This window comes from Lepidochelys olivacea (assembly GCF_965140295.1).
Source record: "Lepidochelys olivacea isolate rLepOli2 genome assembly, chromosome: 4".
Lineage (NCBI taxonomy): Eukaryota > Metazoa > Chordata > Testudines > Cheloniidae > Lepidochelys > Lepidochelys olivacea.
Window position 1 is genome coordinate 14,631,424 of NC_140414.1, and position 144,179 is coordinate 14,775,602.

General features: G+C 44.8%; 1 long non-coding RNA gene across 1 annotated transcript; it reads right to left on the bottom strand.

Moving 5' to 3' along the window:
- Positions 1 to 2,309: 2,309 nt before the first annotated feature.
- On the bottom strand, positions 2,310 to 114,944 carry LOC311519745. Its single transcript, XR_014711363.1, has 4 exons — positions 114,401 to 114,944; positions 97,007 to 97,133; positions 93,861 to 93,955; positions 2,310 to 2,426 (listed from the first exon to the last, which is right to left on the bottom strand). It is a non-coding gene; the product is annotated as an uncharacterized lncRNA (long non-coding RNA).
- Between the last annotated feature and the right edge of the window lie 29,235 nt (positions 114,945 to 144,179).

Below are 144,179 nucleotides of genomic sequence, written 5' to 3' on the forward strand. Positions count from 1 at the left end.
TTAAGCCAAGCTACTTTCATTGAGACCCCTCCTTTCCTCTCAGAAGGAAATTTTGCAACATGCTCCTTAAAATTATACCTCTTTATAACATTTTGCAGGAGAGCGATAACTTTCTCAAATAAGGGCTGTTTTCAATGACTTAAAGCTAAAATGTTCTTTTAATTCTAGTTTCAATCCTTCCACCTGCATTTCAATGTTTGATACAAAGACCAGTTTACAAGGTACACATACCTGTAACCCTTATTTGCATGAGTAATGATTATATTAACACACATGATTAGTTCCATGGAGGTCAGTTGGCCTACTCATATATGTAAGAATTAGTTATGTGATTAAGAATAAACGAATCAGGCCCATACTACAAACACGATATTGACCTGTATTTTACTTTGGGACCTTCGAGGCTGAGACTCAAAATGTATTCAATTTCCAATCTTCCATATAAACTTTTCCATCTCATTTTAATCGGGGCACATCTCCTTACATATATTTTTGTGGGGTTGTTTTTATATTATTTAAGTGAACATTAGTAAATAAACTTTTAAAATAAAGTTGATCTAGCTTTAATATGAAATTTAATTCACAAATGAAATATGTAACCATTTTAGAGCAGGATCTTGCATCAAGCTTAATTAACTTCACTCCTTGCACCCTGTCAAGGTTCCTTCCCTACTCTGAACTCTAGGGTACAGATGTGGGGACCTGCATGAAAGACCCCCTAAGCTTATTCTTACCAGCTTAGGTTGAACGCTGCCACTACCAAAGTGTTACACAAAGAACAGGGGAAGTGCCCACTTGGAAATATCCCCCCAAGCACTAGACCCCCTTTCCTGGGGAAGGCTTGATAAAAATCCTCACCAATTTGCATAGGTGAACACAGACCCAAACCCTTGGATCTTAAGAACAATGAAAAACAATCAGGTTCTTAAAAGAAGAATTTTAATTAAAGAAAAAGTAAAAGAATCACCTCTGTGATGGTAAATACCTTACAGGGTAATCAGATTCAAAACATAGAGAATCCCTCTAGGCAAAACCTTAAGTTACAAAAAGACACAAAAACAGGAATATACATTCCATTCAGCTCAACTTATTTTATCAGCCATTTAAACAAAACAGAATCTAACGCATCTCTAACTAGATTGCTTACTGACTTTTTACAGGAGTTCTGACCTGCATTCCTGCTCTGGTTCCGGCAAAAGCATCACACAGACAGACAAGACCTTTGTTCCTCCCCCCACCCCTGTTTTGAAAGTATCATGTCTCCTCATTGGTCATTTTGGTCACGTGCCAGAGAGGTTATCTTAGCAGCTTAACTCTTTACAGGTGAAAGGGTTTTTCCTCTGGCCAGGAGGGATTTAAAGGTGTTTACCTTTATATTTATGACACCCTTTATATTTATGACACACCCATATAAAGTCTTATTGATTTCAGTGGGACTTCACTAGACTGCAAGGTCCAGGATACCACCACTTGGATTTGGGATTTTACTGTATATTGTAACTCCCAGAGAAGTGCTGAGACCGTATTTTCAGGATTTAAATTTGAACGCAAATATATCTCAGATTTTTAAAATAAGAACAGCAATTAATTCTAGAAGGAGAAACCCTCCTGATCTAAAACCCAAAACATTTACTTTTGCAAAATCAGTAAAATTAATGCTTCCTAAAAAATCAGCAAATATTAGTGATGAATTCAATCCATTATCAGACTGATTATTGTTTGGAAATATATTTTCAAATTTATCTGTTCCACAGATAAACCAATTTGTTATAAAAAGACATCTATGCTTATAACCTTTCAGAGTAACAGCCGTGTTAGTCTGTATTCGCAAAAAGAAAAGGAGTACTTGTGGCACCTTAGAGACTAACCAATTTATTAGAGCATAAGCTTTCGTGAGCTACAGCTCACTTCATCAGATGCATATCGTGGAAACTGCAGCAGACTTTAAATATACACAGAGAATATGAAACAATACCTCCTCCCACCCCACTGTCCTGCTGGTAATAGCTTATCTAAAGTGATCATCAGGTGGGCCATTTCCAGCACAAATCCAGGTTTTCTCACCCTCCACCCCCCCACACAAATTCACTCTCCTGCTGGTGATAGCCCATCCAAAGTGACAACTCTTTACACAATGTGCATGACAATCCTTGTAACTCAGGTTTTCAAGAAAGTTCACGAAGGAGTAGCTTGGTTTCAGTAATCGGCTGTTCAAATAAGCAGGCATAAACTAATTATTTACTTGTCTTTCATCTGATGATCAGGTTTTCTGCTTGCAAGGGCAAAACGTAGGTCATTCTGATCCTCCTTCCTGCTCTCACAATCTAGTTCAGAAGCTCTGTTTTTCTGCAACCTTCTGCTGTGTATACATTTAGATTTTCCTACAGTCCCCAGAACTTCAGTTGCTGACAGAATGTTAACACCACCTATCAAATGGGAAGCAGAATCTATTTTCAGAGCTTCAAAATTAATTAAAAAGCATCCACTTTGACATGTTAAATAATCATGCTTAATATTGCCTAGATAACATTTGAAGTAATTTACAAAGCAGGGAAGAGTATAAAGTGATTGTCTTCAAAGATACAGTTGGTATTTGTGTATGATCTGATCTTACAACTACCAGGAAACACCGATATTGATCACAGTGTTTGAAAACTCAGGACCATAAACACTGAGGCTTTTGTACCGATTTTAAGAATAGTCTTTCAAATATTATTTTTTAAAACAGTCACTGAGAAGGCTCAAAAAGAAAAGGAGTACTTGTGGCACCTTAGAGACTAACCAATTTATTAGAGCATAAGCTTTCGTGAGCTACAGCTCACTTCCTCTCAGGGCACTGAGGATATTGCTCATGCAAATTTTAAACTATAGGTGTGTACAAAGCATCATTCAATTGCATCCTTTCCTTCCTTCCTTCCTTTCTTGGCTTTACTGAATCTAAAAACCAGCAATGTAGATTTCCTTTTTATTTACTCTGGCAATTGAAAGAGGAAGATGCAATTTGATGTGGTGAAACCCGTTCCTTCTCTGTTCCTCCTACAAATCAAAACAAATTTACAAAGACAAAAGAATGGATTCTTTGGCTTGATATTCACCCTTAGCCACCCATGTATCACACATAATTAGCAAGTGAAACCTACAAATTAGATGTCGTAATTTGGTAATTATACCACAGTCTGGTACTTTTTAACCTTTTCTTACCCAAACTAGAACACTCAAATGTTATTTTTGTTTTTCACAAAACAAATGGCAAAAATGAATGCCCTATCTGCCCACATACTGTCAATCTTTCATTCTGAAAATGGAATATTTGTGGTAAATCAAGTTTATATATATCATGGAAACATGCATTATTGTTCTAAATGCAGGATGTCTATCTAGGACTTTAATAGAAAGCTAATTACAAAAAAACTTCACATGCGAAGGCTAGGGACATATGCCCGACCTTATTCACACACCCACAAAATGCAGTATTTACTGTATTTCTTCACCAAAGATATGTACAAGGGGATTGCATATTAAAGAAAGTTGTGGGTATGAATGTTGGCGTGAAAACAACTTGCACTGTTCTAACATTGTAACATCCAGGCATTTTATGTTCAATGCCTGCTCTATTTATTAGAATTGTTCTCATGAAAACTCGAAAAAGATTTGCTTGTGTTAAATGAGTAGTCAAGTGATCCTTGCCCTCTGCGCACACTCGCAGAGAAACTGCAAAGAGAAGAGAAGCAGGATACATATTTTATAACTATTTGCCTATATGGTATAATGGGCCTGATCCAAAACAGATGAAAGACTCTCATAGATTTCAAGGGATCAGGCCCTCTATTTGTTCGGACACTCATTTGTCATAACTGAGTAAGCAGCCCTTTTCAGTGTCTCCTGAATCTGGTAGTTCTTACTCAGTCTTAATTTATAGCTGCGAATCTGATTAGAATCAACATTTTTGTTAATTGAAAAATTGCTCCCACACAACAATACCATAACTGAAATCGGGGGAAGGAAGAATAATTCTTCCAAAGGGCTTTAAAGTGTGGGGGGAAAATTCTAAAAATGATTTGCAAATTGCTGGAAACACAAATAACCCCTGCTGTTGATCTCAGGCCCTTTGGTTTCTTCTGCAGTGTAATTATTGCTACCCAACTATGGCCCTGATTCTGAAAGCCTAATTTTAAACACATGACCAGTCCAATAGGAATTACCACTATACAGGAATATGCAACAGCAATGTTAATGCTATTAGCTATCAAAGATTGATTCTTTGGTCTATTCTGCACACCTTGCTATTATGATATTTATTTAAAAGAAGGCTTGAAAACAAAATAAGTTATGCTTTTCAGTTCTCTCATTGCAGTGTCTTTTTTCACCCCGCTAGCCTTTGACTGTCTTCCATTCCCATTGGCTGGGCAGCACTCTTTGGGAAATGTCTCTCTTCTCAGAGGCTGGCAGTAAAGAGCACACATTAACTAACAGGCTGATAGCTCTTGGAAATGCTCTGGATATATCAATATAATTAGAAATCCAATTAATATTTTTCTGTGCCGGCTTTTTCAAACAGAAAAAGCCAGTTGATAGTGCTCTAAGGCTTTGCTATTTTTACTTAATGGCACTAGGGAAAGTGCTGACGAACGGCTCTTTCATTCCTTTGATGAAGTCCCTAATACCAAAAGTAAATTAAGGCCAATCTTCCCAAATTGTGACATAAAACTTAATAAATAACTGACTGTCCTTTTCTTTTATAAACACTCGAAATGAGCTTTTTTCTAAAATACCAGGCTGACCGGATGCCAGCTCATGCCAAGGGGCCCATGCCTCAGTAGAACACTGACAAATAGAGCTGGGATCAGTCTGGCTCACCTGTGTGTTAGAATTGTTAAAAATAGGTATTAGAATTATGCAAATGTGCTAGACTTTATTGCATGCTTGTATGTTGCTGTCTGCATTAATCTGACTTATAACATCTGCATCCCATATTGTAAGGTAATATTTAAGCATTTGTCTTAAGCCTCTGGGACTGTGTAAAATCACCAGACGGGAGGGAGACATTAACTAGCATAAAGTGCTGATCTCCAACAGAAGGTGTTACATCCTGGCCAACAAGGAAGGCCCGTCAACACCAGACAAACTATTGTGCAACATGAAAGGGGACAAAAAACTTTGTTCATTGGTCTCCCTCCAGCCCCATGAAGATGAGTCATGCAAGTGAATTTCTCCCATCAGCTAACTTTGCAGCTCAAAGCACAAGTGGGGAAGGGAATAAAAACTCCTAATCAAAAGGAACTGTATCTCTATGCTACTTAGACTCTGGAGGGCAGAGTTTTCTAGGCATAAGCAAGAGATCCCTAGCTGTTTAGCCTAGGTTAGCCCTAAAGGACGTGTAGAGCTAGCTTATTCTAGAAGCTTCTATTATCTTCTGAAACTTAAGATTGTAACTCATTTGTGTACATATGTTTACCTGCTTTAAGCTTGTAAGTAACGCTCTTGTTTCCATTTTCCATTAATAAATCTGTATATAGTTTATTACAGGACTGGCTGCAAGTGTCGTCTTTGGTGTGAGATCTAAGGAGCAACTGACCTGGGATAAGTGACCGGACCTTTGGGATTGGGAATAACCTGAGTATTGCTGGTCTGTGTTGGAAGGGACCATCTATCACAAAGGCAGGCTCGTCTGGGTGGTGAGACAGATCAGAATATCCAGGGCGACTGTCTATGCCTCCATGTTCAGGCTGTTACAGTGACTGAGGAATTAACACTTGATATTTGGCTGGTGAAACCTAAGTGCAACACTCACAACCAATTTAGTGTTTGTGCCCTGCTCCTTATTTGTCTGCTCTGATGTTGGTACTTGTGCTCTCGAGCCACTGCAAGACAGCTTGACAATGGTAAAAATTAAAAAAAGCCAAATGATAAACTAATCTTTTGCCTGATTACATTAATGCAGAAAATGTTATGGAAAGATTAATACAAAAACACTTGAGCAAATGTTTTACTGTTTTTAGAGGGCACTTGCTTCAGTTCTAGGCTAATGAAGATGGGTTGCAGGGCTTTATCGTTTTATGATACGCTACTCCTTGCAGTCTGATAACATAAGAAGGCATTTGATGCCATGGGTTAACTTTATAGAGACGATCTTTGAAACTGGAGAGCAAACATACAAAATAACAATACAGTGTTTAGCACTTTATGGCATTTTCATCTTCAAAGCATTTACCTGTTTAATCTACACAACTATCTGAAGTGGCACTGATCTAGGTTATTAAGGTATATGCTTATATGTAAACATAACATACATTTCTTGTCTTTCATTTCAAAGGATTGTCACCAGCCCTCTGACAATGCAAAACCAAACAAACACTCTGAAGAGATGAAAGACAAAATAAAACCCAATCATGTAAATTAGCCTTTGTCACTTTTCCCAGACTTCAACTAACAATTGGGAAAGTATGTACCACATGAGGGAATTCTAGATAACTTAGGTCTGGATGTAATCAGAGCCCTTTCTTCAGCTGTTGGGTTTGGTTTGGTTTGAGTGGAGGTCCGCTACCAGCAATGTGACCTGGGGGGATACACAGGGTCATTATGGCAGTAGCCAAAAATCACGGGTTTCCCTCAGGTCCCAACCTGCAGTTGAACCCAGCAGTGCACACCCCAGAACCTGTGTGGAGCCTCATTCACCTGAGACGTACATAGATGTCCTGCATCTCGTGTAGTCATTTATTCTGTGCAAAATAAGTGGAAGACACTGAGCACAATTTTCTAAGCACCTGAGTGATTTAGGAGCCTAAATCATATTGAAAATCAGTAGGACTTAAGCCCAGGATGGGGCGAGGGGCAGCTGGGAACACATGATAGGTTGTAAGCTGTCATAGGCAAGCAGAAGTAATTAGTGGCTTGTTTTTTCATGCCAGAATGGAGGTGATGGAGATTAATTTCCCCAGCGTGACCACCATTTGGGGAAGGGATTGATTAGCAGCCACACATAACCCTGCTCTGCTGTCACATACAGTGACCCTGAATCACCTGGACTAGCCCCATATCATGCAGTCCTGGCAGAGCACAAGGAGGCCTGTGAAAGAATTACATCTCCTGGGGCTGAAGGCCATTCAGTGCACCACCGAGGAGCATCAGCCCATGCAATCTCCTCCCAGGGGCCTGTTTGCACAGCCTCAGGGAAGCAGTCAGCACAGTGACCTCGCTCTACTTCTGCGGCACTGGCCTGTTCTCCTAATGCTCCCTTCCCCTGTCCTCACCTTTGAATCCTCAGTCACTACCAGCAATACGTTACCCTGAAGCACCCGACACCCTGCCCATCTCACTTTGCAACGCAGCTATTGCCCGTTTTCAGCCACCTGCCCTCCTAATCACTTCACTATTTCACCTCATCCATCTGTTCTCCATTCCCCTTATTACTTTCCATCCTCTTCTCACCCCATGAGTTCCTCTGCCTCGTCTCCTACCACCTCACCTCCTCCCTCTGATCCCCTCGATGCCACTGCCTCCTCTCCCCCATCACCTCCGCATCGTCTCCTCCCCTCACTCAAGTGTCATTCACACCTCCACATCCTTCTTATTTTTCAACTTGCTTCGCCCAGTCCAGGCCCGCCCTTCATACCAGATGCCTGCCTGTCCTGCAGAACAACTCTGGAGAGGTCACAGGACTATGCCAAATTATGGCCACCTTTTGTTATCCATGGATAACCCTGCAACCTGTCCCAACTATCACATTCCCCCTCAGCTCTTTTTCCTCCTCATAATCGTTAACTCTTTCTGTCCTCCGCCATCTTTCCAGCTCATTTCTGCAGGCCAAAGACTATGTGCTTGGGTCCCCTATCCGAGAAATGTTTCCAACTGCTACTGCGGCTTACTCCTCCACTTGTCTCCTCCTAGACTTTCCTTCCACCATCTTTCTCCTGCCTTCTGTCCTCTCCATTCCATGGCCCTAAGGTCACTGATAGCCTCCTCCTTACTATAGCCACCCCTTCCTGTTCTTCTCCATCTCCCCAGTGCCTCTGAAACTCTTCCCTCAAGGCTAGCTTTCTCCTCCCTTGGTTCCACCCTACTCCAGGCTTCCATAACGCTATGGTATCCCTGTCTTTTTCCTACCTTGCTGGCCATTCCAAACTCTTCTTCTTTGATGGCTCCTCATCCTCCCCTTACTCCATACCTCTTTAGGTGCCACGGTTTCAATAAGACCCTCACTGTGGCTTATTCCCAATGTTACCTCTCTATGCCTAGCCTCTTCTTCACTGACTAGTCCTGAATCTCCAGGACTGGACAGACATTAAGCATGGCATAGCAGAACAACAGAATCGTACAAGTTAGAGGTGGAAAAGTTCTATGAGCTTATCCACTCCAGCCTCAAGAGGTCATTACATGATTATTTCCTACCTACCTCCATTTACTGGAGATGTATTTATTCTAGTTATAAACATCCCAAGGAACAGTCATGGAAGGTGATGGGGTACAGAGGAAGTATAGAGGGGGACAGGGCAGAAATAATTCTTTATCCACTTGTAAAACTTTCAACATTTTGTATTTTCTGGATATAAGTCTCTGAGGCACTTAGGGGCCAATCCTCCTCTACTGAAGTAAAGGGGAATTTTGTCATTGACTTGAATGTCCTTCAAGTTTTCAAGATAGGCAAAGGGGCCCTCTCCCCATCCCCATATTGTTAGCTACTTCCACATTGCACCCTGACGTAACTCTCTCACATAGCTATATCTTCCATGGACCTGCTAATGTCTGCTGGAGGGGGGCCTCACAAGACCTAGTGGGGAAAGGGTTCCCTTCCTCCTGCTGCTGACCTCATACATCAGCTTGGTTGAATAAAAACACAGGGAAATTCCCCCAAACAAAAAACTTTATTGAAACAAGCATGACGGTGGAAAGTGTGTTCCAATGGAGTCCACAACACTAGTCAAAAATTCACACATTAAAAAAAACCTCCAACAGCAACAACCCCAAATGACCCAATTGTTAAGAAGTCTGGAAATGAATCGTCCAGGGATTCAGCCAGTTCCTCACTGCCCTATAACCATTGGCTCCAATTTGGGGTTCCACTGTGGCCCCTTTTGATTAGCTCCATCAAAGGAAGAGAGCAGAAAAACCAGCAAGCCAGCCTCTTGGGAATTCTTTCTGCACAGGAGGATTCCCCAGGTGACACAAAACCTGCAGAATGGCTCTGTGCTACCTTTTTCTGCAGTCCCCAGAACAGGACTTGTCTGGTTTACATCCGAGTCAAACCACTTCCTGGCCAGCCACAGAATCTAGGGCGGGGTGAGCACCCTTCCACTTTGCCTGCCCTTCTCCCCCAGCCAAGTTGCACCAAAGCTTATCTCAGCCACAGAGCGATGATCACTCCACCAGACTTACCCACCCAACAGTAACATTCCCCGCTTTGCAATCTGCAAAAATGTGTGTAAAGGTCAAATGGACAAATTCCTGGGAGATAATGATGCTGAGAATTTGACATTTCTACTGCAGTAGCACTGATAGAGTCAGGGCCCTCTTATGCTAGAGGCAGTACAAACTTAGGGTACAGCTCTCTTGCCCAGAGCGCTTACAGAGTCCTGCTACTGTGCTTGGAGAAGTATTATTATTTCCAGAGGAGCTTTTCAACATGTCAATCAATCTTCCTTCCTTCCAGCAAGGGCTTTCCTAGTCCATGCTAAAGGGCCTGAGATGGAAGAACTGGCCCAGTTTAAAGAAGAATCCCAGGAGACTTCAATATGACCATAAAAATAAACTGACTTAATTTGATTAATTTCTTTCCATTCCAGCATTGACTACTTGAGCTTTTAGTTATTTCAGCTTTCGGAAGCAGGGGGTGGGGGTAAGAAACTGGAGTAGAGGACAGCCAGCCTTCCAGCCCACCCCACCTCCCTCTCCTTGCTGCAAGGGGAAAGGAATTCACTCTGCAGATCTGCTCTCCGCCAGTTCCATTGCACAGCGAGCCTGTAGTTTTCCTTTATTTTATCACTGAAGGAAATTAAGGTCAGCACTCACACGGTTAATGGGGGGTGGGGGTGGGGAGAGGAACTCTGCAATGGTTTCCTAGCTCCAAAGTGGAGGCTTGCATGTCTCAAAATCGGTGACAAATGTTCCAGCCGTTAAGCAAAACTTTGTTTATATTGCGTGCCTCTCAACAGAAATGAAGAACTGGGGAAACAATCCACACAAGTGCCTGGCAATCTACTCTGGTTCTCTCTTAGCGAATATGACAAGCTCACCTGCTGCGGGAGGCTGGAAATAAAAAGGACAATCTCACACTATCAATAAAACATGAGCCCCAGCCCAATTGCAGGCCGAGTTACCCACCAGAGACCGAGTGTAATGCTTCATTTGGTCGATGATGGAAGTGCTTTAGCCTGAGGTAACTTTCGGGGAGGCCATGTTTGCGTGCAAGCCTTCACTTAAAGCGAGACAGGGCAGCCAAGCTAATGTTCACACGAGTGTAAACGTACAGAGAAATGCACGAACCGCATGAGATGTTACATCACTCAAGCCAGTCAGCTTTGGTAGTGGCCTCATGTTTTATTGAAGCTTCCTCCTCAGAGGACAGCTAAAAATTCACTCAGCGCCTGCAGAGAAGTGTCTGTTTTGGCTGTAGAGAATGGTTCCCAATCACAGAAAGATAAAAACATCAAAATAAGCTAATAGGGATATGCCTTGAAATGCAGTCCCTAGTGGGCATGGGGCCAGGTTTCTGGGGGGGCCACATTAAGCACAGATCAAGGGTTTGCAGTGCGCAGCTGCACTTGGAGCCTGCGAGCTGCGATATGGCAGGCAAGCAGATGTAAGCGGATGCTGCTCCAGTGAAGGCAAACAGGCAAGGGAATTCTCTAGAAAGATGGAGAAACCCATCCTCAGAGCTTGTTATAAATCAGTGCAGGGCGGAGAGGCCCCCCCCCACATCAAGCCAAAAGGATGTGCATATGTCCAGGGGTGGGCAAGGAGAACTGATTGATTACGTTTCCAGACTTCATTAGCAAAGTCTGGATAAAAATGGGTGAGATTCTCTTCACTGCTGTAGGCCTCTGTGGGGTTGCAGAGAGGCTGTCAATCGCATGCAAACGGCTGGGAGAATTCCCTCCGCACAGGCTTGGCCTCGGACACCTGTAGACTGTCCTACGTGGGCCTCATCACAACCCTGCCTGCAGGGGGTGTGCCAGGAGTAATGAACCCCACCCACCAACTCTCCACCCTGCCCCACACCTCCTGAAGGCGCAGCCCCTAACTATTTGTTCCAGGAAATCTTTAAATCGCTGCAGGCATTAATTCTGTTTTCTTACTCTTCCTTTAGATAAATTCCTGAGCAAAAATTAGCATCGGTCCGTTTCGATTTTGAGTTGCCTCCTAAACCATAAACTTGCTGGAGCAGGGAGTGTGTGTGTGTGGTGGGGGTGGGTCCTGATGCTTGTTTGTGTCCTTATGTGTGTTTGTGTCCTTATGTGCAACCGCTCTAGGAAGAATAAATACAGAATTATGACAACTGCTCAGTTCTGTATGTCTTTGCCACAATCCTGGTTTGTTAGGTCTTTGAATGACACTACCATTAATATTCATTCATGGGGCAAATGATTCAGTTGGGGGTGAGTTTAAAAAGAGTATTTCCACTGGGAGTCTTTTCAGCATTATTACAGACTCCTGGTGAGCAGGGATAGAATTACAGCTTTAAATCGCACGCTGAGTTTTGAGTCTGTATGTAGCAGTGTGTGGTGGAAGGTAGACGGGTGTTTGTTGCTTAGAGTAACATGTGAGAAACCTCTCTCCTGACCCAGTTTGCCAATTATGGGTCAGAGCTGGGGATAGAAAATGCAGATTTTCCCTTCATCTGCTAAATTGCAGGGGGTTGGCTGTAATTATTAGCTACAGCACTTGCCTTTGGGCAGTGGGACTGGCTGGCTCACTGATATATTATGTAGGCCACTGATAAGAAACAGCATTGTCAGATCAGTACCACAATGGAGGATCAAAGGGGCTAGGTGAAATGTTTGCGTAGCTATTTAGTCATCTAAATACATACATTATTGGCCAAATAATTCACTGTTTACTGACAAGTAATAACCACAACTAAAATTCCTTTAAAAAAAAGTTTTTTTGGCATGTAGTTAGCATTTTATCCTTTTTTAAATTTTAGTGTACAGAGGGGAATTGTATATGAAATTCTATCACTTACAGCAAAAGTTTAAAGAACTGCTGCTATCTCCTGGAAAACTTTGAAAAACCTTCTGTTTAGCCTGAGAACATTCCATTTCTCTATCATATTTTTCTGTTTTTCTTCCTGTTTTGTTTAATTATGGATAAGTGACATCAACATAGCTTCCAGAACTTTGGCCAAGATATTAAAAAATAAGGATCTAAAATTAGGCTTATAAATAGACTTGTTCAGGAAATTAATTCCTCCCCGTCCCTAATAAAACTTCAAAGAAAAAAATCATTAATTTTTTTCTTTGAAATTCTTCATGTTTCGGGTAACTGAAAACTGATTCCCCCCCCCCTGAAAAATGAAAAAAAAAAAAGTTTTTGGCTGAAAATCCATTCCCCCCCCCCATAAAAAACAGATCTCTTTTCCCTGCAAAAGGTTCAATCAATCAAAAAAACATTTTGTTGAAAAAAATGTTTGGTGGGAAGTGTTTGACCAGTTTCTCTCATAAGTTTATATTCAAGATTCTACATAAATTGTCTGACTTTCACAAGTATTGACACCCAGCAGCTCCCATTTCCTTCAGCGGGAGCTGCTAGGTTCTTAGACGATTTGAAAATCAGGCCATTTATTTAAATACTTAAGGTTAGACTCTTTGATCCTTCCTTAGGTACTGATTTTTTAAAATCATGGCCTCGGTTTCTGAAGAATTTGTCTACTGAGGTTGATGCTTGTTCCCAACCTGGAGTCACTACGCTGTGAGAGCGCAACTGGTGACAACTAGGGAAAGGCCCAGACTGCAAACTCTGAATCCATATCTGGACTAATGCCTCCTCCTCCCATTGCTAAGTAGATAAGCTGACTACTTAAAAATCTGGACTACAAGAATTGGCATTATACGCATTTTGGGGAGGGTTGCTCTCTTACAGGTTGATTTTCATAGATTCATAGAGTTTAAGGGCAGAAGGGACCACTATATCAGCTAGTCTGATCTCCTGCACAACACAGGCCATTAAATGTCATTCAGTTATAAAGGGCAAATAGCAGTTAGATGAGTAACTCCCTTTGAAAGTCAGTGGAAATTGGCCACCTAACTGCCCTTTGTGCCTTTGAAAGTCTCCCCTGTTGTCCCCATCTCTTAGAATTCTGGCTCACAAATATACAAATGAATCCTAGAGGGTCCTACAATATACAAATGAATCCTAGATCCTCACCGAGCCTATAGTGACCTCAAGAGAGCTACTTTGATTTACACCAGCTGAGGATTTGGTGGTTTGGCTTTAGGCTTCAATGCCACAGAATGCAAGAATGTAAAAATCTTCTTTATTTGAAACCGTGACCTTCACTCAGCAACAGTTTGGCCCGGGTCATTGATTTTATTTGGTCACAGGTTAGAATGAATTAGTTGGGGATTGGTCCTGCTTTGAGCAGGGGGTTGGACTAGATGACCTCCTGAGGTCGCTTCCAACCCTGATATTCTATGATTCTATGAATGGGTTTGGTAATTTAGCAATGAGCAGAGCTGGCCTGAGCTTTTCAGCCAGAGCTGTAAAATAAATTTTACCCCCTCAGCAAGTATCAGTGATTCCTGTCCGCCATTATCACACAAGATCCACCTCAGGACTTTGGACTGGGTTAGAAAAATGGGTCTTTAGGGCATGGATAAGGGGTGAAGCTCAAGAAGGAGAAGGGAGAACAGTGGGCGGGGGGGGAAGAGGATGGGAAAAGGGAACTGGAGAAAAGCAAGAGAATTGTAGGTGAATGCAACTGTAACAGCCAGCACTGCAGGGAAATGAACTAAAACTCAGTCTGAATCTCCAGAGCTTGAGTTAAAAGAACCAGGCTCGGGGGTGGCGTGGGGACTTGTAACAGCCTCGCATCCTCTGCAGATCAGGCCCAGAGGGAGCTGGCAACATGCTGACCAGTGGGCTCCACAAGCAGAAGGAGTGCAGAGGAGAGAGAATGCAGAGATTCAAAGCAGATGCAAGACAGAAGAAGAAGAAGAAGAAGAAGGGAGATGAGATACAGAAAGTGAGACAATAAAATGTAAATAGCCATCAAAGAATGACATCAAATAGAACACGAGTGAAAAATCGGCCTTATGAGACGACGGGTGGAGATTTTCAAAAGGGCACACAGCACCAGGCTAGCTGCTGCTGAAGAGGATTCTGGGTACGCAGCATTTTTGAAAATCAGGTTACCTACTTTGGCCAAATTTAGGCCCCCTACCCTGGGCCCTTTGGTTATGCAGGAGCAGGTGGTCTGCAATGACAATAGTAAGGACCCTGACTTGCCATCCCGTACAGTCAGAGGGAGTTATATGGGCCTGTGGAGCTGGCCTGGCATAATATACAAGTTAAGGTGGAGTCACCGCAGGTAAGGGCAGGGTTATGTAAATGAGCCCGCCTAGGTGGACCCCATGTCAGCAGCAGGTAGCAGAGGGCCTGCCGCGGGTGTCCTAGCCTATAGTGGTTTACCTCGCCAGTCCTGGGCCAGAGGGAACGTGGCTGCCCACGCGTGTCGTGCTGATCAGCTGAGCCTCGGCGTCCTACCAGAAAGAGAGAGGCAGGCCCAAAGACAGCCCTAGCACAGGCCAGGTTGTCCCGCTGACACAAGGCGCTTGCCCAGGCTGCAGCATGCAGGCGGACATTGACCTACCCAAGGACTTTGGGGTCTTGCTGGGTTGTGAGAAACCGGCTTCACTTACTTCCTTTCAGGGCAGTAACAGCCACTCCTTCCACAGCCAGGGTGTGATATGGGAGATGGCTTACACAACTGCTCAAACAGCCTACCCTGCAATACTGGTGTACCGTCTTCCTCTTAGGAGCCTAAAACCGGCCTTAGCAGCTTCACCTTAGGCCTCTGGTTTTGGAAACAGGAGCTGGTCTGAAAAGAAACCAGATCAGTAGAATGGGGGAGATGAAAGCAGAGCCGGGAACAAAACAAAGGAGAGGAGAATGATTACATCAACTGACATTAGCGAGAGCCGCTGTGTTCTATTTCTGTAATCATTTTCTCACTACGTTGGCAAAGGTTTTGGTCTTTCCATGAGTCGTGAGACTGGCTTAAAAAATAACGAGATTTAAGATGTAATAAACCTTGGATTTTTTTTTTAAATGTGCATCTGGTTTTCGAACCTTTAGGGGCCAAACTTTCAAGCTTCTCTTTGCAGTCATGGGGGCTAGAAATTTTTTTTTTTTTTAAATGAAAGCTGAGTCTCTCACACACTCACATGACTCCCGGGGCCCAGGCTTTGACAAACACAGCAAATATCACTAGACTTGTGCTGAGGTGGCAACACTTTCACACACAAATAAATTAGAGGAACAGCCCCCATAGTGCCACTGTTTCAGCTGCTGTTGCACTTTGCAGTGTTGGTGCGGTCACACCCATTAAGGGAGGTAGTGGTGCCTAGGGGTTGGACTCAGAAGACCTAGGTTCAATTCCCAGCTCTGCCACTGGTTTCTTGGGTGCTTAAGGCAAATCACATCCCCTCCCCATGCCTCAGTTTCCCTGTGTTTAAAGGAGATGATGATATAGACCTCTTCATAGAATCAGAAGATCAGGGCTGGAAGGGATGTCAGGAGGTCATCTAGCCCAACCCTCTGCTCAAAGCAGGACCAATCCCCAATTTTTGCTCCAGATCCCTAAATGGCCCCCTCAAGGATTGAACCCACAACCCTGGGTTTAAACAGGCCAATGCTAGACTTTGATAACTATGGACGAAAAGCACTATATGGGAGTTAGGTAGCATGAAAAGGACACCCTCTGACAAACAGCAAAGTGTCAGCTGTGTCTCAGAAATCTAATCATAGCACAGAGTTAAAATCCAGACCCTGTTTCACTTCCCCTTCTCCCTCCATCCGATCAACTGACGGAAAGCGGTTGTACAGCCAGCGAGAAGCGGAGAATTGTGGGCCCATCTAACCGCTGCTCAGACAGACAATCGGCCACGCATTTGGAAAAGGTTAGGGAAATAGGACAGTGAATCATAAACAAGAAGGCGGGAGAGGAGGGGAGGAGAGTGAAAATCATACCTGTGGCAAAAATATGGATCCTGTTAGGGGAGGAGGAAAATCAGAGCCAGTTGGGAATATGTGCCTGCCTCTTTCTCTCTTTACAATAGCTCTGGGTGATCCGCAATCATGTGACTGCCTCCTGCAAACACCTGTATGTGTCATTGGGATACAGCTGATCCATTAGCAGCATGTGCCGCGTGCCAGTTGCTGGCCTTTAGGGAAGAAGGAAATGCATTAGAGAGATGGAGGCAGACAGAGGGGGGGAAAAAAAATAAAAAGTCTGCAACCAGACTTAAACCTGCTCTTCTGATTGCTGCACTCTTTTAATCTTCATCCCTTACATTGCTTCCCCCCACCCATCTTCCCTTTTGCTCCTTCATGCTGTAGCAAGGGTGTTGAATATAGAGCAAGCACCGCCATAATTTGGGGGTAATTACTTTACATACGTATTTTGGGGGTCCCAGGTATCTATGTGGTATCCATCCAGCTCTAACAAACAGGCCTCCACAAATCCCCCAGCACTGCATAACCAGCCAGCAGAACTGCAGACTGTGTGTGTTATAATGCTGTATTTTCAAAGACTACTTACAGAGAAGGCATTCCTCTCATCCACTATTCATATTATGACAGCGCCAAGAGAGCAGGGGCAGAGTGTGTCAGGCGCTGCATCCACAAACCCCGCCCCAGAAAGCTTACAGTGGAAATCATTATTCCCACTGCACACACACCTAACAGGCACAGAGGGAGGCCGTAACTCAGCCAGCATTACAGAGGTTGTATTTTCACTAGGAAAAGAGGTGGATTAACTCATGGATTTTAACTTGAGTTTACTAACTTGGTGTAAATTCCTATGGAAGACAAGGCAGGTAGGTTGCAGTTGTCATATAAGCTAGCAGGTCATGTGAAAGACTAGGACCCCCCAGTCCTTACCCTTACCTGCTAACTCATGTGAAAGTGATGAAGTGCTGTGTCTTCATTGGGATTTTACCTCAAGTTAAGACACTTCCCCCACACGCACTCCAAGTGAAGATGCTGGCCAATAGGAGGGGCGGTGGTTGTGCTAGGAACAGAATGCAGCTCGCCGGAGTGCTGGTGTCTGGCCTGAGCCACCAGACCACCCTCTCTAGCCATTTACTTGAATCATTGAACTGTTTTATTTTGGAAAGATTCTCCACTGTGGTGCACCTGGAACAGTCGCTTGCAGCAGGACAAAGTTGAGGTAAAAATGGAACCCACTTAGGATGTGCTGCGTTATACGTACTTTGCTCAGGTGGGCAGAGACATTTTTCATATGGCAATAGCAACAAAGAATAAATAATAAAACAAAACCAAAAAGATTTTGTGGTCCGGTCAAAAGCGTCTGGTGGTCCAGATTTGGCCCCCCACTCCACCAATTGACTACCCCTACAAATAGGCTATCAAAAACAGAGCAGGGACAGATTTTCACAAGTGATCAGCACCCACAAGTGGACCTGGTTTTTCAAAAAGTTCAGCTCCCAGTTAGTCAATAGCCAAGTCCCCGGTTTAGGGTCTGCAGAAGGATACTGCCCATTATGTGTTACATCAGCAAAGCCACCAGGCCAGACAACTGATCAACATTTCCAGTATCAGGTCTCCTAGATTGGCATTTGATCTTACACAAGTAGAAATTTAATTAAAGAGGGGCTGTTAATAACTTAACAAATGCTAATGAAGAACAGTCTGAGTGCCCTCCCTCTGGCAACCTAGTAATAGCAACATGCCTAACACTACACAGGAATAGCAGATCCAGTTAAGTGAGAATCTAAATGGGGTTTCTCACCTTTGACAACAGTGACTCAAGGCACTCAGGGCCCCTTTGTGATACTATCCTGAGTAGGGAAGAGAAAAGAGCATGAGTTGAAGCTCCTGGGCACAGTTTTATATCTCCAGGACTTCACTGAACTCAGCCAGGTTCAATCAGATCCATGGAGTTCCTTAGGAATTCTTTCACCAAGGGGGAGAGAGTTTGCTCAGCTGTGGTTCTGTCCCATTAATCTATTGATCCCACAGGATCCATGTGGATCTCAGGGGGTCCGCAGAAGGCAAAGGAGCATCTGCATTAGATGGCACGTGGACTCTGCTCTAGGTCCAACCAACATGCTGCTTCCTGGGTCCTCCTGTACTAGCGCAGTCCCCTGAAGGAGGATCTCCACTACACACAAGGGCAAGCCAGTATATGAGAATACAGCCTCTCTCTGTACTAATTTCTGTTTGTTCCCAGAGCAACTTTTAGGAGGAGACTCTGAAGCAGCCTCGCCGACTCCCCCACCTCCTTGAAGCTGTGCCAGGATAAAACCCTGCAACGTCCCCATGGAGGAGTGTCAATGGGACTGGGAAGCAAAGGGGTAGAATCATAGACTATCAGGGTTGGAAGGGACCTCAGGAGGTCATCTAGTCCAACCCCCTGCTCAAAAGCAGGACCCATCCCCGATTAAATCATCCCAGCCAGGGCTTTGTCAAGCCTGACCTTAAAAACTTCTAAGGAAGGAGATTCCACAACCTCCCTAGGCAATGCATTCCAGTGTTTCACCACCCTCCTAGTGAAAAAGTTTTTCCTAATATCCAACCTAAACCTCCCCCACTGCAACTTGAGACCATTACTCCTTGTCCTGTCCTCTTCCACCACTGAGAATAGTCTAGAACCATCCTCTCTGGAACTACCTCTCAGGTAGTTGAAAGCAGCTATCAAATCCCCCCTCATTCTTCTCTTCTGCAGACTAAACAATCCCAGTTCCCCTCAGCCTCTCCTCATAAGTCATGTGTTCCAGACCCCTAATCATTTTTGTTGCCCTTCGCTGGACTCTCTCCAATTTATCCATATCCTTCTTGTAGTGTGGGGCCCAAAACTGGACACAGTACTTCAGATGAGGCCTCACCAATGTCGAATAGAGGGGGACGATCACGTCCCTCGATCTGCTCGCTATGCCCCTACTTATACATCCCAAAATGCCATTGGCCTTCTTGGCAACAAGGGCACACTGCTGACTCATATCCAGCTTCATATCATATCATCATATCATTCATATCACCAGACTCATATCCACTGTCGCCCCGAGGTCCTTTTCCGCAGAACTGCTGCCTAGCCATTCGGTCCCTAGTCTGTAGCTGTGCATTGGGTTCTTCCGTCCTAAGTGCAGGACCCTGCACTTATCCTTATTGAGCCTCATCAGATTTCTTTTGGCCCAATCCTCCAATTTGTCTAGGTCCCTCTGTATCCTATCCCTACCCTCCAGCGTATCTACCACTCCTCCCAGTTTAGTATCATCCGCAAATTTGCGGAGAGTGCAATCCACACCATCCTCCAGATCATTTATGAAGATATTGAACAAAACCGGCCCCAGGACCAACCCCTGGGGCACTCCACTTGACACCGGCTGCCAACTAGACATGGAGCCATTGATCACTACCCGTTGAGCCCGACAATCTAGCCAACTTTCTACCCACCTTATAGTGCATTCATCCAGCCCATACTTCTTTAACTTGCTGACAAGAATACTGTGGGAGACAGTGTCAAAAGCTTTGCTAAAGTCAAGATACAATACATCCACTGCTTTCCCTTCATCCACAGAACCAGTAATCATAGAAGGCAATTAGAGTAGTCAGGCATGACCTTCCCTTGGTGAATCCATGCTGACTGTTCCTGATCCCTTTCCTCTCATGTAAGTGCTTCAGGATTGATTCTTTGAGGACCTGCTCCATGATTTTTCTGGGGACTGAAGTGAGGCTCACTGGCCTGTAGTTCCCAGAATCCTCCTTCTTCCCTTTTTTAAAGATTGGCACTACATTAGCCTTTTTCCAGTCATCTGGGACTTCCCCCGTTCGCCACGAGTTTTCAAAGATAATGGCCAATGGCTCTGCAATCACAGCCGCCAGTTCCTTTAGCACTCTCGTATGCAACTCGTCCGGCCCCATGGACTTGTGCACGTCCAGCTTTTCTAAATAGTCCCTAACCACCTTTCTCTCCACAGAGGGCTGGCCATCTATTCCCCATGTTTAGATGCCCAGCGCAGCAGTCTGGGATCTGACCTTGTTCGTGAAGACAGAGGCTGTCAAGGTTCCTCCCCCACTCTGAACTCTAGGGTACAGATGTGGGGACCTGCATGAAAAACCTCCTAAGTTTATCTTTACCAGCTTAGGTCAAAACTTCCCCAAGGTACAAAATATTACACCTTGGACTGGCCGCTACCACCACCAAACTAATACTGGTTACTGGGGAAGAGCTGTTTGGACGCGTCCTTCCCCCCAAAATACTTCCCAAAACCTTGCACCCCACTTCCTGGACAAGGTTTGGTAAAAAGCCTCACCAATTTGCCTAGGTGACTACAGACCCAGACCCTTGGATCTTAAGAACAATGAACAATCCTCCCAACACTTGCACCCCCCCTTTCCTGGGAAATGTTGGATAAAAAGCCTCACCAATTTGCATAGGTGACCACAGACCCAAACCCTTGGATCTGAGAACAATGAAAAAGCATTCAGTGTTTTACAAGAAGACTTTTAATAAAAAATAGAAGTAAATAGAAATAAAGAAATCCCCCCTGTAAAATCAGGATGGTAGATATCTTACAGGGTAATTAGATTCAAAAACATAGAGAACCCCTCTAGGCAAAACCTTAAGTTACAAAAAAGATACACAGACAGAAATAGTTATTCTATTCAGCACAATTCTTTTCTCAGCCATTTAAAGAAATCATAATCTAACACAGACCTAGCTAGATTACTTACTAAAAGTTCTAAGACTCCATTCCTGTTCTGTCCCCGGCCAAGACGACTACAGACAGACACAGACCCTTTGTTTCTCTCCCTCCTCCCAGCTTTTGAAAGTATCTTGTCTCCTCATTGGTCATTTTGGTCAGGTGCCAGCGAGGTTACCTTTAGCTTCTTAACCCTTTACAGGTGAGAGGAGCTTTCCCTTGGCCAGGAGGGATTTCAAAGGGGTTTACCCTTCCCTTTATATTTATGACAGAGGCAAAAAAAGCATTGAGTACATTAGCTTTTTCCACATCCTCTGTCACTAGGTTGCCTCCCTCATTCAGTAAGGGGCCCACACTTTCCTTGGCTTTCTTCTTGTTGCCAACATACCTGAAGAAACCCTTCTTGTTACTCTTAACATCTCTCGCTAGCTGCAGCTCCAGGTGTGATTTGGCCCTCCTAATTTCATTCCTATATGCCAGAGCAATATTTTTATACTCTTCCCTGGTCATATGTCCAGCCTTCCACGTCTTGTAAGCTTCTTTTTTATGTTTAAGATCCGCTAGGATTTCATCGTTAAGCCAAGCTGGTCGCCTGCCATATTTACTATTCTTTCGACACATCAGGATGATTTGTCCCTGTAACCTCAACAGGGATTCCTTGAAATACAGCCAGCTCTCCTGGACTCCTTTCCCCTTCATCTTAGTCCCCCAGGGGATCCTACCCATCCATTCCCTGAGGGAGTCGAAGTCTGCTTTCCTGAAGTCCAGGGTCCGTATCCTGCTTCTTACCTTTCTTCCCTGTGTCAGGATCCTGAACTCAACCAACTCATGGTCACTGCCTCCGAGATTCCCATCCACTTTTGCTTCCCCCACCAATTCTTCCCGGTTTGTGAGCAGCAGGTCAAGAAAAGCTCCCCCCCAGTTGGCTCCTCTAGCACTTGCACCAGGAAATTGTCCCCTATGCCTTCCAAAAACTTCCTGGATTGTCTATGCACCGCTGTATTGCTCTCCCAGCAGATATCAGGAAAATTAAAGTCACCTGTGAGAACCAGGGCATGCGATCTAGTAGCTTCCGCGAGCTGCTGAAAGAAAGCCTCATCCACCTCATCCCCCTGGTTCGGTGGTCTATAGCAGACTCCCACCACTACATCACTCTTGTTGCTCACACTTCTAAACTTAATCCAGAGACACTCAGGTTTTTCTGCAGTTTCATACCGGAGCTCTGAGCAGTCATACTGCTCCCTTACATACAGTGCTACTCCCCCACCTGCCTGTCCTTCCTGAACAGTTTATAACCATCCATGACAGTACTCCAGTCATGTGAGTTATCCCACCAAGTCTCTGTTATTCCAATCACATCATATTTCCTATATATATATAGGCCACAGGTCTCCAGGCTCAGCTCCAGCTCCGTGCACTGATGGGGATATGGGACTACACTCCTCTGTGCCTTAGTTTCCCCATCTGTAAAATGGTGGTGAGTAGCACTGACATCTCACAGGCGGGTGTGGAAGAGTCATTGGCCGAGTATGTGTAAAGTAAAGTACTGTGACACCGAGGCAATACATGAATACCATTATTGTCCTTAAGAAGTATCCCTTGTATTGAGTAGAACCTGCAGCCACAACTTTGCAACCTTTTCCTTTCTGACTAGCACTCATGGATCCCTTTCTCCTAATATAAAGAAATACTCCTGTAAATTTGAACTTTAATGAGTAGAAGTGAGCGTCGCGTACAGAAAAAAAAAAATCAGTTCAAGTTACAGATTCCAGATCCAGTTATTTCTCCTTGGAATGCACCAGGGATTTGAACCTGCTCCCATTCCAGGTGATGGAAAGGGCCTCCATTGAGCCTAGCAGCATGGGCTCAAGCCCTAAATCTGGGGCAGAAATCAAGAATTCCCCCAGTTGTCAGTTACCACTATCCTAATCTCTGGACCTCAGAAGAAAAGCAACTCTCGGGCCAATGTTTTCAAAGATAGGAGCAGAAAGTTAAGCTCCTAAGAGCCCTTGTTTAGACTCCTAAATAAGAAGGCTTGGCAGAATTCGATTTTTTAATGTAATTTCGACAGATAATATGGATGTTTAATTGTAAGTATTTTTTATTTTATCCATTTATATTTTCACAATTGTGCAAAATGATGGGTTTTAGCCATTTTTATTTATTTAAATTTTCACAGTTGCAGAAAATTATGGGAGAGTCAACCCATGGTGGTGGTCAGGAGGAGACAGACAATTATTTAGTGACCACAGACATTAAGATTCAAAAAGTCACAGCTTTACAACCATTAAAACACAAAATGCCAGCATCTCACCTCAAAATATACACATCGTAAATATCTTTATCTTGAATTCTCATAAGTTCTCAAGCCGCATTTTTCTTCCTGTGTCTATCTGTGAATTCTGATAATTATCCACGGAAATATTGTAATTAGTGTGCGTGCACGTGGGGTGGGGGGGAGTGAAACTGACGTTTACCAACATTTACCAATAAAAATCTAATTCTTCCAAGCCTATAAATAAGCCATCTGATTTTCAAAATTGCTGAGCTCCCAGTTAAATTAACAACAGCTGTGTGGTGTTCAACACTTTTGAAAATTAGCTCATTGACTTATGGGGAAATTTTCAAAAGAACCGAAGCCCCAAAAGCAGCAGAAGTCCCACTGATTTTCATGGGCACATTGTTCCTAAATCCATAGGTATCTCTGAAAATCTCCCCTGTACATTCCTAAATAGGGACTTAGGAGCCAAACTTTCAACTGCTGGTTTTGAAAATCTTGAACTTAATTTACTGTTGCCAAACCAAGACACAAAAGGACACCATGTTCCAATTCATATGCTTCTGTCATGGGGGGGGGGGGGGGAGGGCATATTTAAACAGACTGATATCTAGATAGACAAAATAGACTTGATAGATCTTTGTGTGCTCAGCACAGCAGGAAAGAGGCTGACCACCCACTTATTGTTTTGCATATTCCCTTGCGGTTAATATTGTTGCTGAGTTTTAATCTCTTGTCGGTCTGACAGCCGTAAAAAGGAGAGCAGTTTACCTGTAGTTCTAACCCTACATTTTAAAGGTAACAAACTGGATCCAGGAAGTACTTTTGGCATATGACTGTAGATGGGGGGGGGGGCGGCAACAGCCCCTGTTTATTGTAAGTGAGTGCTCCTTGTCACTTCAGATTTTCTATTTATGTCCCTGCTTGGAGCTTGTCAGCCCACATGGATTAGAAATTAAACTGTAAACAAGCCTTTTCCATTTCCTGCCTAAGGAAGGATTAGCATATATTAAAACATGCTCAGGGGCTTTGCACTTTCTGTAATGAAACCTGTTCAAACAAATTGATATGCAGCCACTAAATAAACTTAGCAGCTGGAGGAAACATGGTTCTCTTTCCTAATTTGCCTTCCCCCCCTCTCCCCAATCAACCTCTTCCCCAAATTAACTTCATCCATTTTGGTTTCTGTAACTAACCCAGGGTGCACATGTACTGGGCAATGAATTTGGAATGGGCAGAAGAATAGATCCGCAAAGCGAATTCCCGAAGCAAAGGATGTGGGACTTGACTCTGCTACCAAAACCCCTCACACGGGAAAGAGCATGCAGGAGAAAGGGTAAGTAAACAGGACAGCAGCATATGCTAGGGACATTAAGCAAGTATCAGTCAGACGGTCTGCAAACACCTTCAGTTAGGGTGACCAACATCCTGATATTATCGGGAGTGTCCCAATATCAGGGGCAGTGTCTTATATAAGCAACTTTATCCCCCACCCTCCGCCAAAAAAGGGGTCCCGATTTTTCATACTTGCGATCTGGTCACCCTACCTTCAATAACGGTCTGAATGGGAGCTGAGCTTGTTTGAAAAATCTGGCCTTAAGTGTTGTTGGTTTGTTTGTAAGTTACCAAAATGACACCCGAAAACTGCCAGTCAGACCGCGACTTGGATCGGAAGGTTTGTTTCATTAACATTTGGCACCACTATATAGATTGAGGGGTGGGGGTGGGGAACAGAAGTAAAGATAAAAGTATTGCCGTGAGCGAACATCAATGGTTTTCACAACGGCGGTGCTGAAAACACAACAGCATTTAAGTCATTAGCATCTGGTTCATATTAAAGATGCTTCTTAAGTGGCACGCATCAGTATCGCTTGTACCCATGTGGCACATTTGTGCAGGAGTTGGCTGGTCCTCTTTCATAGCAGCTGTATCATTGCAAGGAGAGACCAAGTACTTCATTATCTTACTTCCTCTTTCCCTTAATCTAAGTCAGAATCTTCGTATTGATATTAGTATTAATTCCAGTAGCAGCTAGGAGACCAAACCACAACCAAGCCCCATTGTGCCAGGCGCTGGATACAGATGGAATAAGAGGCAGTCCCTTCCCTGAATTGCTTTTGATCTAAATAGACAAAGAAAACATCATCATCCCCATTTCAAAGATGGGGAACTTGAGGCCCAGAGAAGTTACGGCTGGGGTTTTCCCACCGAGCTCATTTGAGTACTTCACTCCTTTTAGGTTCCTTCTAAAGCCCAAGCCAAATAGACTTGTCGGAGATCCTCCAGGAAAGCTGCAGCACAACCAGGAATGAAAGCCAGAAATCCCAAGACCCAGGCCAGTGCCTTAACCATGAGTTAGGTTGCGTAAGAGGCAGTTTTTGCTGGAATTAGCCAAGCACAGGTGTTACCATACTGTTCAGCCTATGACACAGGGCTAGAATCAGCCTTGGCATATACAAGCAGGATGTGTTTATTCCAAACCTGATGCTGCTAACACCTATTGTAAAGCATTTCCTTCTGGTTACCTCCACAACAGCTTTTGCACTAAACCATAAAGAGTGTTTAGTCGAAGACAAATGGGAAATAGGCCCTGGCTATTAAGAAATGAAGTCTACTTTCCTTGGGTTGCCATTTGCTGTTGTCACTGAGTGCTGGATAGCTTTCAGGTAGCATCTGAGAAGTTACAGGAACACTGCACTTCTCCAGCAGGTATTTCACTACAGAATCTGCAGTGATTTGGGGAGCTACACCCATAGTAAGGGATTTAAGTATAGTTCCCTTTTGTAATTCCCTCTTGGTCTTTGCTACACTTTCAAAATCGAGCTTTTCCCGAGATAGTAGCCTAAGTAGACTCTGGAGCTGCAGCTGAGAGTTCTGTAAACCACAGGAGAGAGGAAAAGCAAAGGTGTGTGAGATGCTGCTGACAAGGCTGTGGTAATCTGCAATGGGCTGAAATAATGTCTGTGCTGAAAAAGCCCAGATTTTTATTACTACTTATATTACAGCAGCATCTAGAAACCCTAACCAAAATCAGGACCCCAGTAGTGTTAGGCTCTGTACAGACACACAGTAAGAGACAGTCCCTGCCTCAAAGACCTTGCAGTCTAAGTAGACAAAATGGGACGCACAGAGACTTGGCCAAGGTCACACAGCTATGCAGAAACCCAGCCAGGAATGCACTGGACTTCCCCACTAAGACAAATAGAATCGTGTTGCACCGTATAACTACAGAGGTGTTCTCAGGTAGGCGGCCTTGCCGTGAGTGAAAGATTTTTCTTGGAGAGAGGCACTGTCTGGTGCCTGGTTCTCTCTCTGCTCCAGCTAGGAATTGATCTGCAGTAGCCCCATAACATGGCTCAGATTATTTCATGCCAGCTCAGCTGCACTGGCATGGGCAAAGCCACACCGAGGCACTGCCCCTCTGCTCCATGTCCTCTGTGCATGATGAGGAGTAGCAGCCCCATGAAGGCTGCTCCCCACCCTCCTTGTGCTGTGTTCTGCAATATCAGTGGCCTTGCAGGGGAGTAAAGCAGGCCACAACGTGGCTGTAAAGGACACAGAGAACAGGAGACAGAGCTGCTGCGCATGGTGGTGATTGTTTGGTTAGCTTCTACTGCCCATCTCATAAAGTGAACACAAGGGGACATTTAATTAAATGGAGAGGTGGCCCATCCAGAAGTGCTAAGAGGAAATACTTCTTCCCTCAACATGTAATTAGATTTTGGAACTCATTGCCTCAGGATGTCATTGAGGTCAAGAAGTTAAAAACCTCCAGGGCTATGGAAAATCAGAATATCCAGAGTGATCATAATTAATGACAACCACAATTCTGGAAGGGATATAAAACCTCATGCATAAACCCGTCTAATATGGGGGAAGGTAGATTATCCCACATCTGCTTGCTGTGGGGTTCTACCACCTTCCTCTGAGTTAACCAGTAGTGGCCAGTGTCAGAGACAGGATACCAGATTAGTTGGACCAGTATGGCAATTCCTGTGTAACCGAAGAAGTGTTTCCTTCCTTCTAGCCTCACCCAAGCACTTTCTGTGCGTGAGTTTGCCTAAATAATTCAGAGCAAATTATCCAAGTAATTCATAATACCAAATAACTCCGGTTGAGCCGATTTAGTTTGCAACCATCTGAACAAACAAACTATAGCACTTTGGAACCAGGGCACCTGCCAGGGCACAGTGTCCCATAGCTGGCCCATCTCCAATATTTAATTAATCTGTCATCTTTCATTAGATCTCTGTGAAGCCTCTAAATATCTTCCACATCTAAGAAAAGAGCCACATTTATGAGAAATTGACCGTTGCTGCATCATATAAACCTAGCAGGTTTAGTGATTTCAGTCTCTTAAGTGGCCATGTAATTTTAAAGGCACACTGGCCCTTGATTACATTGTAAACTCAGTGACATGAGTGGGAATACAGCAATAAAGCACTTGTTTGGTAATCTTTGGTTACAGCTCACAGTGACAGAGGAATTAAATTAGGTCCTGAGTATGGTTTATTGTTACATATACTCCAAAAGGAAATAGCTACTTTCTACCCTGTGGGCCTTTCTGCTCCCTGAAATTTCTATTAACAAATCTATGGTAATAGTTTCATGGGAAAGAATTAATTTTCAATTGCAATTCCAGATCCTTCTGTGACAAGGACAGTAAGCTGGTTACAGCCTTTACAGAAGCAGAGCCACTCAGCCCCAACATTTCAGGAGGAAGCTTGTGCTTAACTCATGAATGTGCAAATTTCCCTTTTGCAGATGTTCACTTGCAGAGGAACAGTGCACAACAGATGACATTTGTGGCAGGTGAAAAGGCGTACACTGCCTTCCAACCGCAAAGAATGGCTTCATTTCTTGGAGATTTAAAAAAAAAAAAAGCCATAAGTTGTCTGCTGTCCCTGCCTTTAAAAACTATAGCACCGACTGCTGTATAATTAAGGAAACATTTAAATGTGTGGTTCCACCTAAAAAGACCATGGCTAGTGCTGGGGATGGGGTGGGAAAGGGAATGAAAAATGGGGTAGGGTCCGTCTCCAGGCACTGAATGAAAGCACAGTGAATCTCTGCATGAGACAAACACTATAGGCAAGACTGGGTCCTGCTCTCCCAGCTTTTCTGGGGGCTCTGCCCCTTTTCTTCCCGGAATGGAGGGAGAGCAGGGCCCAGAAGGGGTGGAGCCTTGACCCTGCTCCCCCGGTGCTGAGCAGAGGGGAATGTAATCTGGTGCTGGAATGTGCTGGTATCAGACCACTTCTCCCTTGGGAGAACCAGAAACTCTTAAGGTGTGTCTACACTTCAAACTAGAAGGGGTCAATGGCAGCTGGAGGAGACATACCCACACTAGCTCTGACTGAGCTGGCAAGGTAAAAATAGAACGTAGACGCAGCGATGTGAACGGCAGAATGGGGCTAGCTGGCACGCATATGCGGAGACAACCCATGCCCGCGGATAGCGGGGGGGAAGCGGCTTCACCAGATGGTACTGAGCATGCTCAGTACAAGCCAAGCAGCAAATCTTGCGGACCCCACATGCCCGCCTCCATGCATATGTCTACACTGCAAAAAAGAAAAACAATGCAGCAGCAAGTCTCAGAACCTGATACACACTCAGGCTTGCACTGTGGCACTAAAAAAAGCTGTGTAGACACTCCTGCTCAGGCTGGAGCTCAGGGAGGGGGTTTTTTTTAGCTCCAAAAGCCTTAGTCTATGGACCTTAATTCTGAGATTCGGTGCTGTGAAGACATGCTTTATTGCAATGTAGACACACTCACTATCCCGCCTCCTGGGCTGCTTAGCTGCCCTGGTGCATCCAGCCATGTGTATAGTCTCAATCCCTCTGTAAACATGTAACCCTTCTGCCAACTGGAGATGACAGCAACGAGGGCTGGGTTCAATACAAAACAGAACCAGCTCAAGCCCCCAACCCAGTAATCTGGGAAAACTTACCACCACCCCTGTATGCCTCTAAGAGGCAACTCTTCCGCTTTCACAAGCGCCAAGTCTGCGTACAACAAAAGAGAATTTTTGTTCGGAGGGAAAGGGAACCCAGCATTAATCTGGGAAACACCGCAGCCACATTCAAAAGTATGTGACCATAAGCAAAGCAAACCCAACCCTACAGTGCATTGGGTAGTGTCCCCTGCCTCAGTTTCCCACCTTGCAGTGGATCAGTCCAATGGATGAGTGTCCCTTTAATACATCACTCCCCTCTCCCTCTGCGGCACCCCACTCACAGTTGATGTCCTTTGGTTATCGAAGACCCAGAGTTCAGAGGGGTGTTCACAGGCGTTCACTTCCCATCCCAGAAAGGGGAAGGAGGACATCAAGCTACATCTCCGTGGTCACTGTGCACCTCAGCATCTTGCGGTTTGCTCTGCTTTTCCCTGCTGCTGTTCCTGCAATGTCACGTTCTGAGGTTCTACCACGGAACCCACATCTTTAGTGATTTCACTGGGTAGCAGGGAACCTCCCTACCACTACTGCCTCTGTATTACCTTTCATTTCACCACCCTTCCCTCATCATGTCTAAGACATGGCCCCTAGACCTGCTTATCAATGATTCAGCTCAAGTAATCACTGAACAGAAACCATGACTCTCAGTTGAGTCTGATCAACTCCATCTTTAAAATAGTGGAGAAGGGACCGAAAGGTCAAATGATACCTAAGACTCGTTGGGCAGAGTTCACACCACCAGCTAGCAGCAGGAACACCCCTAACCCCATCTCCTTCACTAGCATTTGGCATCCCTACCCCATGCTTTGTGAGTGAGGTTCAGTTTAGGGTGACCCTCCCCCCCCCCCAATCAGTGCAGGTATAATTCTGCTGCCGTCTACCCATACAATAAAGGATAACATTTCATTACCCCTGTACTCAATACTAAAGTGATTTGTAACCCAACAGCAGCCCAAAGTGATCATTTTGGCAAAGCAGCTCCATCATGCTGTGCACATAGGCAGGGTCGGTGCAGCTGTGCAAACATAGCCTGGTCCTGAAGTCTTTTCCCCCCCAGCTCATCACTAGATGTCAGGGGAGAGCTCATTCAGACCCTGCTAACAAATGAGATTTGTCAAACCCCTGAATTGACAGCCCCAAGCAGTCAAAGATGAGTCAGGTCGCAAAATTAATAAGAGTGGCTTAAAATGTATACTTTTTTTAAAAACAAAAAGAATTTTGTTGTTTAGGAATTTTTGGTTGCCTTCTGATTTCTGAGCCTTTTATATGTGCTTGTGTCACATTTTCAAGCTTTTCTATAGAACCATGAGGAATAGAAACTTATTTTTTTATGAAAGCGGAGATTCTCACATGAATCCAGAAGGTGGAGCTTTAAGAAAAATATCAAATCTTGAAAAATTCATAATAAAATTGCAAGTGCTGATAACACTGAGTCCCATATATATCAACAAAGCCCACTGAGCTTAGATTGTTATGGATGTCTTAGAAATACCTAAAATAGATGGGTGAGACAGATACTGTACATAACAGACCTTCCAAATGGTTGTACTAGCAGCGAAGTAATTTCTTCTTACGGTGAAGATGATTTCCCAGATGTAAACTCTTTGGGTGGGTAAGGGCTTAGAGGAACATGTGTTTATCCTAGATAATGCACGTCTTTACCATGCGAGACTTGCCCACCAGTTACATATACCCACAAAGCAATACAACATGTGCCACAACTTATAGGCTACAGCTGTTTACATCTCTGCCCTTTTCTAACGGAGCATAGATTTACAAGAAGGCGCAGCAGGGAGGATCATAAAGAATAGCCCAGGTTAAACTGGCCCTTGATTAGTTCCTCTGCCTTGGTGCCACTAAGTTCCTATATACGATCGAATCCTGGATTCCCCAAGTTACGCTGCCCTTGAGAGTGACAATTATCATCACCACCACCACTTTGGGGTGTCACTTCCCCCCAAAACCTGTACACAACAAATGGAATGCACTGCATTAGTTGGACCCAATAAAGAAAGTGTGTAATTTGTTACACAAGTTAATTTATGCAGTGGCTGTAGCCTGGAAAAGAGATTTTCATAGTGGTGACCGGGCAGTCACCCATTGGATTCCCACTGACGTTAATAGGATTTGATCAGCAGAATCGCCATGCTTTGAGTATTTAACCCTAAATTATACAAACTGTGATATGAAATCCCATAACAAAAAGTCTCCACTCTATCCCTCTGCACTGTGTGGTAGCAAGACCACCTACCTGACCGGAAAAGAGAACAAAAACATTCCATATTCTTCATGGGATGCCCAATCCTAACTGGTGCTGAGCACCTCCTACAAGGTGCTAAGAACCATCAGCTTTCGTCAGTTGAGGGCTACCTGCCTAATGGGGAAGGGGGGGGGGCAAATGCAACCAGACAAGATCACAAATGCCCAGATCTTCAGTTGGTGTAAATCAGCATCAATAGCCCCTTAACTTCAATGGACCAACTTTGGAGGATGCTACCCAGCACCCTAAATGGATCAAACTCTGTCCCTCAATGACCTCCTCCCTTCCCAAAAAGGGTCATTTCAAACAGTACAAAGCACCACAATGCCATCTTGTCCTTTCCTCTTTAAAGGATACTGTTAAATAAGTATGAAGGGCCAGATTCTGGTAACCTGACTGATTCCCTCAGCTTCTGTGGGAATCCTCATAGAGCGAGGTGCTATTTCACACTACGTAAGGTATGAAAGCCAGCTCTGTCAGCTTCATGTATCAAGCACCTACAAGCTTCTACTGCTGTTTCCAAGCCCAGCTTTAGGGTGAGGGGCTTCCCAGTCAGTTTCTTCTCAGAAACCCCCATCCCCTCACACTCTTGCCTGCCAGTCAGTCAATGCTCTTCGGACCCAGTTTTACTGTAGTTCAGACACTAGCCTGGATTTTGGGAGACCTAGGTTCAACTCCCAGGTCTCCCAAAAATTCTCGTATGACCTTAAGCAAGTCACTTAGTCTCTCCGTGCCTCGGTTACCCATCTACACAATGGGGATAATTGCACTGCCCTACTGCACAGAGGTATAGGAAGGATAAATACATTAAAGACTGCGGTGCTCAGATACTACAGGAATGAAGACCATATAGGTACCCTGGTTAGTAGTAAATATTGACATTACAGTAGTGCCCAAATGGTCCTTTGTGCCAGACACTGTCCAAAACAAGATTTTCCTGGTCCTGGAGGCCTTCCAATCGAAGTAGGTCTACGCTTGGAACGGGGCTGTGATCCCAGTGCCCGTCGACATGTTCTCATTGAGCTAGAGCACTGAAGGCAGTCGCGAAGCCGTGGTAGCGTGGGCAGAGGCTAACCCCCCAGAGTACAGCATGCCAGGGTTCAGGCGGGTTTGTACACAGCATGGCTCGCCCATGCCACCACTTGCCGCTGCCCGTGCACGACTATTAGTGCACTGGCTGGACGACAGCTAGGGAGAGGTGTCTATGCAAGCGGGGAAATCACACATCTGTTCCAAGGAGAGCCATACCCACAGACCGACGAAGGATAGGTAACAACTGTATGTTAACTTCAAAACTGTCCTTTCAGCTGGAGCGTCCTGAACTCCCTCGCCTGTTCCAGAAGGCGAGCACATGGGCACACACGGCCTGCTTATTCCTGCATGCCCGGACCGGAAGACTGGGTAGCCTGTGGTCTCAACCTGGCTCACTGGGACTACTGCCATCTCAAATATTGCACAACAGGGCTTGACTTCAGAGGTATCTATTTCTGCTATAGACGGATTATTTTGAATCTTTGCCTTACTGTACTTTCCAGATCTCCCAGCAACCTCAGCAGCAAGGCTCTTACCCGAACTCATGGACGTAAAGGCTGACATGGGGAATTCAACCGATCATTCACTTTGACAACATAGGTCATGGTGTGCTCCGTTTACCGGCCAGCCCTTGGAAAGCGACAGTGCTGTTGGAGGATGAGCCCCACGAAGGGGGGACTCCACTGCAATGGGCATCTTAGCGTGCTGCCGTTGGGTACAGTGCATTCTCGGGCTGCACGTTGCACTGTGCGCTTCATGGCAATGGATTGATGTCGCTGCGGGGGAAGCTTTATGAAATATTAACACGTGCATTAAGTCCCGGAAGCCTGGCACTGCTGGGAACACAAGATTCCTGTAACTTGGGGGAGACAGGTGTAATACCAACTCAGACGGAAGAATGGATTTTTACCCATTTTAAAAAAGTGAATTCTCTACATTCAGGCCCAGAGCCTCAGCTGCTGAAAATCAGCATAGTTCCAGTGAAGTCAATGGGGCTACACCAGTTTACAGCAGTGAGATGTACACTTCAGTTTCTGTGGTAAAATAAAATTGGTCTAGGAGTGTAAGACAAAAAAAAAAAAATCTACCACAGTAACAAGAGCTCGCTCTTAAATCGTGCTTTTCATCCACGTGATTTCCCTCGGTAAAGTGCCATTCTTCTTCCCTCTTTGCAGATGTAGAAAACACAGGCTTTGAGAGGTGAAGTGACTTTCCCAAATCACCCAGCTGGCCAAAAGCAAAGCCAGGAAGAGAACTCAGGTCCCCTGGGTCTTAGGGTTTGTCTAGATCGGGGTGGCCAACCCGTGGCTCTTCAGAGGTTAATATAGGGCTCCTTGTTTAGGCACCGACTCCGGGGCTGGAGCGACAGGTGCCAACTTTCCAATGGGTCGGGGGGCGCTCACGGCTCAACCCCTGGATCTGCCACAGGCCCTGCCCCCGCTCCACCCCTTTCCACCCCCTCCCCTGAGCCTGCCGTGCCCTCGCTCCTCCCTCCCTCCCTCCACGAAAGAGCTGATCGGGAGGTGCTGATCGACGAGGCTGATGGGGGGCTGCTGACATATTACTGTGGCTCTTTGGCAATGTACACTGGGAAATTCTGCCTCCTTCTCAGGCTCAGGTTGGCCAGTCCTGGTCTAGATCACCAGTTAGTGCGCAGCAACCTGGGAAAGAAATCTGCAGCGTATGAGCACGCTGGGGGGACCCTGATACATGCACTAAAAGCTGCGTCGTGAGGGTTGACCGACTCCCATGTCAAAGCTGGGGGGGGAGGGATAGCTCAGTGGTTTGAGCATTGGCCTGCTAAACCCAGGGTTGTGAGTTCAATCCTTGAGGGGGCCATTTAGGGATCTAGGGCAAAAATTGGGGATTGGCCCTGCTTTGAGCAGGGGGTTGGACTAGATGACCTCCTGAGGTCCCTTCCAGCCCTGATATTCTATGAAAGCACCCTAGGGAACTTTTAGTGTGCGGTCGCAGGGTCTGCATGAGCAGTCAGTGTGCAGCACGCTGCTCTGCTGCAGATTTCCATCCCAGCTTGCCACTGACTAAGGCTGTGTCTACTCTTACGGCAGAATCTAGAATGCTTGCACTGCGTGCCCAGCTCGCACAGGGACACACAGCATTTCGACGGTGAGGCACAGCTTAGGTGAGTACAGACACAGCAGAACCTTTGGGTACATACCTGACCTGGCTCTCCACACGCCCAAGCAGCGCCTTTCCCCATCTACACTGCTGCTTTTAGCAAGCTTCATCCACACCAGAGAGTGTTTAGCGACATGCAGCAGGGAAAGGCTCTGGCAGCATCCGGCTGCTGGCGCCTTTTACTGCGTGCATGTCGCTATACGCTCTAGTGTGGCTGAAGCTTGCTTTTTCACTGTGGCATGTAGACACAAGCCACCTGCACGCCGCTGCAAGTGTAGACAAGGCAAACTGGTCATCTGGACAAGGCCGGAGTCCACTGCCTCAAGCTTGCTTATTAAAGGAATATTAAATTCCTGCTGATGCCTCCTGCAACTTATCCCGTTTAGAGAAATTTCTGTTGTGTTGTCTGCATTTCTCACGCCCGATTGTGGATCTGTTACTGGGAACACTTGCAGGCGCACAAGGATTTCATTGCAAAGGGTTCGTCTGCTCCCGCTTCTAGTTCCTCACCTGAAACTATCATCATCTCGGACAGTACACATGGCTGCTGCTGAAATGATGATGAAACTGGCCACAGGACTAGGATTCTGAGAGGCCAGTAAATAGTGGGAAAACATCAGTTCCCCGCGCAACAGAAATCCAAGTTTAATGCAAATGTTTACAGCAGCAAAAACCCCACAGGGAATTTAAAAAAAAAAAGTGAATCTCTTATACAGAATGCAGGCAGGAATAGGCTCTAAACAATGCACTTCAAAACTTTCCAGGGCTCAGCTGCTCTTTATTAACACATTTGCTTCACTGTGTCATTGAGGAGATGCTCCGGACAAGATCCTTGGATACAACTGGTAGCACGCAGCTCAGCTCAGGAAGGTGGTGCCTTTGCATGCCTCCAGTGAGTAAAAGGGATCTGGATCCGGTTTAGGGTGTCTGGAACAGTGCTGCTCTGACACAAGCAGAGCAAAATGTACAAGAGTGCAGAGCATTGACCTATATCTGTTCTCATTAAAGTTGCTGAGAATTTTACCATTGCTTCCCGTGGGAACAGAGATAGGCCAGCACTGAGCATCTTTGAAGATCCCACCTATAATGTTGTAGGGCCACAGTGAAGAATGACAGGTGCAAAAGTCTATTAGCAGGGTAAGGTATGACTCAGTGTGAGTACAGGTAACAGAATTGGTCCTTCAGCAATAGGGTCTATTAAAGATGAATATTTGGACTTATTTCACACAGAAATATATACAAGGTACAGACTCAATATTCCTTATATACTAGCCTTATTACAGTCATGTTGTTTCTCATAGACCTGGAAATATACACCTGTTAAGGCTAGTGAAAATTCCATTCATTGTTATGAAAATATGTCATTATAAACCCATGTGCCTTGGCCACTGGCTCATGACATTTGAGACCAAACCTCAATTTAGATTGCAATCTCTGTGGGGTAGTGACTGTCCTTTTGTTCTGTTTGTACAGCTCCTAGCCCCATGGGCTCCTAGGGGCCATGGTAATTTAAATAATAAACGGTTTACAATGGCATCGATACTCAGCCGCCCCTTTTCAACTGCCCCAATACAACAGATGGAAAAATAACTTGCTTTTAGGCCAAGGTCAAGCGAGCATTTGGGACCAGGCTCCAAACTAGCTCTCCAGCAGACTCCACATTCTGTAGATTTGTGTGGGAACACAGTGCTGGGATGTAGCACCGAAAGGCTTAACGGAAGACGCAGAGGTTAATTCCGGCTTCCTGACCGTGCACACACAAGTCATGCTGCGTGTTACACTTTCAACAGTTACTTAAAAGGAAATTACACACAATTAATTTGCCACAGCTATCTCGTTTTAGCCTAATTAAATGCCTGAACACTTGTTTTAACAGAAGATTTAAAAATAAGCACAAGTTCAATGTGTTCTTTTAAGAAGAAGGCCATACCATGTTTATTACTTATGGAAATTTCCTTAATTACACAGCTGGGTTATTTATTGCATTTCCATCCTTTTAATAGCCACTAGCTCTTTAATTAACTCACAGGAGCAAAAGGTGTCTTGTTAATTGTTAAATAGTTTTAAATAGACAATAGATTACAAGTGGTAGATTTCCTTTTCAATGGACTGAAGAGTTGCTGGAAGGCCTGAAAGTGCTTGATACGGTCTGCTTCAGTCTGCAGGTGAAAACAATCAAAACCTCCATACTTCAATGCAGAGGAAAGGGCTGCAGGGCAAAAGCGAGATATTGGCAGCCTGGTATGTAGGGTGTGGCTCAGACACGATTTAAAGGTCCGGAATGTTGGGTCCCACCCAGGCAAAATTCCTCCAATCAAGAGAGGAAAGACAAAACCTCTAAATCAATCCCGAGCAGAGAACCACATCCGAAACGAACGCACCATGGTCTGAAAACAGTGCACACAATTGGGGATTTATTGCGCCAGTCAGACGACAAGAGGGCCATTGACTAATCTTCTCCAAGCACTCCCTGGGTGACCTATCTGCAAAGGTGGCACCAATGTGCTTCAGGCTGCCAACAGACATTAACATCAGTGGTCTGACACCCGCACTCGGCCTTGCTCTCGTAAATGGTTCCATGCTTTGCCGGACTGTTTGTTTAAGGGGGATTAAATGCTGACCTTGGATGTGGAAGGAAACCACTTTCATTTAATATTGTGCTTTACTGCTCGTAAAGGGGACTCAAGTGTACTCCGCACTGCGGCTGTATATGGTAGGTGAATGACAGAAACATGGCTGTCAGTATCCATCATTTCTCACTTATCTAATATTTACAGGCAGGAATCATCTTGATGTTCTGTGTTTGTATAACAGCTAGCTCAATGGGGTCCAGGTCCACGTCTGGTGCTCCTATCATCATGCCAATATAATAATGACCGACGCATGCCTCCATACTATTTCAAAGTCCAGATTGGCGATCTGACCACTGCTCTAATGTTACGGGAGGTCATTGTGTTCTACTCTCTCACCAGAGATGTGTAGATTCTAAGGCCATTTGCACTGGGGTCATCTAGTCTGGCCTCCCACATAACACAGCCAGAGAACTTCCCCAAAATAATCCCCAGAGCATATCTTTTGGGAAAAAAATGCAATCTTGGTTTAAAAACTGCCAGAGATAAAGACACTCTCTCATGACGTAAGAAGGAACAGATTTTCAGAAGAGCTCAGCTCCCAGTTTGGACTCAAAAGGCCAGGCTTGGAAAAGCCAATGGGCCGGAGGGGAATATTCAGCCCCTTAGCAGCAGCACGGTCCTGCGGGGACTGGGGGTGGGGGTGGGGGAGGGGAGGGAAAATTAGGAAATAAATGGGGAAAATTAATTTAGATTTTCCAAAATCTTGTCAGTCTGTATAGATCACAACAGATCGTACTTAATGTGTAAAATCCTGACGCCACTGAAATCCTTGGCAAAAAAACTCCTATAATATTCAGCCGGGCCAGGATTTCACCATATGACTTTTGTGTCACCTGTGTCCCTTTAAATGTACAAGGGTCCATCGCGTAAGGCATTATATTACAAATTCCTCAATAAAACAAACTTATTCCAATTTATACCGTATTTATAAGTGAGTTTGTTAGATCTTTGGGCAAGGACTGCCTTTTTACTATTAGCTGGAATTTTAAAATGGAGGTACTTAAATCCATATTTAGGCAGCTAGGTAAAGAACCATGATTTTCAGAAATGCTGGTCCCTCCAACTCCACCGTCTCACAGAAGGATCTCTTGCATTTGCACTAGTGACTGGGGGAACCCTTGGGAAATGACTGAACTTTGAAAATAATCAAATAAAAGGGTGAATTTCAAAGGATGCTGTCTAAATTACTCCCATTCAGCGGCTGTGTTCCATTGCCCAGAGGTCAATGAAAAAGCTCCCGTTGAGTTCTAGGGGTATTGAATCTGGTCCACTTTGTCTGCAAAACACACCGTTTGTGTACAAAATGGACATATGAATTGCACATGCAAATACCAGTTTTGTACACACAAATGTGTGCCTTGTGGGTGCAGTGAATGCTGATGAACATAGTAAGCAGATCTGAGCAGCTAATGTATAGATGACAGAAAAATTGTCTAAAGGATCAAATGATGTTAAATCCACAGAAGGTAGTTATGTCACGTATAGCAGAGGAAGGCTGATCCATCCATTGCTTTGTGGTGTCCGCAGTATAGTTTAGCAAAATCAACACAATTACAGCAATTCTGTCACCTGGAAGCACTAATTAACTAGATACCTAGTGAAAGATGTACATTTGTGTGTGCTTGTATTCGATTGTGTACATCAGTCTTGAAACAAATAGAGAGGGTGCCTTTTACATACCCAGACATACATTTTTGTTAAAAGCTACTATTGTAAATCATTGTTAATGTCCCAACATTACCACAGAGATGAGCACAATGACAATTATTCTGTACCAGGGCAATATGTAGAGGGTGTGCGCACTTCCATTTCAAAATTAGAAATAAAATTGATCTGTGCCATTAAAGCCATGTCTCCGGCTGTTTCATCATTCCTACAATGCACTGTGAAAACACAATAAGGGAATACACAGAGTGGCAACTTACAGTAATTCTTTATAGAATGCACCGGTATTGAATACGTCTGGATATTGATATATCAGATCCATTGTAATAACCAGTGGATGCAATGATCACACCATAGTTAACCTTCATGGGACCAATTTTCATCAGGGTACATGGGGTTGGGGGAGGGAGAATGAGACATAAATCCCATTAACCTTAATGGGAAGTAGGGGCCAGCGCCTTGACTGGTGTAAATTGGAATAGCTCTACTGAAGCCAGGATAGCTAAACTGACTGACATCAGGATCTGTCCCTGCAGGAGTCTACTTCTCCCCACCCCCCATTGACCAAACTAAGACTTTACACCTGGAGGTAAAACTGCAAACGGGGAAGCATTGATATGAAAGAGAGAGCCTTTTAGATTGTTAGAGCAACAACAAAATAAATGCATTTTTTAAATATCACAATTCAAGAGACCCCGAGAAAAAAAAATCTACTTTGTGAAGAGTTACAGCAATAATCTGCTCAAGATATACCAGTAAGCTTAGAAGGACCAGTCCTACTTGTGCATATGCACGTTCATCCTTACCCATATATCTCCATCCTTTACAACTGGTATCCATGGAGACAATGGAGGGCGAAGGTCATGATTTTGCAAAGTATTTCCTCAGGTAATTGCTCAATTTTCATAGCTCAGTAGCAGCCACTGGTGAACAGTTAGGTTATGTCCCCTTGGGCTATCCATCATAGATATTTGCCAACTCATTCATTTTTAAATGACCTGAAAGAAGCCTTTCTAAATTGGAAGCTATCAAGGCTTCTGTAGCACCAACAGAGGAAAAAACAAGCCAGGAGCGACCCCTTAGCATTCATATCCAAAGCCTGCACACAGAGGCATAAGGATGGCAAAGAAGGGAGCTATTGGCTGTTTGTCTCAGCAAGTACGTAATAGTCAGCCAAGCCTGTCAGTGTTCCTTAATTCCTGCAGCAACCACGCAATAAATAAGGGACATTTCATGGGTTGATGCAGAAACATGCTTTCATTATTCCTGTAACAGCACTTGCATATTGTCTGGGGGGGAGGGGGGGGAGGAAGAGATCTGATCCTGAATTGGGTAGTCATCACCACCACCACTGAGCAAAGCCTAATGACAGGTAATGCACCCGGCATTGACTTGGACAATAACCATTGCAAATACAATTTTCTAGCATCGCCATAACTTTCGTATGGAATGGCACCTGGCGTGCATGAACTGGGCCAGTTCATGCAATCTCTGGCTGTATTAGGCTTACTAAGGGGAAAAGCTGACAGGCGGCCACGCGTCAAGGTCAGAGAAGTCTTTGTCTGGGCCTCAGTCAATCATCCTGTCACTAGCTGCTTTTCAGGGAGGAGCAGCTCAGCAAGGAGACCAATGTAAGGACTTCCCTTCACAGGTTCTGATCAGGAAAGCAAACCTTAACTGTAGAACAACAATAAAGAGAAAGACTAAGGGCTAGATGGCACCTCTAAGCAGAGCCATGAGCATGGGTCCATGTGTGAGCTGTACTGGACTAGTCTGCATTGGGAGATCCCAAAGACATCCCTGGGAATCTCAGCTCCTTCCCACATCTCCCGGACCTAGGACACCGAGGGGTGTAAAAATCAGCCACAATTTAAGATACCCTTCCCTGGGCCAGCTCAGCTGCATGCACTGGGGACTTCAAACCGATTCTCCCTAGAAGAGTACCCTAACCACTGGGGTCTACAGTCAATCACTTGTTTTCTCTGGCCCACTGAACATTTAATACAAAATGGTACAGTTTTAAAACAGGAGAGGCTGAGAGATACCTCACCCAGAACATCCCACAGCCTAGGGCACTCTCCGGGGAGGTAGAAGACCTCAGTACAAGTCCCTGGTCCAAATTACAGTGGGGATTTTAATCTAGATCCAATGCACTGGAACAGGTGAAAGCCAGGATTGTTTTTTAAAATCCCAGCCAACATGCTGTCAAATGCACAAAGTTGTAAATAGCCTGAAAAGGCAGAAGAAGAAAAAAACATCACATTGTTTTCCCCTCTAATCTCTTTCCATTCCAGCATCTCAGTTGTTACCTGGAGCTATTGTTAAAAACAGTTCCGTTAGAAGTGCGATTTTTAAGTTGACAGTTTCCCTTTAATTTTAAAGGATCTGAAAAACATTTCCAGTGTTGGACAGATTGAGTTTTAACAACACGACAAACACATCCATTTGTTGATCTCAACTCCTCGCTATCCAACTTCAATTAACACGATAAAAACGTGGCAGGAATCCAGTGTTGTGGCATTTGTCTAAGTAGCACATGGCCTAGCAGTTGGAGAAAGTGTTTGTCATTGATGAATGATAGCAGATAATTTATGGTGTGACACCTGGCCCACATAACCAGGTGGATGGGGGGGGGAATCAGATATGATAAAAAAAAATCATCTTTCAACAAAACCAAAAGAACCATTTACCTTATAGAAGAGACAAATAAGAGTGAAACAATAGAAGTATATAAAATAATGAATAAAGAGAAGGTAAATCAGGTTCTCCAGCCAGTGTGGAATGAGACAGGGTACTTACTGCAGTAGCTTTGAGTGGATGAGACCTATTCTCTATCAACTGCCCTGATTTATTTCCTTTCTTCCAGATGCAATCCAAGGTGCTAGTTTTGCCTAGCACATGGTTTGGGACATGGATATTTTAGAGAGCAGTTTTCCCTGTATAGCAAGGAAGAAAATTGAATACATTGCTCGAGAAGTAAGTAGCTGTCTCTGGGAAGAGATTGGCCTTGGTTAAATAAAAGTCTGTAAATAAGTAATTTGATAAGCCACATCTAAAAATCATACAAACCATATAAATATTGATTGTTATCTGATGAATGATAATCCAGACATCAGTGAGCCAAAATGAAAAAAAAAACAAAAACTCATTTTATGAAGTTTCCTGCCTGGGATTTGCAAGATTGTTGGGCTCAGCTGCAACTCCTGGAGTAAGGCACTTCTCAATAGGAGAGAAGGTGGCAGGATCTGTCCCATTGGTGCAGTTTCTCCTTTTATGTACAGCGCTCAGCAGGGGTGGTGAGCAAGCTGTGCCTCTCCAGAAGAAGCCTCAGAAGGTGCCGAGACACAGCGATAGCCCTCGGAGACCACTCCTCTCCTGGCCCCAGGGGCCAGTCATTTACGAGCAGTCTATAGCAGCAATAAATTGTAGTCCTTCCCGCTTCCACCTGCTCCCAGGCACACCAGCTCAGCTATTCTGGGCAGGAGGTAGGACTGTGAAGCTAAAGCACTCCCCCAATTCCAGAGCCCTCCCCCACTCATCTATTGTAGGGAAGGAGCATTCCCCATGTGCTCCTGGGACCTCAGATCCCAGCAGCTCCCCTAGGCAAGCATGCAATCCAAATCCCAGTTTGCTCTTGATGCTCTCCTAGACTAACCCCCTTCATCTTCGCTGGGATCCCCCAGGAAGGCATGGACGAGATTGAGCCTCTGGATTGCTATGACTGGCAATCACCTGTAAAGGAGAAGCTGCTGGCAGGCAGGGGTTTTTGTGAAAACGGTGGTACTAGTGTTTATGAAACACCTCAGTTCAATGAAGGTGTCATAAGAAGTTGTGTCAGATGCCTTCCCAGCCATCCCCATGCCAGGAGCAGGCTGCATAAACAACGCTCACAGCATGGCCAAAGTGAGGCAAGAGAAATCCTGACCGTTGTCAGACAGATGCAAACTTTGTACATGTCCTCCAGCATTAACAAAAATGGCTGCAAACAGAGCTGTAGTCACCGGTAACATACGATCCTTCTGAAAGTAGACGATGCTGCTCGGAGTTAGAGGAGCATTGCAGGCCAAGCCCTTGGATGTACACCCACTTGCAAGTCTCCTGGTGTGTAGCTCTAGATAATATATTGTAACGCGTCCGGGGTGGGTGTATCTTGCTGCTGAACGGCTGTACCGCCACTAGGCCCTACCAAATGAGGACAGGGCTGGCTATCTGGATGCCCTGTGGAATGCAAAGGAGAAGATCTCCAGGAACAGTGGGGACTATTAAGGGCAGCCACATGGCCCCAGAGACCCAAGGCACCCGCAAAAAAAGCGGCATAGGCCTGCCAGTGGCAGCAGTCCCCACCCCACCTGAGTCCCACCCTTCTCTACTGGGGACAGCAAGTGCAGAGCTGAATTCAATGCTGTTCCCGTCCTGGTTAACTTCCACCTGGCTATCCATGGAGTCACAAGGGTGCCCAAGAGCTGCTGCTCCTCGGCTCTATGCCTAATTCCCACAGACTGGCCACCGAGGGTGTTTTACATGGTCCAAGGGAAGGGCAAACACTCAGCAGAAGCACGGACCCCCCTTCTGCCCCTGCTTTTCCTCTCCACCACCTGCATACGGGGAGGGGGCTGCAGGGCACACAGCCAGAGAGGAGTTCTGATTATTTGGTCCTGTCTAAATAGTGACTATATTTGAGCTTGATGGGATCAAGCCCTTCTGGATGAATAAACCCAGCTAAGGACACCTCCTTGGTTCCTAAGACAAGTCGCTTCATGTAGTTGACATTTGCATCCTGGAATATGGACACCCTCTGATGGGAATATAAAACTCCAACAAAAAACATTGCTGCCTTCCCAGCCACAGAGTTTCTGCCCTGCCTCCCACCAGACCCCATTTGCCATGATCTGGTAGGAAGCCTTCTCCCCCAACTCCGACAGTTTCAGCTTCAGCTACACTTTCCTGGCATCTTCATCCTAACCCCCTCAGCTAGCAGTCAGCATCCTGCTTGCAATCCAGTGCATCCCCCCGGGTACGAACTAGCTGCCCCGGGGGCGGGGGCAGGACTGCACTTGGGTGTCTAGCCCAGGCCACTGCCTGCACCATTGCAGCCATGCTGCTATGCCGAGTATGCTGGCTGGAGCGGAGCTAGTGTGTGGATGTCTACCTGGGCTTGGAATTACACCTTCCAGCTGCTGTGAAGATGTACCCAAAGTCTTCCAATACTAGGGCTTTCACTTGCTTTTTCTCTTTATGTTCTTCATGGGTCAGAAGAAGAGGACCTTGTATGTGAAGACATTATTGCTTAAGGGCATCGATCCTCCGAGGAGGCTGTATTGAAATGGCGGGTTTTACTCACTGGATATCAGGTAACATTTTGATATGGGATAGGTACATCTATTAAGCAATTGTAAAACATTGCAGGTGCAGTGCTGCGGAAATGCAGCTGCTTCCAGGGTGGAAGGTGGCAACCCCACAGAACACAACACAGAGTGCAGGCTTGCAGGGGAAGGAACTTAAGCTTTTTAGAATTAGGCAGTGAGACTATGCAGTCCAGTGGCTAGAGCATTCAGAGCCTCCAGACCAGGACTCATGGGCTCTACTCCTGGCACTGCTATTGACCTGTTGTGCGACATCAGGTGTGTTGTTTCACCTCAGCTTCCTCTTCTACCCTTTATTGGTCTTCTCCATTTAGACTGCTCTCCTTGATGCAAGGGTTGTCTTTTACTATGTGGCTGCACAGTGTTTGGGGGGCCCCCATTACAGCTACAGCCGGTAAGCACTACAGTAAGCAAACCGTACCGACAGGAGAAGAGACATGGGATTTTGGGAACGTTTTCGGTGATCAGGCTGAGCTATGAGAGTGATCAGGAGACTCTTGGGAATGATCAAGATGACTACTGAATACATCAGCCTGTCAGGAGTCATTAGGGTGTTAGAAAGATAGCCAGGATGGATAGGAAATGAAGGATGGTAGGAGAAGGTTGTCTACAGTCAGCCTGGGAGACGGGAGGTCTTAAAAAAAAAACTCCAAATAAATGTGGGCAAGCTTCAAATATATCTTGGGGATCAAAACCCAGACCTGTGAATATCTGCCTACCAATAATTAGGATACTGTAATTTTTTGAAAGAACCTGTATCTCAAACAAGGCCTTTGGGCCAGATTGTCACAAGTGCTCAGCCCCCAGAATTGGGGCTGGGTTTTTGAAACAACTCTGATTCCCATCTAGGTACCTGCATGAAGGGGTCAGATTTTCTGCATATTCAGAAAATGCAGAGAGAACATTTTAACCTTGTTATTTTTATTATTGCATTGGTGCATATAGATAAAGAGGAAAAAATAGCCATTTTGCTATTGGAGACACAAATTCAAAAGGAAACTGTTGACTTTACATAAAAAGTCCAAAAGCACAAGAACTAAAAACCACTAATAAAGACTAAATTTCATGTACTCTAGTTAGAATTGGAGGGGGAATGGGAAGAAACCAATATTTTTTAATAGGATGAGCAAGTCAGCAATCTTTGAAATCTTATTAATCTTTGAAGACCCAGGGGATGTTCAGGTAATTGAAAAGAACGGGAATAATACAGTAATTTCTAATAGCTCAGCAATGCTGCATACGTACACAAACACTGAACCCTCAGTGAAATAATTGTTGTACATTGCTTAGTGAGCAGACAACATGGCAACACTTTGCAGCTGGTAAAGATTTTTTTGTCCTCCCTTAATGCAAAATAAAGGGGAATTTTATGCATGTTTTAAGAATAAATCAGTGTTTAATTTATGTATTTGCCAACTGTCTTATAAACCAAACCAATCCCTCTGAATCTTGAAGATGCCATCTATTTCCCATATGCTGAAGGTGATGGTTTAGCCCAGAAAGCACTTGAGCAGAGGATGTACTAATTAGAAGCCACTTTGCCAATTGCAAACATCCCAGAAAGCAGCTATTTTGGGAGACCCGCTAAACCGAGATCACAACCCTGCTCTCTGGATTTTCTCTTGCAGCCTCAGGATTTTTCCTTTCTGCTGTGCAAATGCAGGAGTCCAAAGCAAAACGCACGTTCTTCAAAAATCAAACAGTGTCTGATCCAGCAAGGCACTTCAGCAAGTGCCTAGTTTTAAGCAAAAAATCTTCCCATTGATGTCCACCGGAGTACTCCTATGGTTCAAAGTTCAGCAAAGCTCTTTAGCATGTGCTTAACCAAGGCTAGGCCAAGGTTGCCACAGAATGGCAAAAAATACTGTACACAACTTGAGTACAATACTAGCTTTAGGAGTGACCTACGTTACCTTTCTGATGCCTTGCCACCTATCTTGCATCTCCCAGCTAGTCCTCTGCCTGCAGGATTCCCCTTCCCCTCCTGCTAGCAGTTCACCTGAAGAACTCTGAAGGGATCGGAGGATACTTAGACGGAAAAAAGCAACAAAAGTTGCAGGATCTCATCAAGATGCCACTTTTCAATGCCCCTGAAAACTTCAGCTTTGACAAACCTTCACAATGGACAGAGAGGAGGCAGTATTTTGCAAGGTTTCGAATTGCTACAAAACTCCAGAAAGAAACTGAAGATATCCAAATATGTTCTTTAATTTATGCTATGGGGAAGCAGGCAAAACATATCTTTAAATCCTTTTTCTTTACTGAAGAGAGTCACAAAGATGACTATGAAAGGGTTCTGGCTATGTTTGATGCCTACTTTATACCCCAGAGAAATGTGGTTTATGAAAGAGCATGTTTTCACCAGAGGATTCAAAGACCGGGGAAAATGTTGAATGTGTTAAAAGAGCTCTGCGGGCATTGGCTGAAAACTGATTTTGGAATTGCAAAACATGAAAATATATCAGAGACAGAATGGTTATTGGGTTAACATAAAAATATTTCACAGCAGCTACAATTAAAAATTGACTTAACCCTACCCACAACTATTCAAATAGCAAAGCAGTCAGAGATGGAGAGACAGCAAAACCAAGAGCAACTCACCAAACTTGAACAAACAAGAAAATAGCTTAGAAGATGTTAACAAATTCAGCATGATAAGAAATTATCACTGAGACAAGGAGAGAACTCTCAAACTAAGAGGGACAATTTCCAGTCAAACACCAAAGCCTTTCAAGCCTAAATGCAGAAGATGTGGAAAAATTCATAGTCCTCAGATGTATGTTTTGCCAAAGGTACAAGTTTTAATAAATGCACAAAATATGGACATTTTGCAGCTGTTTGCCACACAAAAGCAGTCAGGGAGTTGACTAATATTACAGGCGGCCAGGCACCAGCAAGCATATAAAGAATAAAGTATCGGCATGTGAACACTGCAAAATTAACAGACCAGCACAAAGAACCTTTAACACTACCTCTACCAAACAGACCCTGGACGAGACTAGCTGAAGATTTATGTAAATTTAGAGGCCATCATTTCCTGGTTGTAGGGGACTATTTTTCCAGATATATAGAAATAATGTACTTGAAAGACATAACATGTCAGTTTTATCAAGAAACTGAAGTGCAGTTTTGCTCACTTCAATATTCCAGAACTTGTGATAGACAATGGACCACAATTTATGTCATTCCAAACTAGATAGGATTTGATTTCAGCCACATACCATACTCACTGGCTGAGTTGTCATTCACTGCCACTATGCTTCCCCCCCCACCTTCGCTTCAAAGGAATATTTCTCCTTTCTCACACAGTTTCTATGCACTGTCTTTCTCCTGTTGGAACTGACCAAGCAGGAGATGAAATTCATTATGATTGTGATGCTCTCCTAAGCAACCAGATGCAAGACAAGTATTGTACAGTTCTTCAAAGGGAAGACTCACCTGCTTATGTCCTGTGCTGGATGAGGGCCTAAGACAGTAACTGTCCTGAAATGTCCTATCTTTTTTTTATTGTTGTTACAAAACTATATGAATTAGGAATTTGGAGAGTTGTATGCAATAATGATTAGTCTAATGTGGCAGAGTTATTTTAAAAAATTACCCTGGTGCACAGAAAAAGAGTGAAACTTATTTTGTGCATGTGGGGAGGGTAGCATGCGACTTCAGCCAGGGTGGAAAGAGAACTGAGCTACTGAGTAGGCATGTGCCTCAATACCTTAGCATTGTTCATTTCCTCCACTTGCCCTATGCTGCCTTCCAGCCCTGCCTCAGATTTCAGTGTAATGCTTGCCAATCAGTTACAGTCTTTGGCCCCATTGGATGACTGTCACGGGAGCTGCCCAATGGTGCGCCACTAATGAGGCGGCTTAAAGAGCAGCTGGGGATGTGCAATTGTTGGATTAGGGTCAAGGCCAACTAAGCAAATGGATGAGAGAGACAGAGGCTGAATGACTGCCAACAAGCAGGGTTTCTATTATCCTGCTAAAGCAGGACATTCATTACCGTCTATTGTAACATAATTTGGGTTCAGTCAAGCTGTCTCTCCCTCTCCTCAGATTTACAATTCAAAACTATGAATAGGCCAATGAGCACATTGTCCCATGTGGCCATGTTACCCTGGGAGAGAAGGCAGGTCAGAAATGAATGAGGCATGAAGTCCAAACTCAGGGTGAAGCCAGAGCCGATACCTCATTACTGGGTGCTGAGATATAAGGGTAATGTGCCAAGAGATTTTTGCATCTCTCTGATGCCTGTTTGCTCATTGAGCAGAGACAGGATTTAAAAAAAAAAATTAAAAAAAAAATCCTTTTTTATCCTTGGGGGGGGGGGGGGGAGGGAGAACAACCCTCCAAATCCTACTGTATCCCAAGAATAATTTCACTTCATTTTTGGATAAGGCTGCTCCAAAGTTTGTTTTCCATTAAGATGCAATTCTTTAGTCCAACTTTTTCAAGCTAGTTCCTGTTATCATTTTAACTACGGGTGGGTCTGTGATATTCAAAAAAAGTGATATGAACAAAATGGACTTAAGACTTTTTTCTGCTCCTCCTCCTAGAACAAAGCTCCTATTTTAAGTCGGATAAATGTAACCTTTCCCCACTGATCTGCAGTAATTACACAGTTTATTACTGCTTAGCTTCATTTTTAAAGCCCGCCTGCCATCTGGACTAAAGGAAACATAGCGTGATTGTTTATGTGCAGTGTATGGCTAGGAAAGCAATGGGCTTGGGTGTTGAATTGAAAACAAGTACACTAATTCATAGCGCAGGAACCAAAGCCTCAGTGAGAAAGTTAATTATGCTCAGGTTTTTTTTTTTTTGTTTTGTTTTGTCTTTTTTTGGGGGGGTGGGGGCGGGGAGAAAGAGGAGGATTTCTTTTAAACAGAAAATCCCTTGCCTCAGCCAGACAGATGACACGGGTAGGTGGCTACACAGGGAACAGTAGGTGGACAGTGGAAGTTGCTCTCTTAGGGCCTTCAATGGGCTTTGGATCAGGTTCTTAAGGCTAAATTAGGAGTTCTGAGCAGGAAGAGAGCCATCTCCATAGGTGCTGGAACTAGGGGTGCTCCTGCACCCTCTGGCTTGAAGTGGTTTCCATTATGTACAGGATTTATAGTTGTGTTCAATGGCTCCGAGTACCCCCACTAAACAGATTGTTCCAGCCCCCCTGTCTGGGTCAAAAAAGACAGACAGATCACAGAGAAGGGACGTTGAATGCAGTTTTAAAATTGATTTTAGATACATATCGGGCCCTCATTACCATCACATCTGAGCACCTCACACAGGGTTTTTCTCCTCGCAGCACCACTGAGATAGGGCCATGCTATTATCTCCATTGCACAGATGGGGAACTGAGGCACAGAGAGGCTGAGTGACTTGCCCAAGATCACACATGCAGCTTGCAGAAAAGCCGGGGAACTGAATTCAAGACTCGAGCTAGGCGACTTTTTCTGATGTTCAGAGGTGCTCCCATTCTATTGGGGCTGTAAGTGCTTAGCACCCGTGAGAACAGAGCCCACAGTTCTGTGCCCTTTAGGAGAGGCTCTTTTTTGTGCTGTGTAAACAAAAAAAAATATCAAAGCAACCTCAGATTTGTGCAGAGAATTAAGGGACAGATGGCAGAGCTGACACCACATGAGAACACACCATTTAACCAAACTTTAGAGCGCAGCGTGCAACAGTGGACATTCTCTTGAACAAAAAAAAAAAAAGCAAACATAATGGCTAACTCATTGCACAACACACATACTTGTGAGAATGAACAAACAAATATTGGCTCTAATACAACGATAGCATTTAAGTACTTTAAGTACTGTTGGTGGAGTTTAACAGAAGATTCAGATTTTAGGGACAGAAGGGATCCAGTTCATCTAGTCTGAGCTTCCACATAGGGGCCATATAATTTCACCCAGTTATACCTACATGCAGCTCAATGGACTTGCGGGGGAACTAAAGCAACTCTTTTAGAAAGATATGTAGTCTTGATTAAAAGATTTCCAGGGATAAAAAGACCCACCACATTCTTTGGAAAGCTGTTCCAATCATTCATGTCCCTCACTGTTAAAAATTTGCACTTAGTTCTATTTTGAATTTGTCAAGTTTCAAATCCCGGCAACTGGCTCTTGTTTTGCCTCTCTCTGTTACATTAAATAGCTTTTAGTATCGGATAGCTTCTCTTCATGTAAGTACTTCTAGATCACAATCAAGCTGCCTCTGAACCTTCTCATCAATGAGATCAATATATTGAACTCCTCTGGAGTCACTCTAAGGCAAGTTTCCAGAGAGAATTCCTAAACACACTTACTAATCCTGGAACAGGATTTCCCACTGACCTCTCAACACTTTGCCCCACTTTCTGCTCCTTGCAGAAAACCCTTGGTAGAAAATGAGCCTTGAGGCATCTCTGGAACCAAATCCCAGCCCTGATGAAGGTTGGGCCTGATCCAAACTCCTCTAAGTCATTCAAAGTGTTTGTTGTTTTCCCATTGGATACAGCTGTGAAGCATGAAACAACTTTCAGAACCTCAGACTTCTCACTAAGACGGTCCAATCACTGGCTTCCTTCTGTTGACACCAGATGGTGGCTCTCATCTGAAGAGCTTTGGATCAACTGCTGTGGCATCATATCTACGTATGGGACTTATATGGCCTTCAGCACCATAAGCATCCTCCATAAATTAAATGATAGATTATATGGGGAACAAGAATGTGTCAGGTTTGTGATATCCAAACTCCCTTATGATGAAAGCTGGCCATAACATTTCAAATGATTAAAAGTGTAGTAAACTCTTTTTCACACTCTCAACCAGCCCTGGTGGGAATGTGATTTTACTTAATGCTCAATTTTTACTCAGGATAATGTAAAAAAATGCCAACATTCTTCACTTTTCACCCTCCCCTCCTAAAAATACATAAAAACCAAAACAACTGGAATTGGTAGCCTCATATGGGCACAAAAGCAGCAAATTCATTTAGAACTAAGTGAATAACCGATTTTCTTGGTTTTGCCCCCAAACCAAAACTGAGAGGTTTTTTTATTTTTTGCCAAAACAAAATAATTTAAAAAAATGTTTTTGGTCAAATGAAGTATTTTGTTTGACCCAAACATGGAATGAAGCACTCCCTGAAATCTTAGGGTTGGGGGTGTTCACCATTGCTTGGTGGTGGGGTTTTTCCCCCCAAAACACAAATATAAATAAAACCGTTTCAAAACAAAGTCAAAACAGTTAATTTTGAAACTGTCAAAATGAACCGTTTAAACCATTTCAACTTTTTTCAAGCTGTATTTGACCTGAATTCACAATTAGGTTCAGTGCCCTGAAAAATGCACTTTATAGCAAATTTACTATTCATCGTAAAAAAAAAAGTCACCCAGTTCTAGTTTCAATCACATTTTGAAGGTTGCCATCTAATGTAGCTAATCAGCTCAGGAAGGCTATTTAGTACAGATTGCCAAGGAAGGGCAGAGCATTGTGCACTGTCAAATAAAAGCCCACCAAACTGCCCCCCGCTCAGTGCACGCCACTTTGCAGTAGACTGATGTACAGAAGCAGGAAAATTTATGCAAGAAATGCCATGCATGCAAAAGTGTGTTAGCAGACAGATGTCACTAAATGCTGACAGCGGTTGTCCTACCACCCACCCACTGCAGACAGGGTGGGGGGCAAGACTTTCAAAATAAGAGGCTAAAGTTAGGCTCTTAATTCCATATTTAGGCACCTAAGTAAATAGCCTGAAACAAGGACTTCATTGGGAGCTGCTAGGCACTCAGCACTTTTGAAAGAGGCAATTTATCAAGAAGGTTAAAAAAGGATGGGGCCAGATTTTCAAAAATGCTCAGCATCTGGCAGTTCCCCCTGGTATACAGCAGCTTGCCCCAGATGTCAGTGGTTCAGAATGACAGCCCAGGCCACATCAATAAGTGCCTAAATATGGCTTTAGGAGCCTACTGTTACCTGCCTATTTCTGACCATCTTGGCCACGATGTTTTCTGGCCATCATTCTGGCTTCTCATTTGAAAGGCTCCTATCAAGAGGATGGGGGTGCTCTCAGTCACCAAACAGGAGACCTCTCCAACAGCATTTTTCTGACCACCACCATTTTAAATTCCCCTGGGAGGTTAGACGCCATCAAGGCTTTGGTGCTAGGTCTCCACAGGACTAGCAGATTGAGCACGGGAACATCATGAAATGCTCCGGGTTTCATGGCATGCCAATTCAGCCACCCCTTTTCATTTCTCATCGGTCATGCTACCACACAAAGGCACAGCTATGGGTCCCTTTGGCCAATTTTCTATCCTTGACTTTGATGGCTGCTTCCACAACTGAGTCTGTGGGTACGGCATGGAAAAGCAAGCCTCTTTCACCCATATGCCATTTGTTCTCAGGCAGGTAGCCAGAACGTATCTCAAATGAGTTTTGTTTCCTATTCACAGGAGACTCCTTACAGACATAAGCCTGACTGCATTTTTTTTAAGTTTATACATTAACACTTTCTTCAGCTCTCAAGACACCCATTGCTAGAGTTAGGGTGGGATTTTCTAAAAAGTTTAGAAGATTTAAACACTCAGATCCCAACTTAGTGGAGTTGAGCATCTAGCTCCCATAGGTCCCTTTGAAAATCTTAACCTGGAATTCACATCTTCACGGATTTGGTTAGAATTTGTAGCCCACTAACAAGAACATTTTTCAATCTTGCAGTTTCATGATGTCCACGTAGCACTTCGTTGGACCTGGGTGACATTTTCAAGAGTGCCCAAGCCAATTTTCAAACATGACTTAGTTCCATTGGACTTAGGCTCCTCAGGGCCAGAGGTACAAAAGCATCTGGGTGCTTAGAGATGCAGACAGGTGCCTAGTAGGATTTATATCCGTGCTGAGGGATGGGGGGCGCTATGCAGGCACGTACACAACATACCTCTTAAAGAAGCATGCAGTGTAGACATGCCCTAAGTGATTTAGGTGCCTAACTCCCATTTTATAAAGGGGGAAAGAGCTAGGAGGCTCCGATGTCTAGAGAATAGGAAAGTGGACTGGGAGTTGGCAGACATGGATTCTGCTTCCAGTTCTGCTATAGTTTTGGGCTGGCATGTGACTTTGGGCATGACTCTTCACCTCTCCTTTCCCCATCTGGAAATAATTAGGCTTCCTTTCTCCCACTCCTGATTATTTAATGTGTAAACTCTTCAGGGCAGGGATTGTCTTACTATATTTCTATACCAGCGGTTCTCAAACTGTGGGTCAGGACCCCAAAGTGGGTCACAACCCCATTTTAATGGGGTCGCCAGGGCTGACTTAGACATGCTGGGGCCTGGGCCAAAGCCTGAAGGCTTCAGCCATGGGTAACAGGGCTCAGGTTACAGAACCCCTGCCTGGGGCTGAAGCCCTCAGGCTTTGGTCCCCCTTGGGGGGAGGGGCTCAGGCTTTGGCCCGCCACACCTGAAGTGGTAGGTCTTGGGTGGGCGCAGGCTTTAGTCCCCACTCCTGGGGTTGTGTAGTAATTTTTGTTGTCAGAAGGGGGTCACGCTGCAATGAAGTTTGAGAACCTCTGGTCTCTACAGAGCTTAGGTCAATAGGGCCCTGATCTCAGCTGGCACAACTGGAATATAAAGAACAATAAATTATAATAAAGTGTGCTGCACACCACCTCCCTAGGACATCAACAATCCAAGCAAAAGACCCCATGATTGGCCTTAAAAGGATAATTGTCATCACAAAGTGCTTTTCAAGATCAGGCAATGTCTGCAATTTAAAAAATCTGCATACTTTCGGTCTAATTATCACCCCTCCCTCAATAGCTCCAGGAACGCATTATTAAGTCTGTTGATGAAAACGGGAAACATTATGCTATTTTAATACTTGTTTTCCTGTCTCATTAAAGTGTCATCTCTGCATCTCCCACTCCCTGTTTTTGAGCCAGCCAACTTGGAAAACAAAATTAAAGCTCTGTCACAGGCATCAGTGATCAGTGCTGGAATGGGAAATCCAAGCGAGAAGAGTGGCATAAGTCAGCTCTGCTAATGTTCTGCTGCTTTTATCGGTCCTCAGTGAGTTTATTTCATTACTGTCTGAACTCAGCCCAGAACGAAAACATTCAAAACAAATTGGCCCCAAATCAGATCCAGAAGGAACTGTCAGGGGAGGGAAGGGGACAGAAAGCCCCTTAAAAATTAAAAGCTAATTGCTCAGCCCAGTTTGCTAAGGAGAACGCTGAATGGTGGCACAATGCATCAATCAATGCCATTTACCTTTGGTGAACTGGGTTTCAAGCCTAACCTGGTCCCAACTCGTGACACCCGATTGATTGCGTTTGCTAGAGCCAAGTGATTCATGCACAGCAAATCATTTACAGTAAGAACTTCACCTTCTTTTACTACTATCAAAATGTCGACAAGCAATTTCCTGGCCAAAGATGCATAACTAGCCAGTACTTCCAAATATTAGAGAATTGGGAGATGGCAAAGACCCTTCAATAGCATCCATGTACTGCTTTTGTTTTCTGTACTTTAACCCTTTGAATTCCCTTTTGAGGTAATTCTGCTTTGTACTGTATAAGTTATGCTTTTTCCTAAAATTTCTTCCCAATCAAATTGCAGAATCAGAACAAACTACTACTTTAGGTTTCTTAGCTACAGCTGGAAAAGAAATTGATGGTGTAGCCCTTAGCGCTAGCTTTAGCATTTTATTTTACACAACAATAATGCAAATGAACCTATAGGCCTGTATTCTGTAAGACTGTGGTTCTCAACTTATTTACCATTGTGAGCTGCAGCCAATACGACCTGTAGGGCCCTGTGGATGTCACATGGGCCGCAGCTCTGTGCTGATTGGGCTGCAAGTGGCCTGAAGGTTGAGAACCCCACGGCTATAAGACATTAGCTGAAGCAGTTAGCATAAGGCTTTGAAGTCTGAACTTTGACTCAAGTAAATGGACTAATGGTCACCCTGCATTTTGGTGAACCGGGAAACGTGTACTTAAAAGGGAGTTTTATACCAGGCAAAAAAAAAAAAATATCACAAAAACATTGAATTGATACTTAGCATATTTTAGCATAGAATATTGGCAAATTCTAACCGTAAACTTGCCTTGGAAACAAACTGACGTACATGGTAATAAGATTATGAATCAATTAACCGATAGGCTAAAGGTCCCCAACATTATTAGGGTGAGGAAGTTAGATATGGACAAAGGAGGCTGGACATTTGAATGAATATTCATGACAGCCTCTTGTCCCTATAATAGGCCAGACTACCACGTAAGAAGGATCAGTCAATCTCTCTGCACCACTGGATTTGCTGGACCTTTTTCCTCATACCACCAGATGCCCAAGGAAGGCTGTAATTATGTGTGGGGGGAATGGTACAAGATAGTGCTTTAATTCTGTATTTTTGTTATCTTTTTATGTGGCTGGAAGGGTTTGTCTCTTTACTAATTGTGCTAATAAATTAGCAGAGAGTTTTGCTTTGCCCTCACTGAGGGTCTTCGTTGTGCACACTGGAGTTCCAAACTAGACACTGAACTTGTCAACCTTGATTGTGTTGTGCCATATTCAGAGACTAGAACTCTACAATCCCCTAACTTTTTAAATTAGAATTAATTGGAAACCAGTAATGATCAATAACCACTAAAGAAATTGGGCAACAATGTTTTCCTGTCTTTTTGGGGGGGGGTGGGGGGGAGAGGGGGACAAAAAATGGCTGTTGTATGTGTTTTGGATTTATGATCCAAAGTGCTGGTCTACACTTGGACATTTTTAATTGGGGGTATAGTTCAACCAGACAAAAAGCCCTAGGGTGGATGCAGTTATATCAGTATAAAAGAGCTTGTAGCAGTATGGTTTATGCTGATTAATGAACTAGTATAATGTTATTTCTGCATCCACATTAAGGTATAGATCAACAACTATACTGGTTAAAAAGAGTCACATCCTAACTGACAGAGTGATGCTGGTATAAACTGTCTGCTAGTATAGCCCAGGCTTAAATCACTTGGGAGAGATTTTCAAGAGCCCCTACTGTGTTTAACTTATGTTCTCCTGGCCATCTGCCAGTTCCTTACTAGTGAGCACAGCAAAAGGTAAACAGCCGACCACCATCTTTAACGTAGGAGGGCAGTGAAAGAGACGAGGACATGAAGCATAGGAGAACTGTGCTCTGGCTGACTCCAATATGGTTGCCCTCAGTAGAAGTTCGAAAGCTTGCAACCTTCTCTACACTTAGCAATTATAACAGCCTCCTCGGCAGCTGCCCATGCTAGTCTGGCATTAATTTCCAACTCCAGAGGTCAGGATATTCTTTGGCAGCCAATTTGTTTTTTGCTCTGGGAAGTATAGTCAGGCAATAAAGTATTCAGCATTTATGAAATATTAACACCAGGATAGCAGAATCCATATAACATTTCACTGGGGAATCCAACATGCCTCTTTCTCATCATGGGAAGTGGGGAGAGAAAACAAACAAACCACCATTGGATGAAAATATTAATTCTAAAGTATAACACAAGGGGAAAAAATGCTCCATTTTAGGAAAAGGGAGAGCTAAATCCAAGCTTTGCCACAGACTTCCTCTGCAGCCTTGACAAGTCACTTAGCTTTTCTATGCCTCAGTTCCCCATCTGTGCAATGGGGATAACACTGCCTTGGTGCATAGGAGAGTTGAAGGTAAATGCATTAAAGATGGAGGTGATGAGATGGGGACCACAAGTTCTTTAGACAGAACCTGGGCAACACATGTAAATATGCAAAATGGCTATAAAAATCTCACCTTAGTTTGTCTCCCATCATTTTATCCTCCCATAAATTTTTCTATCCTGCACCAATGATGGAGTAAGATTTAGAGATGGAGGAAAAGATATGGGGAGAAATACCACCACCACCTTGTTTGTCATGGAATAAACAAACGAATGATTTTATTTCACTGCATCAGAATCAAACGTTTAATGCATGTTTAAACGAAAATGAAATCAGGTAAGATGAAAGAATATAATGGCAACACAAATAAGGCCCTTCCAGAGATAATGCTGATTAGACCGTCAATGGCATTTTCCTTTAAGAAACTGATGAAATTGAAGTAGAGAGCTAAAAGGGCATTTTAAATGTTGGTGACATTTGAAGAGCAAATGTGAAAGCTGATGGTGTCAGGATCAGAACTGAAGGCCCATTAAATCATTAAGGGGTAACTTCTGCCTTGAAAAGTGTAAAAATGCAGAAGAGTTCTCCTGAAATAAATCCTAAAAGCAGAATCACAATGGAAAGAATTCATATTCACTAATGCCAAGACTCCAGGAAGATGTCCAAACAGCACCTTTTGCAGTTTGCCAGGGCCAGTTACCCCCAAGTAAATAAAGTGTTAACAGCAACGCCGAATCAAATATTTTGAATCTCCAAAAAGATTCAGGTCCAGCCCTTGTTTTGGGAGAGGCTTGGATAGTTTTGTAGTTGATCTAAATAAAGCACAAGTCTCCTTCTATGAAGATGAGCAGCATATACAGACTCCATGAAGTGGCATAAGTGTTTTCAACACTCGTTCGTGATGAGCTGTGTAACTTGTTGCTTCACTGCTAGTGAAATCTGAGATTTGCCCAATGGCATTCCATATCAGCGCTCAGTTAGAATTGGTCCCAAATTTTTGGCCAAACAAAATTTATGAAAAAAAAATGGGTTTTATCCAAAAAACAAATCCATCATTTTCTACAGGAAAAGGTCATTTGACAGCACTGAGTTTTTCCCCATAGGAAATAAAAGGGTTCATTTATTTTTATAATTGAATTGTTTCATTACGGTTATTGATGCATTTTCCCCTTCGTTCTTGTTATTTGTCAAACAATGGAACAGAACAATGTGTAGTAGGGGGAGAAAAGGGGTCCCCACTCTTCTTTCTCCCCTCCCCAACTTTGGAAAAATTACAAAAGGAAAAAGTAAATTCTCTAACATCTCAAAAGTTGTAAACTGGCAACGTGACTAAGTTATAGGCTGAGATCCATTTTTTCCCCCACTCTTAACGTCTCCAACTTTGGAAAAGTTTGGAAAAGAAAAAAAGTTCACAAGCCTTCTACTTCTACAGCATTCATGATAATGGATTCAGTGGCAATGCAGGAATAAAGGGAGGGTGGGAAAAAAGCTCAAAATTTGGAATTTAAACTAATTGTTAATTTTTTAGTTTTTAAAATCCAAAATGAAACAATTCAAACTTCATTTTACTTCAACATTTTCCCATCAAAATTTGAATTAAAATATTCACATGAAATTTTTTGCTCAAAAGGTCATAAAACCCAATTTTTCAATCTGCTCTAATCTAGACACAGAGTGGGGTTTTCAAAAATGCCTAAGGGAGTTAGAGACACAACTCCCATAGAAAGTTAATGGAATTTGGACATCTCGTAAGTGCTTTTTAAAATCTCTATACACACAGCACATGTGTGTTCATATAAATACTGTTATATAGATAAGACATGCAATAGAGCATATGTGGATTTATAATTTCATAAGAGTTTACGTGCTCTGTCCTGACTCAAGCACTGCAACCTAGAATGTCTTAAAGGTTTCTGTATGTATTAGATTGTCATATGCAGCACAAAGGTGCCTGATAGCACTAAATATGCCTGGTGATGACTGGAATAAATCTGCTTCCATCTCCGTTGTAGCTTAGGCCTTTGTGGCATATCATTTCTGGATGTTCTGTTTTACAAGATTGAAATTGTCCAAAGTCACCTACTATTAGAAGCTGGATCAATACAAAAGGGGATTTACTACCTGGCTGAGTGCATAAATCTACAGTGATTAAAGCTGGGACTGGAAAACTATTGTACATACATTAGAGTTTTTCCCTCTTTCCACTGAGAAAGGAAATGAAATGCATTAATGTCAAGGATAGAGTCTGGATCTGAACATGTTTGTGACCAGTTGAAATTATCTAGGCCTCATTTAAACATGCTTCTCTCTCCCCCACGTTTAAAATAAGTGCATATTTTTATTATAGGCAGAATGGGTTAACTACTCCCTATAGTACATCATCATCAAATATCCCTCCCCTACTCCAAAATGTGACTTTTCGGTTAGAGAAGAGTGAATGTCCCAGCCAATAATTTATTCAGGTAATGTAGCCTCTTTCTGCAGCTTATCACTTGAAAATATTTTATTCAGAATAATTGTTGGTCTATAGATAATTTTTGATTTTTAAACTGCTTACAAGCTAAGCATCTGAAGTGGGCTGGGTAGTTTTCATTGAACTTATAGGTTCATGGTACAATTTCTCTCTTCTGATTGAATGAATGTGGCTCTTAAAACCAAATGTCTGTTTCCAAATATTCATATTTACAAATGAAAAGATTGCTTTCTGAAAATATTCTCCAGTCACCACTTAGAAGTTGCTGGTTCCGTGAGCATTCCTGTTAGTAAACCTGTTTGCAAGAACGCTTGTGGAAAGTGAACAGAAGAAGAGCCACAAATGTAGCTGAAGCGAATGTAGTTTTGTCCAGCTCCGGTAACCAAAACACAGCTACATTTTCAAAAGAGCCCAGTTATTGCTCTTACTAGGAACCCCTGGGAGCAGGGCTCTTGACAAATCTGGCCCATAACATCTAGGCCAGGGGTGGCCAACCTGAGCCTGAGGAGGAGCCAGACTTTACTAGTGTACATTGCCAAAGAGCCACAGTAATACGTCAGCAGCCCTCCACCAACTCACCCGCCCCCCCTGCTCCCAGCGCCTCCCACCCACTGGCAGCCCTGCCGACCAGCACCTCCCCCTCCCTCCTGATCACCTGTTTTGTGGTGTGCAGAAGGCTTGGGGGGGTAGGAGGGAAGGAGCAGGGGCAGGGCCTGTGGCAGAGCCAGGGGTGGAGCCGTGAGCGCCCCCCGGCACATTGGAAAGTTGGCGCCTGTCGCTCCAGCCCCAGAGTCGGTGCCAGGACAAGGAGCCGCCTGTTAACTTCTGAAGAGCCGCACGTGGCTCTGGAGCCCCAGGTTGGCCACCCCGATCTAGGTGCCGCCCCCCCCCCCCCCCAAACAAAAAAACAGCACACACTGAATATTATGACTTACACGCTTTGGGTTTTACCACGGATTTCAATGGGCACAGAGCCAGGCCAATGCTGAACACCTTTGAAAAGCACCCCCTTTGTCTTCCCAATCCAAAGCTGTGTGGCATCCCAGGAGCTCTTGCCTTGACTTCAGTTTGCTTTGGATCAGGCCCCAGGACTTTCAACTGACCCCCCCCCCCTTAACTACAGTGGGAAACTCAGAGCTGTACTCATGCAAGAGATCATTAGTTAAATGGATAAGTTAAAAGACATACGGTCCTGTGTACAGAGAGGAAGAGCACAGTTTTGCCCTTCCTTGGTGAGAGAAACAAGTGTGAAAAGAACCCAAACCCCTTTCCTTGCATATTGCCCGTTAATTATTAACACACAGTGCCTAGCTGGATTTTTAAGAGCAATGTCTGCCAAGACAGAGACAGGAAGCACGGTCACAGCAGATGTGTTGGAAAGAGCCTCACGTGACAGTTTGCGTTTAACCAACCATCTCCCTTTAAAAAGGTCTCTGGGTGGAGGTTTGGGGCTGGTCACTACACAGCTCCTGTCAACGGGCCAAACCCTGGGGGCCTCATTTAGAGTTTGAGGATCTTTGTTTGTCCAAGTAAGGGCAGAGTACAAGTCAGAGGCCTGGAAGAGCCAGCAAGCTACCTCAGTGGCTCATGTCCCAGAGAACACTGTCCAGCCATTGGTCTCCTGCCCCTTTTCTTCAGGGCTTTGGTTTTATTTCTTCAAAAATAAAACTGTTTAACACAAGTCCAACCTAGCAACCATATCCTCTCCCACTGGCCCTGGGTCCTCTGCAGGAGCCTGTATAGCCCATAGGATTATTTTACTCGCTATTATATCCTACTAATCCAGCCAGCAGTATCAGTTAATATATTTCTTTCTGAAATTAATCCATTTTATTCTTATATTTTATCAGTATTAATTCCTTGGAATTTAGGATGTGTTGAGATGTGTTTCCTAACAAGTTTTGCTGAAATGCAAGAAGCCTACCAGCCTGTAAGATCTGCTATACAGCAAAAAGCATAATCAGTTCTGAATAGGTCAGTATAAAAGCTGGCAACCTTTGGCACAGAAGAACAGTCCCTGAACTTTAGGGAACCAAAGGGATGAACTATCCACTTATCCGGCATCTATAACCGGTTGGTAACTGCAGGGTACACCACAACTTGGAGATCACCAAGAGAGCCTAGGTTGGCAGTTTTGGAGTGAGATACTTAATCCTTATTAATATATTTAGAGAAGTGTCATAATCCACTAACCTATAGGAGAAGGGTAGCCATAAATTTCGTAGGGTATGGAAATAAAATTTGGGTATAGTAAGTTGGGCCTGAATTACATAGGTCAGGATCCTAAAAAATACCTTGTAAGAGAGCTCTTGTAGGCTCTTCTACCTCCTCAAGCTTCAGTTTCTGGGAGTGCTTTTTCCAGTTTTCCTATGCTCTATAGACTATCAGCTCAGCTTGTGCAGTACAGTATAACTATTTTGGAAGCCAGCACCATTGTGTAATTGGGCACGCCAGGAGTAAGGCTGGTTCTTCACCTCCTATTACTGGGTCCTCAAGGAAGGGTGTAAGTATGTTCGGTTAAGGCAACGAAATAAAATAAAATAAAAATGTTAAAATAAAATTGTTACCACCAGGAGTTTTGGAATTTTTACTGTTTTGTGATTATAAGTTTCATAGCATTTATTATTCTTATGTTAATTTCAATCAAAGTTATCAATTTCTCAGGGTGGTTGGCAGCATGTGTGTTCTTGCCAACCACCCTGAGAGTCCTCTTCCAATATAGAGCTTGGAGTTCTTGAGCTCTGTAGTCTGAATTGGATAAGAACCTATAAATTTTCTGGTTGGCTGCGATCAGTGGCAAGCCATAACAACTCACATCAAATTCAGGTCTACACCGGTCTACTTCCTGACTGACCTGGGAGCACTCTTCTGCTTCCCAGCAGGCAGTCATATGATTCAGTCAGTCAACTGACCCCCTCCCCTGGTGGGTTTGATAATCCTCTGCAACCTCCCAGTCCCCAACACTTGCCCTCCAATGGGTTCTGCTAAAGAGTAGTGCTCCCCCCGCCCCCGCTTACAGAGGTAGACTGCCAAGTTGCAGCCTGTTCATGCCTAAGGGTCTGTCCCCTGCACACACAAATCTCTGCCTCCTCACCTGGGAAGGGTGGTTGCCTGCCTCTAAATGTGAAAACACCATCCCAGCCACTGTGGACATAGAAGCCCTCTACACCAACATTCCTCACAAAGATGGACTACAAGCCATCAGGAACAGTATCCCCAATAATGTCACGGCAAACCTCGTGGCTAAACTTTGTGACTTTGTCCTCACCCACAGCTATTTCAGATTGAGACAATTTATACCTTCAAGTCAGCATGGCTGCTATGGGTACCCGCATGGCCCCACAGTATGCCAACATTCTTATGTATGACTTAGAACAATGCTTCCTCAGCTCTCGTCCCCTAATGCCCCTACCCTACTTGTGCTACATTGGCAACAACTTGGTCATCTGGACCCATGGGAAGGAGGCCCTTGAGGAATTCCATCAAGATTTCAACAATTTCCATCCCATCATCAACCTTAGCCTGGACCAGTCCACACAAGAGGTCCACTTCCTAGACACTACATTGCTAATAAGTAATGGTCACAAACACCACCCTATACTGGAAACCTACTGACCGCTATACTTACCTACATGCCTCCAGCTTTCATCCAGACCACACCACACGATCCATTGTCTACAGCCAAGCTCTAAGATACAACTGCATTTGCTCTAACCCCTCAGACAGAGGCAACCACCTACAGGATTTCTAGCAAGCATTCTTAAAACTACAGTACCCACCTGCTGAAGTAAAGAAACAGATTGACAGAGCCAGAAGGGTACCCAGAAATTATCTACTACAGGACAGGCCCAATAAAGAAAGTAACAGAATGCCACTAGCTGTCACCTGCAGCCCCCAACTAAAGCCTCTCCAGCGCATCATCAAGGATCTACAACCTATCCTAAAGGACAATCCCTCTCTCAGACCTTGGGGGATGGGCCAGTCCTCGCTTACAGGCAGCCCCCCAACCTGTAGCAAACTATATACTACACAACAAAAACCACCAACTCAGGAACCATGTGCCAACTCTGTCCACATATCTATTCAAGGAACATCATCATAGGACCTAATCACATCAGCCACACTATCAGAGGCTCGTTCACCTGCACATCTACCAATGGGATATATGCCATCATGTGCTAGCAATGCCCCTCTGCTATGTACATTGGCCAAACTGGACAGTCTACACAAAATAAATGGACACAAATCTGACATCAGAAATCATAACATTCAAAAACCAGTAGAACACTTCAGTCTCCCTGGTCACTCAGACCTAAAAGTGGCAATTCTTCCACAACAAAAACAGACTCAGCATGAAACTGCAGAACTGGAATTTGCAAACTGGACACCATCAGATTAGACCTGAATTAAGACTGGAGTAGTTGGGTCATTACAAAACCTAAACCTAATTTCCCCCTACTGTTACTCACACCTTCTTGTGAACTGTCTGAAATGGGCCACTTGTTACCACTTCAAAAGTTATTTTTCCCTCCCTTGGTATCCTGCTGTCAATTAAATTGTCTCATTAGCACTGACCCCCAACTTGGTAAGGCAACTCCCATCTTTCCATGTACTGTATATATACACACACACCGTTACTGTATTTTCCACTCGATGCATTGGATGAAGTGGGTTCTAACCCATGAAGGCTTATGCCCAAATAAATTTGTTAGTTTCTAAAGGTGCCACAAGGACTCCTTGTTGTTTTTAAAGGTAGGAGATGTCAGCCCTGCAGAGCCAGGCTCCATGTTCTCCCCTAAGTCATGAAGGAAAACCCAGTGTCATCTAGTACGGTCATTCTCAAGTCCCATATTGCATATCTGGGATGCCAGTTGAGGGCTTACAAGCCTGCATTTGCATATAGGGAGATAATGGACTGACAAGGGATTGCACCATGCACTCGACAACATGCAAACACTCTGCTCCCTGCTGTGTGGGCAACACCGCCCTTTCCAGCATGCAGTCCGCCCCACCCAGGCAAAGGGATGCTCCTGTGTTACTTGGCTCTTTCAGAGGTCATGGATCTTGCAACATGCTGGTTGTAGTTGTGTGTAGGAGGATCATTTCTCTCCTGTATAGAATCAGACCTGTTTGGATGTGCCACCACCCTCAAGGCCTGTAGGATTCATACAGGGTTCATGCGCTTCGCAACATTCAGGGCACACCCGGAGTGTTGTGTAGGAGCAGTGCACACAGCTCCTCTCAAGGGCATGAACCTTGGAATCTCGCCCAGATGACATGAACCGTGGGAAGCCTCCCAGGACTGGGCTCAAGGCCTGAGAGCAAGGAATGCAGTAGATAGAAATTGGTAAATAAGAATGTTAAACAAAGCCAGTGTATTCCTTTTATCTGTCGGAGAATGTAATGTGTGGAGGGAGAGAAAGAATAAAGGAGAGGGTGGAAAGCTGACAGGACCAGTCCGTTGGCAGACTAGCCTGTTTGCTTGCTTAAAGCTCTGTGCTGTCTTGTATTTGAACCGCAACAAAGGCCACAGAGTAGAATCCCATCCACAGGAAGTAGAAGAACTTGTGCTCTACACTAGCACCCATGAAAGAAGTGACTGGTCAAGTTCTGCCTGCCCCACATTTGTCAAGAAAAGAGAAACACACCTGGCCCCCAGAGAGTTCTCTCAGGTCAGGCAAAACACACTAGAAGCACTGAATGTGTTGTTGGCGGGGTACAATGGTAAAGTTTCTCTAATGAGCCACGTGCTCCAGTCCTCTAAAGATTTTTGCAAACTGGCAATAGAGAGACAGCATAGTGGTAGTTAGCACTGTGCCTGTGATAATCACAGCGTAATCATGTATGATGCTACTTGCAGTTCCTTCCATAATCACTGTAATTTTAAGTGAATTGAGTGCCATTTAAGTGACAAGATTGTTCTGAGTGTCAGCAATACATGCATCCAAAGTTATACCAGCTTCTAAGATGTTCTTGGCATGGAGTGCTTAATGGCATTTAATGTTTGTAAATCTTGAGATGAGTTAAATGTTAATTACCACTGGGGAAAAAAAACTCTCAAGCTGAAGTATGCAAAGAGTGCAGCATACTTACTGTTCCTACTATATTCTCTTCTTTCTAATCATTCAGTAAACACCGCATGGCCTACCAATAATAAAGACATTTCTTGATTTTTATTCTGATTGGTTTGTTTTTTTTAACTGCTTATTCAGGAATGAAGTACGCTTTTGTTAGAGCCAATTGAAAAATGGGGAGGGAAAACAACCTCCCCCGCCCCAAAATCAAAATGTCAGTTTCTTCATTTCACCAGGTTCAAAATGGACCCTTCACTTTTCAGAATATTTAATAAGAAAATCAATCAAAACATTGAAATGGCTAGAAGGTTTTAGAAAACTAGGTTTTAGTATAAATGAAAAGTTTCCATAACCATTTTGATGAGTCAAAAATCATGGGAAAAAAAGTTAAATTTTAAGCAAAAGTTATCTAGAAAAAGACTATTTGTCAATTCATAAAATTTCAAGCAAATATTTCAACAAGCTCAAGGTGTTATAGCTTGGCTTTTGAAAGAGAAAGAAATTAAGCCCTCAGCTCCCCCTGACTACTTGCCATCTGCCATTTCTTCCAGGTGAGTCCCTCAACCTACCAGCATCACTTCAGTTTTGTCTAGATGGGGCTTGAGTCAACTAGACATCATCCATGTTCCTTTCTCAGCCAGGCATCTTCACTGGCTGAGTCAGACGAGATACAGCTCTACAGCTGGATGGCACTGGCATTCTGAAGAGGCTGTAGTGAATGGCCCCCATGCACTCACTGAACTGGAGGGGAGAAAACTCACATTTCTCTGGATCCACACATGAGAACAATCCCAGAGATAAGTCACTGCACCACCCTTTGAGGACACTCACTAAGAAGCGAGTAGACCCAACCAAGAGCAGCTCCTTTCACTCCAACTATGGTCTGCAATACATCTGCTGATTTTTTAATCTATTGCCAGGGAGGGGGTGGACCGTTGATCAAGATAAGCAACATGACCTCTGTGTTTACCTGCATCTGCACCCCAGATTAACATGGGGTCAAGGAGATCCAGGATTTCTAAGTGCTAGAGTTCTCACTGCAATCTTCGCAACAACCCTGACCAAAAATGGAAGATGGTAAGTGGCCCGGCTGCTTGATGACAGACTGTCAGGTGGTTTCCTGAGCATGTGCTTGCTTGAGAGAAACCAGCTGTTGTGTATTTGGTTGTCATGGTAATAGCACCTTGTTGCTATGGCAACTGAGTTAGATTATTAGGGGATAGCCCAGCCAAAACTGGCTGGTTTGGCTAGTTCAGTGTGTTTGGCTAGTTCATAAATGGCTGCTTTCATGGCTCACAGCTGTCTCTCAAGTGATATCTTCCTAAAACTGATGCCCCCAAGGATACAACAGTGGTGACAAGGATGGGATCCCTGTGCTGCCCCAGCAACAGAAGGAAGTAGAAGTCAAGGTAGAAAAAAAACTACCAAAATCTTTTAGCTGTTGGAAGGGGGTGAGAACTGGCTTGTTGGCAAGGACTGTGAAACCTGAAACTAAAACCATGGCTACACTTACAGGGCCGCTGGAACCTTTTGAGGAGAATGTAATGCAATGGCATGTCTATACTGAGCATTTTGAGCTTTCTGTTATTGCAAGTGACGTTACAGAAGAGAAGGTGCCAATATTCTTAAGTGGGGGCTAAAACCTACTCCCTGCTACGCAGCTTACTACACCCTGTTAAGCCCGAGACCAAAACTTACCGTGACATTGTGGAAATCCTGGGGTCCCATTTTTCCCCCAAACCACTGGTCACTGCTGAAGGATATAGGTTCCACAAAAGAGACCAAAAAGAAGATGAAACAGTTGTACAATTTGTAGCAACTTTTAAAAGGCTAGCAGAACACTGACTTTAAGGAGATGTTAAATGATGCCCCACGTGACAGATTAGCGGGTGGCCTGCACAGTGAAGCTATACGGAAGCGCCTATTGACAGAGGCTCAGCTTCCCTTACCAAAGGCGGTGGATATTGTCATCTCCATGGAACTGGCTACAAAGGAGGCGCAATACATCGGTGCATCCCCTAGGATTCATAAAGGGTCACAAGAACCTACCCACAAAATGGTGCGGAGTCAGAAATGTTACTGCTGTGGTAAGCCGGGTCACCAGGCCTCAGAATGCTGGTGTCAGGACCTGGTGTGTTGACACTGGGGCAAAAAGGGACACTTGAGTGTGCCTGTAAACAAAAGAAAAAGGCCTGTGGTCTGGCTGACCAGAAAGGGGAACCTGCATGCTCTAGAGCAGACCCAGGATGACCAAGGAGACACCTCATTGCAAGAAGAAGTGCCACTCCACATTTTGTCTTTGGCAATGGGCTCACATGAATACTGAGTAACCCCATTGTTGGATAGCAAACCTATACACATAGAACTGGACACCAGTGCAGCTGTCTCGCTGGTCTCTGAGACTATGTATAAAGAACAGCGACAGCATCTTCCGCTTAAGGCAACAAAAACCTGTTTTGAAGACGTATACAAGAGAAGCTGTGCCCATGTTGGACACTACTAATGTTAAGGTGGAGCTCAATGGACAGGCTGCTAAATTGCCAGTTTGGGTAGTTGGGTAATTTACTACCCAGATTCTGCCCAGTTCAGCTGAATCTTCCCAAATAGTTGGCTTGGGAAGATTCAGCTGAACTGGGCAGAAGTGCACCTAATGACTACAGAAGAAACCGGTCTGACCACTATACTAAGGAAACGTGCTGCTGTTTTTGGAGAGAATCTGGGAAGTATGAAGGAATCACTGACATTGAACATTAAACCTGAGTCAACCACAATATCTGAAAGTCAAAACTGTGCCATATGCCATTAGGCCAAAAGTTGAAGCGGACCTGGAGTGCCTGGTCACCAATGGAGTCCTAATACCAGTTACCTATAGTCCATGGGCCACTCCTATTATTCCAATAGCAAAGAAAGATGGCTCCCTCCAGATTTGTGATGATTTTAAAGTCACTGTCAACCTGGTGTTGTGTGCAGAGCAATACCCGCTTTCCCACATCAATGACTTCTTTGCGGGCCTGGCTGGGAGACAAAAGTTCAGTAAGATTGATCTGAGTCAAGCATATTTACAGATGCATGTCGATGAGAAGTCCCAAGAGCGGTTGACTATTGTGACTCATAAGGGGCTTTATAGATACTGTCGCCTACCCTTCAGAATAATGTCTGCTCCTGCCCTGTTCCAGAGGGCTATGGACCAGATCTTTTGTGGCTTGCCAGGACTTCAGTGCTATCTGGACGACATCCTGGTCACTGGAAGGAAAGAGGCTCACTTAAAGAATTTATAGGCTACCCTACAAAGACTGGAAGAGTAAGGCCTACGAGTTCACAAAGGCAAGTGTGAATTCTTCCAGCCTTCTGTTGAATCTTTGGTACACGTTATTGATGCTATGGGTCTTCATAAGGCCCCTGCAAATGTTAAGGCTATTGTGGAGGCTCCCCTGCCTCGAAATGTTAGCCAGCTGTGCTCGTTTCCAGGACTATTGAAGTATTATGGAAAGTTCATCTCACAGTTAGCCACACTGCTAAAACCACTTCACAAACTCCTTGGGCAGAACAAGACCTGGAAGTGGACTGAAGCCTGTAATGTTGCATTTAACAAAGCTAAAGATGCATTGCTAAATTCTGAAGTTCTAATGCACTTTGATCCATCTTTACCCCTACAGTTGGCCTGCAATGCCTCCCCTTATGGAGTGGGTGCAGTTGTGTCACAGTTATGCCTTTGGGAGAAGGGAGACCTATTGCTTTTGCTTCACGCACTCTAAGCAAAGCAGAAACTAACTATGCCCAAATCGAACGTGAGGCATTGGGAATCATTTTTGGAATTTGGAAGTTTCATCAGTACCTGTTTGGGTGGAACTTCACTCTTCTTACAGACCATCAACCTCTGATGTCAATTTTTGGACCCTACACAGGCATTCCCCCATTACCTGCTAGTCGTATGCAACGCTGGGCATTGTTACTTTCAGCGCACACATATGAAATCAAATATCGGAAATCCACTCTGCATGGCAATGCAGATGGTCTCTCAAGGTTGCCTTTGCCAGTCAAACATCAGGATACTGCCCAAAAGGAAATAATCTACTTTGAACACAGAGAATACAACCATCACTGCTACTCAGATAAAGAAGGCAACTCGCGTTGACCCCATATTGCCCCAAGTTAAGGATCTGGTGATGCATGGAAAAATCTCAATGAACCTCTCCGGTCTCACCCGACCTTGTTAACTCTGTCCTCTTGGACATGTAGGTATCGATCCAATTTGGTTGTTTGTTGTGGGGGAGATGTGTCATTATCCCACCATCACTGAGATCACAGATGTTAGAACAGCCACATTCTAGTCACTGTGGAATAGTGTGCATGAAGGAAATTGCACAAAACTATTTTTGGTGGCCTGGATTGGACAGTGCTATTGAAGAGAAAGTAAGAGCATGTCATGTCAGGAACGCACCCCAGTGGATGCCCCTACACCCATGGGACTGGCCTGAAAACCCATGGCAATGTATTCATGTTGACTTTGTTGGCCCCCTTGAAGGAAGCATTTCTTGGTGGTGGTAGATGCCCATTCTAAATGGCCAGAAGTCTCTATAATGCAGTCCACTACTGCAGAGAGTACTATCCGAAAACTACAGAGACTCTTTAGTCGTTTTGGTCTGCCAGAACAACAACGGACCACACTTAGTCTCTCAGGAGTTTCAAAATTTTATGAAGGCAAATGGGATACACCACATCACTTCAGCACCATATCATCCATCCACCAGTGGATAAGCTGAAAGATTTGTGCAGACAATGAAACAAGCTTTGAAATCATCAAGGGGACAACACTGCATTCAAAAGCATCTGGACACCTTCTTACTTTCCTACAGAAACACACCTCATGCTATGACCAAGGCATCCCTGGGCTTTCTAACGGTGGGATGACAGCTGCGCACTTGCTTTGATCTGCTGAAAAACTTCTGAACCCTGACAAATTGTGCAACATCAGCAGCAATATCAAGTCATCAGATGTGCACCCAGAGCAAAAGACCAAACCTTTAGCTTGGGACAGCCAGTTTTGGCTTGAAATTATACTTCTTGAGCTAAATGGGTCCCTGCCATGATCATCACTCAAACAGGACCTGTTTCCTACACAGTCCAGACTGCAGAGAATCTCACCTGGCGGTGATATGTAGATCAACTGTTGCCAAGTCATGCCAGTCCTCAGGACATATCTTCAGTGGATTTGTCTGACTTCATCTCTTCTGGCGAGGCACCGAATCAAGAATCGCCTGTTCCTGACTGTTCTCCATTACTGCTGGCAGCTCAGATACCCCCTTGCCTGGAACAAGCTGATACCACCTCCTCACCCATTTGCGCTATGAACCCTGAGCCCGTTGTCAGGCCTGCACCCAAGGTACTTTCCGGTGCAACACCACCAGAAGTTTGCCATAATCCACCTAGAGACAGTAGACCTCCTCAATAGATGAATCTTTAGCTAGGGTGAACCCATTGTTATGGGGCAAAATAATCACCAGGGTTTAGCTGGGAATGGAGGCAGTCTACCAGCCTTCTCTAGTTTAGAGTTTGTTTTAGTTAGGGGACGTTCTTATTAAGGGGGGAGGAATATGCTGTGTATTTGGTTGTTGTAACAGCACCTTGTTATTGCTATGGCAACTGAGTTAGATTATTAGGGGATAGCCCAGCCAAAACTGGCTGGTTTGACTAGTTCAGTGTGTGGAAAATAAATGGCTGCTTTCATGGCTCACAGCTCTGTCTCTCAAGTGATTTCTTCCTAAAACTGCTGTCCCCAAGGATACAACAAAGTGATGACAAGGATGGGATCCCTGTGCTGCCCCAGCAACAGAAGGAAGTAGAAGTCAAGGTAGAAAAAAAACCTACCAAAATCTTTTAGCTGTTGGAAGGGGGTGAGAACTGGCTTGTTGGCACTGACTGAAACCTGAAACTAAAACCATGGCTACGCTTACAGGGCCACTGAAACCTTTTGAGGAGAATGTAGTGCAATGGCATGTGTATACGGCGTGTTTGAGCTTTTTGTTATTGCAAGTGACGTTACAGAAGAGAAGAAGGTGCCAATATACCTAAGTGTTGTTGGGGCTAAAACCTACTCCCTGCAACACGGCTTACTACACCCTGTTAAGCCCAAGACCAAATCTTACAGTGACGTGGAAATCCAGACCAGCCTGTCTTCTTTCCCTCAGAGGGCTTGGGTGGACAGCATTCTCAAGCCATACATCAGTTCATACCACAGGTCCCCAGTCTGGCAGCCCTACCTCTGTGTACTTCCAAGTACCACCCTGACTGCACGGGGTTCCTCCCTTTTAACGGCCCACCCCAGGCCTAACAGGTGCAGCAGGTTGGGGCTGACTGATCACAGGTGTTCAACCCCCCACCCACACACATGCTTAATTTTAAGCACATGACTAGGCCCACTTCAGCATCACCACTCAGACAAAGCTAAGCATGTACAGCATTCTGGGATGTATCAGCAGCACATTGTAAATGAGACACGAGAAGTAGTTTTTCCACTCTACTCCATGCTGATAAGGCCTTAGCTGGAGTACCCTGTCCAGTTCTGGGCACATTTCAGAAAATGCGGACAAATTGTAGAAAGTTCAGAGAAGAGCAACAAAAATGATTAAAGGTCTAGAAAACATGAATCCACCACACTGACCTATGCCACTTAAGCTAATGGAGTGACTGATAGCAGTAGTAGGTTGTCATCCTCTGTGTGGACCAGCACTAGGGGGAGATGCGACACTTTGCTAGTGAGTTTCACAGATGTTTGCTGATACCAGAGGAATGGTAAGATTTTGAATCTTGGATTCCTTTCCAGGCTCTGGAGAGAAGTTTGGACTAGTGAAAACCCCAGTCCCATTCTCCTCACCTAGGTAGTCCCAGTTTCCAATCCTCAGGTATCTCATCCCACCAATCCCCTTGCCTAGCTACTCCAAGTTCTCCCCCAACACCAACAGCTCCTTGCCCTCATGTCCTTGCCCAGCCACTCCTAATTCCTACCTTTCACCTCTCCATCTAATCCGTTTCTCTTCTTTCCTCCCTCCAATAACCCACACACCCCACTTCCCCATCCCTTCTGGCTACCAGTCCCTGTCGCCCTCCCTGGGCTCCTTGTTCCAACCTACTTCCCTTGCCTCCCCACTAGGTCTGGTGCTTGCCACCCCCCTCCAGATTTCAAATCCCTGCTCCAAACCATGGGGTGAGAGCTTCTTAAAGCATTTCTCACTACTATTTCATATGAGCAAAACAATGGATTTTTCACTAGCCTTCTTGGAAATGGCTGAATCACTTAGAGTCATCATGGATAGTTCTCTGAAGAAGTCCACCCAGTGTGCAGTGGCAGTCAAAACAGGTTACTAGGAATCATTAAAAAAAGGGATAGAGAATAAGATGAAGAATATCTTATTGCCCTTATATAAATCCATGGTACTCCCACATCTGCGTACAGATGTGGTCCCCTCATCTCAAAAAAGATATACTGGCATTAGAAAAGGTTCAGAAAAGGGCAACTAAAATGATTAGCGGTTTGGAACGGGTCCCATAAGAGGAGAGATTAAAGAGGCTAGGACTTTTCAGCTTGGAAAAGAGGAAACTAAGGGGGGATATGATATAGATATATAAAATCGTGAGTAGTGTGGAGAAAGTGAATAAGGAAGAGTTATTTACTTGTTCCTATAATATAAGAACTAGGGGCCACCAACTGAAATTAATGGGCAGCAGGTTTAACACAAATAAAAGGAAGTTCTTCTTCATGCAGTGCAGAGTCAACCTGTGGAACTCCTTGCCTGAGGAGGTTGTGAAGGCTTGGACTATAACAGGGTTTAAAAGAGAACTAGGATAAATTCATGGAGGTTAAGTCCATTAATGGCTATTAGCCAGGCTGGGTAAGGAATGGTGTCCCTAGTCTGTTTGTCAGAGGGTGGAGATGGCTAGCAGGAGAGAGATCACTTCTGCTTATGACCTGTGAGGGAGGATTGAAAACATTGGGTGTGTTTAATCTGGTGAAGACAAGACAGAGGGGACATAAGTTTTCAAGTACATAAAAGGTTGTTACAAGGAGGAGGGAGAAATTGTTTTTCTTACCCGAGGATACGACAAAAAGCAATGGGCTTAAACTGCAGCAAGGGAAGCTTCGGTTGGACATTAGGAAAAAACTTCCTGTCAGTGTGGTTAAACTCGAACAAATTGCCTGGGGAGTTTGTGGAATCTCTATCATTGGAGGTTAAGAACAGGACAGACCAACACCTGTCAGGAATGGTCTAGTCATTACTCAACCCTGCCTTGAGTGCAGGGGACTGGACTAGAGGACTACTGAGGTCCCTTCCAGTCCTACATTTCTATGTATGTAAATATTTGCTGGAATTTTTCCTTAGGAATTTCTGCCTTTTTCTTTGCATATTGTTGAGCCACATTCAAGGCTTAAAGGAACAAGCTTAACATATTTTAACAACTAATCTGACATCTCACATTCCCCAGAGGCCGAGAGAGAAACTCTGACTCTAGGGAAGTTAGGGTCCTTTTGCCATTTACTTCAGAAGAGGATTTCACCTTTTGTTCTCAGGCATGGGACTGATATCCGTTAAAACTTCAACAATTCATTTTTCCTATTTGTAAAAATTCCCCCTTCAAGAGGTTAAAATTAGAGCTAGGTGGAGAACAGAAATTCCATTTTGTGAAGGATTTGGGTACAAATTAGGGGAAAAAAATTCTCTGCAAAGAAAACATTCTAAAAAATTAGTTGCAGATCATTCAAAATGTTCTTCAATTTTGAGAGCTTATTTTGTATTACAGTATAAAAATTCAAATTCAAAACAATCATTTTAAAATAAAATGTTTTGTTCCAAAAACATTGAAAGGGGATGCTTCAGCATTATCGGGACTCTTTTCCATTCCTCCCCACTCCTGCCCAAAAGGAAATTCTGGTAAAAGTTACCCAATTTTGCAAATTTAGATAGAACTGCATAACCCATCAGAATATAGGTCCACCACAGTTTCTCAAATCAATGCCAGGTAAAATCCCATCAGGACAAACTTCCCTCTTCACTGAAGGATTTTTTTTCTCCTTTCTGAAGCTAATGATTGTGTTTTAAACTTGTTCTTTAACTCCGAGCACTTCATAGAAGAAAGCTAAGTGACAGGGAGAGGTCATTCCCAGCAGGGGAAGACATACATACACTAGTGCTGCTTGAGCGGGCACCTGAAAATAGCAGGGTGGCCATGGGGACACAGCTGCTGTGTCGCCATAGCCTGTGTATCCACAGTTGTGTACTGCTCGTGAACTTTTAGGGTAAGGACCCAGGAAAGAGATGAAAGGAGCTAGTCAAAAATGCATTTTTGTAAGAAATGGAAAATTTTTGTTCAAGAAAATTTCTGGGTTTGTCATGGCTTTTTCAAAAAATTTTGGTTTAATTGTTGAAAATTAAAATGTCCACCAGAAACTGAAACCAAGTTTCTGTGGACATTTTAATTTTCATCAATTAAAAACCAAAACTTGTTGAAAAAAAAAATCAAAAACAAAGATGACAAACCCAGAAATTTTGTTCAAGAAAATTCTGTGTTGTCAAATGGTCATTTTTTACTGGAGAAAAAACCCATTGATGAACATTTCTTGTTTGGCTCTAGAAAGGAATTACTTAGAACAGTAAGAGATCATAACTGGGAATAATGGGATGAAATAAAGAAGGGTAGTTTCAGGAGGACTATTAGGCTGTGCAATAGCCTCTCAAGGGAAGCAGCAGAAGCCCAACACTTGGAACATTTAAAAACAAAGCTGAAGATAATACTAATGAACGCACAAGAGAGAACAATCATGCATTGACAGATGCCCTAGCGCTCGGATTCAGGAAAGCACTTGAGCATGTGCTTAAATCCCACAGAGCTGGGGTATGTGTTTGTTTGTTGTTATTTTTTAACCTCAGCTAGGTGCTTAAATCCTGCTAACTGCTTCCCTGAATCAAGGCTTAGTTCTTCAAATGTGCCGAGCATCCCCACAGCTCTCAGTGAGGTCAACAGGTGCTGCTGCGTGCTCAGCTCCTCTGAAAAATCAGACCACAGTTTTCGGTGGCTAAATATGGATTTAAGAACCTACATGTAGGATTTGAAAAGCTTGATCCTCGTAACAACGTACCGAGCCGTTTATTTGGATCAACAGCACAATATTAGCCTGGCCTTTTCTCTAACTCTTCTCAGGCATCAATAGGACAATGCTCCTGCACTAACAGAAGGTTTGAAAACTGGCCTTAGTTTCTTGCCAGTCTAGTAGTGTTCTCCTTACTGTTGCTATTGGTGAGTTCATAAAAAAAAGTTTATCAATGCTATTTTCCTCTTTCTATGACAATCATCCCCTCCCCCCTAATATTATAACTGAGTAGGAATTAGTTGGGTCAGCCATTGATGGGACCTCAGAGAGAAAGTTGAATTCACACCATGGGCAAGCAAAGACGGGGTAGATAATAGCTTATGTACAAGGTCTCAGGCACAGAGAAGGTTGCCATCTCCCTCCATTGTGGGCATGGAGAGAACCATGTGACCCAAGAGTCTTATTGCCAGCTGGCAAAAGGGCACAGAAGGGGTGCATAGAGGATTCAGGTATCTCCCAAGTCTGGGCTGAACCTTCTAGTTCACTGAAGGTGGTCATGTGAGGTCTCTAGAAAGGGCTTGTGTCATATTGATCCTCATAATCATTGAGGGATTATATTTGAGGAGCTGTGTATACATAATGAAAATATGTTTTAAAGTGTGTCACCAACCAAAGAAGAAAACAGGTTTCTTCCACACAGGAGGCAAGATGTGTATTCATCAAAAGGGAAATGAAGCATTGTAAGCCAACACAATGGAGGCCCCCTTTACAGATGGAGTCAAAGTAAAGAGCACACAGGAAAAAAAAAACCCAAACAAGCAATCAGGGTTAGCCTGGCAACGTGTAAAGACAATGAACTTTGGTAAGGGAAGTATATATAGGAGGCAAGGAAGACATCCCTTTATCCTTCACCTAAGAAATAATCAGGCAATGTGATTACATTCATGAAAATGGGACCTCAGGTTTGAAACACTGCCAAGTACATTTGGGTGAGAAACTTATTTGACCTGGAGGTTAGTCTGTTAAATTAAGGAAGCATGTTCTGATGCTGATTCGCATGTAACCCTTTTGTTCCCGTTACTTACCACCTCTTCTCTTGATCTTTGAGAAGCAGCTCACATTCTTTTTACTATAAAAACTCTCTCTCAGTGCCGAGGTATTGTACAAGGAGCTGATCCTGAGCTGACTCATTCTAGCTGGTGTGTACACTGTTCCCTTGGGGACAGCAGACCTGGCATTACTGGGAGTGTTCAGTGGATAAGGGGCTAAACATGACAGGTGCTTGGGGACTGGGGTGCACTGACTGTTACCCTGCAAGGCAAAATAAGGGCTGGCATTACCCAGAAGAGATTGTCTGGGTGGCTAGCAGACTGCAGGCATCAGGGAGATGATGCCCTGTGTTTAACTGGATAAGTCTCCCTCTCACTGAAGGAAGTGGATTCTCAGTCCTGGGTACCTGGAGAACAATCACAACCAGAAGCTTGGATTTTCCCTGTGGTCTAAGGGAGTTAGGCACCTACATGTTTGAGGCATCCAGAAGGTGCCTAACTCCAATGACTTACCCCTCATTAAATCTCGTAAGCTCCTTGGAAAATTCCAGCTAAAGTGCAAGTATGAACAGGGTATGCAAAAAGTATTATACCCTGTGCATGTAGACCCAGATCCAATCACTGGTATTATTCCACACGTGAATCTGGCCTGCTAAATCTGAGGGCTTCTCTACATCTCATCTGGGGTAGCTCTACAGGGACGTGATTTCTAATTGGTGCAGTGCACCCTTAACATGCATCAGGAGGGTCTACATGGACAAATCGTGACCAGCACAGGAGTGTGCTTTAGAAATCACACTCCTATATGTAAGAGGGGGGAATAGTCCCACTACTGTGGGAAACTTTTCTGGCTTCTACACTACCCCGGTGAAGTGGGCTAGCGAAAGGATCTGTGTCCTTGCTCCCACTTCCTTTACTCAGCAGCCTCCCTGCCCTTGAGGGCTCCCCTTCCATTCTCCTGTCTGGCAGAGTCCTCGTAATCCCAACAAGGCTGGGCCCAGGATTCCTGGGGGGCTCCACCCCCAACCCTGCTGCAGTCACCTAGGGCAGGAGCCAGGGTGTCCCCACTCCAGGGTACTCTCTCTGCACTGGGCACTTCTCTGACCCACTGACCACTACATACAATTTAAAGCAAATGCAAGTTATTTAATCCACAATTAATTTTAAAAAGAATAAGGAAAAATGGGAAAAGTTAAAGGAAACATCACCCCGCTCTGTGGCAGGGAACATCACAAACAGCGTCTCTGGAATGTCTGGGCAGTTCACAGTCTGTTCTTTGTAAGTCCCAGGCCTTCTTCTCAGGCCCTGGCTGTGCTGCAGGGATGCTGCGGGTTGGACACTTGCTCTGGTGGTGGCCACATGCTCTCAGGCTCTAAGGGGTAGGACCCTTCTTCCCAGTGTCAACCCCGCCCTGTCAGGGTTACGATCCAAGCCTGGCCTGCAGAGCCTCCTGGCTGAGGACCTCCCCGTGCTGGGCCCGCTGCCCAGGGTCCCCCTTGCTCTCCCCAGCTGCACCACTCTGTCTCTGCACTGCTGCACCACTCTGTCTCCAGCTCCCTGGGCTGCTTCTTTGGCCCCTCTGCCTCTGGTTGCTGCAGCTCTGCTCCCAGGACAGGGTCTGCTCTCTCTGGGCTGCTTTTCTGGTCCCTCTGGATCTGGCACAGCTCTGCTCCCAAGCTTAGCTTGGGCCCTTGCTTTCTCCTTAGCTCGGCCCCACTCTGTCAGACCCAGGCAAATCCAGCTCATGCTGAGGATGAGACCTCCCTGGCCTCCTGACTCCCTGATTAGCCTGCCCGCCCTGTCATTCAGGCTGACCTAGAGCATTGGCCTCTCCCCACTGTTCCTGGGGACTATCTGTCTCAGGGTCCTGGTTTCCCATAGACCCTTCCCCCTTTTAGTACTGGGAGTTAGCCAACCAAAACACCCCCACTGAATGTTAGTAAGGGGGCAACAGTCCCCTTACATATAGGGCACAGCACCCCATCATGTAGACAAGCCCTAAAATATACTACTCTTCCCGAAGGCAGTTGTTTCTTCCCCAAGAAAGTCTCAATCATCTCTTCCATTCAGAAGAAGGGGTAATCTATTTCAGAGCAGGCATTCAGAGACTCTCTCCCTAGAAACATCAGTCAGAGTTGGGAAGTAGCTGCCTCTGAGAAGGGCCAGAAGAGAAGAATTGTAAGTGTGTACTGAGACTGCACTAGGTTATGTTCATATCCACTCTCATTAGTCTGTCGCTGCCCGGAATGGATTCAAATGGTATCCTTTTCAGTTCCTATACAATCTTTGTCTCACACACACACACACACGTGAGTCATCACACGTTAATCCACCCTCCATGCTTTTTATTGTAATTTTCACAGGTTGCATTAGAACAATAAATTGTGTTCCTCACAAAACCATGCAACATCCTGATAAATATCACTTTGGTGCCCTGAGATACAAATCCACAGGCCAGATAATGGAACAGTAAAATGAACAGCAGGCCAGACAGTGCTATCCTGCCTCTCACGGAGCATCAGGTTTGACCACAAGTGCGTTTGCTGGGGCAACTTGTGAAGTAAAATGAGTCTCGCTGCGAGTGAGGGGTTCACACTCTGACCAGCTGAAAAACAAATACCTATACCACGAATCACTCCCACCGTGCACACACCCCTCCCATTGCCCAACAAAAAATGCTAAAGCTAGAATTTTCTAACAAGTGTTCAGTGATGCTCTAACTCTGCTCCCACTGAAGTCAATAGGGAAATTTCCACTGAACTTCCCCAGAGCTAAAATCCCACCCAAAGTCCCCAGAACCACCCCTTGACTTCTACATAAACAAATTGGGAAAACCAACACCACTTTTAAAAACAAACTACACAAGCACCGAGCCATGCTGTGTAACTGACAAAGGACCAGATTTGGATAGCCTTACTCCACTTGAACAGCATCTTACCCCACAAGTTGTCTCATTGCTTATAGTTAAGCAGGCGCTTAAGTGATTTGCTGGATCAGGCCAGTGTGCTCAGCAACAGGCCTGGCTGGAAAACAGTCTATATCTGAATTACTTTTTGTGAAAAATAGACTGTCAGATATTGAGGTCAGAAGGGACCATTATGATCATCTAGTCTGACCTCCTGCACAATGCAGGCCACAGAATCTCACCCACCCACTCCTGCAATAAACCTCTCACCTATGTCTGAGCTATTGAAGTCCTCAGATCATGGTTTAAAAACTTCAAAGGTGCAGAGAATCCTCCAGCAAGTGAACCATGCCCCATGCTGCAGGGAAGGCGAAAAACCCCCAGGGCCTCTGCCAATCTGCCCTGAAGGAAAATTCCTTCCCGACCCCAAATAGGGCGATCAGCTGAAACCCTGAGCACGTGGGCAAGATTCACCAGCCAGATACGCAGGAAAGAATTCTCTGTAGTAACTCAGATCCCACCCCAAATGATAAGGTCTGAAAATTTGTTATTGTTCGGCCACGGACTGAAAACAAGGCCTTTCAAAAAATTGTGAGAAACAAGCAACAGCCTCCAGAATAGCCAAAAAACTGGTGGTTGGGGGCTCACCTAGGATGTGGGAAAGCTTGGGTCAAGTTCTTGAGCCACATGATTTAGAACAGGGACTTGAATCTGGGTCTCTCCCACTGAAAGGGGGTGCCCTAGGTACCAGACACCTGATTATTCTGGAGGTGGGTCTCTCGGGTTTTGATCTGGAATTCCATTCTGGACTTGAAAAACTGTTTCAATGAATGAGCATTTTTTTCCCTATAGGAAGAAGTTTTAGAAAAAGGTTTTGACCAGCTCTGTTCAGCACCTTGCAGGATAAAGCCATTGATGAACTTAGTGGGGGGGGGGGGCAAAACAAAACCATCTGTGTAGAATGTACTGCAAATATGCAGCATGCAATTTCCCAAAAAGTTCCCCGCCCCCCACAAAAAAGAATCAGGCCAGAACATTAGGGCCTGAAGGTGAAATTCAGCTCATCTGCTGCACAGATATCCAAAGTAAATTCTGCACCCTTGCCACACAAAGGAGTCTCACTGGCATGTATGGGATTCAGTCCAGAATATGAACGACTAGCCAGGCTGGGCAGAGGAGAGAAAAGTGTTGTCAGAGACAGCTTTACCTGAGTAAGAATTGCAGAATCCAGCCCCATGTGCATTGTCCTTTAGGGCTCTGCTTCTGGAAAGCCCTGAAAGCATGTGCATTCTTACTAAGAAAAGCACTTACATACATGCTTAATGTTAAGCATATGCTTAAGTGCTTTCCTGAATCAGGGTCTAGCTGTTCATAGCAACCTTGCTTTGTTCAAGTTTGAACACTGGCCTTCTGATCTATTTACAAACAATGCCATTTTTAAAACCTGTCTCTGAAGTTTTACTTTTAAACATAAAAAAATGCAAAATTCATGCAATTGCATATCACTGCTCTTTGGGATTCATTTTGATTTTTTGGCCTCACTTTTTAATAACTTAGATAATATAAAAAAAGTTTCTCATTTCAATGATTTAGCAGCACATTATTCCCCTTTGGTCATAAGCTTGTTTTGTTTTTTAATAATATTCTGCTACTTTTATCAACTGCTTTTCTAGGCCTTGGGCTTTTCCAAAAATCCAGTGGTAATTAATAATGTTCTGTTCGTTTATCCATGGCTCCTGGCTTTTTAAAGTTCAGATTCTTTGTCTCTAATCCTAAGTGAGGAGTCTTAAGCTGGTAGTCTAACTTTGGGAAGATCCGAATGATAGAATGCCCAGCGGAGCTAGAAGATACTCCATTGATTTGTTTTTGGCCTTGAGATGCTCTTCTCAATGAGAGGCATCATGTGGTGACATAACATATCTGGCTGGTACTCAACCAACATCGGCTGCTGGAGTATTCAACAAGTAACAAAGGAAAAGATTTTTTGAACGATAATGCAATATCATACTGGTCAATGTTTCAAAAGCACCCAGCAGCTCTATCATCATCATCCCTCTCTTATATAGATTTTTCCACTACCAGTAGGTGTCAAAGCACTTCACAAGAGGTCAGTATCATTATCCTTATTACCCAGGTAGGGAAACTGAGGCACAAAGAGGAAAAGCAAATTGCCCACGGTCACCCAGGAGGCCAGTGGCAGGGCTGGGCATAGAAAGTCTCTTGAGGCACTGTTCAGTGCCCTGTCCACACATGACCTCTCCTGTATTAAATACACTTACAAATCTACCGTATCCATCACCACCACAGAAGCTTCCCTATTAAAGTTAGCACCATTTCAATGCCTAGCTCCATTACAACAGCTAAGCCCCAAAGCACTAAATGATTTAACCTGGGAGGGCAGGGAGGCGTTGTCCCACCAGTGCTATCGTTACAGCATGGACACACTGGCGGACCCCTAGAAGATGAATGCCGAGTATTAGTGTCAAAGACTGGCTGATTCCCCAGGTAGAGTTACACCATGACACCAGCAATCACAACTACTAGCGGTCACAGTACTGCTGGCTTTTGAGGTCCTCTCTTGTCAGAGCAATTCTGTCCTACCACATGTGTGTTCGAGTTGCTAGCATCCTGCCAGCTGAAGACAATTGATCGCACATGAGGAGTTGCCCGGCACAGGGCACATTGGAAGACAGGTTGAAATCCATCTCCTTCCTTGTCTCTTTACATTTCCAAGAACAAATCCCAAGCCACAGCACTCTGCTGGAAGGAACAGTGGGAGTCGCCAGGAGTTAGACTGGAAGGATCTGACCACTGCTCTAGTAAAGGGTGCTGTTTGTGACCTGTACACAATCCAGAGAAACCATGTCATTTTTTTAAGCTACGCCAAGGCTATGGGGCATTATGACTATTCTGACATTCAGAACACGCGGTCATATATCCCCACAAGGGGCTGCATCCTCATCACTTTACTTATTTTAGTAACCCCACTCAACTAAATTGAGCTACTCATGTGAATAAGGCAACATGGAACTGCTCAATTACACCACAACCTCAGGATCTACTAAGCACACTGCAATCCTCAAGCCCACTATCTGGCCCCTCTCGACTACCTAGGTTAATGTGTTGAACAAATATCCAGCCAGTTGCAGGCCATCCTCTAGTTTTCCATGCATAGGTTTTGCTTGTGCAAGAAAGGGCATGGAATTACCCCATTTATGCGAGCCAATGCGGTAATGGAACACTTTGCCACATTTATTCATACAAATACCAGTTTGCATGTACACGTGTGGGCAATTGTGCGCAGCAAGTCGTGTACCCTAGATTATAGGCCACTTGAAAAAATTGGCTGTGTGTCCCAGATCATAATCTGATTTATAATTTGGTTCCATTACTGGTATTACAGTAGTGGTTATGGGCTCCATGATACCAGGCATTGTACAAACATGTAATAAGAGACAACCCCTGCCTTGTACAGTCTTTAATCTCAATAGACTAGACAAAGGGTGGGAAAGGAAAGAGACAAAGGTGAAGGGCTAGATCCATGTCGGGACTTAGGTGTCACAGATCAGTGGGGGGAATGCCTAGTCTTTGAATCCTGCTGGGGTTTAAGCTTGAGCTAGGGCGCCAAGTAGCTCAGTGGCATAAGGACTTATGCAGCTGTGTGATGCCCACCAATGGAAACTTGGGGAAACATAGGGGATTTTGCCAGTATAACCCGAGGTGCCTCGGGAATTTAGGTGGTGGCTGAGGATCTTAGCGGCACCTAAATGACCTTATTTAACACTTGGGTTTAGAGGAAGACAAGAGGGGAAAAAAGCTCATCTGTCTACATGTTCCCATCTTAACAGTGCAGTGACCACTCAAAGCAGTCCTGGGAGATGGTTACTGCTACTTTTATTCCTTTGCTTACTGGAGAACGGGTTCTGCTGTCATGAAAACTGGCATATGGACTTCAGATGACATCTAGTACTAACCTCCTCCTTCTCCCCTCCCCCGCTTTCTCTCCTTTGCCCATAAATCAAAGGAGAAAGGATCAAATGGACAAAACAACAAAGTGGTAAAGTGCTCACTTCAGGGTTGTAGCCAATCTAATTAATTTTTCATTTAGGTCTGATGTATTAGAGGCCAATCAATCGGGGATTATGTTTACAGAGTTGTAGAAAGAGGAGACCAAGTCGTCATTTGTTGTCTAGGCTGTCCAAATTAGTCAGTTAAATGATCCTGGGGGAGAGCATAAAGGATATGGAGAGGTTATTGTAAGTACCTTTCTTTTAATTACAGACCAGATAGTCAACACTTTCTGCAGCCCTTGACTCCATGCCTGAAGGACAGAGCTGGCTCCTTGGAAGCCAGATGGAGGAGAGTGATTGCTGCAGACCCAGCTTTGGGAATTGTGCATGGTTAGTTACCTCACCCCCATCCCAACAGGGGTAAGCATTCAGGGGAAGGTATGTAGTAGTTAGCCTCCTGATGAGTCCCCTGGGAGTTACTGGGCCTAATTCTCATTTATGCTAGGGCAGTATGAAGGGGACTTAAATGGAGATGTACCTGCAATTCACACTCGCTTCAAGGCCCTTTAACACTTACTCTAAGGTCCCTTCGCATCCCACTGGAAGTGCAAATCAGGCCCAATAACGGGTGAGATTTAAAAAAAACAAAAACGAGACACCTTTGTGTTGTTCCTAGCTCCCATCAAAAGTCCATGGCTTTTCTCAAAGTGTGGCCATAAGGATCATAATGGGAGCTGCTGGGGGGGGGGGGGGGGAAGAAGGGCCTGAGCCATTGTGAAAAATCTGGCCCCTTTAAGGACTGTGGCACCATAAAGCTCATAAATATTGTATATGGTACCACCACAGATTATGAAACCAGGAAGAATGTTAAGAATTTCACTTCTCTGTTTAGAGACTAGCAAGATGGCTGGTAGCTAAATGCCCCCGCTAAGAGAAGCCTTTTATATAATATCAGGGTTGGAAGGGACCTCAGGAGGTCATCTAGTCCAACCCCCTGCTCAAAGCAGGGCCAATCCCCAACTAAATCATCCCAGCCAGGGCTTTGTCAAGCCTGACCTTAAAAACCTCTAAGGAAGGAGATTCCACCACCTCCCTAGGTAACGCATTCCAGTGCTTCACCACTCTCCTAGTGAAAAAGTTTTTCCTAATATCTCCCCCACTGCAACTTGAGACCGTTACTCCTCGTTCTGTCATCTGCTAGCACTGAGAACAGTCTAGATCCATCCTCTTTGGAACCCCCTTTCAGGTAGTTGAAAGCAGCTATCAAATCCCCCCTCATTCTTCTCTTCCGCAGACTAAACAATCCCAGTTCCCTCAGTCTCTCCTCATAAGTCATGTGTTTAGTCCCCTAATCATTTTTGTTGCCCTCTGCTGGACGCTTTCCAATTTTTCCACATCCTTCTTGTAGTGTGGGGCCCAGAACTGGACACAGTACCCCAGATGGAGTTATGCTGGGTTTGTTAAGGAACTGGGTTCTAAAAAGCATGAACTGGGTTAACTTGTGTGTCTTGTATGAGACGGAGCCCATCAGCACCTAATAAATACAATTCTTGTTAGTTATTGATGAGAGATGCTGGATTATTAGCTCTGCAGACCAGACTTCAGTGTTGATCTACAGAACGGGTACTTATTTTTGATCGTGTTTGTTGTGGTAATGCTTAAGGGTCAACCAAGAAGGGGTTCCAAAATGCTTCCATTTAGTTTGTATGAGACACAGGGCAGGGGAAGGGGCAAAGTGAAAATGTGATGGCAGCAAACAGCAGGTTAGTCTCCACCCCCCCTTTAAAAAAAAAAGTGGGGTTAGTTAGGAGGGAACCAGCTAAATGGAAAGAAAAGGGAAGGGAGAGGGGACACTGAAGGGAAAGGGGATGAGGGGGATAGTACAGGGGATGAGAGGAGCAGATAAGGAATGAAACAGATGAAGGAACTATGAGGGAGGGGAGGAGAACAGTTGGAGCAAACCGCTGAGCAGCACAGAAATGCCAGTCTAAACTGTAGACAGGTCCCTGCAGGTAACAGCAGCACAAGCTTTCACTGATTTGTGCATTACCACAGAGCTTTGAGGACGCATCAAATCACGGCCCGGTCATGCTACCTGCTGTACAAACACACAGTAAGAGAGAGTCCCTGCCCCAGCAAGAGCTTATTAGCCTAAGAGACCAAACAGAAAGGGGGAGGGGGGAGAGAGAGAGAAACTCTGCCTGAACTCTGTATTTCAAAGGTTTTTTTATTTATGGTTTTAAGTAGAAGCCACCCAAACTTTTATCACAACACTTAACATCACAGATAAGTAAATATATAGGGGGGGGGGAAATAGCTCTCTGTCATCATGGCTGTTCAATTCACACAGACTCAATGTGAAGGGGAAAAAAAAGGCGAACAAACAAGGAATGCCATTCTACCGCATGCTACCAACATTCCATAATCAAGGCAGTCAAGAAATTGCCACCTCTGAGAACAGATATTACTTACAATTCATGAGTAGCTATCAGAATTAAGGACCAGCTCATACAGACCCTTATGTACAGCCCTGATCCTGGTACTATCTCAGCTATGCGTGTATGTGACGTCAGGCATGGGCATAAATGCAAACAGGATTGGGGTCTAAGTTATGATAAAGGGGCAGATGTTATTATTGCTTATTTATATTACAATAGCACAGAGCTCCAATCAGGGCACCATTGTACACACAACAAAAGATGGCCCCTACCCCAGAGATCTTTGATCTATATATTTTTTCATCTCTCTAGTTCCCATAGAAAAGTGCTTATATCCAATATCACAGACGCGTCTTTATCCACATGATGCTAAAAGATTCTTCTTCCATGGAAGTCAATGCAAGGGTCTTTTTATCTATAACCCACTAGAGTTGGATTTTCAGAAGTACCTATGTCACTCAGATCCCCGTGTCTTATTCAAAAGCCAATGAGCTTGTGCTCCCCGAATCACACAGGTGATTTTGAAGAAAAAAAAAAAAAACAAACAAAAAAAAACCTCTATTCATTTTGAAGCCAAATCCAACACAATGTTGTTAGATTGCCTGGGAGAAGAAGAGACTGGCTAAGACTCCAGGCCAGATTTTTCAAAAGAGATTATGACCAGCAGCTCCCATTTAGGCACCTAAATAATGGATTTTCAAAATGCTTACAGCCCATTTAGCTACTTAGGGCCAGATCCTCATCCAGTATAAATTCTCAGGGCTCTGCTGACTTCAGATGAGCAATGATATTTTACACCAGTTGAGAATTGGGCCCTATATTAAGGTACTCTAAGTTAGCATACTCACCACCCGTAGCACCCTTGTCTCAGGGGCCCTTGTCTCCAGCACCTCCTGAAGGCTGTTTGCCTCTGGCTGGGTCTTCTGTGGCTCAAACCAAGTCACAAGGTACACTCTCCTTCCAAGGTAACAAAAGGTCCAGCTGAAAGGCCAAGCTAAATACTCAAATGATAGTTCTTCTGCCCCTCCTGGACTCCACTGAAATACTTTTACAACCCTTCCTCAGGGCCTCCCCACAAGAGCCTGCCCTGCTCCTGCAGAGGTCTTCCTTTGCTGTCTCTCATCTTAACAGGATTTCCCTCACTGCTTTCCTTCCCCAGAGACCCTAGCAAATTCTCCTAGGGATCTCCCTACATACCCTAGCACAGGAGTTCTCCCACCAGTTTTCTCTCTGTGGGTCCTCCTACCTGCAAGAGATTTCTACCTTCTCTACAATCTCTTCCTCTAGACTGAGCTGCCAGCTCTATGTAAGTAGTTCTTCCTGATTCCCTGCAGCTGGGGTCACTAATTATCAATAAGTGCAATATCTCCATCAGCTGGGGGCTAGCTGGTAGTTCACAAGTAAGGCTGAGCCTTGCCTGCCTTAAAGGGCCAGCCAGCCTCTGACGGGTACCTATGGTGGGATTGTCAACACTCTCTGTCCTGTACAATCATGCCAACTTCATTCCCTTCCAGGTGGTTCTGGGACAGTTGGTTTCATTTCTAACTCTCACCATCATGCCAGTTTTCTCCATTGGCAGTAAGGACAATAGGCCTCGCTAGCGGCCGGATGGTCCAGAGAGGACTGCTTCATCTCTGTCTGAGGCAGGTTGCTACTTTGCATCTCAATTTTTCCTTTCAAGTCAGCCTCTCCTTGTGGGGGTATGGATAAAGCAGCTTTAGATACTCTTAACATTTTCCCTAGTGACTCCTTACCAGAGTTATCGCTCTCACGCTGCATCTTGGGGGAGCTCAGTGTCAGTGTTCATCATGGAGGCTGAATCTCGCTGGGGTCTCCTGTCCCATAGGGATGGACCCGCTCCCTATAGAATCATAGAATCATAGAATATCAGGGTTGGAAGGGACCCCAGAAGGTCATCTAGTCCAACCCCCTGCTCAAAGCAGGACCAATTCCCAGTTAAATCATCCCAGCCAGGGCTTTGTCAAGCCTGACCTTAAAAACCTCTAAGGAAGGAGATTCTACCACCTCCCTAGGTAACGCATTCCAGTGTTTCACCACCCTCTTAGTGAAAAAGTTTTTCCTAATATCCAATCTAAACCTCCCCCACTGCAACTTGAGACCATTACTCCTCGTTCTGTCATCTGCTACCATTGAGAACAGTCTAGAGCCATCCTCTTTGGAACCCCCTTTCAGGTAGTTGAAAGCAGCTATCAAATCCCCCCTCATTCTTCTCTTCTGCAGGCTAAACAATCCCAGCTCCCTCAGCCTCTCCTCATAACTCATGTGTTCCAGTCCCCTAATCATTTTTGTTGCCCTTCGCTGGACTCTCTCCAATTTATCCACATCCTTCTTGAAGTGTGGGGCCCAAAACTGGACACAGTATTCCAGATGAGGCCTCACCAATGTCGAATAGAGGGGAACGATCACGTCCCTCGATCTGCTCGCTATGCCCCTACTTATACATCCCAAAATGCCATTGGCCTTCTTGGCAACAAGGGCACACTGCTGACTCATATCCAGCTTCTCGTTCACTGTCACCCCTAGGTCCTTTTCCGCAGAACTGCTGCCTAGCCATTCGGTCCCTAGTCTGTAGCTGTGCATTGGGTTCTTCTGTCCTAAGTGCAGGACCCTGCACTTATCCTTATTGAACCTCATCAGATTTCTTTTGGCCCAATCCTCCAATTTGTCTAGGTCTTTCTGTATCCTATCCCTGCCCTCCAGCGTATCTACCACTCCTCCCAGTTTAGTATCATCCGCAAATTTGCTGAGAGTGCAATCCACACCATCCTCCAGATCATTTATGAAGATATTGAACAATACCGGCCCCAGGACCGACCCTTGGGGTACTCCACTTGATACCGGCTGCCAACTAGATATGGAGCCATTGATCACTACCCGTTGAGCCCGACAATCTAGCCAGCTTTCTACCCACCTTGTAGTGCATTCATCCAGCCCATACTTCCTTAACTTGCTGACAAGAATACTGTGGGAGACCGTGTCAAAAACTTTGCTAAAGTCAAGAAACAATACATCCACTGCTTTCCCTTCATCCACAGAACCAGTAATCTCATCATAAAAGGCGATTAGATTAGTCAGGCATGACCTTCCCTTGGTGAATCCATGCTGGCTGTTCCTGATCACTTTCCTCTCATGCAAGTGCTTCAGGATTGATTCTTTGAGGACCTGCTCCATGATTTTTCCAGGGACTGAAGTGAGGCTGACTGGCCTGTAGTTCCCAGGATCCTCCTTCTTCCCTTTTTTAAAGATTGGCACTACATTAGCCTTTTTCCAGCCATCCGGGACTTCCCCGGTTCGCCACAAGTTTTCAAAGATAATGGCCAATGGCTCTGCAATCACAGCTGCCAATTCCTTCAGCACTCTCGGATGCAACTCGTCCGGCCCCATGGACTTGTGCACGTCCAGCTTTTCTAAATAGTCCCTAACCACCTCTATCTCCACAGAGGGCTGGCTATCTCTTCCCCATTTTGTGATGCCCAGCGCAGCAGTCTGGGAGCTCCCTGCTCCAGCTCCTTGTCCCTCGGCACAGTGTGGTCAGGATGAAGATAAAGGGTGCATCTACGGTGCAATCAAAGGTGTGAGTGCATACCTGCACTAGCTTTAATCTAGCTGGCATGGCTAAAAACCACAGTGAAGACACAGCGGCATGGACCCTGGTGTGGGTTGGGAATGAGAGTACATACGCTGGGTTCTTGGGAGGCTTGCACCCACCTCTTCACTGCTATGGTTAGCGACATTATAGCTAGCGTGCGTATGCCTACCTGAGCTGCACCCACACCTTTGATTGTAGTGTAGACATACCCTAAGGCAGAGGGCCCCAAACTGTGCGGCACCGTGGGACCCAGGCCAGCCTCCACAGGGGGCAGGGAAGGAGCGCCACCCAGCCCCTCCCCACCCCCAGCTCTGCTCTGGTCCCGCCACCAGCCACGTCCCTGGCTCCCAGCCCCATGCCTGGTCCCAGCCCCACCCCCAGCCTTGGCCACTGGCTGTGACTCCGTTTCCAGCCCTGGGCCAAGGCTGGGGTTGGGTCTGGGAGTGGAGCCGCACCTGGCCATGGGTCTGGCCCCCACTGCAGCTTGACTGTGGCTCCACTCCCGCCCCTGCCCCCAGCCTCGGCCTTTGGCCATGGCCCCACTCCTGACCCCGCTCCCAGCCTCAGCCTCACCCCCAGCTGTGGCCCCAGCCTCATCCCCCTTACCGCTGTCCATGCCCCCGCCCCTCCCGCCCCCAGTGCCACCGCCCCGCTCCTGGCCCCAGCTCTGAGAGACATAGGGGGGTGCAGACAGGGTAAAGGGGGCCTGACCCTCAAAAGTTTGGGGACTGCTCCCCTAAGGTAACTAAGTGGCTGGATTTTCAAATGCGTTCAATCACCCAACAACATCCGTTTGACATTCTCCTCAGGGCATGCAGCATTGTAAGCCACCGGGTTACCCTCTGCCTCAGCAAGGGAGAGCTTTGCTGGGACTTAAACTGTGTGTCAGCTCCCTGTCCACCTCAACTGCAAACTCCCTGAGACTCTGCCAGTCTGAACCTTGCCTTACAATTACAGCACCATAGACACGTAAGGACAGAAGAGACCTTAAAAAATCATAAATTCCAGCCCCCTGCACTAAGGCAGGACCAAGTAAACCTAGATCATTCACAGCGGGTGTTCGTCTAACTTATTCTTAAAAACTTTCAATGATGGGATTCCCCAATTTCCCATGGAAGCCAATTCCAGAGCTTAACGACCCTTGGAGTGCGGAATGCCGCTCCGGTGGGTGGAGTCAGCTTGTAGATGGAGTGAGGCATGGCGAGGTGGACTGGATCAAGCTTTGTGATGACTGGCGTCTAAGGAGGAAAGAATCGCTGGCTCGGATTCAGAACACTGCTTGTGCGTGGGTCTGCCCTACCTGTGGGCAGGGCTGTCACTCACGCGTTGGACTCAGCAGCCATCAAAGAACTCATTGGCGCATACACCATGCTCTGGAAAAAGCAACGGTGCCATTGAATGATTGATTGAGTCAGAAAGTTTTCCTAATATCCAACCTACATCTCCCTTGCTGCAAATTAAGCCCGTTAATTGTCCTACCTTCAGTGGACGCTGGGAACAATTGATCACCATCTTCTTTATGACAGCCATTAACAGATTTGAAAACTATGGACCCCCAGCCTCAGTCTTCATTTCTCAAGACCAAACATGCCCCATTGTTTTTTTAACCATTCCTCACAGGCAAGGTTTTCTGAGCCTTTTATCATTTTTGTTGCTCTCCTCTGGCTAGGGTTGCCAACTTTCCAATTTCTGCTCCGGCCCCTCCCCTTGAGGCCCTGCCCCCTGCTCCACCTCCTCCCTCAAGGTCCTGCCCTCCGTTCACTCCTGTCCCCCCTGCACCCCGCCCGGGGACCTCAGCTTTCTCCTCACCCCACCAGTTACCTGCAGGGTGTGGGGGAGGTTCTTTCCATAAGCCATTCACTCAAGTCATATAACAAGTCTGTGGAGGAGCTGGAAATGGAACCCAGGAGTCCTGATTTCCTGCCCCCCTTGCTCTAACCCACTGCCCTCCCAAAGCAGAGGATGGAACCCAGGAACCCTGGCTCCCCCTGCTCTAACCACTACCTCCCGCTCCCCTCCCAGAGCCAGGGAGAGAACCCAGGAGTCCTGACTCCTAGCTCTCCCCCCACCGAGCTCCTCCAGGCCCCCAATACCCAAATAAGGGATGGTCCCAAACACACCCAGGCATCCCCCGCCCATCTGGGTCCAGGGAACTGGGGGCAGAAAGCTGCTCGCTTCCATCTGGGGAACTTGCCCCATTGTTCGTAGCCCACCCCAGCTCCTTTCTTTCCTTAAAATCATGAAATCTATCATGTCATAGTCGCTTTCCCCCAGATTGCCTTCCATCATCAGATTCTCTACCAATTCCTTCCTGTTGGTCAGAATCAAGCCAAAAATGGCTGTCTCCCAGGTGACCTCCTCCATTTTCTGAAACGAAAAGGTGTCCCCAGTACATTCCAAACCCTTATTGGAAATTTTGTGTTTTGCTATATTGCTTTTCCAACAGAGGTCTGAGTAGCTACAACACCCCATTACTACCAGGTCTTGTGTTCTGGATTTTTCTGTTATTTACTCTCATCCACTTCCTCAGGTGGTGGTCTGTGTTAGACTCCTACCATGACATCCCCCGTATTTTTCACCCCTTTTATTTTTGCCCAGAGACTCTTGACTGGTCTGCCTCCCACCTCTTGCTGGACCTCAGAAAATGTGCCTGTATTCTGAATATATAATGGAACACCTCCTTTTCACTCTGACTGTCCTTCCTGAGCAAGCTAATACCCTCTATAACAATTAACCAGACATGAGACTTACCCACCACGTCTCTGTGGTGCCAATTAAGTCACAATTTGGTGTATGTACCAATGCTTCCAGTTCTTCTTGTTTATTCCCCATATTCTTTGCATTTTTGCATAGAGATCTAAGATGTTGAGCAGATTTCCCCACTGGTTTCCTCCTTGCTGCACCTATGACCCTATTGTAGCTTTCCATGTACCCCCACCTCCACCATCTAACCCTCTGTTCAGGTTGCATTTTTTCATGCTGTCCTGTGGGCTTTTGTCACATGCTCCCTTTGAACATAGCTGGTGAGGTGGTGCATGAAGATGCTCTTCCCTTTCTGGGTCAGGTGGACCCCATCTCTTCCCAATAGACCTTGCAGGTAACAATCAGTAAATCCGAGTTCCCCAGCGACATCTCTCTGCATGTCCAGCTCCTCTCACTGGGCACTCACAGAAATTAGTAAATTCGCTGCCTCCAGAGAGACAGTGCACACACCAATCTCTTAGTTTAGCTGAGGTCCCACACTTCACTTTCCCATACAGCACTGAGATTGTTTTCTAACAAAACAGAATACGCGTGTTAATAACGCACACAGATTTAAGTGATGCCAAGCAAGACTAAAAGGGATAAAAAAGGGTGACAAACAAAACACACTTTCTAGTGCCAAAAACGTAATTTTAGCAAGCTATAAAGCAGTTTCTCACTTACATTAAGGTATCAGCAACTTCAGTCCTTCAGGTAGGAGGGTCCACTTTACACAGAATCAGAGGCTGCTGGTCCCTTTCTTCCCTAAGTGATGGATAACTAGGATGTCTTTTTACTCCCTTTATATTTTGCGAAGTCCATTATGTTTGCCTCACGACCCGAGAAGGCAGTGCTTAATTTGTAAAGAAAGAAGTGCCAAGGCTCAAGCAATTAGATGCCAGGGCTCAAGCAATTTTTTATATTCATAACTGACGCAGCAAGCCAAGATGCCAGGGCTATGAATTTCCAAGCCTAGACGTGCCAGAGCTCAGCCCTGGCAAGCCCTGGCACAAATTAAGCACTGCAAGAAGACATTCTAGGGGTTCAGACTCTGGTGTGTCCTCTACAGTGTTTATCAAACTATTTCCTCTGATGCTCGTTAGCTTTGTTTACCCTATATGTAAATATACTTTCATTGTCCTCTGCCTGTAACCAAGCCAAGCAGACAGGTAAAGCCACATTCCTTTGTCTAGGGCAGGCTTGTTTATCCATTGCCTCCCAAACATATTATAAGAACATATTTCGAGCACACACATATAACTCTGTATACACAACCTGTATGTACATCAAACAATGATATTCATGACCAGTGTGGCATCAGTTTTTACGTGATACCTTATAAGACACTGTTTGACTAAGTATTTTGACAGCAGTGTTTTGAGTGGGTCCTTTGCCTGTTGGCATAAAGAGGGTATAGGGTCACAATGCATCATTGCCAATGGGAGCTGAACCCTTTTGACTATCTGATCACATCGTTTAGGTGTGTAAACGTGAGCTGAGCAGTGAATTCCTTCCCCGACTGTGGGTGCCCACAAAGCACTTTTGAATCTTCAGGCCTAATTCTGCACAGAAAGCTAAAACACCTTAACATACACATGGATTTCATAGACTTCAGTTTTATACATTTAAAACTATTGAAACTAACCTTTTCTGTCCATACCATGGTCCTTTGAATTCAGACTCTGAGGAACAAGGAGTCACACAAAGCAAGCATTTATTACTCAGTTCACCATATGCAACCTGTCAGCAGAAGAGACGGATTAATCAGAAAATGTATTTCTTTGACAGCACAGCTTGAAGAGCTTGGGGAGCCTGAATTCCTTTCCCCTCCATCATGTTTGCTTAACCGAAGGATTTCTAACTCCCTGTCCCACCCCACCCCATTTAAATTCACCCCAATGACAATGTGCCTTGCAAACCCCTCTACGATTCCTGTGTACCCAACAAATTCCGCCCACCCTGCTCATCTGAAATCCATCCACTCCCAATGAGCAGATCGATCATGCTCAATGAAGCAGATAACCCATCCAAGGTTGGTAGTATCAGCATGCTGTTTTTCTGTCTATTTTAAAGGAGCTGGTGAAAGACCAGCCATCACAGGATTATATCTCCGTGTTTCGTAGATTGGAGTACTCGCTCACCACAGGGCAGTGAGAAGCTGTGGACCTAATTAACCATTCTGAAACCTTTTCGTTATTTTAATGAGTCCTTCTGAAGAGCTCTCCCCACTGATAAAAGGCACATGGAAGCCAGGCTCTCTCGTTATTTCCCAAACGAGAGCAAAATGGGGGGGGGGAATAAAAAAATCCCTGCACAAAAAATGACTCAGGCTGCTGTTGATGTTACCTTTTGAGTCTATGAAGGCAGAGAAAATGATGATAATGTTCCCATTTTCCAAGCCATCACAGATGGTGGAGAGAGCTCTGTTGCTGTGACGCCTAAGGTGTCAGAAGCTATAGACGACAACTCAGGCTTTGATCACAATCAGTTAACAAACATAGTCCTCAAAGGACAAAGAGAACTTTAAAACAAAAAGCACAGGGACTAACTCTTAGCAACAGAATTAATAACCCTTAGTAAAACAGACCTGCTTATAGTCATTCCCATTCTGTATCAAAGATAGATATTAAGCTTTCCCTTGCCAAGCACCCTGGCAGATAGGGTCAAATTCTGCTCTGAATTTTTTAGAGCTAATGGGTCTAACCCCTTTCATAACACCACAGCTTTCAGCTACACTGTAGAGTAGACACTGTGTACTGTAAAAAGAAAAGGAGGACGTATGGCACCTTAGAGACTAACCAATTTATTTCAGCATAAGCTTTCGTGAGCTACAGCTCACTTCATCAGATGAAGTGAGCTGTAGCTCACGAAAGCTTATGCTGAAATAAATTGGTTAGTCTCTAAGGTGCCACAAGTCCTCCTCTTCTTTTTGCGGACACAGACTAACACGGCTGTTACTCTGAAAACTGTGTACTGTGTCTACTGTAATACAGAGTGCAGTACCACCTGCTGCCACCAAGGACTCCAGGTGGGGCTGCAACTGCCTCAATATACATGGCTGCCCCTGGAGTCTCCTGGCCTTCATAGAATCATAGAAACGTAGGGCTGGAAGGGACCTCAGGAGGTCATCTAGTCCCACCCTCTGCACTGGATTAGATAATTGCCAACATTTCTGCAATTGCTTCAGCTAGTTTTTCATCAGGCACTGCCAACATGAGTACTTCCAACTTGTCTACATATTCTTTAACCTGTTCTTTCTCTAAGTTGGCTGGCATTCCTTCCCCCCCTTGCAATGTGAATTTTGTTGAGTATCTGGTCACTATTAACCTTTTTAGTAAGGACTGAAGAAAAATAGGCATTAAATACCTCCGCCTTCTTGATGTCATCTCCTTCTCCACTAAGTAGAGGATCTACACTTTCCTTCATCTATCTCTTGTTCCTAGTGCACTGGTTCCCTTGAGCGTACACAGAGGTCTTCTGGAGGTACATCAACTCATCTAGATATTTGCCTAGTTTTACAGCAGGCTACATACAAAGCACTAGAGAAGTCAGTACACCTAAAATTTCATATAAACAATGACTTGTTTATACTCCTCTGCTATACACTGAAATGTATGTACAATATTTATATTCCAATTGATTTATTGTATAATTACATGGGAAAAATGAGAAAGTCAGCTATTTTTTTAGTAATAGCGTGTTGTGACACTTTAGTATTTTTATGTCTGATATTTGTAAGCAAGTAGTTTTTAAGTGAGGTGAAACCTGGGGGTTCACAAGACAAATCAGACTCCTGAAAGGGGTACTGTAGTCTGGAAAGGTTGAGAGCCACTGGCCTAATGTATTTAAAAAATCTCCTCTTGTTGCCTTTCATGTCCCTTGCAAGGCCTAACTCATTTTGTGCCTTAGCCTTTCTGATTTTGTCCTTGTATGTTCGTGTTATTCTTTTGTATTCCTCCTTAGTAATTCGTCCTTGTTTCCACATTTTGTAGGCTTCCTTTATGATTGTCTGGTCATTATAGAGCTCCTGATGGAGCCATATTGGCCTTGGTGCACACAGACTGCAGGCAGTGGTGGGAGGAGGCACAGAGCAGGGAATACAGGCTGATATGGGGCTGACTCGCCTCAGTCCTACAGAGGCAGAGCGTAGTGTTTCTATGTACAGGCTCTCTGCGGCCAATTCCTGGAGTCACTGTCACGCATGGACTGCAAGTCACAGAGCTAGGAGGCACTGAGGAGGGAACACAGGTCTCTTCAGTGGTAAATACACCATCGACAGAAGCAGAGTTAGGCCAACACTGAGCACTTTTGATAACCGCAACCTATGGTTTTTATGATAGGGAGATGAGGACACCAAACCCCCACTCTGTAGCCGTCAGTTCCCAGCCCTGCAGGCTGATTTCAGAAGGTCAAATGCACCATGGAGAGGCCGGCTTCTTTTTTTTCCCCTAACCCAATCAGCTCGCCCAGCTGTGAGAACACTCAAAGCTATCACCAGCAGCTTGTGAATACCCGCAAGGCACGGTTCTGCTCCCGATGGTGCCTCCTGGCTCTCTGCAGGGCAATAACAAGTAGTAGTTAGTAGCATGGCCCAGAGCTCTCATCCTTCTCATCTACTCTGGGTTCCCCATTATTCTGTATCACAGCAGTGGCTAGGAGCCCGAATGGAGCGAGGTGCTGTACATATACATGTTGAGAGACACTCTAGGCCCCAAAGAGCTTTCAATCTAAACAGGGAAGACAGACAAAGGGTGAGAGGGGAAACTGAGGCACGGAGAAGAAGTGACTCACCCACGGCCACCCAGCAGGTCAGTAGCAAAGCCAGGAAGAGATTCCACATCTGCTGAGTCTCCAGTCACTCTCCTAACCAGCAGGTCACACTGCTGCCTTTGCTGCTGTCTGTCAAGTCGAAGAGAAGCTGTAGCCAAAGGAATGCAAAGAGCCATTTAAAACTTCCTAAAGCAATCAATCCACAGGGTTTGGTTTTTTTCAAACGAAAAGAATCTTATTTGTGACTAGCTCAATAACAGAGCAAGTCAAACACTAAGAAACGAAAAGAGCAGAGCCCTGGAGTTGGTCAGTGTATGTACTGCAGTTAGAGGTTAGCTTTTCTAGGAGGAGAATTCGCGGCATATTGACTCTTAGGGACAGATGGCAGGTAGCGCTGCAGGTGCAGCCCTAGCTGATCTAACAGGCCTTTCCTCTCTGCAACTGCTGAGCAGTTCCTGGGGCTTCCTAACTCAGGAGCGGGACACACGGACTTTCAGGAGACTGACAAAATCTCTTGGTGAAGCCAGTCAGGGTTAACAGGCCCTTGGAAGATGGAGTTTGGCCGGAAAGTGGCTATATGGTGGCTTTCATGATACAGCCATATAAGTGGGGAAGGACATGTTTTGAATGCCTCTCTGTAGCCAACAAGGATCTCTGCCAGCCTGGGCTTCAATGTCCAGCAATGTGACGCAACAGCAATCTAGACAAAGCAGGTTCTGGCCAGCTGCGTATGAGCCAAGAGTAGAGGGTTCCCCTCTGTGCGGGGCTGAAAATGGCTCCTGTGTTGATCACAGGTGCATAGAATGGGCTTAATAAGCCAAAATGTTTATTTTGTTAACTATCCAACCTACTGTTATAGGGGCTTGAGCACTGGAGACTCTGTGGAATGAGTGTGACCAGGGTAATCATGCCAGACTGATTAATGACTGGAGTGGAAGCTAAGCAAGAGTAGCTCTTAATGCAAGCACCAAAAGAATTTGCTGCAGAGGTCATAAAAGCACTAAACCTATTATCTGTGTGTGTAATAAACATTATCCAAAGCAAAGAGATTACAATGTGTAGGAACACTGGAAAATCTGTAAATGCCAAAGCTATTTTCAGCTAATCTGCATTAACCCACTAAACTGGCATATTAGCACATAGGATTAAAGTGTAACCCTAAAGCCAGTATGTTGGGGATTCTAACATTTCGCTTTAGAGCAAAAGTGGTAATTTTCTGATACCTTCCAGTACGACAGGCGAAAATCCCAACCCAGCCGATCAGAACTAGAGAAACAGCTAACTGGCCCCTTAGTTCCAATTCACAAGTTGTCTAAAATGTGTTGGCTCATCTTCTCAGCTGAATAAAGCCAGGTAGATTTCTTTTAAAAAGGAAAGATATTCTCGCAGATCAAACCTATACAATCCCATCTCCTTTGGCTCATTTGGTGGGAGGTTCCACACTGCACCTCTTCTATGACAAAGCACAGAATTTGCAGGCCAGCGACTGGTGCTCAAGCATTCTTAAATCACCTTGGGGCATGTCTACACTGCAGTTAGACACCTGTGTCACCTGATTTGGGCTCACGGGGCTCAGGCTGTGGGGCTGTAAAATTGCAGCATAGATATTCAGGCTTGGGCTGGAGCCAGAGCTCTGGGACCCCGCAAGAGGGGAGGGTCCCAGAGGCCAGGCTCCATCCTGAGCCCAACTGTCTGTCGCAGTTTTACAGCCTCACAGATCTGGGGCTTTGATGGTGACTTTGCACTGCTCCAGTCCTTTTACCCAGCGCAATGGGGCCAGAGCAGTGGTGAGGATCTCACCTTTGTTTGCAAATGAATGAGTTATTTTTACTCCAAAGAATATGCATGGAAAGCAAAACTATAACAAATAGTAGTGCAAATATACATCCTCAGCCGTTAGCACCCTTGCAGCCATTTTGAAAAGCTGTGGAATTATTTCAACATTCACCCAGAGGGAAGAGAGCCACCTGCTGAATTCCCACAACCACTTTCTGCAAGATTTTTATTTTATTTTCCCTTGGACAGTTCCCATCAATGTATTGACCTAACCCAGCCCGGCTTAATTGGTGAGATCTGACAAGGTCAGAATAAAAAGCCGGGCAGAAAATAATGACACAAACTTTCACTGAAACTTTTGTTCTGAGTTTAGAATGTCTGGATAACTTTGTATTTTATTTTTCTCTCTCTCTCTGATTCTTGGTTTTAGCCAGGATCTGAGTCACAGAACTGCTCCTCCTCTTTATCCAAACAGAACTTCCAAACTTTTTAGAGTGACTCATTATTAATTGCACACCTGGAATAGAAGTTATACTCAGACCTATATATCTTGGTTAATTAAAAGGAACATCTGCTTAACATACAGCATGGGATAAATGAGAGTTCCTTTGAATACAATACTGATCTTTTTTTAAACACAACCAGGAATGAAATAGTAGAATATATATTGACCTAAACTCCTACATGCTGATTGGATAACCTTCAAAGAGCAGATTTCTTGACACAGTCCATATCCCCTTGGGACAACTTAAGACTTAAATATTGCAAGTTCAGATAGAGGCAGGCTGGATCAAAAGATCAGAGTAGGGCCCTCTATGTTCTGAATTCAAGTACAAATTCTAAATGGTAACAGATGACTCCACAGTGCATGTACACTACAAAGCTAGTTCATGCAAGTCTCCTTCAGTCTGTTAATTAAGCTGAGGCTTTTGAATGCAAAACAGCCTACTATAGTCTTATCTTCCCATGTATATAACCAGAATAATTTTAACTATCTAGACAAGATGAGTGAGGAAATTTCTTTTACTGGACCAACTTCTGCTCGTGAAGGAGACAAGCTTTTGACCTACACAGAGCTCTTCTTCGGGTCTAGATATCTTGTATCTGTCTATCTATAGGTTTGTGCAGATTAGAGAGAAGGATGGATAATGCATGGTGGTGTCCTATAGTGGATTAAATGTCTAATAGGCATGATATCAAAATAATTTCTTTGCTTATGAGTGGTAGAGCCATGAATGAGGATGTCATGTCTCAAGGTCTCCAACTCATGCCAAAAAGCCCTTCATATTACACTATTCAATATTTTGTTTATCCATTATATGCTACAGAAAAACTATTTTATGGTATGTAACAGAGTATAAAATATTTTTATTTGGAAACTGGTTTTATCCCACCGCACCTGGAACACAAATGCTGTAGTTACCATGTGTCCGGATTTTCAAAACTACGTGCCTAAAGTTAATCACCTAGGGCCCGATTTTTAAGAAAGCTCAGCTTGAGAGCTCCCATTTAGGCATGTAAGAAAATGGTTGTATTGTCAGAACAGCTTAAAGCCATTTGTTCCTATTGGTCTCAGAAGGTACAGCTGGGTGCGGAGCACTTTTGAAAATATGATCCCAAGATTTTCAAAACACTGAGCATTCAGCAGCTCTCACCAGTGGCGGATTAAGGCAGGCCCCATGACCAGGGGCCCCAGCCAATTTGGGGGCCCCTGCAGGAGTGACGGAACCTGTATAGAAGTGGGAGGACCACCAGTGCTAGAACTCTGGCCGCACCCCCTGCTCCTCCTCTTCCTCCTCTGAGGCCCTGCCCCCTGGCCAGGCCAGGAGCCGGGGCTGGGCTGTGCTAGGGTGACCATATTATTAACCCTCCACCCCCTGTTCAGAGCTGGCCTGAGTCCCTCTCCCTCTCCCCATGCGGAGCTGGCCTGAACCGCTCTTCTACCACACACAGGGCTGGCCTGAGACCCGCTGCTGACCCCTCCCGCTCCCCTCCCACCCCCCGCCCCCCGAGACCCTTTTTGCCAAAACTGTGCATTTGTCCCGATTGCTCTTGACAACTGGTGAACAGTTGGCAAGAGAAAGTTGGCCAAACACCCTGTTTTGCCAAAAAAGTCAGAACGTATGGGACAGGGCTTAAAAAGGGGACTGTCCCAACCAAAACGGGACGTGTGGGTCACCCTAGGCTGTGGTAAGAGGCGCCCAGGGAGCCCAGGCCGCTGTAGGGAACCCCTCCACCTGCTCTGGATGGGGGGCCTGGATACCCAAGAGAGGCCCTGGTCCCATGTCCCTGCCCCCTGGAGCGCATTGCCCAGGGCAGGTGGAAGGTCCAGGGCTCCTCACAGTGGCCTGGGCTCCCTGGGGCAACTCTTTCCACAGCCCGGCTCCAACTTCTCAGTGAATCAATGGGTGCTCATCACCTGTGAAAATCAGGTTAATTACTTTTGTGCCTTGGGAGGCTCATTTTAAATGCTCTGATCTGAAAATCTTGTGTATGTACATACTGCGTGCACAACATTTCCTGAAACAGACACAAACTACATTGTTCTTCTACAGGCTGTAGCTTGCTTTTCATCAGGAACCAGCTGAATGGCATTTTATGAGCTTTCTCTGAATAACTGGATAGGCAGCTGCTAAGCAAAGTTGCAGTATGTTGAAAGACAGCAGCATTACACGTAGGAACTGGGGGTTGGAGGAGAGATGGGATAAAGTTCGTAAGGCATCTTCCTGCTTTAAAAACCTAATTCCCAGTTTCAACAGTGACTTGAGGCCCAGATCCATTTAGGTGCCTAACTCCCATTAGGAGCTGATTTTCAAAATTTTACCCATGGTCTTGTTCTGGCTGGCCTGTCCTGAAAAGATGAACAGATGTGAGTAACCCCTACAAAGTCTCTTGGAACACAATACCTCCATTCCCAAGGAATCATAGCAGGGCTTCGTGCACATCAGCACTTTCAAAGCTAATTTTCTCTATATATACTGAAGTAAATGTAGTTGTCTAAAGGGAAATATGAGAAGTTGGAATGCAGAGATCATTTAAACATGGCCTTTGTGGTATTATTCTTAATTATCCCACTGTCTATTAACTATATAATTTCACAGTTCATTCACTTTAAAGGTTGTGGTTAGGAACAGGTCCAGTGGTCCTTGGAAAAGAAAGTATTCATCTTCTAGGGGAAATGAGAATATTGTGGATGTGGTGGAAGTAAAGGGCTACTCTCAGCAAGGATTCATCCTGAAAAGCACAGGCATGTGAGAAGGAACTGCAGCCCTTTAAACACTTCCGTCAGCAATGATGCTCTTCAGCATTTAAAGCAGAGCTATCTGTAGGTGCCACTGAGTTTTCTGAGAGGCTTGTCTGAGGTGTCCATGTTCATAGATGTTTGTAAAAGTTTGTTCTTTTTAGGGATTGTGCGTCTCTTGGCTCCACCAGAGCTACATATGGAATGTTCTTAGCACCAGAACTGACGGAATGCTGGGTGTTCCACCAACTATTCCCCACTGCTCTCCAAATCTTCTCTTTAGAGGAAGACCTATGGTTAGGCTCCAAAGTCCACAATGAAGCACCCAGATAAGTGGGGTGTGCAGCTGCACTCAGGTGTTCCCGTATTTTAGATCTTGGCCAGTATCTCTATGAGCACGTACCCTGAAAATGAAATCCTCCCGCTATTATTGTTGTGATGGTGTCTAGGAGCCTTAGGTGTGCTAGGTGCTGTGTAAACACAGAACAAAAAGAAGAGGCTCAAAACTCATGTTTTCTGCTCCTGTTTCTTGGAAGCATTTCACTCCCTTGGAATCAGCAGCACCGCACCTGTCACTACTTCAATAAGAATGGTTAAAAGGGGATTTCATTCCAGAAATGTATTTTTTTACATTTCTAACAATGTCCCCATCATATATTTCAAAAGTACAGAAATTAGTTGGCAATATCAATGACATATTAATAGATGCAACCCAGAATTCCACATGTAGGCGTGGATTCATCCCACCATCACCGCTTCAAGCGAAAACCTGAATAAGCAGATGGGCTTTACTCTGTGAAGGTCAGCTGTTGTGCTCTGTTTTTGGACAAAGGGGGAAAATGAACTGCAGAACCAAGGGACCTGCAGCTTCCAGGGACTGAAAGCAAGACAACATCATCTCATTTCAACTGCCTTGACTAGAGCTGGTGAAGTGATATTTGCAAATAGTTTATTTGGCTTCTTTTCCCCACCAATTGTTGGTCTGGTCTATGTGGTGTAGTGATGCGCACTACAGAGGTGTGAATTCTAATGTGTATCAGTGTGGTGCATACTAACCGGCCTGTGTGGACCCTGCCAGTGTGCATTAAGAGTTCCCCATGTACATTAACATAATTCAGGACCACATTAACGTGCACTAAGGAATCCACGCCAGCAGAATCTACACAGGTCAGGTAGTGTGCAACATATTTGTGCACATTAGAATTCACACAAACACACACCCTGTAGGGAGCACTGCCCATGGATAACCCCATCGAACTGAGCAGGGCTGGATAGCAGAGAGTTGCTGAGCAAGCCCTTGCCTCAGGAAGAAAATGAGCAGTCGGGTCATTTGTTGCTGGTCATTTAACAAGATGGAGTGGGCTGTGAGGAGAGCTTCTCAGGCACTGCTGTTTCTTTAAGGGATAAGTAGGGTTCAAATGGAAGGGGGGAGTTTGTAGGCTAACGGAGAGAAGTAGAAGTGGTGATTGCAGATGAAGAAGAACCTTGCCAAAGGGAGGAAGGAGAATTAATGGAGAATTGGTTGGATGAGGACAGACTTGATTGGGGACAGAATCTATAATAGCTTTGATTAAAGAAAACAGAACTACAACTGCAGAGACAGATTTCCACACAGCTCAAGTTCTAGCATTGTCCTTGTTTACCAGGGATGGCATTCTGCTTGGGACTCTACACAACATATGGGGTCATCTAGTGCCTGAACAATTTATTGCAAGTAAACATACAATTACAGGCAGAACTAATTTGTGGCCAAAACTGATTTATTGGGGGAGTAAAGATGTGCCAATGAGAATTAAACAAACATGACCAGGAATGAGTCTCTTGGGGCATGTGGTATTGTAGGTATTTGGTCTTCAGATGAGACAAGGTCTGTGAAATCTTTCAAACCCTGTTCTTCAGGAATAGAATAGCTATGAACAGGGCAGGTAAAGGATAAATCCATTCAGAGGGTTTAACATAACAATGTCACATGATTATGCAAACAGGGATTCATGGATTTTCACTCTTTGTTATGGTAATTTTCTAGGTCTGCTCAGGTGACATTTGATAGGCACGTCTCCATTTGAATGGGAAGGAGTAATGTTATTTTTTGAAACATTCTGTCCCCTTCAATATTGAACAGGGTATCTGTTTTGCTGACCATTGTGCAGGGAATGAAATAGTTGGCATACAGAGTCTCAGTCCAAATTTAAGCACCTAAATAAGTAGCCAAATTTTCAAGAGTGTTAAACACCGAGTAGGTTTCAGAGTAACAGCAGTGTTAGTCTGTATTCGCAAAAAGAAAAGGAGTACTTGTGGCACCTTAGAGACTAACCAATTTATTTGAGCATAAGCGATGCATCCGATGAAGTGAGCTGTAGCTCACAAAAGCTTATGCTCAAATAAATTGGTTAGTCTCTAAGGTGCCACAAGTACTCCTGTTCTTTTTGCAAACACCGAGTAGGACACAAAGGCCATGATTTTCAAAAGTGGGCTCCTGAATAAGTGGCCTGATTTTCAAAAGTGCTGAACACCCAGCAGCTCCCTCTGACTTATTTAGGAGTTTGTTTGAGGCCAAATTTTCAAACAAGCTCAGCAATAGCTACTGGGTGCAAAGCACTTATGAAATGTGGCTGATTCATTTTGGTGCCTAAATGGGAGCTCATTGGAAAATCCAGCCCTTGAAGATCAAAGAGCAGGCAGTGTTTCAGTGGCATTGTCAGTGAAGCATGCATGAAATTGAAATGGGAGCACCTTACAAAGAGAAAAATAAACTACTAGTTAAAGCTGTAAATTGACAAGTTGCATTATTCTGCTCCGGACCAATCACTGTTATCACAGAATCGTCCTACTTTTTCTAAGGGATGTTGCCATAGTGATACTATAGAAGCTGCGAAACTGCCCTGACTATTTATCATGGAGATTGAAATATATTATGAAATGGTCTTTAATATACTATAAATTATATATACTGCAATACCATATTCTATTATAAAATAGGCTTTAAATAACACATAGTGGGACACAAGTAGCTGCTCCAGAGTTCAGGTGGACGATCACGTCCCATTATAAGCCTGATTTCCAACCTTCCTAACGACCCCAGGAAGAAATCAATCACCCTGAGATTTCAACTGCCACATTTGATTATAGGGTAGGAATTTTCTGGGAAGGTGGCGGTGGGGGACAGAGGCAGGGTTTTTGAATTGAGGGTGTTTGGAAACGTTACCCATCATTAGTTTTTTAAAATGTATTGATAACTTTTCTTTTGGTTTACCTCACCAAAGAGGCCTGACCAGTGAACCCCAAATGTCTTTGCTGAGAAGCAGCTCCTGGGGCAAGATCCACACAGGGCGTTTAGGCTCAACATTGCAACACCTATCTTTAGGCACCCTGCTGCCTAGTAGAATCCACCGCCCCAAGGGAAGGGCCAGCCTCCCTATACAATGCATGAGGAGAGCTAAAGCCAGCACACTGAGAAGGGAGCCACCTAAGCTAACCAGAAGGAAATGCAGAGAAGAGGGGTGGGGCTAAGGCCTCAAAGGGAGGTGCCTGCAGCTGCCTGGGATTCACAGCCCTGAGCCGTCTCCTGGAGCTAGGAACTTAAGCCAGGTCTGCCCTTTCTCACAAAAAGCTGAGGAAGAGGAGGTGGAAGTCCCCACTTTGCCTGAGTAGGGACTAAGGCTCCTACTTGCTCCGTGAGTGCACCAACCACTGGGCTAGGGCTCCCTCAGGGTTGTTGCCTTCTGCATCAGATCAAACACACACTCTCCTGGTGAAGCTGCCTCCTTTGTATAAAATACTCAACCAGCCATTGGAACCAGGGCTTGAACCTGGCTGCATGGCCATCCCAGCCACATGTCCTCACCACTGGGCTAGAGAGTTATTCACATTGTCTCACTCTGGCCCAATTAATTTTTATTTAAACAAAATAGAACAGCATCAACAGGAGAGCCTCCCAGCCCAGGATGCCCCACAGCCACTGGTTAGGGCACTCAAGGAGTATTGGGCAGACCTGGGTTCCATCCCCACACTGTCTGAGTCACAGCAGAGCTGAAGCTGGGTCTTCCCCATCCTTGGTGAGTGCTCTAACTAGCAGGTAGGAGGGGGCACCACTGCCTCTGGTTTGGGTGGAGCTCAATCAAGTAGATGTGCCCTAAGGTGGCTTCTGAGCATGCCTACCAGATTGAGCCCGGCAGGTAAGATAGGTGGGGGAACACTCAGGCAAGTGCCAGGTGTCAGGGCTTAGGTGGCTATGCACATGTCCAGAAGCAGACATTTAGGTGATATGTGGACTTTATTGCTGGAAACCAAGGGAAATGTAGGCCCTTATAAGGTGAGGCAGCAGCTGAAATGGGGATTTAGAGGATCTAAATGTTGGACTTAGGCATCTAAAGCTGCAGTTAGGCACCTAAATCCTTTTGTGGATCTAGTCCACAGTTTATTCCAGAAGAGGTGGGGTTAGTAGGAGCATTACAAAGCTGTTTATCATAAAGGGCATGTGATAAATTATACTCCTCCTGTGCAGGAGGAGTCAGGGTGCAGACTGGAAAAGAGGTGAGGAATTGGATCAGTTTATCCTTCCAGTTCCCACAGGGGACAGATTAGAGAACACAAAGCCTATGTTAGCCATGGAGCATCTCTGCAGCCACCCCACAGTCTGGGAAGGAAGATCTTCTCAACCCCCTTTCCCAACCATGAATCATCCCAGGACCTGGCTTGGCTCATAAGACCGACTACTGAGTAGTGTATTTTAACCTAGGTGCTTATAATAGTCTCTCTTCTATTCACTTCCTGCTGCTCTTTGTTAGGAAGGAAGGAAGGAAGGAAAACATAGCCAAAGCAACACAGGGTTACAGTAAATGATATTGAATGTTGTCATCTCTTGCACTCAATCTATCATTTCACTGATTCCCACTTGCTTTTGCATTCCCTTGTCCATTTCTGGATGAGGGAAGTAAAGCATTAAAATAAAAGCCAGAGAGAGAGAGATTTCACAGACTATCTATACTATTACATCATTACTTGAAACCAGAAGGCCCCAAAATGTGCTATCTGTGAACAAGTAGATCAAAACATAGTAAAAAGGCCAACACACAAAGCCGCCACAGGGAAGAAAGGTATTTTTTTCAGCAGAATCAAATTAGTAGTAGCAGAATACGTAAAGCCAGCTGCTTCTCAACTTTTTCAGCACCTGCCCTACTAGCCTGTTTAAAGTGCTCTGAGCAAATCATTTGCATTGGAAACCCCCCACCCCATATTCTATCAATTTCAATGCGGCCATCTTGTCTGCTTACAAAGATCCTCAAATGCATTTGTTATTTGAAACAATTCCCTACTTTTGTTTCAACAAAAAAATGTCGTAACCTGCAAATTGTTCCTGAACAGCTCACTGGGAGTCATTGTGTACAGTTTGCACTGGGCTGGTTAGGTCATGGGTTGTCCACCTCAACTGGATGGCTTATGTAACAAGATTGTAAATTCTTTGGGGAAGGGATGGTCTTTCTGTTCAGTGTTTTTACAGCACCTAGCACCATGGGGGTTCTCGTCTGTGACAGGGGCTTCTAGGTGTTACCACCATACAAATAATGCTAGATATTAATAATAATTCATATAATGGATAAATAATATCCATAATAAACACAGTGTGTATTGTGAACAGCTAACTTTACAACTACATAACCAATTGAGAATCCACTGTCAAACTTAACATTCCCTTTTTGCAGCTATTTGTGCTACTGAAGTTCAAGCAGTCCCATGATCCTGGGAAGTGAACATTCAATTCCAAAGGTGCAGCTCCACCTTCGAGACACTTTACATTCACAATGAACTTTCCCCCTGGCACTACCCAATAGTGGAGAGACCAGTTTATGGCCTGATATCATGTACAGCTTGCCTTGTACTTTAGGGTTTGCTCTGTCCCCTGATGTGTTGCGTCGGATGAAACCTCTAGGATTGTATTTAAAGACTGCAGGTTTTGAGGATTATACCTGCTAAGGCAGTGGTTCCCAAACTTTAACAGCCCGTGAACCCCTTTCACTAAATTGCGAAATCTCGTGAACCCCCTCCTAAAAATGAATATTTCCAAAGATTTAAGTTTAAATTTCCTCCGCACTCCATGGGTCTCCTGCTGCTGGACCCCATTGACCGCCCCGGTCAACTGACCTCCACTGGTGTTCGGGCGGCCGGCTCCCCTGCTGACAGGGGCAGGGCTCGGGCTGCCAGCCCCAACTGCCCGGCCCCGCTCTCCCTGGGGCTCGGGCTGTCTGCCCTGCAACTGGGTCCCACCTGCTGCCGCCAACGCCCGGGGTCCTCTGGCCGCCATGAGCAAAATTTTTCTGGCAACCCCCTGTAACGTTCTGCAAACCCCAGTTTGGGAACCATGTTTGTCTTTCTTCCACAGGACAGAAGCGACTTTGTCTGTACAAAGTGCAAGCTGGTCTCCATATTGGAAGAGAAGATTGAAGGTCTGGAGCAACAGATAACGACCCTGCGTTGCATACGAGAAACAGAGGATTTTCTGGACAAAAGTCAGGATAGGCTTCTACGGGCACAAAGCTCTAAAGATTTAGAGCAGGTTGCACAGAGGAGCCAAGAGGCCAGTGAAGAAGCTTGGCAACATGTGACCTCCAGAAGAAGAAGCGGAATGTCTGGGTTCCAGCAACGCGGACAAAGGTAACTAACCACTTTCATGTTCTCTCCACAGGTACCATTGCGGAGAGTGGACCAGATGATATGTCTGGGGCGAGAAAGCAGAAGGAGACTCCGCTGGTTGGAAGGCATGAGATGCACTGTCCTGAGATGGGGGGTTCCACGACCACCACTCCCAAGAGGAGGAGGCGGGTGGTGGTGGTCGGGGACTCTCTCCTCCGAGGGACTGAGTCATCTATCTGCCACCCTGACCGGGAAAATCGAGAAGTCTGCTGCTTACCGGGGGCTAAGATTCGCGATGTAACGGAGAGACTGCCGAGACTCATCAAGCCCTCGGATCGCTACCCCTTCCTGCTTCTCCACGTGGGCACCAATGATACTGCCAAGAATGACCTTGAGTGGATCACTGCGGACTACGTGGCTCTGGGAAGAAGGATAAAGGAGTTTGAGGCGCAAGTGGTGTTCTCGTCCATCCTCCCCATGGAAGGAAAAGGCCTGGGTAGGGACCGTCGAATCGTGGAAGTCAATGAATGGCTACGCAGGTGGTGTCGGAGAGAAGGCTTTGGATTCTTTGACCATGGGATGGTGTTCCATGAAGGAGGAGTGTTGGGCAGAGACGGGCTCCACCTTACAAAGAGAGGGAAGAGCATCTTTGCAAGCAGGCTGGCTAACCTAGTGAGGAGGGCTTTAAACTAGGTTCACCAGGGGAAGGAGACCAAAGCCCTGAGGTAAGTGGGAAAGCGGGATACCGGGAGGAAGCACAGGTAGGAATGTCTGTGAGGGGAGGGCTCCTGCCTCATACTGAGAATGAGGGGCAATCAACAGGTTATCTCAAGTGCTTATATACGAATGCACAAAGCCTTGGAAACAAGCAGGGAGAACTGGAGGTCCTGGTGATGTCAATGAATTATGACGTGATTGGAATAACAGAGACTTGGTGGGATAACTCACATGACTGGAGTACTGTCATGGATGGTTATAAACTGTTCAGGAAGGACAGGCAGGGCAGAAAAGGTGGGGGAGTAGCACTGTATGTAAGGGAGCAGTATAACTGCTCAGAGCTCCGGTACGAAACTGCAGAAAAACCTGAGTGTCTCTGGATTAAGTTTAGAAGTGTGAGCAACAAGAGTGATGTAGTGGTGGGAGTCTGCTATAGACCACCGGACCAGGGGGATGAGGTGGATGAGGCTTTCTTCCGGCAGCTCGCAGAAGCTACTAGATCGCACGCCCTGGTTCTCATGGGTGACTTTAATTTTCCTGATATCTGCTGGGAGAGCACTACAGCGGTGCATAGACAATCCAGGAAGTTTTTGGAAAGCGTAGGGGACAATTTCCTGGTGCAAGTGCTAGAGGAGCCAACTGGGGGGGAGCTTTTCTTGACCTGCTGCTCACAAACCGGGTAGAATTAGTGGGGGAAGCAAAAGTGGATGGGAATCTGGGAGGCAGTGACCATGAGTTGGTTGAGTTCAGGATCCTGACACAGGGAAGAAAGGTAAGCAGCAGGATACAGACCCTGGACTTCAGGAAAGCAGACTTTGACTCCCTCAGGGAACGGATGGGTAGGATCCCCTGGGGGACTAACATGAAGGGGAAAGGAGTCCAGGAGAGCTGGCTGTATTTCAAGGAATCCCTGTTGAAGTTACAGGGACAACCATCCCGATGTGTCGAAAGAATAGTAAATATGGCAGGCGACCAGCTTGGCTTAACTGTGAAATCCTAGCGGATCTTAAACATAAAAAAGAAGCTTACAAGAAGTGGAAAGTTGGACATATGACCAGGGAAGAGTATAAAAATGTTGCTTGGGCTTGTAGGAATGAAATCAGGAGGACCAAATCACACCTGGAGCTGCAGCTAGCGAGAGATGTCAAGAGTAACAAGAAGGGTTTCTTCAGGTATGTTGGCAACAAGAAGAAAGCCAAGGAAAGTGTGGGCCCCTTAATGAATGAGGGAGGCAACCTAGTGACAGAGGATGTGGAAAAAGCTAATGTACTCAATGCTTTTTTTGCCTCTGTCTTCACGAACAAGGTCAGCTCCCAGACTGCTGCGCTGGGCATCACAACATGGGGAATAGATGGCCAGCCCTCTGTGGAGAAAGAGGTGGTTAGGCACTATTTAGAAAAGCTGGACATGCACAAGTCCATGGGGCCGGACAAGTTGCATACGAGAGTGCTAAAGGAATTGGCGGCTGTGATTGCAGAGCCATTGGCTATTATCTTTGAAAACTTGTGGCGAACGGGGGAAGTCCCGGATGACTGGAAAAAGGCTAATGTAGTGCCAATCTTTAAAAAAGGGAAGAAGGAGGATCCTGGGAAATACAGGCCAGTCAGCTTCACCTCAGTCCCCGGAAAAATCATGGAGCAGGTCCTCAAAGAATCAATCCTGAAGCACTTACAGGAGAGGGAAGTGATCAGGAACAGTCAGCATGGATTCACCAAGGGAAGGTCATGCCTGACTACTCTAATCGCCTTCTATGATGAGATTACTGGTTCTGTGGATGAAGGGAAAGCAGTGGATGTATTGTTTCTTGACTTTAGCAAAGCTTTTGACACGGTCTCCCACAGTATTCTTGTCAGCAAGTTAAAGAAGTATGGGCTGGATGAATGCACTATAAGGTGGGTAGAAAGTTGGCTAGATTGTCAGGCTCAACGGGTAGTGATCAATGGCTCCATGTCTAGCTGGCAGCCGGTGTCAAGTGGAGTGCCCCAGGGGTCGGTCCTGGGGCCGGTTTTGTTCAATATCTTCATAAATGATCTGGAGGATGGTGTGGTTTCCACTCTCAGCAAATTTGCGGATGATACTAAACTGGGAGTTGTGGTAGATACGCTGGAGGGTAGGGATAGGATACAGAGGGACCTAGACAAATTGGAGGATTGGGCCAAAAGAAATCTGATGAGGTTCAATAAGGATAAGTGTAGAGTCCTGCACTTAGGACGGAAGAACCCAATGCACAGCTACAGACTAGGGACTGAATGGCTAGGCAGCAGTTCTGCGGAAAAGGACCTAGGGGTGACAGTGAACGAGAAGCTGGATATGAGTCAGCAGTGTGCCCTTGTTGCCAAGAAGGCCAATGGCATTTTGGGATGTATAAGTAGGGGCATAGCCAGCAGATCGAGGGACGTGATCGTCCCCGTCTATTCGACATTGGTGAGGCCTCATCTGGAGTACTGTGTCCAGTTTTGGGCCCCACACTACAAGAAGAATATGGATAAATTGGAGAGAGTCCAGCGAAGGGCAACAAAAATGATTAGGCATCTGGAACACATGACTTATGAGGAGAGGCTGAGGGAACTGGGATTGTTTAGTCTGCAGAAGAGAAGAATGAGGGGGGATTTGATAGCTGCTTTCAACTACCTGAGAGGTGGTTCCAGAGAGGATGGTTCTAGACTATTCTCAGTGGTAGAAGAGGACAGGACAAGGAGTAATGGTCTCAAGTTGCAGTGGGGGAGGTTTAGGTTGGATATTAGGAAAAACTTTTTCACTAGGAGGGTGGTGAAACACTGGAATGCGTTACCTAGGGAGGTGGTAGAATCTCCTTCCTTAGAAGTTTTTAAGGTCAGGCTTGACAAAGCCCTGGCTGGGATGATTTAATTGGGGATTGGTCCTGCTTTGAGCAGGGGGTTGGACTAGATGACCTCCTGAGGTCCCTTCCAACCCTGATATTCTATGATTCTTTGATTCTATGAACCACTGTCCTAAGGGAAGAACCGAGTGTGTATCTTCACCAAAGATACACAAAGGATCTGAGGGAGAGCAAGTCCTGTGCATCGAAAGCAGAACTGCATGAATCCCTTTGGTTTCAGTTTATGTAAATTCACTTGTACCTAAGCTGTAGGGTTTTTCCCACAGCAGTTCAATTCCTTCAAGTAACCTAGGGCTATCAGGTTCACATGCTCCTAAAGCTAGAGCAGGAATCCATGTGAATCTCCGGATAAGTCAACACTAGAAACGCTACTGCAGCTGAGCTGCTGTAGCACTGTAGTGTAGACATTTGCTACAGCGACATAAGAGGCGGTAGCTAGGATGATGGAAGAAGTCTTCTGTTGACTAGTGGTGTCTACACCGGGATTTAAATTGGATTAACTATGTTGCTCAGGCGAGTGAATTTTTCACACCCCTGAGCAACGTAGCTAGGTTGAGCTAACTTTGTAGTGTAGACCAGCCTTCAGTTGCACTCACTGTTTTCCCATGAAGCAGACAAGTTGCTCTGCAAGTTGCTAATCGAGCAAAGACCCTTATTAAATTGGCTATTTTATGTGTGTGTGGCCAACTCAAAAGTCACCCCTGATAGCCTGGAAGTGGTTCCCTCATGTCAGCAATGCATTAATCCCACCGATGAGCATAAGGAACTGCAGAGATCTGAGATGTAGCCATAAAACTCAGAGAAGAACCCTTTAGCATGATAAATGCTGCATGTATCTTATGGATGTAAAACATTAGAATTAAGCATGGCACTCTATACTCACTGCTGGAGATGCTTAGCTTCTGGTTAAACAGCATGTCTCATTTGAGTATTATAATCTTTGAGTCTTTACTTTTTGTCACGTACCTATTGCCCATATCATGCGATGGACCTTATGTTACGACAGGTCTTCTTGGTCTCTCTTCTCAGCGGTGAAGTGGAATACTTTCCTTTTAGTTTTAACCCATTTGATTCACCTGTAACATTGGGTACAGCTTGCTTACAGCCGTGTAGGTTGCTTACCCTCAGTAGGTGCCAACCCTGAAGACTTTATGATCACACTACTTCTGCTGAAGATATGAGGAGTTTTGGGTGTGCCAAAAACGTGCTAAGAAACCAGATGTGCACTTCTACTGCTGCTGATACTGTGAATTGTTCTGCTACTTTGTCCTGCCACCTGCTAAACATTTCTTTATAACCCTTTACTGGGTATAAGCAGATACTGCTCTGTTGTGTAGACTAAAAGCCACCAAATATTGTGGAACTTGGCCAATTAATGACCAAGACTGAGAATGTTTAATAGGAGATAATGTTTGCACTACATCTCATGCAGATGTGCATTCGCCAGCAGGCCATCACATGTCCTGATCCCTTACAGAGCACTGGCTTTGTCTCCTGATGAACTGTTTTAGCAATCATGGATCTTTGCCGCCAATTCAGCAATGTGCTTAAACATATGAGTAATTCCCTTTAAGTCAACAGGGTTGCCTACGTACAATTGAACACTCAGGCCCTGTGCATAGCAGTCATTTCCTCCTCCCCCAAATATTGCGTAGCCTTATTAAATAAACAGCCCAGGATTCCACTCACCTGCCTCAAACAGAAATGATCATTGCATGTCCAGCAGTCCTCCACATATGTCTTTTTCTCAAGCAGTTCTAATTTCACTCAGAACAAAGATACTGAGTGCCCCAAATCCTGGTAGAGTTAAAGGTCTAAAACACCCGAACAAGCAAAAACTTAAAACAAGTCTCTTCCCTAGTTAACTTCACGCACTGAAAGGAAAGTTCTCACACTTTGAACCTGCACCGTTCCTTCCTCTGCTCTCCAAAGTGAAAAGGGGGATATGTGCACAGAAGCGGAGTGACAGCAAGGATTGGTGAACATTGAGGAGGTGTGCATGAGAGGGTAAGAATATCAAGGTCATCTACATCTGCCAGTTCCCTCCCTCTCTGCTACTCTGTGCACCTGACTGTAGAGAGTTAAACTTAGGTGATTTGGGTTAGCCTTGCATGAGTGAGAGCAGCCACACTGAGAAATAACACTCATGGTGCTGTAACACCCTGTGTTGGGACACTGGCACTGTACTCACCGGGGTGTGGGGCTAAGACTTCTGGAGGTACATCCCATGGTTCTTAGTGCTGCAGGAAACTGAATTCCTTCACAGTGCAAATTCTGGAGACCATCTGTCCTTTCCACGCACATCGGCAGAGTTGGTATTAGCCTGGCAACTCGTTATTGTAAACTTCTTCCAGCTTGGCACACTCCAGCTTTCTGTCCCCTGCCTTTGTTCCAACAAGTGGCAAGACATGGACACAACTCACAGTGATGACCTGTGCCAAACGTTCGCACTAATGCAGCTCTAATTTTGGCAAGCACAATCGGAGGGCTGGTTCAAAGGTTTGTGAGGAGGCCCATTGAGCTGGTAGGCCATGTATCAACATGCAGTAGGCCTGGTGGGGAAAGGTCCTTGAGATGCACGTGTTCAGGCAACCAGTCATTGATTTCACTGGCTAACAGCTACTTCTGGTCACCAGTCAGCTGGAGTTTTCAAAAACTGGGGTTCCCACAGAATCCCAGTGCTGCCAACTCTCATGATTTTATCATGAGTCTCTTCATATTTGGTGCTTTTTTTGAAGCCCCAGCTCGTGGAGTCATGTGATTATGTGAGACTCTCAGCTTTCATTTAAAAAAAAAAGAAGTAAGTTTCTAAGCTTCATGGATGTGGAAAAAAAGCTTGAAAATGGGACCACTAAAGGATATCACACTAGAAGACAAAGGAAAAGACTGCTAAATTATTATTTTTTAAAATTTCATTATTTTGGCAGGCCTAGATCTTGATTTTTGAATGACTGGGGTTGCCTACACTGGAATCAAGCCTTTGACATTTAATAATTCATATGTCTTCTTCACATCCTTTTCTCCTATTGGTATAATCTTTATATTTAGCCATGTTCCACAGTGCAAATTCCTGGGCAAAACTAACTCCACAGAAATCAGGAAATATCTCAACTGACTGAAATCAGAACTTCACCTAAATTAACTATGGCAGCAAAGACAGATAAACAATTCACAGGGGGAACACAACAATTGCCCAGACTAGATCAGACCAGTGGTCCACCTAGTTACTCTCTTCTAGCAGTGGCTAGTACCAGCTGATTTGGAGGAAGATGCTAGGAATCCTGTAGTAACAGTTATGATATAGTCTGCCCAGGGAAAGTTTCTTCCTGTAGTCACCAGACATTGGCTTATGCCCTGAAGCATGAAGAGAGATTATAACAAACTCCCTTTTTCAAATGTTACCTGGTTCCTGACCGCTACACATCAAAAATCCAATGAATTGAGAGTGTGTCTACACAGGGACACTCGGGGTTTGTCAACATTGCAATGGAAGCCCAGGGTCAGTGGGACTCAAGCCTTCTGGCTCGGTGTTTGTAAGCCCAGGCTTGAGCGTCTACACGGAATATTTACCTTAGGTTTGTAATTTCTGAACCCGGGTCTCACACCCGCACTCAAGTATCTACATGGCATTATGCAGCCTTGAGTCAAACTAACCTATCCCAGGCTTCCTAGCTCTCTTCCCAGCTGTCCTCACCCTAGTCCTTTATACATGAGGCACTGTGGAAAAACTTGACTGTCCATCCCGCAGTAAGTTGTCGCAGCCTCCCAATGCATCCAGCCAAGCCATCTTTCAGGCCTGCAGGCTCTTGTCAACTGGAGCAAGCAACATGGCAGAGTCACTATTTGAAGAACTTGTCGTGCTTGGGCTTTCACTCCTTGTGTCAGTAAACAGGCAGAGCATCCATGAGATACCGGTGGACATTTCGGCAGCAACTTCTGACCTACCGTAGGCACCTATTGAAAGAAGAGGAAGATAGTGATTCAGACAGGGCAGACAAACTGTGTTGGATACAACTTCCCAGTTGTGCTGTACCTGGACTATCTTTATTCTTAGAAATACACATTATGTGAGCTGATGCAGTGATAGTCATAAATGTTCTTAAAAGTTAGCTCAGTGCTCAGGACAGACCCAGGATCCGGTCAAACTCCTCGTAAGACAGAGAATGATAGAGACCTCCCAGAGGTGTGGTTCTCATCCCTGTCTTTACAACAGTTGCTCTTGAGCCATTTAATCTGCTCCCTGGACCCAACACCCATCCAGCAAATCCCCAAAGCTGCCAGCTAGCTTCGCTATTTCCTGGTCTGTATAGTCATCACTGGAACTCTTACTGAAGTTGAATGTCTTGCTTGCCTCACACCAGAGATTGACCAAATCTGGCTGCAATCCTGTGACCAGGCAGTAGCGTGCTTGCCAAAGGACTTCTTGTTAGTGGCCATTGCAAATGCACAAGACGGTTCACTCTGTTTGCAGCTGAGCAGTCGTAATAAAATGGAAAGATTAAATGCCAAGCACCTGTACTTGAACCAGGGCATTGCTTCTATTTCCTGGGACTCAGTTGGCTAGTTTGGGGATAGAAATGTCTGAACACTGGTGCATGGGACTGTGGAATAGTATTGGCAGATTCTCAGGACACAAGTCTGGGGGATCTGAGACCACGCTGCAAAATGATGGAGTTTGGACCAGAGTCTCAATGGGACTTAGGCTCAAAGCCACCCCCCTTGCCAAGTCTAGAGCCTGGAGGGCTTAGTGGCCCAAGTTGGACAGATTTGTTTCTACACTGAAGGGGATCTGGGCTCAAGCCTGAGTCTGAGCCCTGGCTTACATTGCATATAGACATAACTTTCCTGAGGGTAAGACCAATCAGCTAAAGATGTGGGCAGAAATTAAAGCAGCCTTAAATTCACTGAATCCTCATTTAATGCTCAATATAAAGCATCCACACTGGGGTATAAGGTGCATTAACCTGTATGCCCTGACTTCACACCTTTAGTTGTTTCGCCTTAAATTTCCTGAGTGCCCCATGTAGACATGGCTTTAGTTGGCCCAGATCTTCTATCCATGACAGAGATAAATAAAATATATGCTCTCCATCCAGCCTAAGGAATGATATCCTTCTGCATTCATTCACCTAGTAGCTTTAAAGAAAAGCATATTCAGCATTAGAAACGCAATCTCATCTCAGAAGGAATAACTAATCCTTCCCATATCAGATTACAATTCAGGCTAAAATATGATGTCTCATATACTCAGCCCCTCTTCGTGCACTATCTTTAACAAAATTGTGAGATGATGGTTATGCAAGCTGGTTCTTACTAGAGCAATGCAAGTTGTCACTTCTGGTTGATGCCCAACTTCAAGGTCAACTTCAAGACAAATCCAGGAACGTTGTTCAGGCCAGTTCTCCTTTTTAACTCTTTTTCAGTCATTTTGTATGCAGCAGTCTCGGTTGGCATGCTACATTCGGAAATATTTCTGACAGTCATAGAACAATTAGAATAGACAGCCTGTATCACTGATTACTTTTCCTGTTTTACAAAGCACTTCCCTAAATTGCATATGCAAAAGATGCAACTGCACACATAGAAAAGGTGATTGCACATGCTGTTTGCAATCTCTTCATGTTCTAGGTATGATTTAGTTGGTTGAAATCCAGCTGCATGATTTGCGTGTGCAATTTAGGGGCATCATTTTAAATATTTTGCTCTTTGTCTATTTTTCTTGTCACTGTCATGAACATGTATTTGCTGTCCATTTCACATGGAGGAAAAGTGGATGGGACATTGAGCAAAACCTCATTAGTACTGCAAGTCTCCCACAGCACAGTCAAATTTCAAATCTCTGGACTTTCAAAATTCGGAGTTCATGTACTTGGTCATGTGCTCCACGTCAAGCCAATAGAGCGGACGGATGCATGCACAGAACAACTGACATCTTTCAGGTGGTTCCCAAAGCAAGGAGAAGGAACAGGATCATCCCCACCTGTCCAAGGGAAAAAGAGTACAAAAAGGGGTTATATCAGTTAGACTGAGGGAAACCAACAGATCGATACAGTTAAGCCTCCATATTCAGAAGTGACTAGTGATTTTGGCTGCCTCCATTTGGGGGGTCCAACTTAAGACATCTTAAAGGGACCTGGGTGTCAGAGGATGAGTGCTTAGCACTTTCTGAAAACCAAGTCCCTTTTAAGGTATCTTCAGTTGGACACCCAAAATCACTCATCACTTTGAAAATGTAAGCTTAAAGTGCGCTATCTGCAATATCATTATTGTGCAGATGACCAGACCAAAGAATGTCTCAAGTTCATCCAGTCTAGTTCTAATATTCCCCAAGTACACTGAACCAGAACCTCTTAGCTGAGCACCACAAAACACAAAGCCAGAGGCGAATCAACATATTCCCTTTACAAGCTCCTGTGCTCCATCCTGAAACATTTAATTTTAAATAGCGTGCCTTTTAAAGTGCAAATCAAATCTAGTCATGCATATGTGTGCGGGAATCTGAAAAACGGCCACAGCGAATAATGATGAAACGAGCAGTGGATATTTCAAACAAGCAGAACGGCCGTGTGTGCGCCAAAAGTGCTCCTTTCTCATATGTTTTAACACCACTTTGATAAGCAGAGGTAAAGAGCCACCTACTTTCTATGAAAGGAAGAAAAAAACCAAGGCAATAGTCAACATGTACAGCCGGGGGCAAACCAGCAATCCCATCCCATTTAAAGTGATGGAGTGTGACATAAACCACACATCTCATGGCAGCTTTGTGGCTAGATTCCATCCTCCTGTTCCAGCCACTGTGCACCACTCATGTGGCACAGAATCTGGCCCTCCTGGCTGAGAATTCTCCCATTATAAGGGAGCTGCCAACTGGAGTAAAGTGGCAAAACCAGCTCCTATGCTACTGTCTTGTCATATCCTGGCATGGTGTAGGAGGATGCATGTTGGAGTGGATGGTGCTCTGACAGTTCTCCACTTTTGTATGGTCCCATAGGGTGACATAAGAGAGCAGGTGACACAAGAGAACAAGGTGACATAAGATAGCAGCTCCTAAGCTGCTCTAAAACTTACACTGATGGGCCAGGGCCAGCACAGATTCCCCAAGGGAACTGAATCAAGGAAACTTAAATGACTCCCTGACCCCCACCCCGCACTGTGCTGATCTCAACACAGAAGAAAATCTAGACCTTTGTTCTTAATGATTACTTGTGACATCACATTTTCTTGAAAGCAGCTATTCCCAAGCACTGGTTGGAGGACCACCAGAGATATGGGGGCACTTGCTGGCAGTCTGCAGGGACCTGGATCTCCTCCTTGCTTCCAGCTGCTAAACTGTATTCAGAAAAGATAAAACCATACGAAATACTTTTCTATTATGCCTACTCCATGTCACCAATTGCTGTAGCTGCCAAAGAGATGTCACCCAATTGCCAGAAGAAGAGGGAGAGGTCTGTACAACCAGGGCAGTAATGAATGAGAAGAATTGTTGACATTAGACTGTCTCTGTTAAGATGCACTCCACACTGTGACAAACTGTGAAACAACCATCGCTGCTGTGTGGGACAGGAAGTCAGAAATCCTGGGGTTTGCCTCCCCCACCCACCTTTTCCAAGGACTCTCCGTCCATTCCTGGACAACTAACTGACTCTGCCTCAGTTTCCACATCTGTCACATGAGGACAAAGATATAAGAACATAAGAATGACCATACTGGGTCAGACCAATGATCCATCTAACCCAGTATCCTGTCTTCCAACAGTGGGCAATGCCAGGTGCTTCAAAGGGAATGAATAGAACATGGCAATTAACAAGTGATCCATCGTGTCGTCCAGTCCCAGCTTCTGGCAGTCAGATATTTATGGATACCCAGAGCATGGGGTTTCACCCATGACCATCTTGACTAATAGCCATTAAGGGACCTATTGTCCATGAACTTATCAAATTCTTTTTAACCTTTAGCCTTCTTAAACTTGTTATACATTTGGCCTTCCCAATCTTGCAGCGATACCGTGAAGTTTAGTGAATGACTGTTTAGTAAGTGCCTTGAGATCCTGAACTGAGAGGCACCCTACGCCTGGCTTTTGTTGCTATTATTCAATCTGGTCTTTTGTGTGGTGTGGTTTAGTATCCAGAGTTTAAAAGTTATAATGAAAACATCTGTGGCAGCTTGAATTAAACATCAGTCTTCAGCTCCCACTGCTTTCTCCACATGCTCTAATCCTCCTGGATGACCAACCATGTGCCTTAGTGCATAGCTAGGAAGTCTGTTCTACTCAAATTTTTACACTGCATTCATTGTGATCACTGAGTCACTACCTTATATTTCCTCTGATCTTCAGTGTTCACTGCTGGCTACTTCAGTATCCTGTCACAAAAATCAAATCAATCAATAAAAAATAAATAATAAGTTTGTGCCTTGTTCATTTGATTGTGAGAGAGCGTGCTTGGAATTGTCCCTGAATGCTCTGGGATCCATCCCGGCCAGAAGCAGACAGAATTCTCTGGGTAACCTTGCTGGGGTAAGGGGTGTTACCCATCAGCTGTGAGTTCGGCAGATAATATTACAAGTGGGTGGAAGTAGGAAAGTAGTACATCTTACACTAATTTGCTATGCTTGGGTGTCAAATTCAGCCCAGGCCTAAGTCAATGGGAGCTGCTCTTACTTATACTGGGACCAAATTGGATTGCATTGGCACTTTGTGTTTTCCAGTGCCTCAGTTTACAGCCTTATCCCCCGAACCTGAGAAGACTTACTCATGGGCATAACTTCAGCCACGGCAAATAGTCACACTGAAGACACAGGACCTACTTCATATTTACACTGAGGCTACTTTGCACTGCTCTGGTAGTGTAACGAAGCCTTAAGGTGAGCATAAGTAACATTTACACTCACCTTAGGGTCCATTTACACTGCCGGAGTGGTGCAAAGTGACCGCAGTGTCAAAGGAAATTAGGCACACAGTCCATATAGTAAAGTATATGAGGTAATCTCCACTGGTTCTTTTATTAATGAAATTTCCTAGGTTTTTGTTGTTGTTGTTGATGATGGAGGTGGTTTTTTAAACAAATACTAATGAAAAATGCTACCTATTTTCCATAGCCTCATTCTCAGAAATGGTTTCAGTGCTTTTGCTGAAACTTTGTAAAAAACTTCAGCCTGGCAGATGGAAAAAGTCAGCCAGATGGAAGTTATAAACAAGTAAAAAAAGTGAGATATAATTGAAATTCTTAGGTCTGGCTACATTTGAGCTGGGAGGTGCAATTCCCAGCTCATGTAGATGTGCCCACACTCGAGCTAGCACCTAAAATAGCAATGTAGCTGTCATGAATATAAAGAGAAGGGTAACAACCTTCCTGTATACAGTACTATAAAATTTCTCCTGGCCAGAGGCACAAAATCTTTTTACCTGTAAAGGGTTAAGAAGCTCAGGTAACCTGGCTGGCACCTGACCAAAAGGACCAATAAAGGAACAAGATACTTTGAAATCTGGGGGGCGAGGGGGAAGGTTGGGAAAGGTTTTGTCTGTCTGTCTGTTCTGTGTGCTTGCAGGAGAGAGATCAAAAAAGCAAGCAATCCAACTCCATTCAAATTTGTAAGTACTAGCAAGGAAATGCATTAGTTTACTTTTGTTTTGGCTTGTGATTTTCTCTGTGCTGAGAGGAAGGTGTATTCCTGGTTTTCTTTTTGTAACTTTAAAGTTTTTTGCCGAGAGGGAAATCCTCTGTGTTTTAAATCTGATTGCCCTGTGAGATTAGCTTCCCTTCTAATTTTACAGAGGTGCTTCTTTTACCTTTTTTCTTTCTAATAAAGTTCTGTTTCTTTTAAGAGCCTGACTGATTTCTCTCTTGTCCTAAGACCCAGGGGTTTGGGTCTGTGATCACTTTGTAACCAATTGGCTAGGATATTATTCTCAAGCCTCCCCAGGAAAGGGGGTGTAAGGGCTTGGGGGGATATTTTGGGGAAATAGGAACTCCAAGTGGTCCTTTCCCTGATTCTTTGTTAAATCACTTGGTGGTGGCAGCATACCCTCCCAGGGCAAAGAGTTTGTGCCTTGGGGAAGTTTTACCCTAAGCTGGTAGAAATAAGCTTAGGGGGTCTTTCATGTGGGTCCCCACATCTGTACCCTAGAGTTCAGAGCGGGGAGGAACCCTGACAGTCGCCATGGCAGCCCAAGCAGCAGCTTGAGCTGGCTGCCAAATTATATGTCCAGGGGTCAGGCGGGATTGTATTTGGGGCAGCTAACTCGAATGGCCGACTGTGCAACCACTGCTAGCTCAAGTACAGCTAGCACAGGTACCTCTAGGCAAGCTGGGAATCACATATCCCAGCTCAAATGTAGCCAGACTCACAGGCGTCTCGAACTACAGACACTGCTGTCAGCTCTGTCTGTAATAAGAATGTTGCAGAAGACATTTCAGCGTTCCTCTTCACAAAGAGCCTGACTTTGGAAAGGTTTCAGAGTAGCCGCCGTGTTCGTCTGTATTCGCAAAAAGAAAAGGAGGACTTGTGGCACCTTAGAGACGAACCAATTTATTTGAGCATGAGCTTTCGTGAGCTAAGCTTTCCACTGGCAGTATTTCCTTTAGGTTTCTTCTCCACTCCTGGACTTATGTTGGCCTAATTCCATTGATCACTTCTGTGGAGTTACACCCAGACAAAAGAAATAGAGTGAAGAATCAGGTCCATTGTCTTTAATGAGCGTTCCAGGAGTGGAAGGCCCACAGTTTTAAAAGATACAGGAAGTATGCCTTGACCCTTCTGGGTCCTGCTGTTATTTTTCCTTGCTGAGAATCCAGGTCACCACTGGGTAAGCAGCATACGTGTCTCATGCCCTGGAGTACTAGAACACATTTGACAGCAGCACCATCACAGAAGTGTGTCTCCTTGTTACAGGAGATGAAGCCAGTAACTGCACCATATGTTTCAACGAGACATGGAAGCAGAGCCAACAGTAGTGAAAACACAACTCTGTCTTATCTTTTGTCGTCTTGGAACATCTAAATTGCATTACTATGGAAATGAAGCTGGCAGCTCTGTGAGACTGAAAACTTCCAGGAAATTGTGGTTTGTTTGTTTTGTTCAAATGCTCTTACTGAAATGACAGATGCTAAAGTTAGAGAAGCAGGAGCAGTCTGCATGGGTACATTCACATCAGAAATATCTCAACTAAAGGTGAAATTTTAAACTAATTATCTTGCCTAAAAAAACGAAGCTCCCACTGTCTGGACTTACTAGACATATATTGATCTTGCCAAAAAGCACAACAATATTTACTAATTGCCATATTTTATCAAATGGGTCTCTATTGTTTACATTGCTACAGAATTTCCATGGAAACAAAAGATTTCAGCCGGGCACAGCATTACTGGAATAGTAAATATATGGCAATGTGGGAGACTGGATGACGCAGGAGCTTTGCGTAGCAGAGACTTTCATCTCCAGGGAAGAGGTTCTGAAAGTGATTCACTAAGTTGCCCTGTAAACAAACAGTCTCCTCCCAAGTGCCCCCTGGTGGCCTCAAGGAAGCTGTGAGAGTGGCCACTTGCCTCAGTTTCCCTCTTGAGTTCAGAGTGAGTCCAATACAAGCATGTCCTCAAGTCCCTCACAGTGTATTAACCAAAACACAGGGCAAAAGTCCCAAGCCAGAAGTCCCACAACATATTCCTCATCAATCCCGTGCTCATAATCTTTAAAAACCCAGCTCCGTTATAACCATCCTGGTGTCTTCTGCCAGACCAACACTCTTTATCAGTCACCCTCTGTCCACCCATCAGGGCAGCCACCCCATCCTTTCCTTCTGGGCACAACCCCATTCTTCCCGGTTCACACTCTCACAGCCTCTCCACTGGGAGCCTCTCCTGGTTCCTCTGAGACCCAGATCCCCAACAAGGAGATGCCGGCAGGTAAGCCCCTTGGTTGCTTCCCTTCCTTCATCCCTCTGGCCCTTGGCTCCAGCACACAGCCAGCACGCATCTCCTGCTACTGCACCTCCTGCCTTCAGTCCTTTCCAGCACTGGCTGAGGGACATGAGCCAGCAAACCCCTGACTGCTCTCCTGCTTTCAACCGAAGAACTGCTCTTCCTGACTACACCAGTCTGCTCTAATAAGAACATAAGAATGGCCATACTGGGTCAAACCAAAGGTCCATCCAGCCCAGTATCCTGTCTGCCGACAGTGGCCAATGCCAGGTGCCCCAGAGGGAGTGAACCTAACAGGTAATGATCAAGTGACCTCTCTCCTGCCATCCATCTCTGACCCACTTAACGCACTCTTGGGCCTCCTATAGCTCCCATAGCTGCCCCACCATCTTAATTGGCCCAAACAGGGAACTGCTGGACTGGAACAGGAGCCCAATTTCCTTTAGTGGGTCAACTATCCTGTTACATGCCCACATCTCGACTGCAGCAGAGTGGAAAATGACGGCAGGGGGTGGAGGAATCACAAGCACCTGTTTGAATTTTTTTCATTACTATGTTTTTACTTTTTCCCTCCAATTTTGAAACTCAAAATTGTGTTGAAATTTTAAAATTTGAAAAAAAAAAAAAAAGGGTCAGTCAGCTTCATTCTTCCGAAAGTCCATCTCACCTCCTCTTCGCAACCACGTAACTCTTCTGGCACCACTCCATCTGCTTACATGGAAAAGCAAGACTAGACAAAGATGTGACGTACACTAAGTTACTATTTATACTCCCATGGCACGGAGACTGAGATCAGGGTTCCATTCTGCTAAGCCCCATGCAAAGGCCCGGTCCGAGACAGACCCTGCCCTGAACGGATTCCAAGCTAAATAGAGAGAACAGAAAAAGGGTGGGAGAGGAAACAGGAACAGAGAGAAGAAGTGACCTGCCTAAAGTCTCTCCACTAGACTACACAGCCTCAGCTCTCATTCCTGAGATTTGGCAAGTAGGAAAAAGGGGGACATTAGCACTATGTGACTAGTCAGTTCTCCATGGACAGCAGTTTGAGACTCACTGTACTAGAGCATCAGTTCAGATCTGCCCCATGCTGATCACAAACAAAAGTTGTTACCAACCTGGTCTCTGGATGGCTGTAGATTTCCAGTCTCAGTCGCATTCTTAGTGGACAGGTGCCTGTATCACAGAAACCCCTGGTCAGCCTCAACAAAGAGGTTAGAGACTGAACAGATGTGATCTCCATCCCGACCGTCTCTGGTAGGATGATCCCCTCTTTAAGTGCCTTTTCAGTCCTGGTGTGTTCTGTTAAAAGTGAAATCTCCACTCAAGCATTTGATTAATCCAGTTCCTGAACTGGTATTTGTTACTGCATACATCAAATTATAAAACTGAGTCTGAACCAGTGCTGTACGACCCAGTGCTCACCAAAGCATGCAATGAGAGGCCAATGTCAAAACCTGAAGTTAAATCTTCCACACAGCAACATGTATGCAATACTAAGCTACTAGTAGCCCAAAAAAACAAGCCTTGGGGAAACTCCTCTCAATGTCATTGTTGGAATATACTATATACTGAAAGGTCTATGCTGGTCCTCCAAAACTCAGTTCAGTCACTCTCTTTACTCTTCTGTGTTTTGAAAGATGACAGGCCAGTTGCTATAATCTTTGTCGCAAGAATGAGGTTTATTTCCTCATACATATTCAATGAAAGGCAGCCGTAATTCTATAGGTTTTAACCTTTGCACCGTTCTGTAATTTGATTGGCTGGACATTCCAATTTTCTTTTGCAGCCGACGCAGTAGCCAGCCAACCCAAACACTTCACACTTAAAAGGTTAAAGCAGTAGAGCATAGTTTTGTCTTTTATAGACTCTGTTAAGCATTAACATTCCCCGTTTCTCATTTTTATAGCCAAGAGTGCAATGAGAAGAGAAAGTGGCACAAACATGAATCTCTCCTGGTGATCGTGATTGACAGTGAGTTGGTGAAGGACAGAACCTGAAGTGGGTTGATGATGAGACCATGAAACTAATTTCCTTTGTGATATAATCCTGACTCTAAACTAGAGGAGAAATGCTAATGCATTCATCTGTCTCTAATGTCACTGTGCTAATTTAATACATTACTGAGAAGATAAATCTCTGACTGCATCCTGCATAAATAGCATGCATTGTTATGATTTTGTTAATAAGCCATGGAAAATTAACATAGGCATTGCTAGCAGCTTCAATACATAATATGAATTTATTGTTTTGTGAAATGTAGTTCTACACCCAAGTTATGATATTGCACTAATTTTCCCAGACAGCCTTGAGACATTTGACAAACTAGAAATGTAATGTACTGTCCTTATCAAGTCCTTTCTCAATAAAGTCCTTCAATCCAAAGCACCAACATTTCTGAAAGATGATCAGCAATGAATAGTTTAAACCAAATAGCTGGGGAGAGGATGAACATTTGCTTTTCACAAAGAAATGCAAATGATCCAATCTGTGTTTGCATCACTGACTAAAGGTAAACTTGGAAACGATGGAGCAAGGAAGTAGTCCATCTTGTAGGTGTTTGTCTCTGTCTGAGGGGTTAGAGCAAATGCAGTTGTATCGTAGGGCTTGGCTGTAGATAATGGATCATGTGGTGTGGTCTGGATGAAAGCTGGAGGCATGTACGTATAGCAGTCAGTAGGTTTCCAGTATAGGATGGTGTTTATGTGACCATCGCTTATTAGCACTGTAGTGTCCAGGAAGTGGATCTCTTCTGTGGACTGATCCCGGCTGAGGTTGATGGTGGGATGGAAATTGTTGAAATCATGGTGGAATTCCTCAAGAGCTTCTTTTCCATGGGTCCAGATGATGAAGATGTCATCAATGTAGCGCAAGTAGAGTAGGGGCGTTAGGGGACGAGAGCTGAGGAAGCGTTGTTCCAAGTCAGCCAAAAAAATGTTGGCATACTGTGGGGCCATGCGGGTACCCATAGCAGTGCCGCTGACTTGAAGGTATACATTGTCCCCAAATGTGAAAGAGTTGTGGGTGAGGACAAAGTCACAAAGTTCAGTCACCAGCTCTGCCGTGACATTATCGGGAATACTGTTCCTGACGGCTTGTAGTCCATCTTTGGGTGGAATGTTGGTGTAGAGGGCTTCTACATCCATAGTGGCCAGGATGGTGTTTTCTGGAAGATCACCGATGGATTGTAGTTTCCTCAGGAAGACAGTGGTGTCCTGAAGATAGCTAGGAGTGCTGGTAGCGTAGGGCCTGAGGAGAGAGTCTACGTAGCCAGACAATCCTGCTGTCAGGGTGCTCTCGAAGAGCAGTCAGGTGTGAGATTGGAGGGAGGGAGATGAGTGAGCAGAGGAGAGAGATTTGCAGGCCATTAGCATACGGATGGTGGTTAAAGCCACCAATGGAGATATAGTCACCTCCAGATAGCCAGGAAGAGGCTGAGAGATGAAGTCAGGATTCTGTGAGACACCCTATGATAGGAAGCTGGTGGGAGGAGCTAAATATGCTAGTGATTATTATCACACTGTGTTTATTATTATTATTAAATAAAGCTGGTCATTGGACAATATTTTATAAAAATTTCAACTAGTTCTATAACTGGCTCAACAAAAACAAAACCCCCAAATCGTGTCAAAAATTATCAGCATAATTTGGAGTGGTGGGATTTGGCTTTTGGGGGGTGAGGGCAAAATTGGATTGTCAACAACGTTTTTCACTGAAAGTAAAAATCATGAAACATGAAACGTGTTCCAAAATGTTGTTTCAACCCGAAGCACTGGAGTAAGTGAGGATACACAGTTTGGCAAGCCGGAAACATCCTAGTGGTGCAGTGACAGGGCACCACCTGTTCTGCCCTGGGTATTCACTTGGGGAAGACTATCTTACATTTCCCATGTGGTATCCACCGGCAGAGGCTCCCTAAGCACACACGCATGGGCTCCCTTCTGATGGGCTTGCCACTCCAGGAGCCCTGCACCAGCTACGGTCAATTGGACCCAGAACATGTGCGATAACACAGCCAAGTGTCCAGCTTCTGTTTCAAACAACAGCTCTTTTCACTTTCAAAAAAACATAGTAATCTCTGGCTCACCCCACAATGCCACAAACAGTTCAACATGGTCTGGAGCTGGCACACCTTGCACAAGTGTTTGCTTGAAAACAGGACCACGTTCGATTACAATCCTCTCTGATGGAAAAGGCCTGAGCAGAGCAGAACTAGGGTCCTGGCCAGCCCAAAATAGCCTTCACTGCCACCACTAGACCTCTGAAACTCCGTAAGCATCTTGACTTCCTTCTGGGCTGCCACCAGAGAGACAGGTTAAGAGCCCTTCTGGAGGATGGTATCACTAAAAGGGAATTCTCCCAGTTCCTTTCCTGCGTTATGAACCTAAGTTCTGGTGTTGGATTTGAGGCCAGTGTTTTTCAACCTGTGGTCCGCAGACGCATGGGGGTCCACAGACTATGTCTAATATTTCCAAAGGGGTCTGCACTTCCATTCAACATTTTTAGGGGTTTGCAAATGAAAAAAAGTTGAAAACCGTCGGCTTAGAGACAGGAGTGTATCCAACTGAGCCACTGCAAGGGAAAGTAGCAAGACTCGCTAAGTAGCTGGTTATCTAAGGTTTTGTGTCTGCCTTAGGTTTCTCTAAGGTGCTTATCACCCTGGTATCTAAATGCCATGCTGTGATGATCTCAGAATCTATGTACAACCTAAGCATTCTGGTTGACATTATGAAGTTGTTATTATGAAACAGTTGTATAATGGACTACTTCTTTGTGGACATGGAATCCACTATCTGCTGAAGATGTTGGAGCATGTCTATGACAGACAAGGCACAATGGTTAGACTGTAAAGGATCACCTGGTCAGGACAAAAGCCTGGCTCCAACTCAGGAGAACTGGTTCACAAGCAGAGAGGTCACCTGGCAGTGAAGTCACCCGGAAGGGATCTGTGATCACCCGTTGAGGCAGATCAGGGATCAGCTGACAAAGCCCGTTGCCAACTGTGCCCACATATCTATTCAGGGGACACCATCACAGGGCCTAATAACATCAGCCACACTATCAGAGGCTCGTTCACCTGCACATCCACCAATGTGATATATGCCATCATGTGCCAGCAATGCCCCTCTGCCATGTACATTGGTCAAACTGGACAGTCTCTACGTAAAAGAATAAATGGACACAAATCAGATGTCAAGAATTGTAACATTCATAAACCAGTCGGAGAACACTTCAATCTCTCTGGTCACGCGATCACAGACATGAAGGTCGCTATCTTAAAACAGAAAAACTTCAAATCCAGACTCCAGCGAGAAACTGCTGAATTGGAATTCATTTGCAAATTGGATACTATTAATTTAGGCTTAAATAGAGACTTGGAGTGGCTAAGTCATTATGCAAGGTAGCCTGTTTCCTCTTGTTTTTTCCTACCCCCCCCCCCCCCCAGATGTTCTGGTTTAACTTGGATTTTAACTTGAAGAGTGGTCAGTTTGGATGAGCTATTACCAGCAGGAGAGTGAGTTTGTGTGTGTATGGGGGTGGGGGGATGTGAGAACCTGGATTTATGCAGGAAATAGCCCAGCTTGATTGTCATGCACATTGTGTAAAGAGTTGTCACTTTGGATGGGCTATCACCAGCAGGAGAGTGAATTTGTGTGGGGGGGTGGAGGGTGAGAAAACCTGGATTTGTGCTGGAAATCACTTTAGATAAGCTATTACCAGCAGGACAGTGGGGTGGGAATAGGTATTGTTTCATATTCTCTGTGTATATATAAAGCCTGCTGCAGTCTCCACGATATGCATCTGAGGAAGTGAGCTGTAGCTCACGAAAGCTTATGCTCTAATAAATTGGTTAGTCTCTAAGGTGCCACAAGTCCTCCTTTTCTTTCTGACAAAGAGAGTGTCTCTCAGCAGGGGCCTCTCCTCTTCTCCCCCCTGAAAGGGCCTGGGTCTGGCTTATGTAGGCCTCGAGCCCTGCCACTCCCAGCAGCCTCTGAGAGTATTAATTGGAGCCAGTTGCCTGAGAGGGGGGTTGTTTTGTTTCGATTCCCCCATGTGACAGTTCATTCTGTCAGGCCATGTCTCACTCATTTTTAACCATCGTCTCACAACCGCTCCACCACCGGAAGGACCAGCCCAGCTCCAAAATGTCAGATTGGTGATGAGCCCAGCGGTAACACTGTTGCATGCAATCTCTTGCCACATGGTGTATGAACATAAGGGCTACATGCAATGCCATATGCGGCAACCAATTAGATAAATGCGACCATTCTGAATGCCTGGTCCTCTTTCAGAGGGCTGGGCATTTGCTACAATAGGATAAATCATCCATTATTAACTTGAATCCATGAATGATTCAATAGCTGCCGTGCTAATTACAGTTGTGGCCGTATCCCCTGGCACCACTCCCCCATCACACGGTGAGGATTCTGTTCCCGGTTCACACAGACACGTGCACAGTTCTCACAATACGAATCAGTCGGGGTTTTAATGCTTGCATGAAAAAATCTCACTTTGCATGCCAGGGGACCAGAATGATTCAAGGATTCTTCTGTGGGTAGTTAAGCAGCAGGTTATGTAGGGAAAGGCTGGCTTGGCTTTGCCAAACCAAAACAATACCCAGCCATCGGGCATATCTCTAAACGGTAGCTATTCCCCCACTGCTTAATGCAGGCATATACATGGGATCCCCTTGTAATTGCATTACACTTTCACAGCTTCAGCTTCACTGGCATTAGATTGTTCACTATGAAGGTGAGTTGGGAGACACTGAAAACAATATGGGACTTCTCTTCTATTTCACTATAAATGGAGTTCCTCTGATATATGAGGTCACTATGCTGTACGTAGATTCAACTGCATAGTAACAAGGCCCATGGCCAAACTCCACACTGATTTACACCCTGCTCAACCCTAATAAAGTAATCCGTACCGCATGGAAGCTAAGTCTGTACAGAACTTTGCCAACAGTGTGGTATGTCTGATTTATTTTCAGCTGCAATACACAGCACCGCCGTGCCCCTTGGCTGGTGTTCTGTAATGGAAATAAGAAAGATACAGAACTGGGAGATTATTATTCTTTGGGCCAGATCCTGCTCTCAGATAAAGAGGTGTAAATCTGGAGGAACTCCATTGCCATCAGTGGAGTTACGCCAGTGTAATATTGGGGTGCGCGTGCAGAGAACTGGTGTTTAGAATATTTACAATTGGCCAGGTTTTCAAAAAAGGCTCTGTGGTTTTGTGAATCTGGCCCCAGCTGAGACCCTTCGGAAACATGGCCCATAGTGGTTTAGAAAACACAGATCAATCCTTAACAAAATAATACTAGCTTTCTCCCCACCCTTTGTCAGTGTTCTCTTATTGGATGGTAAACTCTTCTGGCCAGAGACTGTCTCATAATACGTGTACAGCACCTAGTACAAAAGGGCTTTGATGTGTTACCGTAAAGCAATACATAATAAATCATTAAAAAACTAGGCAACACTTACTCTTCAAAGGGTTTGACGGGAAAACGTACATAAATATTCTGCAGCTATCTAGTTGCCAGAATAGCTGTAACAAGATGGATGTATTTCAGTCCACCAGATTATCTGTTTCCTTCTTGACACCCAGGATCAAAGCGAGAGCTAGAGCTAAAGAACGGAGGTTGGTGGAAATTCACTTTTTTGTGCTGTTTCATGGGCAATTCCACATGAATTTAAATTTGCTTTCATTCTGAATCGGAACAAAATCTCGAAACGCGGAACTTGCTGTGAAACAAAATACTCTGAAATATTTTGTTGTGGGGTAATCAAAATGTTTCAGCTTTGACATTTATTTTACTGTACATTATAACTTGTAATTTATAATAGATAGCGAGGCTGGGAAAGATTCGATTTCTATCAGTAAATATTGGGAAACATCGGTCTCACTGTAAACACAGAAAGCAACGAAAAAATATTTCCATTGATGATCATTGAAATTTACAGCTAGGCAAAATAAGAAGAATGTTGCTTGAGAACCAGAGTTTGATTTAAGGATATTTATTTTGGATATTTTTGACATGCGATGTTGACAATTTGTGTTTTAACCGTTATAAAGCCTTTTTGAATCCCAACTTCTGATGTCGTTAAATAATTGTCTGACCCCCACCTACCCCCATTGCCTGACCTCCCTCATAATGTCCCAAAATATGACATTTTAAATAGGAAAAAAAATTAAAATGCTTAAATCCCATAATTCTACACAAATGTGAAAATGTAAATCAATAACAATAAAAGGGCTTAAAATAATCATTGATATTATCTGGCATAGAATAATAGAATATCAGGGTTGGAAGGGACCTCAAGAGGTCATCTAGTCCAACCCCCTGCTCAAAGCAGGACCAATCCCCAACTAAATCAAATTATAAAACCTATAAATCAAACTCTGCCAAACCTAAATATAAAATAAAAGTGAAAACAAAAATGTTGGTTCTAAACTAATACATTTGTTTGTTTGTTTTCCAGGCTAAATCCTCTGGGTTTTGTCAAATCAGCATTTCCTGATGGAATATAGAACATTTTCCACCAGCTTTACTGGAGGCTCTTGTGTTGCCTTCTTCAAGAAGCAGTTTTGGCCAAATAGAAAGCCTTGAGCTGTGTGATAAATATGCATGTTCTGTTTCTTCATCCAGCCGCAGCTGGGGAATCAGGCAATAAATGCTATTTATTTATTTTAATAGTATGCTTAGTGAAAGTATTACCAATATTTCCTACCCTTAAAAACATTCCTGAATGTATTTTACTGTGAGGCTCAGCATTTTCATAGTAATTTACAACTTTAAAAGGGTAAACTCTATTATTCTCTGTCAAACCTAGAACTGGGTAAGTGCAGAATGTTACCATATGAAGTATGATTAAATGTATTGCTGCAATCATTAGTACATATTGATTTTGTTTATAACAACCCAAAGGGAATACTAAACCTATGATGCTTGTGCTGTGGGATCTGTCCCCCTGACAGGAACCAAACATGGCAGTGCCAGCTTTAAAACAGCAATCTCCTGTTAGTTCTCCTGAAAGGGAGAGCTTCCGAAGAGAGCAATGCCGCTCCTTTTCCTTTTAGGTTCTCATTATTATGGCTACCCATCAGTGGCGTGATTTGGAGGGCACTCTTGTAATAACCGCGGAATCGTACTGCTAATTTGCCTCGTTCAATGCAAAAAAAACAAATAGCAACCAATGCCAGGTCACATTCAAGCATAATTTTATCTTGTCTTTTTTTTATCAGTTTCATGTAACTGTGATCCTAATAATGCTTTAGAGTTGTGTAACACATTTTGTCAGCGTTCAAAGGACCTTTTATTAATCTTAGAGCTCGTGGTGAAATGATTTTTCAATGGAAAATGCAATTTCTGCACAATCAAATTTCAATTTTGCAGATTTTTTTTTTGGTGGAAAAAATTAAAATGGAATATTTTGGGATCAATTTATGAGCTACTGCAGCATCACGGGGAGACACAGTTTAGTGTTCTGCTGACTGGAAACGAAACACTTTGATTCAGGAAGGCTGAAATGTTTCATTTCAATTCAAGATGTCCAAACGGAACCTTTTCAGAACTTTTTTTGTTTGTTCTGCAAAAAATGTCAATATTTTGAGTTTTTGGTCCCAATTAGGATGAAATATTAGAATTTCCCACAGGGCAGATATTTCAACTTTCTCTCAGCTCTAATTATTAGTGCTGCTGGTTGAGAAGGAAATATTTTCCGTGAAGAATGTCAAAAAGGCATGACAAGTTGTTGAATTCAAAATTTCCCACAGCATGTTTTGATTTTTTGTTAATTGAAAGGAATTTCAATTATATTTAAATTTTAAAGCCCGAGCACCTGGACTCAAGTGATTGTGGAAGAATCTCAGCTTTGATTTTAGCGAAAAATGGAATTTCTATTCTTGGTGACTGCAGAGAAAAAGCTTGAAAATGTGACACCTGAAGGCCCCAAAACCAGAAGAGAAATAAATAAGCCCTAAATGTATTCATTTAAATCTCCCAATTTTTCAGCTAATTTCATCATGGTGCGGAGCATGACATTTGAATGTTTCAGGGTGGCATTGCTGGTACCCCAACATTTCAAACTCTCTTAGGTGCTATCTGACATTAGGGGGGGCAACTGTCTAATCGCGCAAACCCAAACACCCTTGCCCTGCCCCTTTCCTGAGACCCTGCCCCTGTCCCACCCTTTCTCTAAGGCCCCACCTCCCACTCACTCCAGCCCCCTCCGTCCATCGCTCACCCTCCCCCACCCTCACTCACTTTCACTGGGCTGGGGCAGGGGGTTGGAGTGTGGGAGGGGGTGTGGGCTCAGAGGGAGTTTGGGTGTGGGAGGGGATTCAAGGCTGGGGCAGCGGTTTCGGGTTCTGGGGGGGGTTCAAGGTGCAGGCTCTGGGAAGTAGTTTGGGTGCACAAGGGGGCTCAGGGCTGGGGAAGGGTGTTGGGGTGTCGGAGGGGGTGAGAGGTGTGGGCTCCAGGCGGCGCTTACCTTGGGCTGCTCCTGGAAGTGACCAGCAGGTCCCTCTGGCTCCTAGGCTCAGGGGCAGCCAGGCGGCTCTGCATGCTGCCCCTGTCTGCAACCACCACCCCTACAGCTCCCATTGGCTGCGGTTCCCAGCCAATGGGAGCTGCGGATCCAGCGCTCGGGGAGGGGGCAGTGTGCAGAGACCCCCTGGCCACCCCTGTGCCTAGGTGCCAGAGGGACGTGCTGGTCGCTTCCAGGAGCTGCACGGAGCCAGGGCAGGTAGGGAGCCTGCCTTAGCCCCACTGCGCTGCCAACTGGACTTTTAGCGGACTATTAAAATCTCCCAGATTGGTTTCAGTAGCCACTGGGAGATCGATTTCAATTCTGGGAGACGCCCAGCCAATCCGGGAGGGTTGACAACCCTATCTGACATCCACAACCTTAGTATCTGAACACTTCATAACCTTTAATGAGTTTCTCCTCACAATGCCCCTGTGAAGTAGGGAAGTGACGTTATTCCCGTTGTTCAGATGAAGCACAGAATAATCACATGATTTGCCTGAGGCCAAGCAGGAAGTTTGTGGCAGAGCTGGGAACTGAACCTTGGTTTGCAGAGTCCCAACCTAGCCCACAAACCACTGGCTATCCCACCTCCCCTTGACCTATTAGCACCCCCCCAAGATCATCACCTTTGGATGGGCCGTACCTATCTGCAGCAAAATCCCCTTTCATTGAGTCCTTGTTACCAAACTCACCTTGAACCACATTAGCAATTTCTACCAGCTGTGCCCTGAAGACGGAATGTACACCAGGAAGCCGTACTTCCTCTTTTAATCTGCCAAGGCTTTCTGACCCCATGTTTAAAAAAAACCACTCATTTAATCGACTCCCAACCTGCCATCAGGTACAACCAGTGTAAATTCCCCTTCATAAAAGTTTCATCAGAGCATTGGGCTTGCTGCCCTCTCTTTAGATGGAGAAATTACAGGCCGGGAAGATTGGCTAGCAATCATGTATGATCAATAGGTTTGTGGTGGATGGCCTTCATGTACAAAAGCTCTGTATTAAATGACCTTTGCAACTATTTCCTCTATCCTGCAAGCATTTTTTTTTTACTTTATTTTGTGTGAAGAAAAATTATTATTGATTGTTTTGCTTCGTTTCTGTGTCCTCCAGCTGTGGACCCTCTGGTGGCCGCTGTTGGACTAGAATACATCTGCTTTCAGGGCAGGATGCAACAGGCTAATTTTTCGCCAGCCAGGTTTTTTTCTGAACAGATTTCAGGCACGGTCCTTTCGTCTGTAGGTTTCTGATGCCTCAGTTGTATCAGGCGTTTGTCATATTGCCCTGTACCTGCTGTAGTCGTCTATACCACTGCAAAGTGGGTGTGAAACCCATTCTCCTTTGGTAGCATTTTACAGTCAGTTTGCATTGGTGAACGTGACTATGCAGGGCAGAGCAAATGTGAACCAGACCCTCTGTCAGGTGGCATGGTGCCCCAGGGTTGTGTCTTTGCTCTGTCCACAAGCTACAGGAGATGAAGGAACCACACAGGCATGGTGGGGACTAAATAACGGTGTTTACAAGACATGTGTAACATGCAAACCGTGGCTACCTACATACACTGCTGCTTCAGCAGGGTTTCGGAGGTTTCGGAAACACAGAACCCTGTAAGGGCCACAAGCCATTTAAAGGGATACTACCCTATTCCTACACAGCTTCTTGCATCACAAAGAGATGCTAATTCTGAATGTGTTTCATTTGCATTAGGCATAGTGGGTCGATATTATGCACTCAGGCTGCTTAATAGTCTGCCTTAAGCCATGTTTATCTGGTGCTACATGGAGGCGTCCATCACACAGATGCTTCTGCAAAGTTATTGTGTTTTGTGGGCGTAACCTCACAGGGTGGGTGTGGCAGTGGCGATAGGAAACTGAAATTCTTGCCTTACCACAATGCTGGTTTTCAGCCCATGTGAAGGCCTCTGTTTGTGCTGCTGGGTTTTTTTTTGTTTGTTTTTTTGAGGGGGTGGCCGGGGGGATTGGTCCTGCTTTGAACCCTGATATTCTATGATTCTATGATTCTATGATTCGTTCCCTTTTTATTAGCTGTAGAAGCTCAGCGGGGAACAGACTTTACTGGTCAGTTGCTCAGGTTCTAAAAGAAGCTGCACCACAGCTAACAACACAGCATTCCTCCTGAGATTTAACCGACCACATGGTCAGTTAAACAGAACTTGTAAGAGTAGTTGAAATGGCACCCAAAATATTACACAGAAGTGAGCAATTACTTGCCATTGGAACTGTCGCCATTCTCATGAGGAGGAGGAAGCGGTGGTGTTATTTGTTTACATTACAGTAATGCCCTGAGACAAATCAGGATCAGGGCCCCGTACAGATAAAGACAGCCTTGACCCCGAACAGCTTACCCTCTAAACAGAGATAAGGCATGACAAGTAGGGGGGACGCAATGGAGACCAGGAAGTGAGCAAACAGACGCAGTGGCTATTGGAACACAAGGTTACATAGATCAGCTCAGGGCAAGATTTTTCAAAGGCACAAGTGGCAATTGGACACCTAACTCCCACTGAATGTCAATGGGAGTTGGGCACCTAACTGCTATTTGTGTCTTTAAAAAATTGCCCTCTGAGCAGACAATTCAGAAGCCGGAAATTTTCTTTCTCCCTTTTGAAATAACTGAGCAAGAGCTATTGAAGAATCCTTCTCTGATCTTCTCAGCCAGGCCTGCCCACTTCCCATGGCCCCTCTCGCTATCTTGTCTGCAGAAGTTGTAAATATGCGGAGCAGCTGCTTCCAGACTTTGAGGTGGAATCGAAAACCTATTGTTGGGACCAACTCTCAGGATCAGGATAATCATAAAATGTCAGCCCTGGTCGAGAGTTATTTGGCTCAGTGAGTTTGTGACAGCAAGTACGCTGGCTCCATGCCTCTGCTCAGAAAACAACATCAGACACCTGGATAATCCATCTTTCAGAAGACCTTTATTTCCCATCCGTCTTGCTGAACGTATTTACTTTTTTCCCTCCTCCCTGTCAGTCTTCCCTTATGCACAGCCGCCAACAACCGGACAACTAAATTCCTCATGAAGCCAGTATGCAATTTTGCCACTTACTGCTCTCCACCTGCCATCCCAGAGCCACTAATTAAAGCCTCCATCAATTAGTGCACTAGTGGCAGCTAAACGAAGCCATTTACAAATGTCAGTGATACGGAGCAGACAGTCTCCCTAGTAAGGGTAATGACGACCCATAAACGCCGATGTCCCGCTGCCAGCCCATGCATGGAGAGATCATCCAGCGAAACGCGCCTCGCCATTTTTAGTCGCCCAGCGCGGCCGCTGTCAAGCTTTGCTCCGAGAAAAGTAAGCCTGTGTCATAAATAAAAAGGGAAGGGTAAACCCCTTTAAAATCCCTCCTGGCCAGAGGAAAAATCCTCTCACTTGTAAAGGGTTAAGAAGCTAAAGGTAACCTCGCTGGCACCTGACCAAAATGACCAATGAGGAGACAAGATACTTTCAAAAGCTGGGAGGAGGGAGAAAAACAAAGGGTCTGTGTCTGTCTGTATGCTGCTTTTGCCAGGGACAGAACAGGAATGGAGTCTTAGAACTTTTAGTAAGTAATCTAGCTAGGTATGTGTGAGATTATGATTTCTTTAAACAGCTAAGAAAAGAATTCTGCTGAATAGAATGACTATTTCTGTCTGTGTGTCTTTTTTGTAACTTTAGGTTTTGCCTAGAGGGATTCTCTATGTTTTGAATCTAATTACCCTGTAAGGTATCTACCATCCTGATTTTACAGAGGTGATTCCTTTACTTCTATTAAAAGTCTTCTTGTAAGAAAACTGAATGCTTTTTCATTGTTCTAAGCTCCCAGGGTTTGGGTCTGTGGTCACCTATGCAAATTGGTGAGGATTTTTACCAAACCTTCCTCAGGAAGTGGGGTGGAAGGGTTAGGAGGATTTTGGTGGGAAAGACATGTCCAAACTACGTTTCCCAGTAAACCCAGATAAAGTTTGGTGGTGGCAGTGGAAATCCAAGGGCAAAGGGTAAAATTAATTTGTACCTTGGGGAAGTTTTAAGCTAAGCTGGTAAAAGTAAGCTTAGGAGGTTTTCATGCAGGTCCCCACATCTGTACCCTAGAGTTCAGAGTGGGGAAGGAACCTTGACAGCCTGTGACCTAGAAAGCACGAAAGCAAATCTATGCCTGCTTGCAAGTCTCCACCATGCCGCTTTGACTTTGGAGCTGCCACGTTATGATCTCTCTCACTAGTCCTAGTCACTGCTGGCTGTTGGAAAGAGGAAAAGGAAGGATGGTCCAAGGATTAGGGGCCTGGCCTGCAACCAGGATTCAGATCCTGCTGTGTCTCATGCTTCTTGTGTCGCCTTGGGCAAATCACAGAGGTAATCAATGGGCGTCTCTGGCCCTCTGTGCCACAGTTCCCATCTGTGAACTGGGATGATAGTGCTTCCTGACAGCAAAGAGGTGTTGTGAGGTGCCTATGTAACCCACACACCTCCTGGGTGTGGTGTTCTGTCCTATCTAGTGGCACTGAGACCACTTAGAGAGAGAGATTAAGGAGTCTGCCCTACAGCCTTAGCTAACAGCCAGTTGGCTTTTAGCTCATGCGGAAGAGGCTCATGCACTAAGCTTCAGAGATCTCAGGTTCAATCCTGCCCGCTGCCGACTGGGGTCTGTCGGCGTTACACCCACATACTACAGGGTGGGCAAACTACAGCTCGCGGGACGCTTCTGGACCATGAGATGTTTTTATTGAGCCCACGAGCTCCCACCAGGGAGCAGGGTCAGGGGCTTTCCGTGCGCCACCCGGCATGCCCAGCCCTGATGAGCAGTTTGACTTTGAGCACCATATTCCCGGAAGATTCTTCCAGCACGCAGAAGAGCCACATTGCGCAGCCATGACTTCACCGCCCCAATGCGGCAGCAAGCCCAATCCCTTCCCGGTCTCCTCCTCGAGAGCCACGAGTGGAGGGGAACCGCCGAGGGGCCACAGCTGCACCCCTCCCAGCTCGTGTGCCTCTGCACGTGGCACAGCTGCCTTGCCAGCAGGGTCCCTTGTATCGCCCCAGAGATCCCCCCGCGTGCCACGCCCCAGGAGTCCTCTGCCCCACCTCGGTAACATCCCTTACTACATACAAACTTTTAATGAACGCAACAGTGCAAACAGAACTCACAACAGTAAGAACATTCTGAGGGGAGGCTGGGGCATAAAGTTACAGTTGAGTTTACACCTGCCTCTGCCTCTTCTCGTCCACGTGGGTTCTGGGATAAAGTGCCGTGGCTCAGAATTGTCAGGGGCACTGACACCCGACAAATCCAGGCTAGAGAGAGGGCCCAGATTTTTCACAGCACGTGCCATCTTGTCAAACAGCTGTTTGAAATAAGGGCAGCAGTTAGGATTTTCTTTTCCCATTCAAAGATGAGCGCTGCAAAAAAAAAAAAAAGTGGACAGTGAGTGTCAGGTTTTCAATAAAGAATGAAATACAAAATATTTTTTCAGCAAAATATATATGTGTGACAGGCTACAGTTCTGGAAGCCACAACAAAGGCAAGTTATGTTCTGGCGTTTAAAATAGCTAAACAAAATAAGTCTTTTGCTGAAGGGGAGTTTTGGAAAGAATGCAGGGTTGATGTTGCTGGCATGCTGTGCCCAGAATACCAAAACAAATTTGAGAACATTCGTTTGTCACGAAGAACTGTTACTCGCCGTGTAGAAGTGATTGATGAACATTTGGCTTCTGAGTTGAACAAGAAAGCACAGGGCTTTACGTTGTTTCCGTTAGCTCTCGATGACCTCACCGACATTAAGGACACAGCACAGTCACTGATTTTTGTTAGAGGAATTGATGACAATTTTGAAATCACAGAGGAAATTTTATCAATGGAATCAATGAAAGGCACAACTAAGGAATCAGATTTATATGACAGAGTGTCTGGCTGCCTTGAACATCTCAAGCTCCCCTGAAGTAAACTGGCAAATGTAGTCACAGATGGATGGCCAAATTTAACTGGGAAAACCATAGGACTTTTAAAAAGAATTCAGGACAAAGTAAAAGAAGACATCCCTGATAAAGAGGTGATTTTTCTGCATTGTATTATACATCAGAAGGCCCTCTGCAAAAATGTCCTGGACATTGATTATGTTGTTCACACAGTAGTGAAAATAGTGAACTACATAAGAGCAAGGGGACTTAATCATCGGCAATTCATTTCCCTTCTTGAAGACACTGACGCCGAACACCGGGATTTAATTGATCATACAAATGTCCACTGACTCAGCCTAGCAAAGGTATTGCAGCGAGTGTGGGAGCTCAGAGATGAAATTTGCACTTTTCTGGAGATGCAGGGGAAAGAAAATGATTTCCCTGAATTAAAGAATTCAAACTGGGTGTGTGACCTCACTTTTGGTGTGACTATCTTGGCACATTTAAATGAACTTAAAGTAAAACTGCAAGGAAAGAATGTGTTTGTACACAAATTGTATTCTAGTGTGACAGCTTTCAAAGCCAAGTTAGTCTTGTTTTCAAAACAAATTAAGGACAAAGTGTTCACTCACTTTCCAACAGTGAAATACTTGGACGTGTCACCAGAGCAGAGAGAAAAGTACAGCAAAATTTTGAATGACTTGCACAGAGAATTTTCTCGTCAATTCTCTGACTTTGAGAAGATCGAGAAGACACTGGAGCTGGTATCATGCCCGCTGTCATTTGACTACAAGAAAGCCCTACAAGCTCATTGATCTCCAGTGCGATTCCACCTTGAAGGAAAAGTACAATTCAGAAAAACTGGACAAGTTTTATGCCTCCTTGAGTGAAACAAAGTTCCCAAAGATCCGCAAGGTGGCACAGAAAATCCTCGTTTTGTTCGGCTCCACCTATGTGTGCAAACAAACATTTTGCGTGCTGAATTACAATAAATCTTGCTACAGATCCCAGTTAACCGACCAGCATCTCAACTCAGTATTGCGGATTTCCACAACGAGAATGACACCAGACTTTGATGCCACTGTAAAGAAGGGTGACCAGCTGCATTGTTCACATTAATCAGAGAGGGCACGGAAAGGGGTTAAATTTGGTTTAATTATTGTAATACATTATTATGATGATACAGTTAGAATAGTAAGTAAGGCTTTATGTTTATTTTCACTAAAATGTATCTTTATTAAATAGAGTTTATTTGAATATCTCTGAATTGTTAATTTCATGAACGTTCATGGCCCACCATACAATTTCCATACCCAGCTGCAGCCCTCAAGCCAAAACGTTTGCTCACCCCTGGACTACAGGAATGGAGCTATGTTTCTGGACTAATGCAGGAACAAGCATCCAAGGCTTGCAGATGTGCATTACTGGTCACCGTGTAGAGGCGACTACTGCAGTTACACACAGTGGTTTTTGTGGCTAATACACTAGTGTTAAGGCTGATTCCCCACTCTGGCCCTTCGAGTGTGGAAGGTGGGGGCCCGCAAGGATTCTAAAAATTAATACTGGCCACTCCAGGCTTGTATTAAACTCCCAAGGTTACAGCTTCTTTCTGATCTTGGATTGGTAAATGCTACCACCACCCAAGTGCAGAACCCCTTTGAGAGCCCAGGAAGGTGCACTTGGGAATTAAGCACCAAGAATAGCTTTCTTGAGGTCCAGCTTAAAGGTTACAGGCAAAACAAAAAGCATTTGGGATTAGCACAGAGGAACCCAGAAGCCATAAAGGAATAAAAGAGATCAACCTAATCGCGTTTTCCTAGGCATTTCCTGATCTACTTACATATCTGGGGTTTCAAATGAGTAGTTTCTAGGTATGATACTGATGGGTTTTCATACCTGGCCCAAGCTTCTTACAGCATAGCTGCTCTGTCTGCCTCTCCCCGGAGAACAACCATAGACAGACAAAAGAGGAGTCTTGTTTCAATTTTAAAAAGTTCTAGCCTTCCCATTGGCTCTTTTGGCCAGGTGCCCACTCACTTCCTTTTACCTATGCATAGCAGTGAGACTTTTTAACCTTTACAGGTAGAGCAATTAGAGAACAGCTACTAAGAGGGATTTTTATAGCCACTGGCTGGCTGGGTGTCCATAAAAGGGAGCTACCCCACCCCCCTTCATTTATCACAACTAGATATGCAGTGATACATACTTGACTGTTTAAAGAGACAGACAGCCACCAAGCAGTATTCAGATTGCCTGCAGGATAAATTCCAGAGTCTGATATATTAACCAGCGTGAGACAGTGTCTTACTCCACTAATCCTCCCACTGAAGTGAGTGAGATCCCTCCTGGAGTAAAGTGCTACTCAGTGTGAGTATGGTTATCACCATCTCCCTTGGGAACCTGATTGTGCAGTACAGAGCTGGACTCATGGGCTGCCAGTCTGCTTAGGGTGTGACGTAAGTGTTAATGGTTTGAGACCTGTCTGTGTGAGAGGCACCTCCCATCCTATACGTTTGCAGGGCAGCTAAGATAAAGGATGAAGCTCTATCAATTCCTGGGACCAAACCCTGAGGCATAACTCCCTCCTCACATCGCTTTCTTGACAGCGTATTTCCATTGAAGTCCACTGACTTCAGTGGGGATGCTCCTATTTTAGAACAGGGTGAGAGGAGGATCGGGTGCATTATAATTGACCGAAGGGCTCTCATCGGAGCCTTTGGAAGTGGAATTTGCCCCCCTGTAGCAGTCTAATTGGAGCCCCAGTCTAGCAGCCTCGAGAGAACAATGTAATGCTCATTTAGGCCTCGATGCTGCACGATGATCGGCATGGGTCGACTTTTACACCTGCACTGTCATGAAGGAGAAAGAGGGCACTTACTGAAGTGAATTTGTTCCCTGCCTGGGTTGCCTTCTCAGATCTACGCTCACCCTCCCTCCTCCCCTCCACTATGGAGACGTAGCCAGAATTGGAGAGGTCCTCGGTGGAGGGATGGAGGTTTTTATGGAATGCCGGAAGCGTGGGGAGCGTGCGCATTCCCCCAACTGCAACCTGATTTGAAATGGGTTCAGCCCCACATGGCAGGGTGCATAGAGGCACAACGAGGAGCTGAAGACACAAGTGCACTCTGAAAGCTAACGCTACTTTAGTTATCGCCTCTTTATGCACCCTCCCCGGTCCCAGGATGGAAAATCAACTACCTAGTCACCCTGGAAACAGTCACTACACAGGCCCTTAGTGAAAATTTGATCCAAAAATGGCTTCATTTAAAACTCTAGTTTTTCACGGCTACTACTATAATAGTTTAAAGTGACGAGCTTCCAGAAAACAGCCCTTCCAAGCTCATTGATTGTTTCGTGCCAGAAGATAATCCTGAGCTAGGACTTTCATTGATTTATGTCAGCTTTAAAAGCCTGCTTCTCTTGAGTTATTCCAATACATTTCAGGCCAGGCAATTAATTCTTTCTTTTTTAAAAAAAAACCCTACGTAATGTATATGAGATTTCCAGTGCACCACACAGTCTTAGCAATGAATCTCTTTGAAATATGTTTTTAAATGTTTATATTCCAGCATATTTCACATATCAGATTGTTCTGGCATTAGCAGCTGTAGTAGCCAAGTGAAGT